Here is a 117912-nt window from a genome sequence, read left to right on the forward strand (position 1 = left end):
TTATTATTATTATTATTATTATTATTATTATTATTATTATTATTATTATTATTATTATTATTATTATTACTGTCATTATTACTATTATTATATTACATTATTTTTTGGTAGAGTATAACACAAAACCAATATGTTGATATAATTCTCAAAAGTATTTGTTCACATTATTACATCATCATATATTTGTTTACACACTTCACGTATTATATACATAAGAACACTATACACATTTACAAGAACCGAAGACCACTAACTAATTATTTTCATGACAAATGAATGAACATCACAAATCAGACATCATTAATTTCCTCCTTCGTTTCTCAATCCACAGTAGAGCCCTGCGCAGGACTGTTTTCTTCACTCCACTCCCGCTGAATTTCTGACCATTATCACCCGCACCTGCAAAACTTTGAGAATTTATGCCCGCACAATAATAGAAATGCACGTCATTTTATAGGCTATTTATAAAAAGATTCATGGACAATTGTGAATCTTCTCCAAATATAACACTTGCCTTGCTTTGTCTTTGCGCTGTAAAGACCTTCTTTGAGCTTCCTTTCCACATCATTTATTGACATCCTGTCGCTAGGATATATTTTTTTGCCGCCCTCCCGCCTGCAACAAAGTTCACACCAAACGCTCCCGCGAGTTTGAGTTGCGGCGTGACCCAATCCCAATGCAGCTTGTAGTCCACAGCCCTGTAGCTGAGCTGCAGTCACATGACAGATGAACGAAAGAACGATCCGTATGAATGATCCGGTTAGTGAACGAACTGTTGGGCCTACTGCTCTTCAGCCTGAGCTGACTGTCACGTGACAAATGAACGAGGACCCAAGGAGTTGAGTCGTGAACGAATCATTTCTGTTTCCTGTCCAAGGACCCAAGGAGTTCAGTGAGTCGTGAACGAATCATTTCTTTTTCTTGTCATCATCATTTCCCCCCGCTGTTTGTGCCGAGGAAAAGTATCTCTTGTGAGTTAAATTCACATTTTTAGTCAGTTTTGTTGTTAGACAGGTGTTCGTGTATTGCATTTTGATATGTTACATAAATGTTTAGTTTTTTTACATGTAACTGTTGCTAATGCTAAATTAACAGTGAACTGCAACTATTTACATTATTTACAAGTTATGTACAGCTATTTACATGTTCATGTCTGTGAATACATTGTGTTATTTGAGCAACAGTAATTGATGCTATATTTTTCTGTATAATTTCAGTTTTACAAAATTGTTTCATGAGAATGAAGACATCAGTAAAAACCATTCAACTTCTGACTTTCTCTTAGAGCTTTTCACTATCTGTCAATTTGTGTACAGACACACACACTGAGGACAGAATAACCTGCATATTCATTTTAAATTCTCTAATGCCTGGTCCCATGTAGCACCATTTTTATTTTCAGATGTAAAAAAGATACTATGCTGATGACTATGCTCTCGCTCGGCTATTCTTATCCTATCAAACAAGCTGCCAGGAGTCTGTGTGGAAGACAGGGCATTGATACAGCCGTAGTCCCTGCTGACCGGCGGGGAATAGGTCGTGTAAAGGCAAAATAACTATGTACTGCATTGAAAAAGTACAAATTAAGAAGAAATTAGTGTAGATTTGTGAAATTATTGATACTTTTGATAAGGTATTGATCCTGAAATGGACACATTTGGGGTCATGTATATCGGTACTTAATTATCAATCGTACAAGACTATTATGTGTACCTTTTTTTTGACCCCACATATAAATTATATCCTTTATTCAAGGTTCATCTCTGTTTTGGATGTGCTCTCGGGACTACGTCTAAGCAAGGTGATGCAGCATTTAGTTTTTATGTTCCTTGTATGTTAAGCCTTTTAAAAGTCTGAGATCTGCTAAAACTTTCAAGATACTTTCGTCCACTGCTGTTCTTCAGTAACACACAAGGCAATTTTTTAATCTTCAGACTATTTATTTAAAGATTTTTGCTTGTGTTTCTGTTTTTGTATTTTATCTGTATTATTTCTAATGTGTTCATGTACTATTCTGAATTAATTTCAATTGCCTTGTTTATGAATGGTGTCACTATAAATAAGATTGCCTGATGGAGTGTGACTTTATCATTTATCAGAAAGCTAAATTCAGCTACGCCAATAGGAAATTATGTTGAACAAATGACTTTAAAATTGCAAATCTAAAAATATGTCACTTTATTTATTTCCTGAATAACAACAGATCTACAAACATGGCTTGAAGAGTCATACTTTATTTACAAAAATACTGAGAACCAAACAGTTGAGGGCGAGGAAGCATAGTGGCGAGTAAGTTTAGTTGTTGTGATTCCTATTGAACAGCAGCTAAAGGCTCCTGGCTGCAAGTAACAGAACATGGTTGGGTAACCGCAGGGTAAACCTCAGCATTACTAGTTTCTTCGGGGCTACGACCTTTGCCACAGCGTGCGTTGCTTCATCAGGCGTGTGTCCGTGATGATCGCAGTTTGGTTTGGGAGCAGTATCAGGCTGAGCCAATCTACTTTCTGCGGCGGGCGGCGGCTCCCTTCTTGCTGCTGTAATTTGAAATACACAAAAATGTGGAAGCATGTCATGACTCTAAGTTTAAATCTTTGTTCAGCAAGAAGAAAATTAGGGTTGATGGCTGATTTCTACACAAATACATCTCAGAAATTGGTAGTGAAGAGCTTGGTGCCATGCCAAAAGACTTCTTATCGGCAGTAAAACAACGCAAAAAAGTTAGGCTTTGTAAGATTAGTAAGGGGCATTATTAGGAATATACATGAAAATTCAGGAGATTATTTCTAAACTATATTACAATAAAATGAGTACACCTACTACTAGCATATCATTACCATTAGCAAAAGAAGTGCTGACTTCAGTGCTAATTCAATGTAATTTTCACTGAGTGAATAAATGTCACCTTATATATATATAATCCATGATTATATATTATATATGTATATATATATATATATCATTTTATTATTATATTATATATACAAGCTGAACTCAATGACAAACTCATGCAGTACTTACCTGCACAAGATGAATCATCAGAGCCGACCAGCCTCTTACTTAATATAACCATGTTTGCAGTTAATGTTATCGTCCTCAAAATAAGGGTCAGTATGAAGAAACAAACATGGCTTTCATGCTTTTTTTTAATCAAAATCTTAGTGGCTGTTGGCATCTATGTTAGCTAGCTTGGTACACATGGTTGCTTCAAATTCTTCAAAAGTCCAGTTTGTGCAATTATCTCTCACTAGTTTAACCTCTGTGTGCTTTGTTTCAATTTTGTCCCAATTCCCAAAAACAGTCTGAAAAATAAGAAAAAAGATAACCTCACTACTAACGCTCTGCTGTTTGTCTGTAACCTACACAGCTGGAATTCATCCATTATTTTCACAGAACTGATGGCAGATCTGAGTGCTTTTGTTGTGTATTTTACGATTTCAACACAGTGTGTACAGGTCCACCACATCAATGTGTGCTAGATTGGGGTCTAAACACTTAGTTGTTTAATTGGTGAGTGTTAATGGTGATTCTGACTGAACATACAAAGCTAATCTAAACATAATAACTGTAATGGGATAAAAGTCATAGCCTACATGTACAACATTTTCAATGTGAATGCAGTAAATATGATATTTAGGGTGCTAGCTTGTACTCAAACTTAACAATGAGTTAAACTGAATATATAAAGGATCCCATTCTCTTGAATATACAAAACACTGATTGGCCAATATCTATTTTAAAATCATTACATATTGGCCAATAAAATGTGGTATGGGTTTATGTTGAGCTAATGGAAGAATTGTCATGTTCAACCATACATAAGATTACATTTCTTATCTACGGTTATCTTTATCTATCGGTTAAACTGATTTCCATACCACCAGAAAAGTACAGGATTTAAATGAAATGGTTATTTTTTAGATAACCGAGTGTCAGTGAAGGCGACACCGACAGTACTTACTGCTTCTGCATCTCATCAATGCGATTCCTGTACATGAGCACCTGAAAACGACACAGCAGCTTTAACACACAGCTTGACACATTTACCTCTGAGGAAACTGACTCCTTGTTCTTTTCCTTCACCACAGGCTTCATGGGCTGAAAGGTCCTGGCTGATGCATTATGGGAAACCAAGAGTGGATCATGCAAATGAGGATTAACTGAATCCTGATCACTGAATCAAGTTTTTGTTGATCAGAGCAGATGACATTCTGTTACTGTCTAATCAAGCACTGATATTCTGATTATTCATGCATTTAAATTCCCCCTTTTGGTTTCCCAAAGAGGAACAGCAATATATAAGATGGACTCAGCTGTGCCTCAGCTGTAAAACCTCAATAGGTACCTCTTACCTGAATAAATGCTTGTGCATATACTTGACTGAGGCTCATTTAAAGTCTTTCATCTGCTAATAACTGAAGGGCTATATTCCAGTATGATGTCACCAAAACTTACTCGCAGGACCATGAATGAGTATCAATTGTCCTGCGTAAAAAAGTCACTTAAATAAGTACAGACAACAATGAACTCTTCAGACCTCTTTTTTCCTTTCTCTCTGGAGGTGGGTGATCTCCTCTTTCAGCCAGCACTGGTGCTTTGATTTTCCAGCTTTCCTTCATGCTAACATGCAACGAACCTGAAACTGGCAGGGTAGAACTCAGCTCAGCTTTACTACTTACAATTTACTGAGCTCCTCCACTCTCTTACGTAGGGTTGTAACCTGGAGGAAATGGAGAGTAGATGGAGAGTTCAAATCTAAAGGTGATGACAGGCCTGCCTGTGGACTCCAGGTCATCAGTCCATCACAGGGCCACACAGTGACAAACAACTATGCACAATCACATTCACTGCTCCGGTCAGTTAGGAGACACCAAATAACCTGATATGCATGCTTTTGGATTCGGAGGTCCCAGAGAACCCACGCGTACAAGGGGAGAACATACAAACTCCACACAGAAAGGCCCCAGCTGGGATTTTAACCAGGAACCTTCTTGCTGTGAGGCAACCATCACAGCAAGAAAATGAAATATAAAAACAGACATATCATGAATATAGATTAATATACATCTGGATTAAGCAGGTAAATGGAACAGAATAAACGTGCAGAACTGATTTATTAAAAGATACATTTCCTTAAATAAGATGTTTGTTTCTTTCTGTAAATGTAATTAATAAAAAAAAAGGCGCACTGAGTACAACTGCAACTGTTGAATTTCCCAGTGACCCTTGTGAAATATCTTTTTAAATGGAAATATCTGGATGATTCTCATCATATCTCTCCATATCACATGACTGTGGTGGTGGCCTATATGCTGCAATAGAACACCAAACAGTGACCATCACTGCGGTGTGAAGCCGAAGTCTCACCTCGTACTTCTGCTTCTTCAGCCTCTCCATGTGGTCGAACTTCTCAGACTCAAGCTGGCGCATCCAGTCATGAAGCTCATTGATCTTATCCCTGCGGGAAAAACAAGTACACGCAGATATATGAGTGACCTTGCTCCACACAGACAACTCAACTTCCTATACATTACCAGGGTGCTTTGAAGTACAGGACAACCTACCCAAGGTATTCTTTGTTTTTACTGTTTTTTTGTACTGTGAAAAATTCAAAACTGTAAAATATTACATATGAAATTATGTAGAGACAATAAAGATTAAAACAAGAAAATATTCTTCATCATGTAGATTATTTTAAGTGGTTTCTGAAGTAGTGAGCTGCATAAAGATAAGCAACATTCCACTACTGCAGACATGACGTTCATGATAAAGAACATTTCTTGAAAAGTTTCTTCTAATGCAGTCACAAAGACATAATCAAAACTGCTGTGACAAATTGGATTAATATCAGTTCCACCAGTGGAAGGGAGGACCGTGACGCCTCCACCCTGCTCCAGTGTCTCAATTCAACAGGTAACGGCTCCTCAGATTAAAGCCCAAAACAATGCTTTCCAGAGTTCAAGCAGCAGGCACATTAAACTACAAACGCTGTTTGAATCAGATGTTTTTATATCCACATCATAGAACATCAAAGAACAAAATGCTTTTGCACATTTTTTAACATTATGAGCGCTGCATTCTAGTTTGACACGAATGCAAGCCTCCAAATAGTAGTGTGAGTCATACTTCAACTTGTCTTCATTCAGATGGTCAATGTTGAGCTGCTTGCGTCTGGCGGCCAGGATCTTCTTCTTCTTCTCCCTCTCAGTTTCTTTCTTTCCTCCTCTCTTCTGGTCAGCCTATTTGGCACAGTTATAAGCATAAAGATGCAAGTTCACTGCAAATCCAGACTCAGCAAAATACTGCTGTAGTGTGTGTGTGTGTGTGTGTGTGTACTGACTCTCTGCAGGTGGCTGCTGTAGTTGGAGCCCATGCTGGACAGAGCTGACTTCTTCTTCATCTCCTCTTCTGCCTTCTTCTTGGCATCAGCCTCCTCTTTGATCCGCCTCTCCTCCTGGGTTCACAAGATAAAAATAGAGTGAGATCTCCGAGATAAGCCCTTCATCCAGCCTGTAATTACTTACAGCAGTACACTGAAATCACAGCATATGTTTCTAAGTGTGCAGATTAATAGAAAAATGAAAACAGAAGCTGAGGTTTACATAAGGATTAGAGTGAGCATGAGACTATTTCACTTTGTTCCTTAACAGTTAAGAGAAAAAGTGAAAGATCTCATTTGCAGTTCTAGATTAAATGTTAGAGAATAGCGAACCTCACGCCTGGCCTGGCGCTCCTTCTCCTTCTCAGCGGTAACCCTCTGCTGCTCAGCCCTCTCAGCACGACGCTTCTCCTGCAGGGCAGCATCAACAGTGGTTTAGAAAAAACATTTTATTCCTCATAGCTTACCAAGCACACAGATCTTATCACTATCTCTAGTTTTTTATCTATGGAGCACATAGTGACATTTGTGCTGCATAAATAAATTTGACTTTTTCTTTTTTTACTTTCATAGCACACTGTACTGTGAGGGGGAGAATTACTCAAATCTCCTGAAAAAAGAGAAAATATCTCCATTATTAGACTCAAAATATGTGTGCGATTTTCATCTTCCTTTCAGGACTGACACTGGTGTTCATTTTCTGATGCAAAGTTATGACGTAAGTGTCTGATTTGATTATAGGAGATCAAATGAGATTGCAGGTGATCAAATCAACTGTAAAAGCTTTAGCCGGACACATACTGTACAAACAAAGTTAGATTTGAGACGAAGGACGTTCATGAAATGTCTTAAAAAAAACTCCAAATGTTCAGTAAAGTTACTCCCTTTATAAAGATACACCTGCTTAACTGCTATGTTCAAAAGCAAAACAGTGAAAACCGTGGTTTCACAAGCTGTTTCTGTAACTGGCAGCCAAGCAAGGGTCTTTCTACTTGTTAACAGGGTTTGTGCTTTAATGTCAGTTTACCTCTTATATTAAGTCTCAAACTGAAAATTTCAAACATTTAGATTTTTATTGGGCTGTGCTCTGTCCATCTGTAATCTATCTTTTTGCTTTTCTCCTTCTTCTAGTGTTGTTAAAAAGGATTTAAAGATAATCTGAGTAAGTATAACCATGTTTTTGTGCAGTCCTTTTGGAAAAGCTTAAAAGTGATACATTTGGCTTTGACTCACAATCCTCTCCTTGAGTGCAATCAGCTCCTCCTCCTCTTTCTTCCTGCACTCAAAGTGAGCATCAATCAGGGCCTGCAGCTCCATCAGATCCTTGTTCTGACGTTTCTTCTGAATGTCCTGTACAACACGAGGGAAGAACGGACATGACACTCGGCCAGGAAGAAAAACAGCACAGATAAACAGATACCCTCCATGTTGCAACTTCAGGTCGACTTACATCAAAGTCCACTTTCTCACCATCTGGGATCTTTGGAGCGCTGGGCCTGTGAGAGAATGTGTAGGTCTTGAATGCACTCACTCATCGTTGACTTATTCTTTTATTCTATTTAGTTAGTTAACTAATTGCTCACAGTTTGCCCACAAGAATATTCAGAAGACATATTACTTACTTGAACTTTGGCTTCTCCTCTGCAGGTTAAGAAATGAAGAGGGGATGAGTGCATGTCATTGGGTTAGAAAGAAAACAGATTACTTCAATTGTCTCAGGCATTATGTGGATCAAACTTTGTGGTTTTAATTTATTATGATATGTAAGATCAATGAAGAATAGCCTAAACAGTTTTTACGTTAGTTTTACAACAGTCAAACGAGCAAACAAATGTATATTTGAAGCACACAACTTTAACAGGGATTTATGGAGTTTTGTGAGAACCGTCTTGCTTTGAGTGCAGTTGAATTAGAATTGTTAATGTGATGTTTCAGTCAATCCCTCAGCAGTTTCATTGTTAAAACCTTTTGTGATTTAGCATTGCATCTACATCTTCTTTTTTGGCTTGACCCCAGAGCTCTTTACCACAAGTGGAATATATTTTTTTTCCCCGTTTCTCTTTCAACCCAGATTCTGGTGGGCCCATACCATGCAGATGATGAGTCACATAGCAAGACTGTCACAATGGGTTTGCTGCACAATGAAGCATGTGTTAGCGTTTCATATTCTTTCACCCTTTTTCCTCCACTTGCATGGCCAATGTTTTTCTCTACTCCTTGCATAAACATTTAGATAGTTGGCTTTCCACAAATTTTGAAATGTCAGATTCTCAGTGCTAATTGGGCAGTGCTCCTAGATTTTGACAGATCAAATTTGGATAGACTATAGGCCTCAGACCTCGACACAGTGGTCCTTCCAAAACCAGAATAACCCATTTCAGATTCATCATGTTTTAGATATCAACATACCTTCCTCTTCAGCAGCTTCTGCATGTAGCAAGTATTGAGAAATAAAAGCAAAATTGATAAGAGTGTTAGCAAGTGCAACTGTACAACCTAAAAGCTAAACACATTAAAACTATGGCAGACAATAACCCTGCAGCAGCAGAGCTTATGTCAATTCTCAAACACTTAGTATGCAGATTTGTTCTGCTTTTTAGTAGCCAAGATGGTAACTCTAAAATATATATTAAACAATAAACAGCAATGATTTATCCGAGTCGTGTAATGTCATGTTGCTCAGATGTTTGCTCACAATTTGAGTGAAAACAGGGAAGTTGCTTTCTAAAAATCTACAGCAAATGCCTCAGACAGTAATTGAGAATTCACAACACAGCTGCATATAGCTTCTATTTATAGAGGCCAAAGTTCTACATTTAAATGCCTCAGTTGAGAAAATGTAACCTTGCATTCACATGTAACACTATATATTATATATACTATATATATATATATATATATATATATATGAATGCAACACCATCTTAAAGCATGAGCATATCAGACAAGAAAGTGGGTAAAATCTGAAAAAGATAAAGTCTGGGACATGATCTTCTTCCTTTATAGTATTAACATATTTATTTACATGCTTGGAATTAAATGTTTTCCCCTAAAAAGAAGCGGTCAGAAATATAGGAAGCATTAAAACAAAACTAAAAGCAGGCATTTAGAAAAAGTACTTATAAGTAGTAATTTCGTAGCATAACTGGGTTTAGACTAATAAAAGAGGGTTATATTTATCCTAGATAGATTTTTTAGCTTTGAAACAGTCTCTCAAAACAGTCCACGTTGGCTGTAGATGGTGCTGTCCTTTCTAGAGGTCTAGCACACAGTAAGCTTGGCTAAATAGATAGATATCAACTTGAATTGATATGTTTAATGTATGTTTGGTATAATCAAAAGGTAAAACTCTATGATCGTCTGTACTTGACAGTAGGTTAAATTATTCACATTAGTTAGGTTTCTCCCCTATTTCAGTTATATTACCTGAGAAGCTAAAATTACTTGTGCATCTCACTTTCATAAACAGCAAATAATCTGTGTACAGACAGAAAATTACATCAGGTTTGTATATATATATATATATATATATATGTTTTAAACTTACAGTGTAAGTTACAGCATTTATAGGATAGGCTTATAACTGATAATAATAACTGACTAATAGCCCGATAGTTGGACAGCTGTATCTATCTAGCAAGTACAGGGAGATATTTCAGGTGTTGTATAAACCTTTGTATCTGAAATTTTACCACCTAAAATATGTCTCAGCTTCTCAGGGGGAATATTTAATGATCAAATAAGTCTTTCAAACATCAAGAAAATATCTTTTAAGATGATGCTTGGAATACTTCCTAGGTGTGGTGCCAGTAATATCAACACACACACACACACAAAAAGTTATTTAGTACTCTCTGATATCACTCATACTCTTATTGTTAATTGCCATGATTATTTCTATATTAGGCAATCAAATTTGTGCCATTTAAGCGCTGCATAGAAGGCATTTCTTTGACTTTGACCAATGATGAGAGGAAGGTAGCTCTAGGAGACACATTGATCATGTTTATGGAACAGGAACAGTGGGGTCTGTCTGGCTTTGGTCAGTGGAGCACACCTGAAGCATGGCAAAGGATGATAGAATAGCCCCCTCCCCCCTTCTTGCCACATACCTTCAGGCTCAGGCTCAGGCTCTGGTTCTGGCTCTGGCTCTGGCTCTACCACTGGTTCTGGTTCTGGTTCTGGCTCTGGCTCTGGCTCAGGCTCTGGCTCAGGGGCAGCCTCAGGGGCCACCTCTACTTCCTCTACTACCTCCTCTTCTACAGCTAAACATCGTGCAGTGAGTTGGGAGGGAGGAGGAGGGGCAATGAGAGGGTTAATAGAAGCAGGGTAGAGGGAAGAGGGGAAAAGGATGGTTGTGGTGAGTGAATAAAGGGAAGACGTGAGAAATGAGGAGGTTCGTGATGGTGCTGTTTAGTGGAACTACCACCAGATGGCACTAAAGCAAGTGAGACAACAAGCAGTTACAAAGGGGAAAAATCAGTCATTGATGTATGAAATGTGATTGTTTCTTGGAAATATAGCTGCACTGCAACTCGATATGGTCAATGACAGAGGGAGACAGATCCTGACCTGATACAATCCATGTTTTAACCTGTTTCTCTCATTTAACCACAGATAGCATTAGTGTTAACCAGCATGCCTTAGAAAGTACATATAGAGACAAGAACACAGGTCTTCAAAAGTAACTGACAAATTAGTATCAGTGAGACTTATATGAAGTCTGTGTCTTACCATCGTATTCTTCATGTCCATCCGGGAAAGAAAGGAGCAGAAGAACATGATCAAAAGATCCCATTTGCACCCATTTTGAAATAATACAAAACGCAAAATGAGGGTACATTGGGGATCCATGCTAAGCATACACAAAGCGATCCTCCTGAGCTGATCAGGACTCTCAGGCAAGAATTTAAGGTGGCATTATATATGACAACAGTATTTTTCATCTGACAGTGTGCTCAGCTCAGGGGGACTGCACAGGTCATGCAGAGCTACAGGACTCTTTGCTAACAGGTCAGTGCAATATTGTGTGATTTAAATAGATTAGATTATCATTTCACACAGGATATACGGCACTGTCCAGTTGCCAATGTTGCTGCCTGCAGCCATGCTAGCAAGACAATAATATGTGCAAATTTGCTTTGAATATAGAGTATTGTTGCACAGCATGAATCTGGAGGAGTCAAGCCAAACCTGCAAACATACGTATTTATCCATTGCAAAAAACTTTCTATAGAGGATGGAAAGTTAGTTAGGCATTACTCAGAAATAATCTTTGGATTTAGCATGGAGCTCCTGATTGTACCTGGACTAAAATCTTTTGTAAACAGGGAAGATAATGCTACTCACCCTCGACCTGGTCACTGCAACAAAGACAAAGAACATTTTTGTATTAAAGCTTCTCATCAACATTCAGAACTAGAGTTTGTGCTTGAGAGTGGAAACGATAGTTTGACAAAATATTGTTTATTAAAAGTCTGTTTATTATTGCTTTCCAGAGATTTTAGTCGCTTGGAAAAAGTCCAAATTTCCCAATCAAATTACCCTTAGTTCAATGTTTTTGTCAAACTATTCACCAAAGGTTCGAAAGATACGAATTCGTGAATGAAAATTTGAATACACTTACACTTCCTCTGCGTCAGACATGGTGGTAGTGGACTTTGAAGCCTGGGATGAAGAGAAAAGAGAGGAACTTAAAGTCTGTCTGTAAGAAGTGACTGTTCAGCCTGATGTATTAATAGCTAAGGATTAAGTTGCAGATGTCTTAAATATGTGCTACCAGCCCCACCCTGACCAAACCCCTTCCCTGCATGCATCTACATTACGTACCATACTTTAACAACAAAAACAAATCTTGATTTTATCCTATTCGTTGTAAATTCATTTCATTAGTATTTCAAATATTTATTGAAGTTTGTATTTAAGGCTAAATTTGTCACATCCAAACCTCTTTGGTTTATAATTAGTGTGAGACTTTGGACTGAAATTTGAACCTCAGTCTTGAATCTGCTTCTCTCACGATAAGTGAGAAGGAGGCCAAACATAGATTTATGCTGATCATCTGTTTTCAGCTGCTGAGAGAGGAGATTAATGTTGCATTCAGGCAAAAATGTGAACCCCCATTAACAAAGTTAATGTCCAATCACTCCTCTGGCATTTGGCATCAACGATATTAAGGTTTTATTTTTGTTATCCAAAGTTTCAACTCTATCAAATTGTGTCACATCTAAAATCAGCCTCATCATATGATCCTGCTGGTATGTATTTGATTGATTGTACTGTATGATCAAAACCCTCCAATGATAAACACCCATGACCTGACTTTACATATATAATTCTATCAATTATTGGATTTTAGATTATATATTCAGTGGTGTCATTAGTGTGAGGCCACCATAAAGGTGTCTCGTCATCATAACTATTTCCAACAGACAGCTGCATAGCTCTAAGATCCAGTTTCAGTTGACACGATGTTGAAGATTGGGTTCCATTCCCTGGACTGCAACCCATAATTTCATCTTCCCTTATATGGTCGTCCTGCTCTTACATGGTTCTTTCAGTCATCTTCCTGAGGCTCCCTCCTCATAGAGACCCTTTTGCTTGAGAATTAAAATACACCCAGAGAAGAAATCAGGAAGGTCTTATGTCTGACCTTTTTTGAATGAGTGTTTTTTTAATCATATAAATTCCAAACTCAATGTGTTTATATCATGATGCAATGATAGCCACCAGGAGAAATGCTCAACATTTAGATCATTCTTTTACATCCAGTCTGGGGGTTTTATGAGTTCTGTTCAAGATGTTAATGTGTTTATCCCCGAGCTCTAATGTACATGCATGCCTTGCCATTTACATCTTCACCAGAAGATATCAGGAACATCAACCCTGTAAGTCTCCAAAAAATGCAACGCAAAGAGACCAATGTCCTCGACTTCAAACAACCAAAACAACCAATGGGTTCACCAGCACTGTTTTCATGGTGGTACATAACTCATTTGGATAATCTTCCTGAAGTGGAAAGCTGCCTCAAAGGCTTTGAGCCATCTGTAAATCCCTTAGGTATGAAGCTCCATCAAGTCACTGGACTCAAACCAAACCAACACAGAAACAACAACAAGTCACGCTGCTTTTCAGCTGGGAAAACAAAAACTTCCAACTTTACACTTTTGAAAATGTCCTATTTGAATATCAGTTAGAATGATAAAAAGTAATCCCATTTCTTTGCTCATTTTGGAGAAAGAGATATACATCTCGATACCAAAAACCCATTGCTTATCAGCTCCAAATGCCCTCTGCTGCAATCAAACCCTTTTAATCACAGGGCTCAAACACAAAACATCCCGCAAGGAACTTCAAAAGGAGGTCTATTTTCTTTGTATCCATTTTCTATCCATTATTTGAACACTGTTTCTCTCTCATCCCTGATGTCCGAGGTAGCCTCTGCAAGCAATGGCAGTGATTGTAACACATGTGAACTTAGGTGTCTCAGCATGGGTGATGTGTGGGGACATTGCACTTTAGCTTATTTTCTACCATTCACGCTCTCATTCTCTCCCCTTCCACCTTACCTCAGAAAAGCTGAATGAAGTGAGCTCCCAGCTGGCCAAGACAGGCTGTAAGGTTCTGCAAACTTACCACGCAGATTATGTCCTTCTGTTATAGTGAAACTTGATCTGACCAGACCCCTTATTGGCTGAAGAGTAGGCTTGGAGGTAAGGCCATCTCTGTGATGGGGCAGTCCTGTCTTCAGTCACCCCCTCCCTCCACTGCCACTCAATAAGGAGATAGAAGGCTTGAGTGCTGAGGAGGGAGGCTCAAGTTTGGTGAAAGTGACAGCCAGGATGCTTACAGGCTATTCTGGGGCTGCTACATTAGGGCAAGCAAATTTCATCTAAGGGTGAGATGAGTGTTGGACGTCAAGGAAGAGTGGCGGGTGGTGTTTCTGAACCTCCCACTGAAGTCTGGGAAAACATAAACATAGTGTATAAAACAAGTTGGTGCTCATCTTCAAACCTTGGTTTGCAGGAATAGCTAGAAAAGCTGTTTGGTTGAATCATTAATTTCAGCTTCCAAAAAACTGAAAGGAAACATTAGATGATAAACAGAGCGGCCTTTTGCCATCTATCTTGCACTTTCTGCCTTAGTAGAGGACAAACATATTTAAATCCAAGATTATAAATGTTACAACAATCAATTAGATAAGCAATTTGGTGTGGCTGTTGAGTCACAAAGTCATAAGAACACTGATTTCTGTCTCTTTCGCTGAAGCAATACAAAGTAGTTTGACAAAGTGATTTTTTCTAATCAATTTAGATTGTTTTCTATTTCTTACTTCATTGAGCTACATTTAACTTCTTATCTTATAGTGAACTGGCGACCTGTCCAGGGTGTACCCTGCCTCCCGTCCAATGACCGCTGGGATAGGCTCCAGCCCCCCCGCGACCCGACCGACGGATAGACGGATGGATGGATGGATCTTATAGTGAGTGACACAGATTGTAAGACTGAATTCTGTTTATAATCTTCAAATGTCAGTGAAATACTCAACAGGTTAATTTTGATTGTGTTTCTGTTCAGCTGTAAAGTTTAAACAAGCTGCTGCATGATTCATCCTGCAAACTTCTCAGCAGCTAAATTCATATTGGATTTGTAATATTTGGGATCCTGAATGAAATTCCAATTTCCTCTAGAGGGTGCTGCAATCACAGATTTAAGAAAAACTGAAGTTCAGTTGAACTGACTGGTCTTTTATTACAGAAATAAATCCTTTAAAAATGTTTTATCTCACATGAAATATAACATTGTATAAACAGTTTTCTCACAAACTTCCAAAGGAGTTGCACTATTTGCAAGTGCCAGTATCATTAGAATGGTTAAATGACCACAGAGATAGTTCGTTATGAGTAGCATACTGTCCATCACTACATCCACTATGTATGATAGTCCATATTTGCTTGGTTTTAAAATATATGTACAAGTTTGATACAACAGACATAAGTCTCAACTGCAGTATGGATACTGGCACAAGTCAGAAACTTGTATAACAACAACAGTAATGTGACATGGTGGCATTCCATCTCTCCAATGTAACAACACAAAAGCGAGAAAAAAATTACTTTATAAAAAAATCACCCTGAAGAATCAAGAAAACAACGAGGCCATGAATGACTTCGATAAGTCCACTGACATTAGATTTTCAACATCATATTAGTGCTGCCTAACACTCCCTCCGAATCTCCAAAAGGACTCCTAAACAACACTAGTACAACACTGGCTGCCCCACATAAATTTTCTGAAAACATGTGGAATGTTCAAAATATGTTTTATTACAACTTCCTGATGATTGACTTTTAGGGTTAGCCATCCTGGGATTCTTTTTCTCTGACTTTAAAAACTGAAACCATTTCTGATCGGCTAGCCCTGCCCAGACATAACCCTGCCCTCACAGTCCAGACAACTCCCAAAATGCCATTGAAGTCCCGCAGAAAAACAAGAATCTTACAGCACCCCAAGCATGCGGAGTAAATAATGTCTTATGAAGCCTCCATCATTCTACTGAGCACACTGTGAAGCCCCCTCACAGATCATTGGTACATCCTTCAAGGACCCCTGGGTGGCCCCGAGATCCCACTTTTAGAGCTCTGAAGTGGTAAAATCTTATGTGTTGGCCTGTAGGTGCTACATCTTGACTTGCTTCGCTCTGTTGTCACAACGTTGCTGCTGTCACTGAGGGATCAGGATTTATTTTTGGACTGTCATGGAGTCTCTTCCTTCCATTTGCAGGAAGGGGGGTCGAGATGGGCTCAACATGAACCTGCCGTTCTGACACTCCAGGCAGGGACAAGCAGGCAGCAGCCGGCCGGCCGCCTCCAAAGCAGCAGTCATACAGGTAACCATTCCATAACATTACATCTTTTATTCTCCAGACAGAGCACAGAGAAACTGTTAGCATAGTTTGGAATCCAACTGATATTGAATGCAGAGCCCCCACCTCAGCAACCAAACAGCCGACATGTTTGAGAAGCTCAGGGTAAATTTTCCTTGTCCTCAGTGCAACATTAAAGCACCAGTAGGGCTGAGCTAAGTGTTAGCCTCGCAGCCTTTCTACTCCCTGTGGCTTTAAAACACCTTCTGTCCTGTCATTTATCTGTCCTGCTTGCAGTCAGGCATGAGTGAATAATGATTCTATTTTTAATTTTAGCTTTAACCTTAATGTTGTGTCTTGTTGAGTTTGATACGGAAGGGCAATCAGTGTTCTCTCTTGTTTTGTCAAGGGGAACCTGCCTGGCCTCTCTTTGAACACCTGCAACAAGTTTTTACCTGGTAAGTTCTTCCATTCTGAAGTGTTTTTTATTTGAACTGTCATGTTGACATTTGTACAAAGTGTCATAACTTCATCAGAGGTGAATCAGTTTTTGGGCTTGATTCAATTACTTCAGGGAGCCATTATTAAGCAGCTTTTTTTTTTATTGCATAGCTATTATTAATGTTTCCTCTTTTGAACCTGCATCCTGAAGGCGCTCCAAATACCAAAACTACCAAAGCCTTAAAAGGAGGAATGAGCATCTCATGTGTCAAGCAGGCTGCAAGTTCAGGAGGGAGGAGCTGGGGGGTTGAGGACAGGGTGGAGGTTTCTCTAACACGCTACCAACAGTGGCCTGCAATTAACTGGTGAGGTGACACATATTTTAAACTGAGGATATTAAGTAGTCATTTATGTACAAACGTAGTGTCAGAGATATTTAATACGAAGCCCAAAGCCTCTAGAATGCCTTGTAATGAAGTTGTCTGAAGAACATTTTAATTTTAGATTGATAACAGACAATATTTAGCCAATGCAATGCTTATACAGTGTTATTAGCTAGCAGTGAAATAAAGTAGGCTGCTAACAAGTTCCACTCAAAGCTGCAAGTTCATTGTCTATTCATGTTAAACTGTTCCCTCAAGTGATTGAACCATCTATTTGACAGTATATTTCTAGTGTTATTGGGCTGTGATGTCATAGGGTCAGATGCTCTGCATTCACTTTCACCCTTAAGCAGATATATGTACACATATACACACACACACACACACACTTGTCAGAGGAGACAGCTGTTTTTATCAAGTATAATACATTTGATTCCCTGATTAGAATAGCAAAATGACCTCTTAAAGTGTTCACACCAAATGTAACACATGCATGTGTGTTCCTGTCAGACCCAGAGATGGCTTTGTTTGTGTCTACCTGTCAAGCCTGATGCGACATGGGTGGCATAGCAACATTTTAAACACAGGAGTATGGATTTATTTTCATAATAATGAACATTAAGAAAAATCAGTCAATCATCTACTACCATTTTTTTTTAAACTAAGGTTTTAGGAGGCTGTTTCAATCAGCTTTAGCATTATATCTTTCAAGAATGCCTGAAGTCTTAATGGGTTAAAGGAGCAAAAAAGAGATCAATCCATGCTTTGGTCAGATTTTCGTGAAAATAAATTAGAATATTCCTAGCACCTACAGTGCAAATGGTGATTGTTTTTTACTTTCTTATTTCTTCCCTCAATAGGCTCACTATTTGCAAAGGAAACACTAAAACCTACCAAGGAACTGCACTTTTTTTTTAAAAAAACACAATGAGATACACAACACCACATACAATGATCAAATTCAACAGCTCCCTTGTGACTTTCCTAGCTGCACTACTGGAATAAACCAGCTTTTGGTCACTTTAAATAGAAACTTGTAAAGGTCACACCTTGACCACCTACAATATGAGCAGTATGTGGTGATTTTGGCCAAGTGGAATATACTCTACAGAATGTCAATCAAAGCAAAACTTGCTGTACAGCCATAACCTACCTGTATAAAAAGAAGGTTGGATTCATGAGAATATGTGATATGTGTCTGCTGTTGATGTTGAAATACAATACTTTTATGTATTGATAAGACACAGTACTCCTGTGACACTAAGTTTGTTTCTGATAGCTTTAAGGCAGCTGAACCTGCAGACTCAATCTGAACTACATCATAGGTTGCTGATTTATTGTTTTCAAAAAAGTGATGTAGCCAGTAGAAAGCCAGGAGTCTTAAAAAAGGGAATCAGGTGACTGGCAAGGATCCTCTTTAAGCTAAAATTAGGCTCTGCAGTGGCTTCCAGGATGTAGTGGTAACATCATCCGGTATGAGTTCAGCTTGGTTTATTTCAGCCTGCAGTGCTGATCTCTGGCCTTCATAAACAAAATTCAAAATGAACCATCAGGAATTCATCAGCAGTAATGCTATTTTCTAAAATAGTGAAAATCCAGGCACAACTAATTGATGTTGAGCTTTTCACTATAGATGAGGGCTCTTTTGTAGGCTCAGTGTTTAACTAACTTATTTGTAATTATTCTCACTATTTTATCACTGAGTTGTCTTTTTTTCCTTTTTAGAATAGGATTAGGGTTTTACATAGCAGAAAATTAATACATACAAGACATTTCAGCCCAATAATGCTAAAAACTCATTGTTGTTCTAGGTTAAGGGGTTCATTCTATGTAGGTGAGGGTGGGGTGGTACTGGGTTTATAGTTTGTAAAATTATAAGATCCTGGTTTGCTCTTTAAGTTCAATTGGTGATTCTAAATGGACTATGGAAAGGAGTGTGAGCATGCAAGCTGTCTGCTGACAACCTGTTCAGGATGCACCCTTTTTGTGGTAGCTGAGAGCTCCAGCGAGCTGGGGCAGTACAACGTAGGTATGACAAATGAATGGATTTTCATCACGAGGCTCCACTTGTTTACTAAAAATACTATGGTATTTTGTTTTGAACAGAAATGAAGGATTTGCCTTATTTTGAAGCATTTCAGATGCTAAATGTTATCATGGATCTTGAAACTGATGAATTGGATTTAATTTAATTATGATTACAATGAATTGAACTTCAATTGGCTTCAAACTTCAAAAAGTGCATTGAGATGACATTTGTTGTAATTTGGTGCTATATAAATTAAACTGAATTGAATTGAATGTGTTTAATTGTAGCTGTCGTACATTTACAATATAATATAAATGAGATGAAAGAGAATATGGTTTTAATTCATCCAAGAAAAAAAGGTGACACACATACAGTAGGAATACTCGTAAATGAGTTTTAAAGATAATTTTTTTTTACTGTAGTACAGTAGTATAGAGATAGAGATGAAAGCATCAGTAAGTCTATCTGAAATATAAACAAGCAATAGATTTAGACTGAATTGATCATAAAGCTTTTTGTAACGGATTTCAAATCAAGTCAAATCTGGTTAAATAGCTGAAAGATCCATAATTATCAGTGAGTATGCTTTCTGAAATATTTGCAGTTTTATTTGAAGCCCTGTTTTTTTAAGAATTTTTCTTTTAACCAACATGTAAGTGCAGAACAGGTAAAGTAAAGGTGTGGTGCATTTATCCCAGATTATTAAAAAATCTTAAAAAAACAGTTCTATTTAGTCAAAAATATAATCATACAAAAAATATCAAGATATTTTGAATGATTTTTACCCCCAAAAAACTGTAGGAAATAGAAACTGTAAAGCTCATGGTCAGATATGTACATACTACCAGAGAATGCCAAAAAATATGGAAAGAAAGAGAAAGTTGGACAAAAATACACATTTAATCATCAAATATTTTGGACACGATCTTTTGGATGATATTTGTTCCACTGAGACAGTCAGAAAAGGTGATTTATTGGATGAGCTGTAGATAAAGTACAGAGACTGCAACCGTTGGCTCTGTCTGCACATATTGTTGTGAGGTGGCAACTGCAGAGAACTTCTACCTCCTCAGTAATCACTATGACACAAATCTGCAAAAGAGACAAAAGGAAACAATTAGAAATGGAAATACTGATATTCTATTCAGACTCAATTACAGGCTGAACATTTTCATTTTGTAATAAGTCCATCCATCCATTTTCTATACCGACAGTCCGTTAATCGGGTAGTGGGTGGGCTGGAGCCTATCCCAGCAGTCATCGGGCGAAAGGCGGGGTACACCCTGGACATGTCGCCAGTCCATCTCAGGGCCACATAGCGACAAACGAGACAAACAACCATGCACGCTCACACTCACTCCTACGGACAATTTGGAGTCACTTAGAGTCAATTAACCTGACATGCATGTTTTTGGATGGTGGGAGGAAGCCGGAGTACCTGGAGAGAACCCACGCATACACAGGGAGAACATGCAAACTCCACACAGAAAGGCCCCAGCTGGGAATCGAACCTGGAACCCTCTTGCTGTGAGGTGACGGTGCTAACCACCGTGCAGCCCCTTTGTAATAAGTCGATAAAAAAAAAAAAGAAAATTCTACATCACATTGCGGGAACACCTCTTTAGGCCACTTGTTTGTAGTGGTGTGTTTTATCTCGCATCTCTTTAAGGCCCCCCCTCCCAAATTCAGACTTTTTCAGCTGGCCTGGCAAACAAAGCAATACTCCTCTAGAAGCTGCTATGTTACACAACACACAGTGTTGTGATGCAATGGATATTTGGAAATCATTTGTATCATGATTTTCACATGGTAACAGCTAATATTCAGTTCTGTTGTTTCAGTTGTTTATTGGTTTCCAACTGGTGTTAAGACTTCCAACTATCCCACAAAGTTCTGGCCAGTCAAGAGTAATGGTTATGTTTATGCATTTGGCAGATGCTTTTATCCAAAGCGACTTACAGGTAGGGTAAGGGGGTCTTGCCTAAGGACCCTGGAGGTAGTGCCTTTCATGCAGGGGATGCCTTACCCAGGTCTCCCTCATGAAAGGTGGCAATCATACCACTACACTATCTCAGTCATGCTAGCCATTGTAGCTACACAATGTAGTAAGACCTCCAACAAAGCAATTAGGACAGTTCAGGAACAGTATTTTCTTTGAGAAAGAACAATTTTCTTTCAAAAGGAGTTAGACCCTTTTTTTCGGACCTTATGCATATGAGAAAATCTAATCCAAAACCCACAATCAATAAAAAACAATGCTCACATCCACAGTTTAAGCCTTTTAAGTGTCGCTCTTTTAAGATCATACTACTTTTTTTTCCTTTACAGGGTGCTGAAGCACTCATGGCTGCCGTTTATGGCACTGTTACCCAGCTAGGCCTACTTTCCCAGCAGTACCCTCCACCTCTGCTGCCGAAGCCTGGAAAGGACAACGCTCGTCTTCAGAAACTACTCAAGAGGACAGCCAAGAAAAAAGCCTCTACTCAAGCATCACAGTCTGCAACACCTTTCCGCTCCAGCCTCTCCCCTGTAAATGAAGCCAGCCCTGACCTTGAGCACAGTGACCACTCGACTCCACCGAGGACACCAGAGACTCTGCCCAGCCTCTACAGCATCAAGCAACCCCCACGGTTCACTGTCAGGCCTCTCTATCAACATGTGGCATCTCCTTACCCACAGCGAGCAGCTTATGGTAGAGCAGCTAGGTTGTCACCTCAGACAGTGGCCACCCCATCATACTCTTACTTGCAACATGTCACCACAACCTCATCACATTCTGTGTCAGCTGACATCTCTGAAGTTTTACCCTCGATTGGGCAAGTGACCCAGCCAGCAGTGGACAAAACATATAAGCCATCTTCCTCTGCACCTAAGGTAACTCATGATGGTCTGAGATCTGCCACTACCATTGAAACTCCACATTCAGAATCAACAAGTCCAGGTCAAACTCCACATCCAGTACCAATGAGTCAAGCTGTGATCCGACCGCTCATTGTGCTGACCCCACTCGTCAAATCCAAAAGTCCACGTCCCACATTTAAAGCAACTGAACCCTCAAAATCACCAAGACCAATGTTTGAGGTCCCTAAAATAAGGATGTACACAGCAAGCACATCATATTATGAGACATCCAGGACACCACCAGTCTATGACACAGCTGCTTTAACTGCTATTGGCAGCACAGTACCACAAGGCAAAACATCAGCAGAAACTAAACAAGAGTGGACTCCAACATCTGAGGTCAGAAGAGGGACAGTAACACTAACTCAACTTCCATCATTAGGCACAGATCCCCATAGAAAAACATCAACAACAGATAGCAAAAGAGCAACCCTGACAGGGGAAATTAGAAGAGCCACTCCAACAGCAGAAATCAAAAGAGCAACCCCAACCTCAGAAATCAAAAGAGCAACCCCAACCTCAGAAATCAAAAGAGCAACCCCAACCTCAGAAATCAAAAGAGCAACCCCAACCTCAGAAATCAAAAGAGCAACCCCAACTTCAGAAATCAAAAGAGCAACCCCAACCTCAGAAATCAAAAGAGCAACCCCAACTTCAGAAATCAAAAGAGCAACCCCAACCTCAGAAATCAAAAGAGCAACCCCAACTTCAGAAATCAAAAGAGCCACTCCAACAGGAGAAGACAGAGTTAAAAAATCAACTTACGAATTTCAAAATTCAAGACTTTTAGCAGTGCGGCCTAAAACGCCAGCATACCACATGGCCAGGGCCACAACTCCTGTCTTTGAAATTTCAAGACCCAATCCTCTTTTGTTTGCAGTGTCACCAATCACAGTGGAGACACAGAGGTCAAAAACACCCCAAACAATTTCTACTGAGAGCAGTTCATCAACTTACAAAAGTGTGAAGATGACTGAGCTTCCTGAAATAGTTTTGAATGGAGATATTCACTCTGACATAACACCTGACGTTAAACCAATACAACAAAGTGAAACCAAGTTAAAATCAGAGCCTGATCTAATAAGAGGAATGATCCCAGATGCCCCCATTGGCTCTCAAATATCTAAAACTCCTACATCTGAGCCATCAACACCAGCAGTGATTAGCTATCAGAGGCCAAAGACTCCAACATATGAGGCCTCCCGACTTATGACCACATCACCTGGTTATAAAAGACCAAAGACACCTACATATGGGATATCAGCTTCTGGTGCATCACATGTAACCTCTCAGAGACCGAAAACCCCAGTTTCGCAAAAGTCAAAGTCTGCTTATCGTGGACTTACACCAGCTGAATATGCTGCCTACGGCGGAATAAAAACATTCTCTCCAGCATTTGGTATATCAAGTTTAATGATGCCAAGACAAGAGGAGTTTAAAGCTGAAAAAGAGGTTCCAGAAGAGACAGGCCAACAACCAAGTGAAAAGGAACAATCCACAGTGGAGGTCTCTAAAGGAAAAGAAACATCAAAAGATGTAGAGATACTCCATAAGGAATATGAGAAGCTTGCTTCTGTCCCTTCAATCCCTATCATTGTTGTTTCACAAGCATCTGACTCATCAGGAACAATGTTAGCACAAGAGACAAGTACAGTTCCTGGTCCAGTTGCCCCAAATAAAACCACAACAGCAATGCAACAAAAATCAAAATCTCCAGTAGCAGAGGGAAAATTATCTGAGAAACAAGAGGTGAAAACACTAATTCAAGAAACCAAATCAAAGACAAAGGTTCCTGAAACCAAACATCCCCTGACTAAAGATGGTGACCAAGATCCCCTGAAGGCAGTAAGGAAACTTCTAGGTAAAGCTAAAGTCCAGACAACAGAGGAAAAAGCTATAAATGTGAAAAAAGCTGATGCTTCAGTCCAAAAAGAAACACTGACACCTTCATCTGTCACTTGCATTAAGCCTGAAGGCTCAAAGCTAGGTACTGAAGCGCCTACTCAGCCTGTTAAGGTATCTGCTGCTGAATCAGGAACTAGAGACAAAGAGAAGGATAAGAAACCAGAGACGTCCTCAGCAGATAAATCTCCCATTTATCCTAAGAAAAAGGAAACTGATGAGAACCTCCTCACAGCCGAGCCCCTTCTTAAAGTCATGCAAAAACCAAAAGGGAATAAATCTAAAGTGAGTGGATGGTCCAAACTCAAGAAGCATATGGTTGTAGAGCAGGAGGAGCCCAAATTTCCAGAAGTGGGCTCTCAGAAAGAGGTCTGTGGGCAAGACCAGGGTGAGACAAAAACAATACAAGAGAAGCCTGAGGATAAGCCCAGTGTCCAGGATGAAAACCAAGACACTCCCAGGGCAACAAAGATGTGGGATGCTGTCCTTTTCCAAATGTTTTCCTCTAAAGAGAACATTTTGCACCAGATTGAGTTAAACAAAAGTGAAGAGAAAGAGGATGAGAAAAAGAATGAGCTAAATGAGATACCTTCATTTGTGTATCGGCTGCCTGTTTTGCTTTTTAGTCCAAAGTTTGATGCCAAAAGGCTTAAGGAGGCAGCATCCAGGCCGGTCACAAAAATTTCTACTGTGTTTGAAATGGGCCTGATTGGGCGAAAAGGTAAAGAAGAGGAACCAAAAGACTTTAATAGAACAGCAAGAGGGTTCATTGCTAGTTAAGCTTCGTTTAATGTGAAGTGTCTAGACAAAAACAGTAAAGAAAAAGAAGAACATCAATGTGTTTAATGTAAAGTGCAGAATTCTTAGAGGCAGAAATAATGTACAGGTCTAGCCTTAGTCTCTGTGCAAATGAATGCTATCCGTGGCCATGTCCAGGAAAACTCAACCTGAACTTTATACTTGACAAATGCTTTGTATGACTGGTTGCCTGAATGTTATATGTTTGTATTCACAGACTAGCTGAAAAGAAAGAGCTACATTTGTCTTAAAGTCATTCGGACATCACATCAAATTAAAGTGTTTATGTAATCAGAAAGTTTCTTTGTTCCTTTAATAATACATTCACAATAAAATGTGTTTTTAGGTTATAGATCATTGATACACATTGTTCTCTGTTGTTTTCAGAATATCTGTAATTGTTTAATTTTTTTTTAAAGACAATTTGCAAGAAAATTCTGATTTTAATTATCATTTTAATATCAACTTTTATTCAAAATGATGCTACTTCACTCAAGGCAAGACATCTTTTTATAAGCAGTCAGGGGGGTTTGTAACATGAATGAATCTGAATAAAATTTTTTTAATGAAATTTGATCCTCCAAAGACTAAAGAAGACAGGCAGAGAGTTCATTTAAATCACTGATTTACATAATCTTATTATCACAATCTTAAATGTATCTGATTCTGATCTCAATACAAAAAAAAGAGAGAAATGGAGGGAATACACTGGTTCCCTAATTACTGCCTAAATAAAACCCAGTTGTTAACTTATTTTTATTTGCATGATGGTAAATTTAATTTAATTCAAATACAGCATACTGCATCATATACACAAAATGGTGTTTAGGACCCAACGTAAATGTTGTACATATATATTGTATGCATATAGGCAGTGATTCCATACGGGTGTAAGTTGTATGTGCTTCCAAGTGAAAATCAGATGGATTCATTTTTAAAGAAAAATAATGATTTTTATAGTTTATAATTTTTCTGTGACATGATAATGGTTACTGGGCTAAGAGATAACAAAAGTTTTTAAAGATCAATGACAAGGAGCCAGCTGTAATGGAGGTCAATGGGATTGTGAAGTTGGTGCCAGAGTAGATCAGTCGGAGGGATGCTCTGCTGTGACTGGTTGTTAAGAGGAGGGCTGGTCTTTTTTTTGCAACCATGTATCCTTGGACCGATTCCTGCTGAAACCATCAGGCACATAGCTTTTATATTGAATATTTCTGTGATTCTATCTTTCTGAGGAAAACATGGCTTACTTACTTTACGGACTTTAACACGTTTATGTGATAGCATTAGCTACCAGCTAGCGAAAGCTATCACACCTTAGCTGCTGTATTCTTTTCCACAGGCCATAGAGTCACTGGTTGCTGAACAGCAAAACTTCCAATCACTGAAGAAGAAAGCTCCCCACCAAGTGATCCAATAATCCTTTTTCACAGCAGATATTTTGATTCCGGTGATAACAATCGTGATACAGGGTATGGAAGTCAGAACAACTGCATTCAATCTGTGTGAGTAGCTTGAAGGATATTGGTATTTTGCAGTCTTGCTCGCAAAGTGCTATACCTGGACTCAGTGACACACCCACTGAGGACAAAAACCTGGTTATCGGCAGCTCTATAGTCATAAACGATGCATTAGATACACCAGCAACCATAGTCAAATGCATTCCAGGCGCCAGATTGGGCGACGTAGAATCCCATTTGAAACTGCTGGCTAAATACAGTGAAATAGTTATTCACGTAATCGCACCCAGTTACGCCAATCAAAGGTCACTAAAATAAATGTTGCATCCGATTGCCAAAACAATGTCGGACTTTCTCTGGACACCTGCCAAATCTGACCAGTGATGACATGTTCAAGACCAAAAGTCGGGGCGGTAACCGCCATTCCGACATCCCGCCATTCCGACATCCCGCCATTCCGACATCCCGCCATTCTGACATCCCGCCATTCCAACATGAAAATGTCCAGGCTTTTCATATAAGGAAATGTGCATTACTCAACAGGTGAGTCCCTTCTTTCTGTTCATGCATTTTACATGGTTTAAGACATGTAATACAGTCTTTAAAAGTGTAATTAAAGCCCCCCCCCATTCAGGATCCATCTATAAGGGCTGTGTTGTTACTATTTCACTATAAATCTGGTGTGTTCGTGTAACAGCTGTCATGTAGGTATGTCGGATGACGTCAGATCCTGACAATGTCATGAGTCCATGGTAACGCACTCCAAAAGCAAATTATATAATGATATTATACATATAAACAAGAAGAATAATAAGTTTTGGGTAGCCTAATATATGAAATTAAAATATGAAATTTATTTGCAGCAACAGGAAGTCCGACACCGGTGAGCAGTCATTGATGTCTCTAATTGCAATTCTTAATGTCGCATATGATGCCAGTGTGCAAAAGATGTATGGGCTCTGTGGAGAGCTCTGCTCCAGCCGGCTGCTGTGACAGGTAACTGATACTGTATTTCTGCTTAATCTAACATGTTTCAGGCTTGCCCGATTTACATTATATAGGTTTATATATTTATATAGGTTTTATATAGGTATTTTATATAGGTATTATATAGGTTTTTATCAATAGGTTGCTATGCAACCTATATGATTATCGGCAGCAAGTCTGTGTAGCTCTCAATTTTGTTCATCATTTACATAATTATCTGTAATTTTTAGTTAGTTTAGTTAACCTTTTTTTTAGTGATTTTTAGTGATCTGCTTTTTATTTATATTTTGTTTTATTTGAAAATTTTTGACAATGTGCACTGCTACCAGTACTAGAGCAGTGTACACAAGAGAGGAACTGTTGGCACTGTCAAGGATTGGACGCGGAATTAAACATCCAATTCCGACCGAGAGAGTTCCCATATACAGTCGTCATCGCTGGTCACATTCCACCGAGGCCAGCACCAACAACGGCGTGTGATGTCATCCATGACGCCGTTGCTAGTATACAGACCCATCATCCTGAAGCATTCATTGCAATCACAGGGGATTTCACGTCTCTCTATCGTCCTGCCTGACTGGCTTCGTACAGTATGTGGACTGTCCAACACGTGGAGAAAGGACATTAGATCTGTTTTATGCTAATGTGAAGGAGGCTTACAGGGCAGTGTCTCTTCCACCACTGGGTAGATCTGATCACAGCATGGTCTATCTACAACCCACATACAGACCTTGTGTACAAAGACTTCCTGTTACTACCAGATCTTTCAGGAGGTGTTCACCAGAGGCATTGAGAGACTGCTTTAATGTCACAGACTGGGCTGTACCGCTGGAGGAAGAAGAAATGGACATTGACATGGACAGGAGGGTCAGCACCGTCATAGACTACATTAACTTCTGTAGGAACACTGTGATTCCAGTGAGGACTGTAAGGTGCTATCCTAATAATAAGTCATGGATCATAGTGACATTAAAGACCTCTTGAACCAGAAAAAGATGGCGTTCCAGAATGGGGATGGAGAAAGGCGGAGGAATGTACAACGGGAGCTTAAAAAGACCCTACGTCGAGCTAAGGTGGAGTACAAGAAAAAGGTAGAGAGACAGCTGGAGAACAATAACACCGAGGAGGTGTGGAGGGGCATGAGGTCCATCACTGGATACAGACTGAAAAACTCATTCTGTGGAAGGTGATGTGGACAGAGCCAATACTTTCAATCAATATTACAACAGGTTTGATAGTGTGGCTTTTTCAACCTCTGCTGCTGCTCCCTCTACCTCCACCACTTCAGCTGCTTCCTCTATACTGCTTCCACTGCCCAGCTGTACTTCCGCCTAAATGACAACTCGCATCGCCAAAACCTCATCCTCCGCCTTACTGCACCACCACCTCTGCAGCAACTCTCACCAACAGGCTTCTTCTGTCCAGCTGTACCTCCACCTCTTCGGCAGCTTCCACCACCAGGTCTCCTGAGTCAAGCTACACCTGCAGCTCTGCGGCAGCTTCCACCACTAGACCTCCTGAGCCCAGCTGCACATCCACCTGTGCGGCAGCTTCCAGCACCAGGCATCCTGAGCACAGCTGCTCCTCCACATCGGTGGCAGCTACCACATCCAGGCCTCCTGAGCCCAGCTGCACCTTAACATCTGTGGCTGCTCCCACCGTCTGGCCTCCTCAGTTCAGCTGTATCTCCACCTCTGCAGTAGCAACATCACTCCTGTCGTCATCCCTCCGCTACAACCTCTTTGTCAAACTATAGAGGAGGTTGGAGCTGAGCTCAGGAGACTTCAGTCAGGGAGGGCTGCAGGCCCAGATGGAGTCTGTCCAAGACTTCTAAGGGACTGTGCTGGTCAACTAGCAGTCCCTCTTCAGAGGCTCTTCAATATGAGCCTTCAAATGGAAAAAGTCCCGGTGCTGTGGAAAACTTTTTGTCTCATACTGGTGGCCAAATTAGAGCAACCGGTGGAGCTGAATGACTACAGACTGGTGGCTTTGACATCTCATATCATGAAGACTTTGGAGAGACTCCTTGTTCGTTGCTTGAGATTGCAAGTTGCTAAGGATCTTGACCCCCTCCAGTTTGCCTACCAGAAACACATAGGAGTGGAAGACACGATTCTGTACATGCTGCATCGGGCATATGCTTATCTGGATGTTCATGTTCTTTGACTTCTCCAGTGCCTTCAACACCATACGGCCTCCCATACTCAAAGACAAATTTCTAGGTATGGGTGTGGCCCCCTCCCTGACATTGTGGATTATGGACTATTTGACTGCAAGTCCACAGTACGTCAGGATGGGGAGATGTGTTTCTGGAACACTAGAATGCAGTACTGGGGCTCTGCAGGGTATCGTTTTGGCTCCTTTTCTTTTCACTCTGTACACATCAGACTTCAGGTACAACTCAGAGTCCTTCCACATACAGAAGTATTCTGATGATACGGCTGTTGTGGCATGTGTGCACGGTGGTCAGGAGGAGTACAGGGACCTTGTGGAGTCCTTCTATGGCTGGACCAAAAATAACTTTTAGCTCCTGAACACTACCAAAACCAAAGAGCTGGTGGTGGACTTCAGGAGATCTAAAACTCCATACCAGTTAGTCTGCATTGATGGAGATAGAGACTGTTCAGGCCTGCAAATACCTGGGGGTGGTGCTGGATAATAAACTAGAGTGGTCTGCCACTCTATGTGATGTATTTCGGTGATACTTTCAGCTGATCAGGGCAGAGTTGTGTGGTCACAGAGGATATTGCCACCTGATGCAGCCAGAGGAGAAGACTTGCACTGACAAGTGCAAGGTTTTAATGTCATGTGGGATGACGACATTCTTAACTGAAGCTGGACAAGGTTTTTCACTAGCATGCACAGTTTCAAGGAGACTGTCCTCTTCCCCAAAATGTACCCATGCGCCCTATGTTCATGCAGGCAGATACAACTTAGAATCATGTTAGAAGAATGTATCTCTAGTGGTTGCGAGAGCAACTGCATGTGAAGACTGGTACTTTGAAAAATAAAGTAATTTTAATCCGAAACATAATAGTTTTCTAACACTGATAAAATAGTTTTGATTTCTAACTGTAACCAAACAATTTAATGCAGAGAGCACGTTGTAAAAATAATGCTTTCTATCCCTAACCTTGACTGTTTTCTCACCCTGACCAAGTAATTTCATTGACAAAACCTAACAAGGTAGTAACAAAAGTTTTTTTTATTAAATTATAGTCCTGTTATTGTCTGTAACTCAGAAATTCAACAGTTGTCCTATGTTGGTCTCAATCCTGTGTGTCGTGAAGGCATATGGCTTTCGGTGCTGCATAGAGACAGCCACTCCTCCTCCCTCCTTATGATAACCTTTTAGCTTCTTTAACAGAACCCTTACAAGTGGCGTCAGTTCTGTTGTGTAAAGGCTCACAAGCCATATTTGTCATGATAAACTTTTGCCAGAAACTAACATTACCATGGATACAGTCAGAAGCAGATGACCTTGGTTTTATACTGTATGTTTGTTTGCATTTTGGAAAATAAATGCCCCAAATAAGCTTTTAAAAGTTTATTTTAGCTGTGAAGCTTTGTATGTACCGACTCACCATCATTGAATTACTTTGATCCAGTGGAAATCTAAAAAAAAGCTGATGATTCACAAATTCATTAGTCTATGTTGCATTATCTCATATTTAGGATGTAAGACTACTGTGTCATCATTACAAGATGTTTTCTTGTAATTAGAATCAATTATTTAATGTAGATCACAAAGTGTGTTTTATTAAAGTGTCTTAGAAGAGAATAGATCTTACTAACATTTTAATTTGGGTTCTGCCAAAACATGTTAATAATCTTTGATCATCAGTGTTTATTGTAATTGTGTTTCATCTTCAAAAAATTCAAGATAATCCCGAAAGCTATTTAAAAATACTGTGAAATCTTTTTAGAAATGTTACTATCCATTAAGTTTTGTTGTGGCTATCACTGTATTTTTCTTTTTGTAATTAATTAACATAAAAACTCCAGAAACTAGTTCATTATTATTGTTAAGATCATTGTTTAGAGTAGTGAGGGCCAAATATGACTAGAATATATTTTATGATTAGTCTGAAAAATAACATAATGTGAAACCTTTAAAGTATGTGAAAACATTTTCTTCTTTAAATCTTAAAAAAAGTTTTATTTGATTTCCTTTTGTATTCCTAATTATAAAATTTAAATACTAGTTGTGCAAGTTACAACTAGGTTGGTCAGATAAAAGACACCAAAAGCAACTCCTTTGTACTTACTTGCACCTGTTAAAGGTTCAAATAATAAAACAGATAACGGAATAAAGTTTTTGTTGCATTTAAGAAAACGTCCCAACTTTTCTGGACATTGTTTTTATATAATTGATATTGAAATGTTAATCTCTTTTCTCTTCTTAATTTTGATTCAGCCAATATCTCTACCTAAAATATTAGCAGTACTCAACAATGTATTGACATTCTGTGTCCAATTATACAAGCCTTAATTAGAATACATCACGCAATGTCACTTTTTTCACCTTAAATCTGTCATAGAGTGTTTTCTTTCTACTTCCTGTTTGTGGTCCTACCAGATTTTCTGTTGAATTCTCGCCTCTCCTGGTCATCCACAGGAATCTTCTCATATTTGCCATGACCCGTGACAACAAATTTGTACTTTTTACTGGCTGTTGAACCCTAAGGAGAGATGAAACAGATGTATTCAGACTTTTTATTAGCACATGAAAACTAAAAAAATAAAGACATCAATGAAAATCAAGGGAGTGATTAAGGACGCCTAAAGTGAAGGAATTCATAGATATTCAAATTATTCAGGATCTTTATGTTGGCATTACCCTTAGCATGTAACATTTTCAACAGAAATATTTAGTTTATTACCAAAACATTTAATGCCAAAAGTCTCCCAAATGTGAGAATTTGTTTTACCCCATTCTCATTCTTAATCATGTTCTGAAGGTTTGGTAAAAACATGTTTGATACAGAACATAATAATCAAATATGATCTGAACATAGTATTCAGACAGCTGAGGTTCCGCTGGTCCATGTCATACCATTTCTGTCCCATTTATGTTCTGGTTGACAACGGTATGGTATTTGACTTCTAAAGTTTTAATGAGCATGGTAGCTTTCTGGTTGTAACCTCATGACGAAACATGATTGTCTGAGGTTGAAAATATCTGTTTTTCTGTAGATGCAAATCTGTACAGGTGAACAAAAACCTTCACTCTCTGTTCCGGCTTCCCTGACGCATCTCCAACGATCTCCCACATGTTCTTCTTCTGCATCACATCTCCAGGCTTAACATCCTAATAAGTCAATGAAGAATCAGACAAACAGATTGGTATTCTAAAATGAGCAAACACTTCAATGAAATACTGGACACATCAATACACTAAGACACTTCTTATTTTAGATAAGCCATTTCTCATCTAAAAGCTACTTTGTCAGTCACAGAATAGTGTTTCTAGTTGAGTAAACAAAGAGAAAGTTGTCAGTGGTATAACAGAGAGAAAAAAATGGTTCTCAGTTGTATTTTCCTGTTGCACAGAGGGGAACCTCACATACCAAACTGTCAGAGGATATCAGATTATTGTCTGAGCTGAGGAAGATGTTATATTTGTGACTTACTGTGGGTCTGAATTGCAGTTGTCTACTGCTGCTATCTGAGGGACCTTTCACCCACTGAGTGATCAAGTTTGCCACTCCCACCTTCAGGCTCTCGGTGTCCTGATTGATTAAGCACAGAATGCATGAGATGCTTGAATGTAAAGTGTTCTGCACACAGATGCTTCTACTGCATCAACCTGCTCCACTTCCCTGTAAATGTTAAGCTGACCTTAAGATCACATAGTAGTACAGATAACAGAATGCTCATTCTTAGCCAGGTGGTTGTTAAAATGCCCTTGTTCAAGAAGATCTGAATAACACTGACAATACCATTTTGACTGTTACAGGGATGATCACTAAAATATCACCACAAAAAGACTTCTCAGAAATATACGATATTAAAACAATACTATATAAAATCCATTTAAATCACGTCAATATCAAAGCAACATTATACCTAACATTATCATACTGCATTATACTATATTATATTGTAGACATAATCAATTATTGAAAATGTAATCCTTCAAATTTTGGATTTTAAAAAATATACAAAACTAAAGTAAAATTAAATCGTAATCACTTGATTTTAAAGTAATATTAGATTGAAGATTGTGTTAAATAAAAAAAAGTTGTAGTTAAAATCTAACATGATATACATAACTGTGTAAAGGATTAAAATGAGTAAATCATATATATGGAGAGAGTAAGAGAGAAATGTCATGATCATACAATTATGATATATTAGGTTAGATTTGACATTTAAATAAGAAATATCCACAAGAATATTAATCATTAATGTGTTAAAGCATTGACTGTCGTCCAAAAGCATCATTGCAGCCTGATTAGGCTGTGTTACAGAATCTGAACCTTCAGTAATATGTTTCTTTAATCAAATGAAGCCGTTGTTACAGCGATGCTTTCCATGTTATTCACATATTCTTGTGCACTGTTGCATTAAACTAAATCTCGGGAAAAAACAACTGTTCTTTTTAACATTTTCTGTGGAGGACATTGCTAGGAACGTTTCACCATTATTATAGCATCTTTGAAGTCATATGTTAAGTTAGGACCTGTCGCTCAGTCATCTGTTCTTTTCAAAACTAGAATTACATGCTGTGCCGAAACTAGCTAGTCACCAGGTTCAGCTGTCAGTCATATCATACATTTTGATTCTGCCAGAAGTTTTAAAAAGATTTGTACAGAAGGTCAAAGGACAACACTTATATAATTAATTTAACTTTAAAGTGAAGCACACATCTGAGAGAACCAGGTCTGTGAGCATTTTCTCACCTTGACTGGAATTCCCTTGCTTGGACTCTGATTCCAGGCCTCTCCAGCTTCAAACAGGTTTTTCTTTGAGATGACTACTTCTGGTGAGTTGGGCAGGTCAGTCAGTGATGCCTTCACTGCCCGGGGTTCCTGAGAGTTCTGTGTAAAAGAAAAATAACATGTTTGCTTTCACACATTCCAGCATTCATGTACCACCCTTAGTAATCCATCCCTTTTCTATACCCGCACAACCCAACTAAAGGTCAGCCCATCCCAGCTGTCACTGGTTGAGAGGCAGGGTACACCCTGAACAGGTCGCCAGCCCATCACAGCTTAGTAAATCAATCTTTATCTTTTTTTTCAATAAGAGACAAATCAAAAACAATCAAAATACAAGACACATTATTCTTGATGTCAGTGTTTGTCTTTGTTGATATGTCTAATTCTATTGATTTGTCTTGTTTTATCTTCATTTTCACAGTTACTTTTTATGGTGGTGTGGTGGTTAGCACCGTTGCCTCACAGAGAGAGGGTTCCAGGTTCAACTCCCGGCTGGGGCCTTTCTGTGTGGAGTTTGCATGTTCTTCCCGGGTATGCGTGGGTTCTTTCTGGGTACTCCAGCTTCCTCCCACCACCCAAAAGGTTTTCACACTAGTTTATATGAAAGGTTTTCACACTCGTTCATGTGAAAGGTTTTCACTCTAGTTCATGTGAAAGGTTTTCACTAGTTCATGTGAAAGGTTTTCACACTAGTTTATGTGAAAGGTTTTCACTAGTTTATATCAAAGGTTTTCACACTAGTTTATGTGAAAGGTTTTCACACTAGTTCATATCAAAGGTTTTCACATTCGTTCATGTGAAAGGTTTTCACACTAGTTCATGTGAAAGGTTTTCACTAGTTCATGTGAAAGGTTTTCACTAGTTCATGTGAAAGGTTTTCACACTAGTTCATGTGAAAGGTTTTCACACTAGTTTATGTGAAAGGTTTTCACACTAGTTTATGTCAAAGGTTTTCACGCTAGTTTATGTCAAAGGTTTTCACACTAGTTCATGTCAAAGGTTTTCACTAGTTTATGTGAAAGGTTTTCACACGAGTTTATGTGAAAGGTTTTCACTAGTTTATATGAAAGGTTTTCATTAGTTTATATGAAGGATTTTCACTTGTTTATGTGAACGGCTTTCATACTAGTTTATGTGAAAGGTTTTAACACTAGTTTATGAGAAAAGCTTTCACTAGTTTACATGAAAGGTTTTCACACTCGTTTATGTGAAAGGTTTTCACACTAGTTTATATGAAAAGCTTTCACTAGTTTATATGAAAGGTTTTCAGTAAATGTGAGAGAGTTTGACTTTATTAGTGTGTATGAGAGTATTTATTATTTATATGAGAGCATCTCATTAGTATGTGTGTAAGGTTTTCAACAAAGTATTTGAGAGAATTTGACTTCATAAGCTTGTATGAAAGCTCATTTTGAATTATGTCCCCGGTGGCTCCCCATTTTTTGAGTGTGTCAGCTAACCTCCACGGCATGGGCATACTGCTCCATCTTGTCATCAATCTTGGACAGAAGAACAAGAGGCTGTGTCTTCTTGAAGCTGTTACTAATTCATAAAAACACAACAAAAAATGCAGTCAGTTAGAACTAGAGACATAGATTTAAAATTAAATTAATCACACTTCTCATTGTGACCACTAAGTGTACCTTTTGACTCTCTTACTCATTGGAACCCCTAATTTCTGCCTTTTCATACATAAGATACATAACATTGATGTCTTCAGTCTTTCAAAGTAAAGTAATTTGGTCATTCAGACAATAACGATATTCTGATCCAAAATGATCATTCCAGATATCAGAAATGTAATTCTCCCTGGGACAAATTATGTCACCTTTGCCAGTCATGTGACTGGTCTTTCAACTTCAAATAGCCACTCTATTTTTTTTTACATCGAGAATGACTATTTTTGGATCTCTGGATTTGAATTCCTACCTGGAAAAAGGCCATTTGTCACTAGTTACGTTTCATTTAGGTATCCAAAAGTCATTCCATGTATTTATGATGTCATTTTGACTACATTAGACATACTGACAATAAAAAAAAATCCTTTATAAATATGCATTATCCTCACAACTAGTTAAAAGTTAGAAAAATGAAGATGCAGTGATCAACAACTAGAATTTTGATAAAATCCCCTTCGAGGTGTGTTGGCTAACACCGTCGCCTCACAGCAGAAAGGTTCCCTGTTTGAATCTTGACTGGGTTTTTTTCAGAGTTTCCATTTTCTCCCTGTGAGTTATCCAGCTTCCTCCCACAGTCCAAAAAAACAAACATACTATTAACTGTATATTATTACTGACACAGGAGTGAGTATGAGTGTGCATGTTGTTTCTGTCTATGTTGTTCCTGTTATGGACTGGTGACCTGTCCAGGATGTACTCTGTCTCTTGACTGAAGGCAGCTGGGATAGACTCCAGCTCCCCAACCCCATGGGCCATAGGATGAGCAGGTATGAAAAATGAATCAATAAATCCCATTTTGGATATCTGAAATAGTTTTACCTTTTAGAAATGAAAGAAAACACATATTAGTAATGATAATTTCATTGAGGTAAGTGTTATCTACTAAACTGCAGATGCATATCTTGAAGGAAAGTAAGTCATCAAGAGGAAGTAAAAGCCAAAAGAAATATTGACGATGTTAAAATAGCAACTTAAATATTTTTCTTTGGTTTTGTTTTCACAAGTAAAATCACAGTTTAAGGTATCTTGAAATATAATTTTCTACAGGCAACGTTATACTTAACATTTGTTTTAGCTGTTTTAAATTTCTAAACACAACAAAGAGGAATTAAAATGTTAAAATGGTTTGCCATATACACTCATGGCTTCTCACACTTGATATTTCAGAGCCTAATTTGTCGTGTGCTGTTGAGAGGGTTGCTAGCTGGAAGGTGTGACATAGTTTTAACTTGTGCAAAGTTAAAAAAAGTGAAACCTTCCATCTGTCAGTCTGGTTATAAACTAACATATCTAAAGAAATACATAATAATCTGTCAGTGAAAACAAGGAAATTAAAGGTTATCATTTGACCAAAAGCGATATCAGTAAAACTGCTCTGAAAAATGACATACTTGATACATTTGGGTTTTCACAATCATCCTGACCAGAAAAGATGATATGAATACAATAATATAAGACTAATAAAACAAAGAGGACTCATTTTTTATAAACTGAATAATACACAAATTAATCTGAAAATAAATAGGAAGACTGATTTACAATGACAATAATCATTAGGTGCCACTTCATTCAACTTAGATTGGCCTCACCTAAAACATTCACTGCTCAGATATGAAAGGACACTCTGAGAATGCATATGGTCTGTTTTGCAAAACTAAAAAATATATGTAAAAAATATCAATCTGGATATTACAGCAACATTGAATGGACATCTAATGTCCATGCTCCAACTTTAACGTAGTTAAAAAAACACCTAACACTTATGTTGCCAAAAAGTCAATCTTACCTAACTGGTTCTCAGTTAGGTAAGATACTGAGATACTGAGATCTTCATCAGAGATCTGTTTGTGTCTTTGGACAGACAGTAAACTGGACTTTCCCACTGAGGGAAACCTAACCTATACATGATTAGCTCAACACAGGCTTGTTCAAGTAACTACATTTTCTGCCAATGTTCACCTGTTAGAAATAAAGCTATGCCCACAATTTCTCCTGTAGAAACTCGAAAATGTGTTTGGCTGCCTATGTACTTTTACTGCCCAGTGTACATAACCTTCTCAAGCCAAAAAATCCAGAAATGATTGAATTTTTTCTGGTAAAATGAGTCTGTCAGCACTGCTGTTGGAGTAAATCAGAATTCTAGAGGAAATATTTCTGAAAATACCTGAATTTTCACTGTTTATTGTGAACCTGATCTGGACACTAAAGAGGATATTTACCTTTTCTTCAGCGAACGGTTCAGGGACTCAGTTCTCTCTGTGATCTGAAAAAGAAGACAATTTTTTTTAGATCTAGCCCAGGAGTTCTGCTTTAAGCCCTAAGACCTACACAGCTCCAGCCAACACAAAATTTAAAGAAAATAATTTTTTAGATGGTTTGATTTGATTAGCAAACAGTAAAATGATCAAAGAATCCCCAGTAAAAACAGCTATATGGAAGGGTGGGGCTAAATTCAAGTAAAGTCCTTAAAACTTGCAACACCTCAAGCAACTACAATAGTAAAAAGCTGCTGACACGTTATTGCACCAGTATCAATACTCAAACAGCAAAATAATCACACGCAGTCACAGAGGCCACTCTAATTTTAAGACCTGCTATTAACTTTTTGTTACTACCCTCGTGTTCATTTTGCCATGCACAATTTAGGTTTTAATGCATTCATTTGAACTTGTGTTAATTTGCTATTCATTTCCTTTAACACTTGGTTTTAGATTATATTTGTTATTTCAATTAATTTAATTTCATTTAATTTCTATTTGTTATTGCCGTCTTCATTTCAGTATTATTTTCCCTTACATTGTATTCATCTATTGATTTCGCCATTCTTGGATTCCATTTCCTCCCCTTGGTTGGGTTTGGAACCACCTTACTAACTACCACATCTTTAATCCCAGCTCACATGAGCTCTGTCCTAACTTTAGTACATTTAAACTCCTCTACTAAACTAGATACTGGGAGCTGGAGTATACCTTTCCCATACAGTGCTACAGTACTTAAGCACCCAGGAACACCTAGCCACTTTCTAATGTAAAAGCTAGCTAATCTTTCCATTTTTTTCTGCAACAGATAATGGAATCTCATACACAAACAGTGGCCACATCAACCGAGGAAAAAATCCAAACTGCAGACACCACAGCTTCAACTTTTCTGGACGCCCTGATTTATCTATTCTATTCAGTCCCTCAGCAACATCTTTCTGAAACTGCCCTGCCTGGTCTCCATCGTTCAAGTCTGCCTGGTACCACCTACCTAAACTCTTTACTGCCTTTTCCCTAATTATTGGAATTTTTTTCATGTATTACAAACTTTCTATCACTTAATTTCCCTCTACCTATTGAGATACTTCAAGACTTACTAGGTTTAGTAAGTCTTTTTACTAGGTTTTACTGGTTGTCATACCAGCCCACTTTAGATTTTTTTTAAGTCTCTCAAGTATTCTCCTCCTACATGGCACTGTTGTAGTCACCAACTTCATATGAGGCGTCATCCTGACGTCTCTCTTCACCTACAACCCACTTGGAAGCTCTAACAATTATCTTCATCGCCATTGTAGATGCTAATAGATCTATACAATGTAAGGGAAATAATTCAGAAAGGAATACAGGAATAAGAAATTACAAATGAAATATATTCTAATTAAAATAACATTTTCAATTGAGTGTCAAAGTAAATGAATAGCAAAATTAGCACAAGCTTAAATTATTGCAGTTTGAATTTAAAGAAAAAAAAACAAAAAACTTATTTATTTAGCCATTTATATATTTTTGTATTTATTTAGTCCAATGACAGTTTCAGTACTACATAGATCCAGAGTTCTTCCATAACTACTGTATAAATTCAAAGCCAGCAGTTCATGGCGATCCAAAAACTCACAACAATGGCCTTTTTATGTTTGGCTCGTTTGTGAGGCTTCATTTGACTGATTTTTAATTTTCCCTCAGACGACTGCTGATTAGTAAAGGATTAGTATTTTTTCTGACCTCAGGGTTAAACATCAAAGTATGAACTTTGTTCTGCAAAAGTACATACACACTTAAACTCACACGCACACACAAAGAAAACCCCTGTATTACAGATGAACTTTCAGAATGAAGCCTTTTATCCCTCAAAAAGAACTTAAGAGGCAGAATGAGATAAAGTCCTTTTAAAGCAACTTATACAACAGACACAGTTTTAACTACAGACAGTATAATCAGACAAGATATACTGCATATGTTAAACATTCAAAACTGTACTTAAAGCTATGTTTATAATTTATAAGTGCATGCTGGTGTTCGCTTCTAAAGAAAGTTTCATGCTACTTTTTCACCTGTGAAGTACAATATTATCGAGCACACTGGAGTGCATCAAATATGCGATGATACCAGAGAGCAACAGATTTTCCTGTTAAGAGGCGTGCAATCAAATAAATGAACAAACAAATACACACATAGATAGTGCCAAGTTACTTTTAAGTTCAACCAAGCCTTTGTTGGCTGAAATAATTGTTCCTACTTTTTAATCTGAACTTTATTACTTCAAAATGGTGACTCAGGGTCCCATCACAAGTCAGTCGATAAGCTGAAAACACAAGCAGGACTTAGCACAACTGTTATTTGTTAAATTGTTTGATATCAGTAAGGTGGATTAACCAAGAATTTTTCCTCCATTCAGCTTGAATTGCTGATAAATCCTGATAAATTTACAAATGTGCATTTTTCCAGTTCTTTCAACATGCAGATAAATTCTGTCAGTACATGTGCAGCTTAACTTAGTGAGATTTTTAAAAAATGGCAAAAGAAGATGCCAACGTCCAGAACACACATGCAGTGCCATGCACACAGATACTTTCAACTTTCAACTTTTCTGATAAAACATCCAGCTACAAAGCCTAAAGTCATACGGATGGCTCCTTGGCAGGTCATACCACCACAATGTAAACAGAAGCTGGAACACTGCACAGCTGTGTATTATAGTTACCATAGATCAAAGTTGAAATGAAATATTTCAAGGATCTGCGATATCATAGCATGCTTTTCCTGGTGCAGCCATAACATGCTGGCTTTTCAAACTCACATGGACACACACGCGACTTACAGACTGAGACTGAACCCGTCTGCTGTGAAGACAACACAGGGGGTAAGGTTTCTTTTAAAGTTTAAAAAAGCAGGAATAGCTTTTATATCATATAGCAGAAAGGGTCCCTGTTTTAAATCTATTTGTGTTTCAAATGCTTCCTAATTTAGTCCAAGCTACCTTGAAATCAGTTGGGAAAGATTACATCAGGTTTTAACATGTAAACATGCATTAGCAACGATCTTAAGGATATAAGCCATTACTAAACTAGTTCCTGGGAAAGTTTCCAATGTTATTTCATAAAAAGTTAAAACATAACTCCCAAACAAATGAGGCTCACAGGGCGGCTGGAGTCTATCTCAGCTGCTATTGGGTGAGGGGCAGGGTACACCCTGGACATGTTGTCAGTCAGCCACATCCATTCTAACATGAAACTGTTATAGTTGTGCTGTAGTTGGGGTCCTAACCACTCCTTTCTGCTTTATGAAGGATTTTGTTTTATCTACAATTTTATTATTTTAATCCAGATTACAATAAGTATGCAACATCTGTTTATGCCAATATGACTGTCAACACTTATCCAATTGTGGATGAATTTATCAAATTTGGTCTAAAAGCAAAAATTTGTTTTACTTTGATTTTGAAGGAGCAGGAGTTAAAAGTTCCCCAAAACTTAATGGTCACAGATTCAGCTAAAGCAGACAGGAGTTCTAAAACATTTTCAGCAGAGGATAGTTCTTGCATGTTCTTGGAACAGGATACTTTGGTAAACACCATTCCACGGTGTACGATATTAAAACTGATTTTCAAGGTGCCAACAAATCTTGGAGTTTGCCAACATAACCCAAGATTGGAGGGAAACTGGTATTCCATCAGCAGTCACCATACTCTGTGTGAGTGCTTCGAAGACATGGCTCTCATTGAATATCTAACATGCCAGATATTTCAGAGGAGTGGATGTCTTAGGCTCAGAATACCCATGCCTCTTGATGCATGCGAACACCTCTTTTCGCATGCACCACATAGACTCCAGTCTTTTACCTTTTCACTTCTCAAGTGGGTTTTCTTGACAACATGTAGTCTGGAGAACAGATGGACGGAGAGGGTTACGTTTAGCAAAAAAGAAAAGGAGAAAAAATTTGTTGAATGTGACCTCAGGTCACTAATCAGTCAGGAAGTGTCACTTACCAACACCTAAAAAGAAAAAAAAACACTGTGTATCATTTTGTGTAGTGTGCACTACACAACTATATCGTGTAGTCTGAACTTGACTCTACATCTGATTGTAGATGGCAGTGAACACCAGCAGAACCTAAAAGGATCTGCTTATTTAATACTATAATTGTTGTCTTGCTCACAGTGAATCAGAACTTACTGTTACAGTTACCTGCAGCACAAATGCTATGAAATTATTTAATTAAAATACAAAATTGATTTAGTTATACACCATCATCGGGTTTTAGCAGGGACTTTTATTACCTTGTGTGTGGAAATTGTGGGACTAAAGGGACTGAACACCGTCTCGTCTCCTTCCACGCTGGATGTACTGAGGCTCTTCATCCTCTCTGCTGCCTCAATCCTCCTCCTCTCAATGTCTTCCTTCATCCGTCTCCTCTCCTCCTGGGAGTCAGGTCACAAACACTCAATGCTTTACATTTGAATATCAGTAATATTGGTCAAACAGCTGTTAATCTAAAGGTTTCAAAACAACATTCTGTGGTTAAACGTGTCTTTTGGTACTGCTTTATTTTCAAGTGCTGCAGTCAGTTTTTTCTGGGTACCAGGGACATCAACTTGAGCTTACATTGGTCCAAGGACACATGTTGACATTTCATGAATAAAATAAAAAACGTCTCAAACATGGTACCCTGATTCCAGTTTCCTCTGTCATTTCCCTTTGTTCATTAGGAGATGTAGCTTACATGATGATAAACATGTGCATGTGAAATATCTCATGATATCTCCTTTGTTTTGTTGTTACATTATAATGTAAACTCTTTTCACACTGTTTATATGGTCCCTTTTTGGTTCCTTTTGTTTACCCTTTTGTGTCCGTGTCACTTTTAAAGAAGACGGGAGGGGGCGGAAGATGCTGTTAGTCTGCTAGAAGCCATTGGACTGAGACCCATGCAGCAGATTTTTCACTGACCTTTCGCTTTTCTACTTCATTCTCATTTGTGACTTCTTACTTTTCTATTTTTTATTTGTGAAGGTTAGATTTAGGAATTAAATCTACTTGCTTTTGGTTTACGATTAATATTAATGGTTATATTAAGGTTTTAATATTATAAAACACATGGTTATAGCTAGAAAAACATACATTAGAGCTTGGCCTTTTACATATCCTGGGTTACATATCCTGGGTCGCAGTTCACATCATCCCTCCGGGATGTTTCCCCACACAAAACAAAATCCAACATATATATAGCCATGTCTTGATTTTTAACACTACTACATTTTGGAGATACCTTTCCTAACATACAGTTCCTTGTGAGTCTGGGCTGGGGATGTTAATGCAGCAAGCAGTGAATGATTCATGCCCACAACCGACGTTTCTTTAAGGTTCTGTTTTGGCCTTCAGCTGTTCCTGAGAAAAGTCTATCATTAAATATTCCATTAAACACTTGCTGATTTCTCTGGTTGCTCGTCATGGTTAGAAACCTCACATGGTTAAACTATCTTGATGTTGTCTATGTCTCCTAAAAGTACTGAACTCCCTGTTGAGCTCATTTTAAGGATTTGTATGACGTGTTGGAGCTTTAACAGAACCACACTGTTTTTAGAGGCAATGTGAAGCCCCTGTTACATTTCAGCAATAACTGGAATAATAATAAATAATAGGTAATAATATTACTTAACACTGGGAGAAAATGTTGAATTCTTCAATTCTCTTCTCCAGCTGTGATAATGTCTAAATGATACTGTTTCATATGACATATTAGTTTTTCAACAAGGCATATTCACCTCCTCTTTGGCCAGCCGCTGCTGCTCTTCCTCCTCCCTCCAGCGTTCCTCTCCCTCACGAACTCGGCGTCTCTCCTCCCTCCTCCTCTTCAGCTCCTCCAGCTCCTGCTCGGCCAGTCGGTGTCGAAGTTGTTCCAGGTCCTGGCTCTGCTTCTCTTGTAGGCCCCGTCGGATTTTCTCCAGTTGCTGCTCCGTCTCCAGGATGGCCTCTGCCTCCCCTGCCTCCACAGCTCGACTGCACCCAACACAAATGTATCTCATTCTAGATCCAGGCTCTGATCAACAAATAGTGTTAAAGAACATTCTGTTCTTTTCACAAATTATGGAATTTCCCCTCTCTTCAAGAACTGAGACGAATTATTACCATTTTCTGTCCCATCTAGTGAGGTTAAAAAAAGTTTTACATCCTCATGAAATTTAATTTTTAAACTTAATTTAATTTAGTAGCAGTGAGAGGCTCATCTCACTGTGCTGCAGGACTGAGAGGTTCAGGAGGTCCTTTGTACAATCCTTGTAAATATTTAAATTTTTTTTGACTACCGGTACTTGACTATTTTCAATTGAACACTTTCTAAAATCTAAAAAAAATCTTTGTTAGTTAGTATAGCTGACATGAAATGATGAATGGAGCCTGATTTAGCCGATGTAGCTGAGCAGTCAAGCGGACTGGGCTTTTTGGGAGAGGTGACTGCTTTCCTAGCATATGCTTTTCCGGGAAGCTTTAAATTTACGTCGAGCTAGCACACAGCTTACAGTTCCACGGTGGCTTTACAGATAAGTACCCATTGTTATAACAAAGCATAGGACACACCTGCTGGATCTGTTTGTCTTGTTGATGTGTGATGTCACTTCCTCAGTGGCCGCATTGCTGGTGTAGGTGCTGTGTTTTGGCTCTTGGCGAAGGAAAACCTTTGATGTGTAGGAGACTTTAACTTCTTTCATTTCCTCTGCCTGTATGTGAAAAAATTAGAACATTTCTTTTTAAACACATCATGTAAGTTTTAGTCAACTGTCAGATTTGACAGAGTTGAATGACGCTGGCTTTACATTATTTTCTCTGTCTTTAATTGCAGACTTTAATTATACAGTCTTTAATTATTTGGAATCTGAAACTTAGACACTTACACATGTTTCAGTAGCTTCAGACTTATATTATCACATACAGTACCTTGAACACTTAACATGTGTAGAATCCACTGCTGTATGTATTATTAAATGCATAAACATTATACAATTACCGTATATACTGTACAAAATTTTTGTGCATATTGTTTTGTGTAAACTTCACTTGTACATAATGATCAATCCACCTGCATAAACCCATTTGACCACTGTATTCAATTTAAATATTTCTAACTCAACTGTTTCTTTTGTTTTCTTTGTGCAATGACAGCAAGAAATCTTGAAGTCAAATTCCATGTGTGAGTTTGCTGATTCTCGCATCATTTAAGGCTTGGTTTAGATTTATAGCCACGTTAATGTTCGTTCATTTATTTATTTGTCAGGGACCATGCACAATAGTGTTAGTATTAGAAGAGAGGACTAATTTCCATCTGCAGTCCTGAGGCTGGTAAATACAAAAGTACAAGGGAAATAAACAAACAAATGGATAGAAATCCAAATAGCACATGGACATTAAGCTTCCTCACCTACACAGACTCCTCCTATTCATTTTAACAAAAAGAAGTCAACATGTTTTAACTTGGTATGCTTCTTTTTAAAAAGTTCAAAATCAACACACTATCATGTATTAACGTTTACAGCACTGGCTCCTTGAAATCAATTTTTGTTCTCACAAGAAATAAATAAAACGGAATTCATCAAATGTTTTCAGATAATAAGAAAGTGTTTTCTTCAGTTGCCAAAAAAAGCGAAAGCTGATTCTCCAAAAGGTTAGCTTCTTTTAGGCACTCTCTTCAAGCAGTCAATCAGAAAGATCCTTTAATCTGTTCTGAGCCAAGATGTTCAATGGATCCGAATACACAACTGGATTCTTCAAACTCAACCTTTCGTATTTGATGAGTATGCAGTGATGACACTGTAATGATTCCCTAACCAGTACTTTTAACATTGGATCATTGAATGGACTGATTTCCTTTCAAAGTTGTCTGACTTGCTTGAGACCAGCAACAAACAGATTTGTGTATGTGGATATATTGTCCTGAAATTGTTTAGTTTTGACCTGGTCTTGATCTGACCTTGTGTTGTCTTGAACAAGTTGAGAAATAATTTGTAATTGTTTAGAATGCCTCTAAATTTCTCATGGACTTGTCTGCAGTCCCCTCAGCCTTGTGTCTGACTGTTTAAACAGCTATGATGTTCGGTTAGGAAGCTTTACCTCTATATTTGCCCTTTGAATCTCCTTGCTCCTGTTTAGTATCGATGCATCCCTCTTCCTTTGTTCCTCTTCCGTCTCTTTCTCTCTTCTCACGTCCTCCTCACACTGCTTCCTTCTTTGCATTTCCGTTCTGGCCGTAGTCATCTCTTCTTGATTCTGTCTCTGGAGTTGACTGGAGGACACACTGGGGGCCTGGGTGGCCTTTATAAGGACAGCTTTGTTCATCATGCCCTCTTCATCTTCATCATCCTCTCCTCCCTGGCACAGCCTCTGCAGGCGTTGCTGCCTTCGTCTCTCTCTGCGTTGAGTCCAGTCACTGAAACCCTCATCCTCCTCCAGGGAAGGAGAACTATTTGGTTTCAGGTCACTGTCATACCTCCAGATGGATGACACAATAGTAAAAAGGTACAGCTTGATTATTTGGGTCACAAATTATATTAAACAAATTCAGACCTGTCCATCATGATGAAATACATTAAAATGACAACACAGCCATATCAGTTTCAGAAAATAATCAGGATATTAAAACCAGAAGCATAAATACAAGGACAGTGATCAACAACACTGATGACACCCTGACGAAATCCACACCCTCTTTCTTGCCAGACTCTCCAGCGAGCGTCACACACCCTTTTCCATTATGGGTGATTTTAGGTTTTGTTTATTTTGTTTATCCTCCATCAGATTGCCAGATGTAGAAGCGTGATTCATCACTCCAGAGAACGCGTCTCCACTGCTCTGAGTCCAGTGGTGGTGTGCTTTACACCACTGCATCCGACGCTTTGCATCACACTTGATGATGTATGACTTGGATGCAGCTGCTCGGCCATGGAAACCCATTCATGAAGTTTGGAGGTCTGTAGCGATCGACTCTACAGAAAGTTGGCAACCTCTGCGCACTATGCGCTTCAGCATCCTCTGACCCCGCTCTGTCATTTTACGTGGCCTACCAGTTTGTGGCTGAGTTGCTGTCATTCCCAATCGCTTCCACTTTGTTATAATACCACTGACAGCTGACTGTGGAATATTTAGTAGTGAGGAAATTTCGCCTCTGGACGTGTTGCACATGGTACCACGCTGGAACTCACTGAGCTCCTGAAAGTAACCCATTCTTTCACAAATATTTGTAGACGCAGTCTGCATGCCGAGGTGCTTGGATTTGTACTTCTGTGGCCACGGAAGTGATTGTAACACCTTAATTTAACTATTTGGATTGGTGAGTGTATATATATATATATTCATAGTGTTCATATATATAAGTATATATATCCAATCCGACAATGGTTATCAAGCCCCATTATAAAGCTCCAAGAACCCACCAGGGCAGCTGAGCAAAGATGAAAGAAAAATTATATAAACTTTTATATATATATATATATATATATATATATATATATATATGTATATATATGCTTCAAAGTGCCTTGAGATTACATTTGTAATAATTTGGTGCGATATACATAAAATTTAACTGAACTGAAATTAAGTCATAATACAGGCCCCTGGTTACTTGTTCCGGTCACAAAGATTTGGGATGTTTGGCAAGATTTGATGTTGTGATCATGTTTATTATACAGTAATTTGTTGGGTTGATATCAGTAATGGTAGGACATTGAGAACTTTGGCATTCGCTGAAGCTAGAGCACGCTAACTCGAGGATAGATCTTATAACTTCACTCACGTGATAATGATTGTCACCTTGTTTTGTGTTTTCTCATGTTCATCTCCCATTCAAACACACTTTTAGTGTCATATCCTTTTGTATGTTTTAGCGTAGTGTGGTGGCATAGTAACCAGTAGTGTTTATCAAAGTATCATTGAATGACAGCAACTGATAAAAATTGTACTGTACTATTTTAAAAGGTAAGGGGTTTGTGGTCATTGCGTATGTGCACTGTGATAACTGCAGGTAGCAAAGTGCTCAAACTCATACCCCTCTTTTCATGCTGAAATTGTCTGAAATTGCTCGATCAGATCAGACCAGACCAGACCAACAGATACTTGGGACTGTGCTTAATTTTTAGTTTCTGGCTTCTGGTGGTGCACCATATTAATGAGAGCTCCCACCATTACCCGAACAGCACAGAAGGTATCAAACTTCAAAGAACTTAGATGGGCTTAGTTCAATTTAATTCTTGAAGGTAATGTGAAAATAAGTCATTAAGGATGGAACGAATGACTTTCGAGGTTGACAGCTGTTCCTGAAACCAAATCTGAGCTAGTCTGCTGGAGCAGAGCTTAATTTCTATCCATCAAAAAGCATTAAGTGATTTTAGTAACAAGGCTTACAGTGATTAGATAAATACAGGATTAGACTGGCTACAGGGAGATGAGGCTAGTCCAGACTTGAAGAGAAAACACTCCAAGTAATGTTCATGACTAAAAGTAAAGAAGGTTAAACAAATATTATGTAAGAACAACAGTTATTGATCTGTGTGCTTAAAATGTCCCGTAAAGTCACCCACACTCATGTAGAGCAGGTATACAAACTTTTATTTAATTTTGAAACATAGTGTCTGTTAGTAGACTAGAATAGAAAAATACTTTATTCATAGTACTAAAGTATATTAGAATTGCATTTCTAGCATACTTTAGTATTAACCAATTAAATTTCAAGAGCTTGATCCTCTTTAAATGAAAGTCAGTTATCTGACTTAAGCCACAAGGACACTATCCTCCACCCAGATATGTCCCCATGGGGCATTAGTTAATGTTTGTAAGAGCAAATGCATGTGAATTTTTAAGACATGGCATCAATGAAAGTGACAGTTACATTATAGAAATTGTATATTTTAATCCTTACCATGATGTTTTTGTTAACCATAAGCAGGTAATATTATTGCATAAACTCAACAATAAAGTGACTAAAGTGTTTAAGTAAAGTGTTATAAACTGAAAGTTACTCAGAAGTGAAAATCCCATTGTCACATGCTGGTGCTTAACTTGCGTCATGAATGCCTGAATGATAGAAGGTGCTGCACATTAGAATGACATCTACAGTGATGTGGAAACTCTCACATGAGTCGACTTCCCTCTCCCTCGCAGGGGCAGAATGTTACAAAAGGCCTTTATGGGTCGTACATCAGGTTATGAACAAACTATCCATATGATCGTTTCAGTTGGAGCGCTTCTTGGCCTCAAGTCATAGTAGTTACCATTTGGTTTATATTTCCACTGTTTCAAAGACATATTCTTGTGAGTCAGGGGGGCACACTTTTTCATACATCAGCGCTGTTTGTCTGAACAAGGGCTGAATGCTTTTTTTTTCCTCTGATGGGGTAGCAATGTGAGCAGGACATTTAAATGATTCCTGCCTCTCAGAGTGGGCCACATGAAACAACTGCCATTAAAAAGCTTGAATATAGTTAAAGTAAAAGCATCAACTGTACCAGTTTGGGGATATAGTTTGGGGACAACATATGTGCATTTTAGATCAGTGTGCCAGACAGAATGTCTGGATCCATCATATGTTACAACTGTTCAAGTAAAGAATGTCTATGCTGAGGTGAGTTACCATAATAATTATTATGGTATTATACAGCAATGAAGATCCTCCTGGAGCCTCATTTGTAACAGAAAAAGTTGGGATTTACAAACACATACTTAATGGGAGAATGCATGCTTGCACCTTTGCGAAAACTCAATGCATGCTCGAAGTTTGATCAATATGAATATGATTTGCAGTGTGATGGCCAGCCACACATGGTAATATCCACACCTCACCACCAGTGTATTTCCACTTTAATTAGTTCATTAGTCACTATTTCGAACATTTAGACACACTACTTAACGTATTATTTCTTTACCAAATTAGTTTATTTTCTCACCTTGTAGTGGTGTTAAGGTGCACACACTTGCCAACACTGCAAGGTCAAATTCTGTTTACGTTGTATTAATACTCTTTGCTTTCTTTTGAGTTACCTGTGATTAGGCCTCTCGCTCCCGGTGCAGCAAAGAGCATGGTCAAGGGTGTGGCCGTGGCCACGGTCGGGGGCGTGGCCAATGGCGACTCTAATATGGCACAGCCAGTCTTATTGGACAGAACCATTTGCTGCATGGTCATAGGGGTGTTTGGGGTTTATTTTGTGTTACTTCTGTTTGTTTAGAATGTAGCAGCCCTTTTGTTTCACCTTTGTGTTCTACATGGATTAGCTGAACCGCTATTTAAGTTCCCCTTATGGGTCTGTGTAGGTAAGTCAGTTTATTATATTTATTCATTGGTTTGAGTTCCTTTAGTTCTGCGTCTGTTTGAGTATAGTTCTATTAGGATGACCTCTTTTACATGCTTATTTAGTTGGACTTTTCATATTTTTGGGGTAAATAAAAAAAAAAAACAGTTTTGAACAAAAGCTTGGTCCCTGACGTGTATACATGCAATTTTAGTATGCATCTAATGTACTGTTTATAAAATCAGGCCAGCGTCTCTGACAGTTCCCCTGCTGACTGAAAGCAATGAAAGTGTGTGTGGGTGTATGGGAGCTGGCAAAAAGAAATTTTACTCAGCATTCCACACATGATTACGACCCTTGATCCACCATTGGTGCTGTGTGATGGGAGTCTCTGTCAGAACGGGTGCTGCGGTGTGGCTTGGCATGGAGGTAGGACCCGGATGCAGATATATTTTAAAGTAACAACTTGATTTATTCAAACGAAGTAAAAGTAAAACCGGAATACAAAAAACTAAACTGTGGAGAAACTTTACCAAAAACCCTGACTGTGAGTATGGCTGCAAAAAAAACATGAGATCAAACCTGACATGACACAACATGAGCATCTGTGGCAGTAATGACAGTGAGGATCTGGCAAAGTGCAAGGGGGAACTTCGAAACTAAATACTGAAGGGAGGTGATTAGTGATGGAGTGCAGCTGTGGGGGAAAACCAAGAACCAAGAACCTGAACACAAAAAAAACATAGTCATGACAGTCTCTGCTTGATCTCTCTAAAAAATAATGGGCCTGAACACACAGTAATGATTCTGTTTTAGCATGGAAAGTAATGTTAAGTTAACACCAGGACAGACTCCAGGCAGGCTTGTTCTGATGACCTTTTTGTTTTACTTCATGTCAATGTTTATAGATCCGTTATAGGTTTGAAAAAGAAAAATCTGAAATCTAAAATGTACCACATAAAATAAAAAAATCTCTCTACAGCTTTAGTCTTAGGCCAGCAGTTAATGAACACACTATAAACAGGATTTTGGAGGGTGATAAATACAATCCAATCAAATAATTGAAATCATGCCAAAGCAAAGTAGTCATCTAATCAAATAGGAAATAATCCAGGAAACTACCAAAATGAGATTCAAAACAACATGTCATCTTCACAGAGCCTTTCAATAACAGCCAGCGGCAGAAGAGCGACGTCATGCTAAATAACTACAGTGCTTGAGAAAAGCATACCTGTGATGTGACAGGAAGGGGTAAAAGCTGTAATTAAGAACTCAAAATCTGAAGTCAGCTAAGACGCCACAGGCTTCAACCATGGTGGTAGTTTTCCCTCAATATATTCTTTCTATGTTGTGTAATGAGAAGGCAGCTGTGTGTTAATCTTCACATCAACACAAACGGGGGGGTGTTCGTAACTTTTCATACTCAAAACATTTGTTTTTGTGTAAGGAGACATCCAGGAACTGTCTCAGATGCATGTTGAGATCTGAGCGTCACAGCTAGGCCACGTGACATGGTTTCCACTTGAGAATTTCCTGAGTTCCCATGATTACATGGGCAAGGAATTCAACCTCAATTTTGATGTCATTCTTAAATGATTGGAGGTGAGAAAATGTTTCTATTAGCTCTTGCATCATAAATAACTTTCATGAATTTCATGACATAGCCACATCCTCAGATAGGACATCTGTTCTTACATTTAGTAAATGATTGACAATCTTTCATTTTCAGAGATCAAGGATGTTTGTTAGTATGTAGAGACAAACATAAGCTGTCACGAGTGGTGGGTGCATGTCAGACACAAATGCAGCACTCGCAGGACAATGATTCACTACATTTTCTTTTACAAAAAAGCAACAAAGCAGAGAACTGAGTGAATGCTGGTGAGGCAGTTGGAAACAGCAAGCAGGTGGTTAGAAAAGAACTGAAGACATCTAATGACTATGACAAGAAACAAGCTCCTGTGATGGAATAGCGACCTGTCCAGTATGTACCCTGCCTCACCCCTGATAGCAGCTGGGACAGGCACCAGGTCCTCCCGCGACCCTAAATTTGACTAAGCAGGTTTAGATAACTGGTGAATTTATGTAAATTTTATAAATATTTCTTTTTTGAATTTTTGGTCAGCTGAAAAGAGACATGGCATTTGATCTTCAATGAATGATAATGGCTATTTTCTTCATATTTTATAAAATTCAGAATGTCTTAGTTAGCGGCGTTACCACATTCACGTTTATTTTATGTAAGTCAGCCATCCATCCCTGTGAGAAATGTTCCCAGTAATATCAAAAGCTGTTTGATAAAGTCTTCAGCTACAGCTGCCCCTTTCATGAGAAAGGAGTGAAGTTCTTCTGAAAAAGTTGAATTATGACATCACCAGGAGATAGCTGCACAAAGCACAAAGCTGGGCTCAGTGATAAAGGAACCATAAAGACAGAGGCAGAGAGTCAGACAGAGGTATCTGTGTTATAAGATAAGGTGTCCTTAAACATTTACAATTCTTAACATGAATACAGCAGTTGTGCTGAATAATGTGGTTGTTATCTTATGTCTGTTCAAAGAGAAATGCTGTTCAGACTCTGTGAGAGAGGTGGAAGAGTCAGAGAGAAAACCTGACACTTTAAAAGATAGCACAAGAGACATGAGCACATGATAAAACTATTAAAGCAACAGTGTCCCGAGCCACATTTGCTCTTGGAATTGTCTCTGTTTATTACTCCCCCAACATTGAAATGGACTATCCACTCATGACTATAAGTGAGGCTGCGTGTTAAACTTAGCAACAAGTAAGAAATCCAAACTTAGAGCTGGTAAGATATTAGTCTGCAGTAAAGTGATAAAAAGACAAAGACTCCCAACACAGCACTCATCCTTTGTGGATTCCTTTATAAATTTAAAGAAAATATTTGGATTGTGAAGGACTCTCAGGATACCATGTTCTCACGTGAACTCACATGTTCTCTGTTGGCATCTCACTCTCTAGAGATGACTCCTCAGGCATTGAGCCACTGTCCCTCTGACGCAAAGCCTCTCGAGCTCTTCTACGACGCTCCCTCTCGATTTCCTCAGCATCCTCGATGCTCCTCTGAGTAGTTAGTCTGAAGAGAAAGAGGGATACAGAAAATGGTAAGTAAAAGACATGTAATATACAACACTGTTAGCATTGTCACAAACAAAGTGATTTTAGTGTTAATGTTCCTCATGACTATATTCAGCCACATCAGTACAAAGAAAGAGCTGATTCAGTATTTAACAGCTGGTGAGACCTCATGTCTGACTTTTGGTTAAGGATTTCCTTCTGACATAGAAACAAAAAATAAAAGGAAATCACAAGCTGTTTCATGACATCTGATTGAATTAAAAGGATGCATTTACACCATGTCTGTACAGTAAAAATGCTTCACATTTTTGAGCAAATAAGAACATGCATTTTACAGTAACATGAACTATTTTCATGAATCAACAGGGAACTCTGGTTCCTGACTCATGGTCATTTCTCAGGTTCTTGAGCAGTGAATCTGTCATGAGAAGTAAGGGAGAACATCTACTGGGCCTCAGTCAAGGAGAGAACAGAAGGTATCTGTTCAAGATACAGGCTCTTCACCTCTCCTCAGCACAATATCACTGTATTCATTCCAAACACTATTAATCTTTGTGTATTCAGAAACAAAGAGCCAAACAGACAACTGAAAGCTTTCATGCCAGAACTTTGCCAGGTGAAACTTTGTTAAACATTTACTGATTAGGTAATATTTCACTTAAAATCTAGATCTGTTAAAATTGTTTAGTTTAGATGACCAAAACTCAGATGATATACAAACACCATCAAATGCAGCCCACAGCTCAGATTGTTCTTGATATTTTTGATACCGCCCTCATGTCGTAGCAAAAGTATATCACGTAAACAGATGCGTTTGTGATGCCTACTGCATGCCCATGCAGAAAGGTCACAGCACTGTGTTCAATGCTTTAGACTCCATCTGTTCCTCCTTTATCTACTTTCATTGAGGAAAGGACTGATATATAAGGGCAGGCCTTATAACATCTGAGTTTCAGTACTTTCTCAGGGAACACATTCTTTTTAATCCAGTTTACATGCTCTATGTCCAGCTGCAGTGTCACCTCATCTTTGACTGATTTTCTTGTTTAGATGAAAATCATCACAAAGTTGTTACTGAATTATGCTGAACAATAAAATACTTGATCAAATGAAGCCCTGATGGTCCAGCTGCTGCTTCCACAATCTGCACTACATCTGGACTGGATCTCTGAGTTTCCTGACTGCATTTCAAAATAATGCATCAATGAATAAAATGTACATCTTATATGATGACTATATGCATTACACTTTTCAAACTTATTAGAAAACATCTTTGAGTATAAGAGAAATAGCCAAGATTCAGGCTTTATGGAACCAACCAACTTTATAATTATAAAATATAGAGAAAAAAAACAACAAAAAACAAACAAAAAAAATGCTAATGTAAAATAAAGCTAGCTTCTTATAGCCTACATTACATTCACACCATGACACCTTAATAACACCTTTACATAGTAGATTGAGTGTTTATGATAGGCTAGAAGACTAGCATAGTGTGGGTAATTAATGCGAGGATTTACTTTCATGATTTGGTGGCGTCAAGCCTGTCTTCAACAGTCAATCTCATATTTTACCGTCAATCCAGCGTTTTACAGCAACTCTGCCACACAGCGCATCGGGAGCGGTGACGAGAGGGGCTGACCTTCAGCCAATCAAATGGCAGCATATCTAACCTTGGTGCCATGCAGGTTACACTGAGCATTGAGACGAGACGGCACGTCGGAAAAACTGTTCTCTACAAATGCTTAATACTACGAATGAGTTTGTGAAAAAAATAAAATAAAATCTACAATTACTCAGTGAAAACCTTAAACATATCAATCTCCAGCAAATGGACAGCACTGTTCCACCTGTTCCACTACGGTTCCTTGCACATGTTAGTGTTAAGTACTGTAATCTCCATAGAAACTGCAGCTCCTCGTAGTAGAGTCTCCTTACTAAAACCGGTACATGTCACAACTGCTAACTTGCTTTTACTGTTTGGACTAACTACAGAGAGGAAGAGGGACATAATGATGATGCTGTAACTTTGCATCAACCTGTTCTTTATTTCCACTCCTGCAACACTGAGGGAAGTGAACAACAATAAGAAAAGTTCTTCATGAACCTGGGCCCATCTGGGCTCAATATATTCACCTCTGCTGGCTGCTGTACCTCAACTAGTTACTCAATCACTCCACAGAAAAAGTGCATCAGAATCAGGATTCCCACAATTCGACCTTCTTAAATGGAAAACCTCATCAGGTAACAGTGCATTTGTGTCGAGCGTTATTCAGGAATAATCCTGTGAGTCTGTGTGGATAATCATGATTAATCATAAATTAACTGCTAACATATGTCATTCTGTAAAAACTCTGTTTCTACTGCCAGCTTCATAGCAACAAACAAGGCATGGTTCTGTAGTCCTGTGTGAGTCCTGAGAGTAGGGTAGGTGTTGTACAAATACTGGCTCTGGTTGCTCTGTTGTTGGTTGTTTCGGTGTTGAAATCTATCGACTCTGATGCAGCAGAGGGTGTGGGCTAAACTCTCCTTAACCTGCTCTGTCTTTACATTTCCCTTCTGTATCCAGCACTGACGGATTCTATCATGATTGGCAACAGCTCAAACGTCTGAATCAGGCAAAATGAGGAATCTCTTACGCAGCTTTACTTCCTCCCAGTCATCCAATGTTTGATCAAAATTAAAAAAGGTTTTTCTCTTACCCAGCTGCAGGGGGGAGATCTTCCCCCTCATCCAAAACGTTGCTTACAGCTTACACACTAAGCTTTATTAAGTAATGTTGCATTTCAGACAATTAAAACTATATGTACAGAGGACTTGCTCAACCTCGGCAGGAGTCATGTGTGTTTTTGTCTTCTATTGTTTCACATAAAACTGATACTAAAGACAAGACTGAGCACGTTGCCTCCCTGAACGTTTCATCATGTAACGGCTGAAAATGAGCTCTTGAACCCCGGAGGTCAATGTCTCCACAGCAGATTTAAACAGCTGGAATAACAAACCAACTGACAAACCAACATGTGCGAGTGTCGTTACAACTGTTACAGTTCATACAGTCAGTTAACTTTGTCTTCATGCAGCTCATGAAACTGTTACAAAACTGGTGCTCAGTAGTTTTGCTGGAGCCAGAGGATGACATGGTGGATTATACATTCTACTGTCATCCAGGGGACTGTAATTTGCTTCCGTATGACTACTACTTTTAAAATGCATTTTTATCCAATTGTCCCCTTTCCATGAAGACTAACAGCAGTAATTACCCATCATTTATTTCTTGAAAAATAATTCAAATTGAGATTAAGTTTTAAAAAGTGTTGGCTGATTTATTGTTGGTTCAGTCATGTTAAACCTTCAGTTCATACTCACATGCTAATTTGGCATTATCTTGAAAAATGGAATAGTTTAAACACATTATGAAACAAGTAATAAAAATAGTTTTGATGAAGCATCTTAAACTTGTGATAAACTTGTGCTAATCAGCTCCGACCTCTCTAACAGGTAAAACTGATATCACTCTTCTTATGTGTGTGACTCTAATGGAAAGCAAATCGCAAATGGCATCCAAACATGTTGGACTGTTTCTTAAAACACTGTTTTGGAGATCGGTTACTAGCAACTTTGTGACATATTGACTTTATAAAAGAAAAGGAAGCATGAGCTCTGTTATATCAAATAATAGAAACAACCAGAAAGACACACACCCACAAACCAGGTAAAAGATGTGCCACCTCTAAACAGAGCCAGAAAGCCTTATATTGTTGGTGGTTCTTGTTGATACTTGTCCAGACTGTGGCTTTATTGTCCAGCAATGTTCAACGGGAACAAGACAGGAAGAGGGATTCATAATCAAAAAGAAAAAGGGTAAGTTTTAAAGATCCAGCCTACAAAAGAGCATCTTTTGTAGGCATATACAATGTCAACAGCTGGATGAGTGAACTGAATGACACAATAATAACAGGGTTTGCTTTTTGCCCCAAAACCTGCCTGGCTCCACAGGGCAGAAAGGGCTGGTGAAAGACATTTGTGAGATGAAGTCACTGTTGTGCTGAAACAAGTCAGGACAGCGGATCACTCTGAATCCCGCTGACACTACAACAAAGACTGCTGTTTCCCAGAAAAAGTTATGTCACCCGGTGAGGCACTCAGGGGCTGTGATCTGCACTGTGCACATGGCGTTAAAGTGGCATTTGCCTTATTGTTTCTCTCATTATAAAACACGTCACAGTTACTCCTAAACACAGCTCTGTAACTTTACTCAAACTTGATTATTTTGTGTCATTCGCTCTATTTTAACCCTTTAGTCTTTCAGGTAAATCAAACTGAGGTGAGCAGCCTCCAGGACAACAACATTAGAAGAATATAGAATGGTAAAAACAATTGTCAGAAATGAAGACAACTCTAATCTACTGTAGAGTTAACAGCAGTAGGGAATTCAGTCTTTGACAATCAGCTCTTTGATTTCCTTCTGTGAGAAAACGCGGAAGCTTTCTTTCTAACATCTATTTGTACTTTGAGGACAGGCATTACAAGTGCAGCTTGATGAGCTCTGTCAATTGAGTTTACAAAGCTATTATTCGTTTTGCTGTTGACATGTGAGAAGTTTTGTCTAACATTCTGTCATCTTCAAAAACTGCCTGGAAGGGGCAGCAACAACTTTTTCCTTTGTCAAAGAAAAACACGATTGAAAATATTCTGAAATGATTTTCTCCTGCTGTGTTTTATGAAGATTTCTTACCTACATTTGAAAAAAAAGAGGTGGTCTGCATTCAGTAAAAGTTTTAGCCCTAACCCCCTTTAAGCAAACAAGTAATGAAATATAACTTTCCTGAAGAATCAACAGCAGTGTGTTCATTTTGACACACACATATATATATATATATATATACACGGTATATATTATTAGTTTGCTTTGTAGTCTTGTTATCTCTCATCATTTATCTCATGTTGGATTACCCATGAAGCAGGGTTGTGCTAAATTGGAAGTTAATCTAGTATATGGTTTCTTTCTAAGTCTGTACTGGGAATCTAGTGAGATAATCTTTGCTTGTGCTTCATAGTTTGAGAGGAATAATAATTTAAGCCAGGTTCAGTGTCTCTGAATTATACAAGGTCTCTCTGGCCAGAAATAGTTTTCCTAGAAATCTTTACTGAGGTGCTGTACAGAGGCAGCAGTTGTCTTTCAAATCAAAGACAGTTACTTTTTCATTGACTGTACAAACTCCTTTACTGCAACATCTAAGAATATTTTTAACCAGTTTTCAAGATATATAGACAAATGCTGGAATCTATTGAGTACTTCTAAATATTCTATAATCTGTATCTTCACAGATATACTATAGTAAATTTTTGTGTTGAGACCCTGGACTGATTTATATTTCCAGAACCGGTCCTGGAATATAGGCTACCTGTCTTTTCCAGTGTTATGTGCCTGAGCTGTAGTTAGTCAGATATTATGTTGCAGTGTATTTGCACAAGTCCACCCCTCATTACAAGCCATAGCAGCTTTCTTGTATAGTACTGCCCTGAAATACACTGCCCGGCCAAAAAAAAGTCATCACCTTCATATTTCGTTGGACCACCTTTAGCTTTGATTACGGCACTCATTCGGTGTGGCATTGTTTCGATAAACTTGTGCAAAGTTACAAGATTTATTTCCGTGCAGTGTTGCATTCATTTTTCACCAACATCTTGTAGTGATGATGGGAGAGTCAGACCACTGTGCAAAGTCTTCTCCAGCACATCCCAAAGATTCTCAGTGGGGTTAAGGTCTAGACTCTGGGGGGGGCAACCCATGTGTGAAAATGATGTCTTATGCTCCCTGAACCACTCTTTTACAGTTTGAGCCCAATGAATCCTGGCATTGTCATCTTGGAATATGCCTATGCCATCAGGGAAGAAGAAATCCACAGATGGAATAATCTGGTCATTCAGTATATTCAGGTAGTCAGCTGACCTCATTCTTTGGGCTCATAACGTTGCTGAACCTAGACCTGACCAACTGCAGCAACCCCAGATCATAGCACTGCCCCCACAGGTTTGTACGGTAGGCACCAGGCATGATGGAGGCATCACTTCATCTGCCTCTCTTCTTACCCTGATGCTCCCATCACTCTGGAACAGAGCAAATCTGGACTCATCAGACCACATTACCTTCTTCTGTTGCTCCAGAGTCCAACCTTTATGCTCCCTATCAAATTTAATCCTTTTTTTCCGATTAGCCTCACTAATTAGTGATTTTCTTAGGGCTACACAGCTGTTCAGTCCCAATCCCTTCAGTTCCCTTCGCATTGTGCGTATGGAAATGCTCTTACTTTCACTATCAAACATAGCCCTGAGTTCTACTGTAGTCTCTCTGCGATTTGATTTCACCAAAACTTTAAATGATCGCTGATCACGGTCAGTTAGGATTTTTTTCCGACCACATTTCTTCCTCGAAGATGATGGTTCCTCACTATCCTTCCAGATTTCAATAATGCGTTGGACAGTTCTTAACCCAATTTTAGTAGTTTCTGCTTGATGCATGGCTATAATTTGACCCTTCTCAAACAGACTAACATCTTTTCCACGACCACGGGATGTGTCTTTCGACATGGTTGTTTAAGAAATAAAAAGCTACTCATTGCATCATTTGGGGTTCAATAACGTGTTGCCAGGCGAAAGATAATCACCATGCAGTAATTGTGCAATAGGAGGTTCTTACCCATTTGCTTAGTTAAATCCAGGTGCCAACTTTTTTTTTGGCCAGGCAGTGTGTGATTCATGAGCATTTCCATATCCAAGCAGACGTCATCCTCATTTCTGTTGTTTAAGACACAGAGAAGGAGGAAGGACGGGGAAGGGATGCAGCAGGTATGCACAGTGTTTTCTACCATGTGTCTTTGTGTGATGTGAGATTGAGGCAAATATACAAACATTCACTCAATACCACGATAACAGTTTCCTATAACGCCTTCGTCACTTTTTGGTTGGGCTTTGGCAAAAACGTAACTTAGGAACGGTTAGAAGAATAAACTCACTTAAGGCTGAAAAACATTCTTTTTGCAATGCAACCATACTGTCAATGACACTTTACCCTTCACATGCAGTTGGTCTTAAAACTGTATCTGCCTGCATGAACTAGGACAGTATTATTTGCATGAGCTCCTTTACAGAATAACCCTCAGCACTTTCATCTATACATTCACTCAAAGGGTACGTACAAAAAAAAAAAAACTGCAGTCAAAATTCAGGATTTAGGATTAAAAAATGAACTTTCATGGAATTCAGCATCCGGGAAAAACAATATGATCACTCACTGTAAATCCTAACGGACCAAAAAACATGGCAAAGATTTATTTTCCCGTATACTACTTTCATAGAAAACAAACTTTGCAACTAATTGTGTCTCAGGTCTTATTTTGTTCTCAATTTGTCCAAAAATGACAAGAAAATGAAAACAAGAGAGTAAAGCTAAGGAAATCATAAAGGGTCTTCCTGTATTCACCGTCTCATTAGGCAGTTCCATCAGGTTGCTGCAGCAATTCAAAATAATGTCAAAAAGCAAAGCTCCATCAAAACAGGGAGGAGATCACCAGACTAAAGGCCTAACTATATAAAGTGAGTAAATATCTTTCTAATATGACAAAAATTATTACAAATGTGCAGTTTCTACCAGATTCCATTTTAGAGACAGAGAGGAGTTTCTGCTGCTGAGTGTTTAGAACATCATGCAATGAGGTAGGAGAGACAAAAATCTGTCATGTGTTCTCTGAAGTAGGACTGCTGGAAACAAGAAACCACCCTCCTTCCATCCTTTTACTGAAGACAACCTGTAGAGGGAGGGGCAGATCAGCACCCTTGTCAGTCATCAGCTAATTCTATCCTGTCTCCCCCAAGAACATTCCTCACTCTCTTATCTCTCTTTATCATAAACATTGAAGGAACCAACCCATGTGTGGGGGATTCAGGGGTCAGAGGTCACAGATCTCCTGAATGGCATCTCAAGCTGCTGACTGAACCTGGCTAAGCCAGGCCGGCAGGAGGGGGTGTTTGTCTCCCACGTAGAGCTGATTAAAAACAGGCTGGCTTTGCTGCATGCCTGCCTTGACCTGCTGTGATGAACCACACTCCATCTGATGACAACATGCCCTGGCCTTAAGTAATGCCCTGACATTGTAAACATGTTTACTAGCTAAAGCTGTCATAGAAATGTGAAAAATATCTTACTGGAAACAATTTAATCAGTGCAGCATAATCTCTGAAACTTTAAATACCAATGTTCAGCATAAGCCGCAGACAGGGGCCACGACCAGTTTTTCAAAAAACTACTTCCATCTATCAACTAGTTGATAATTGACCATCCCACTATGAATTTTTTTGAATTCCTAAAAGTGACTTGAGAGAATATGATAATGACTATAAACCAAAGACCTGTAAAATATATAATCAGGAGTAAACACGGAAGGAAGTTGCTCAGAACTGATCAAGAAGACTGTTTGGATGAAACTGAACTCCTTAAAAGTAAGACTTACATGGCTGACGTAGTATGTATGACACTTTTGTTAAGATACCGCTGGTATGTGAGTCAGGCATTACATTTGGTATGATGTCATCATAGCTGTCTGTTCTTCCAGACTAAGGCCATCTGCTGAGTGGACTGAATCAGAGCAGGATGCTGCTTCCTCCAGTTGTTATCTACAGCCTAGCTGCTGTTCTCACAGTGACCTGATTACAACACCTCAAAACTTTTACAGAGTTGTAATTCAGGGCTTTAATAAAATCTATGACAAATCAAGGCATTCATTTTCTATAATGAATCACTTAAGTCAATGGAAGCAACTTTTTAAATATAAATTCCCAAAGATTTAGACATCTGTCCTGATATGACCTCGATCTTTACACAAAACCATGTGCCATGTGTGTACCTCTTACTTATTTACAGGTCATAAAATATTGAGGGTATCCCCTCACTATATAGTGCTCATGAATTTGAAGGTGAAAGTATGAGGACTGATATTGTAGACTGTAGATCATTGTAGATCCTTTTACCCAATTACATCCAACTTCAAGAACAGCTGCTGGTATGGACAAAAAGTTATTACAATTCACTCTGTAGCAGCTAAAATATTCATATCTATACACACAGTGTCCTGACAACCATACTTAAAATCCTCACAATAAAATCAAACTACCTGCTCTACCAGTGAAGTTATTAAATTCATATTTCTAAATTATGACAAACCACATTAGTGGTATTTGTATTCTGCACATGAAACAGCAGGATACATCTAGCCTTTTATAATTTGGCTATCAAATTGGCATAAATATTTAAGACACAATATGTTAACATTCTGAACTTTAGAAGTGTGGGTAAGTGGATTTTACCGAACAGAGCAAGACTACAGTATGATTCGCCCAGTATCCAGCTTTTGTGTTGAGCCAAGCTAACCAGCTGCAAGCTGACGCCTTTCACATACAGATCCTGAAACCTGATTCTTCATAAAACATATTTTCAGAGCATCAAACTCTGCTTTAAAACCAAAGTTGAGGTAAAATTCTCCTCAGTGTTTTTTATCCAGTTTGAAATACAGTGAAAAGAGAATCTGTAATACAGTTTCTATTATGCAAAGATATTTTTCAACTCTAAACATGGAGAGGGGGATAAACTATATTGCTTGAAAGTAAGCACTGATTTTCTCTAATGAGGAGGAAATGTTGCAAATGTTAAAGCTCTCATTGCAGTTTGCACCAGCTCTCACCTCTGACACAATGACCATCCAACTTGTCTCACATGAGAAAATATGTTCCCATTACAGTAAAATGACTTGCAAGCTTAATGTATCTGTTAAATACCACTGTAGTGCCACACTGGAACCAAACACAGGATGAAAAATGAAAAAGACAGGACATGCTTCCGCCTGTAAACAGCCAGAAAACAAAAGATGGACTCAGGGAGCCTTTTCCCTCTGACACTAGTCAGTGACACCACTTCCCTTCTCAGAGAAACAGAAATGCTTTGGGCATCCAGCAAGTTTCAAACTTCCTTTTTTGTCTGGACTCCAAGATCAGAAATTGAAAGTAATTTTTTCCTGCCTTGATTTTATGTGATACTGAGTTTTAGATAGAAAATTACTGGGATATTGATTATTTCTTTGTTATTATGAATTAATGTCAAAGGAGTTAAGTCTATTCAAAATCCCTAAATACCCCCAAACCCTGCATGACCCAAAACACTTCCAGTAATCCCACTGTTCCTATTTAGACTGGCATGTTTTCCATAACAACTTCTAGAAAACATCCTCTTTGTCTGGTATGAAATGTTGAATGTTTTCAACAATCAGGCTTCAAATGTCACTGGAAAACTGTGTCATATTTGATCCCTTTTCCTCCGAGGCCAACTCAGTGAGTGTTTGAAATGAGTTTTGTGTGTGAGTGGCTGCATGTGTGCGTTGTGCTTAAATATTAACTAAAGGTGCTTTTTCTGTGTGAAACAAACAGGAACAGAAACAAATCAGACACATACCTCATCAGGTTTTGTAAACCCTGTTTGCTGGAGTTTCTCCTCAACAGAGCGTTGGACATGTTTGTCTCTTTTCTTCTTATAGGTCCTCTTCCTCTGGTAGAAATAAAAGAGATTGCAGCAGCCACTGAAAGTAGCTTTTGCCTCTTTTCCTTCTCTCCAAAATCAACACTAAGAGCAGCTTCCTGTCCCAAAGCTGTACCAAAGCCCAGAGTGTGTGTGTGTTAAACTGTTTAAGACTCTTCACGCATACACTGTTATACAGTATTTCACACACAGTCGTGTCCCTGCACTGCTTGTTGGGAATGTCAGGACTGCTCAGAGTGACTACCTCCTCTCTCTCAGAGGCTGGATTTTTAGTCCTTACAGCACCTCCACCCCACCCCCCTTGCACATGCACCTCACACCCCTCCCTTTGTCCTACATGTGGTTTTCATTGAAGAGCTCAGAGCAGCAGGGCCAAAAATCTCTCTTCTCTCTTTCCCCCTTTCTTCATTTTCCCAGGTCATGTGGTCTTGCCTGTGGGGGAAATACGATACGGTCTCTCCAGAAAAAAAAAAAAAGAAAGAAAAAAACTACTGATCCATTCTGAGCTCCTCTCCAACATTCAATGTTCCTCTGTTTGCCAAAGTTGCAGATTAGGAGAAAACTGCAGGAGATAAAAGAGATTCATCACTTACGTTTTCGTGCCACAATGCAAAAAATATTGCTTTAAGTGCAGCATAAAGCAAGGATCAGCAGTACAATCTATGTATACAGCACTTACAATGTGAACAGACACTGCTCTCATGGAACAATTTCTTTATATATATATATATATATATATATATATATATATATATCAGCTATTTTTTTAAGAAATCCTCTGGTAACATAATTTGAGTGTGGAAATTATGATCATTCTCTTCTCATTTTAGGGGCATAAATTCTGGGATTTTGTCAAAGGCTGTAGGGAGTGATATGCACTATGACATGCACATGATATCCTTTGGAATTAGTACTGAAGTGTATCTGTCACAGTATTTCATCAGTATTTTATGCTGCGAGGAGAAACTACCTTGAAAGGATGTTGGATAGTATGCATGGACGGTTGGGGACCTGGGTTTTACTCCTGTGTGAGACCACTGTCTCTCACTTACTCTAAAAAAAACTTTGGTTAAGAAAAGTGAATTGTTTGCTGTTCATGAAAGCAAATTTAATCATTTACCCGGCAGCAACTATGGCTATAGTAGTGTTCTTTAAACTGGAAATTTGGTTGTTAATTCCCAGGCCCCTTCAAAGTTTTCTTGGGCAAAGCATTGGATATGGTCAAAGAGTTAAACTTACAACATGAAGGGGGAGATCTGTTCCCTCACATAATTTAATTCACTATTATTTAATACTGTGAAAAAAGAATGAAAAGCATTTTTATGTAATCACTGAGAAAAATTTCCTAATATTTTTTTTTCATGGGCAGGCATTCTTTATTTGCCACTAACACACAGGAGAATACACTTGCTGACAGCTTTAATTGTCATCAGCAGGTTGTTTTGCACTCTGCCACATTTAGAGCAGAGGGTTGTCAGCACTGAGCACACCTTGATACAGTTTGTCAAACAGACCGTTGTGTTCAAAGGAGGGTCAAACCATGACAGGGTGTTGGGGGTATGTGCTGAAGTGAAACCCGCTCAACTTCCGAACTTACAGGACTTCAAAGGTCTACGCCACAAGACATCCTCAGGGGTCTTATTAAATCCATGTCTGAAATTGTGGATGTGCTCTGGCATGTTCTGAAGGACCCGTGGAAAACAAGTCACAAGTGGTCAATGCATTTTAACGGTATTTTGTCCCAGAGAGCTGTTTTATACTATCTAATTCTCTGATTATGAATAGCAACAAGTAAATAAAGACTAAATTGTTGGCTTTTGCAATAATATTCAGGCTATAATAATATTTTGCATGTGTTACTTTAAAAAAAAAATAAATTAAACAAAACAATTGGACAGCTTAAGTTTCCAAATTAAACCTGTTGTCTTGACATTGTGGAATTATAACATCATTTAAGAGAAGATTTCCCTTTGTGTAGCTTTAATTTAATACATAGTTCTAAATATCAGAAAAAGTGGATAAATGTGCTTTTCCAACTCACTGAGGTGGCTATTATAAGATAGTTATGTGATGGACAAACAATACAGAAAGCATGTTGTCATGCATTAATACAAGAAAGACCCTTAATCACACATACAGTCTCATCATTGGAAGTTCACTTAACTTGATTCACTATGCAGTGATGCATTCTGTGCCATAAAAAAAAAATTAAAAAAAAAAAATCACATTTTGGATTTATTTTTTGCAATCTACACGTTTTTCCACCACAGTCGGGTGTAAAATTTATTTATTTTTAAAAAACAAGCTTAACTGAAGACAGATAGAAAAAAAGTGCCAATTCCTGACTTGTGAGAGCTCATTTTATGGACTTTAGAAATGCTGAAATTAGCTTTAATTTGACTTGATTCCTGAGTCCAAACTCAGCTGAAATTCAGAGTTTAACTGTTCGATAAGCCCTCACAAGTCAGGAAACATTCTCTCTGTACGCTTTACACTCCAGCAAGTAAACATGTCTTTGCACACAACTCCCCACACACTTATCACTCTGCAGTTACTACAGCAACACACTCAACTAAGTTGTTTGGTGGCACTTAAGACAAAAGGGCATTCTGGGAAGTGAATTCATGGAGTGGACAGCCCCCTTCAAGCTCAGTCTCATAAAACAGAAATGCTATTTCCATTGAACACTGAACACAATCAAAACAACTGAGTGCTCTAAAACAAACAGAATGCTGGGACACAGCTGCTGACCAAATTTCATTTATTTACATCTGCAGTTTGAAACTTCTAGAATAATTTATGAAATGAACCTGAAAACCTTTTCATTCTTCTTAAGTTTAGGTAACAAGATAAGGCAAACTCAGTAGTTGACATGCACATTGTGCAATGTTGTGTATGTGACAAACAGGGGTGCTGCTAGGAATTTTGGACCCCATGAAAATAGTTTTTACTGGGCCCCCAAACAGCCCATATATATGTAAAGAGAGGGGTGGTTGTTGGTTTATCTTACAATATCCACCAATGGGTTACAAACCACCCATTTCCACAATTCCAGTTCTTTGCTACGACGATGGTGAGCAGTACTCAACGAGCCAAACCTAGAAGCACAATTAAAAGACATTTGGAAAATAACAATGTCCGTTCTTTAAAATAGAGTGGGAGCCCTCTTTAAAAGAGAAATTAAAAGCTTTACGAGCCATCATCCACGTACCATTCCTCGTGCTGTTTCCCCTCATCTAGCCTCCGGTGCCCCCGAACCAGCAACGCGCCGCGGACCTAAAAACACAGAACATGGCCGGCAGACTACTATGCGGACAGGAGGGTCACTCTCTCTCACTCTCTGAGTGGGTCCGAGCCTACAGCTACCAGTGCATGTACATCAGGGACTCACAGCTTTTGGGCAGAAGCTCCTACTTCTGCCCCTCTGCATCCCAACAGCTTCCAATAAACTGTTCCGGCGTCTTTGGTCAGCCCCCGAGTCCCTCCTGCCGCCGCCGGCTCTCACTGGTCCGCGTCCTTTCCAACCAAAAGCTTCTACTATCTTCTCTGTGTCTCTCTCTGTCCACATCCAGCTACCTGGCCTCCTTAACAGCCAATCTTTGGGCCCGTGCCATCAGCTGATTGGTTGGCGCAGCGGTCAGCCAACAGGTGTATCCACTACTTGCAATTACTGTTTAAACATTATACATGCAACAACTCAAATAAACTATATCATAATAAACACACAATTGTAACAAAAAATCCAAAATGTAAATAAACATGCAACTTAAACCAAATACAACACACGGCACATAACAGAAAAGATAAAACAAGTAGTGTATGACACTCAGCATGACATATATACATATATATATATATATATAATTGAGTGGTCAATGTGAGTTTCAAGCTTGCATCAGAACACTTGAAAATACCTCAATCTCACACAACATCAAGTCAGTCAGGAGGCTTCTTTCTTGGAAACTTCACAACAGAAAAAAGTCCCCCTAAGATGGATGAACTTATAATAAAATGAGGGTTTAGAGGGCCATAGCAGATGAAATCAACTTGAGAGAGCTGATGCAAAAGCTGTTATAATCAATTTCTTCAGGATGTGTTCTCACTGGTAGAAAGAGATATAGGCTAAACTTGTATGAAGCAACTATTGCATCAAATCAACATGAAGAAAATCCCCTTTAAAAGGCACAGTAATATTCATCATTTTATTTACTGCCATGATGCTCTCCGCTCTGATGCTGTTTGTTATTGAAGTTTTTAACCTCCTCTTCTGTTCTCCTGTAAGAAGAGTACAGATTTGATATTGTTCTAAAACTATCAGAACTCAACTTTGTATTGACATGTGAGGTGTAACAGAAGTATAGTATGTGTGTGATAAACTGTTCTAATGGGTTTGGAAAAGGTTCAAAATTTCAAACAGCTTTTCATGCTTGAATGAGTTCCCTGGAAGAAGTGGAGGCATTGATATAATGTGTTGAAGTGTTTCTCAATATTTGATGGAACACATTGGTTGATTTCAAAACTTTTGCTGAGAAAAGACAGTTTATATTTGGTTTGCTTCACAGCAGCACATCTGACTGAAGCATTGTTTCTTTGAATAAGTTATTTTTATCAGCACGAACATGCAGCCATGAAATGTGCAGCAAAACATACATTCTACAAAACAAAATTGATCTTGCATTGACGTCTCTGCTGTTTGGATCAACAATGATAGAAAGTCAATCACACAAAGACACCAGTGTTTTATCTCATTCGCCAACACTTTTACAGGACAAACACATCAGCAGAGAAACAACACTGGCTGTTAGTTCACTACTAAAAGCAAACAGTCTGAGCTTCTGTGTTTTCGGTTTGTGGAAGTTAACTGGTTTAGCCGGGTATTGAGCTGCCATTGCTTATCTGCAGTATTTCTCTTTCGGATGTCCCATCTGCATTGAGTATTCATTTCACAGCTGGATTTCAATATGAACAGATCAACTGTTAGGTGGTAACAAAATTTACTGATGTACACAATTTAAAAATGTTAAGCAATTAGACCTCAAAGAGATGGCATTGCTGAAGGTGAGGTGAGGACTGGACCCCCCAGAGTCTCAGTGAAGGTGCTGGATGAGCTGTGATAAGGAGGCAGGGACTGCAAATGAAGCCCCCTGAGCACCATATGGAGGTAGTGGGTTGTATGAAAGATGGTCTGCAGGGGGAATGATGGGGCAGGAGAGAAAGTTAAATAATCAGAAACTTAGGGCCCGTCCACACTAGAACGTTTTTGTTGAATCCGCATAAATACTTTATCGTTTCGGCCTCTCGTACATTTGGGGTGTGAAACCGGTATTTTTTTAAAAAAGGGTCCCAGAGTGGGAAAATCCAAAAACGCTGGATAGCCCGGAGTCGTGTGGACGGAGAATGTGGATTTTTTTCAGAAACGATGACGTATAAGCCCCGCCTCTGTAACCATTAACCTCAGCTGCCATCGCTAGACGCGTCATAACCATAGACATATAAAGAATAAAACTTTAACAAATCCATTGTACTTGTTTTTTTGCAAACTTTATAATGTCTATGGTCATAACAACAACAACAACAACAATGGCGGACTACAGGCTTGTACTACCTTAATACATACGCTGTGTCCGAAATCACTCAGTCATTCCCTAATCCCTACTCTCTACATAGGGAAATGAATGTAGTGGAATATATAGTGAGCTCAACAGAAAAATCTTTTGGACACTACTCTGCGTCATCGCTGTCGCACAATGAAAACGTACCACATTAATGTCGTCTCACAAAATCTTGTCTGTTTACTACTGCATTTTTGTTAAATTAGAGGCTTTTGATTACTGTCATGTCATTTTTATTTTCGCTTTTTGTTTTCTATTTAAGCATATTTTCATATTTTGTTCTCTTGGCTCTTTAGTAACAAGTTACAGTGTAACTACTGGAATGTTTAATTATATGTTGTTCGTTTTACACTTTCTTTTCAATGAATATAGGAAGCCATTTAAATTGCCTTGTTTTAAAATTTGTAGTAAAATAAACAATGGAATAAACTGGCTTCGTGACTGTTGTACTGCTCAACATGAACAACTCATGAATTTGTTTCGCACCTGTCATCCAACGGCTAACTACGAGCAATTCATCGAAAAAAAAACAACAACTTACCGTTATCTAGAAAACTCAAATAGCTCTATCGAAATGTCGTCTTCTATCAATCTGACCGTGTTTATTTGAACAGTAATTCAATTAATGATGATACAGAGGAGATTTAGAATTGCGAGAGAGAGTGAAAGGAGAAGACGTGCTGCTCTTGTAGACGTCGTCAAATTGTGAGTGTTAGCCTACTTTTTACTGCCTTTTTAATTAGAGTGAGATTATTTTTTTTTAAATTCTCTGAACAATAAACTACCCTCCGTCAAACTACAACCCCGACTGGCAAAATTTCCTGAACCTTAGGAAGCTCCTTTAGTTCCTGTCTCACAATATTGGACAAACTAATTAATTCAGTTGTGTGTGAGTAGTCACAACGGTCAGATTCACTCAGCTTTTAGTCACACACTGTACTAGCCATCATTAATAAATGACGAATTAAGCTTTACTTATTAAACGATCTTTGTATATTATCTAGATAAAGCTGCAACCATCTCTATTACTAAAGTTTAAATATTAATTTAAAGTCCGCCTGCCATCCCTAACACGCAACCCAGAGAATTTTTGACAATGCATTATAGGATATCTTGTTAGTGACCATCATAAATATATAAAGAATGTCTTATAAAGGTATATATATATAAAGGTATCTTTATATGTCTATGGTGACCATCGGATGCTCACCACATTTCGCAGTGAATTGTAGGATACATTGAGTGCACTATATAGCGAGCATCAAAAATCCCTAAACATTTGGACACCACTACAAAATGGTGTGGTTAGGGAGTGATTTCGGACACAGCCACAGACATTATAAAAATTCTTTATTTGTATACGTGAGTTCACTCATCTGGGACTAGAAAATGTTTTCTGTTGCTAGGTTGTTACTAAGGGTTGGATTATTTGCTGCAGTGGTAAACTACGTTCCATTACAAATAGGAGTCTACTGACGTCAGTGATTGTGTTTCAGTTATTAGTCAGACCCCATGGGTTTCCATGGCAACACGACACGCACTGCAAACAACTTTAAAATTTGAGAGCAAACTGTCCATCAGCATGGACATATTTTGATTATACATTTTATTTTTGTTGGCATTAGTTGTATATTCGCAATATTACCCTCGAGGGTGTGCTTTAACGTCACGGCAAGCGCTTCAGTCCAGATTGCATCACTATCATGCTCAAATGACGTTAAAGCATACCCTCTCAGGTAATATTGCTTAATTGATTGACACCTCTGACACACAAAATCTGAAGCATTATTAAAGGGCATTCTGTTGCAGTAATTGTTAACATGATGTTGCAATATGACAATACTGTCTCATTTAAGAGGTGTCTCCCTGAAGATTTTAAGTCTACTATTACTTAAGGCTGCCAATGCAAAGTACAGTAAATTCAATTCAGCTTTATTTATTTGAGGTTAAAACCTCTTTTCCGTGAGGGACCTGGGTAACTTCTATATGAACATGATCCAGAAACCTTGCCATCTTCTCTAGACCAAAGCTTATTTAAAATGGACTGAGCCAAAGTGGTAAACAAAGTATTCTAATTTTTGGGGGAAATCATGGACGCCACATCCCTCAGGCTAAAGAAGAGTGGGACCATCCAGCTTGCTATCAATAAAATAGAACACCATTATTGTCATTGAATATCAAGAACAAATAAAATGCTACTCTTTTTGGGGCAACAAGCATAAAAAGTCTCACACTTGTAATATGAAAATAAATAATGCTTGAAATAAAAAAAATGCACTAATAATGCTTGAAAACCACTGTATCAATTAACATTTGAAATATATGCATATGTTCAAAGGGAGTTTTTACTTTCCACAGTCGCCTTGTGCATTCTCAGGAAGGAAGATTGAATCGAAGAGAAGTTTCAGTGAAGTCTGTTGCTTTCCTTGGCTAGGCTTCTTTCTTTGAATTGGCTCTGTATGTATCAGTTGGACTCATTTGAAATTTAATGAATTGGATTTGATTGGATTACAATGAATTGGACTCTACTTTTCTTGAATTGGATTGTATCTTTGAAGTGCCCTTAGATGACATTTGTTGTGATTTGACGATATACAAATAAACTGAATTGAATTGTATTAAATATGCTCATGTCCTGATGTCTTATTTTAGGGAGGACCTTGCATATTTCAGCCAGATAATGTTAAAACACATACTGCATCTATTCCAACAGCATGGCTTCATAGTAGAAGAGTCCAGGTGCTGGACTGACCTGCCTGCCGTTCAGAACTTTAACCAACTGAAAACATAGAATCCCATATCAATCAAGAATTGGACAACATTCCTCCCACCATACTGTTTTTAAAAGCAGAGGGATGCTACACAGTGATTAACATGGCCCCGTCCCTATTTTTGTTTTTAGAATAATTAGAAATGAGCTAATAATTTTCATGAACTAGTTTTTTATATAAAATATTGAACTATGATATTTGAAAATAGTTGCATTCTGTTTTTTAATACACATTTTACAAAGCATCAAAACTTTTTAGAATCTGAGAGATACAAGCTCGAGACACTTTAGACCAGTGGTTCCCAACTGGTCTGGTTTCAGGACCCACCATCATTTGTTATAGACATGCTGCGACCCAGCAACATTTTTAACATCTCAAATTTCTTTAATGAAAACATGTTGGAGTTGACCTGATATAAAATAAAATATCACAGTGTGTCAATAGACACAAAATTCAAGTTTAACGATAAACAAAAGCAAACAAAAGTGTGTGATGGTAGAGAGGAAAAATTCCCTTTAACACTCAAGTGGCTGCATTTTAATTCCAAATCAAAAAGTGCACTGAGGTTGTTCCCCCTTTTGTCCTCAATATAAGAAAATCCATATTTTATGTAGTCAACGTCTACCTGCATTTAGCCATGGTCACTCTCATGAAAAAAAAATGGAGTCGATTAGCATTATAGGGTATCGCTGCCACCTACCGTTTAGGAGTGTGAATAGTATGCATTCTGAGCCCTTCAAAATTAAAGCATGGTCATTTTTCTGACCTTTTTTTTCCAGTCAGTCAGTTAAGGAACCCCTGGTTTAGACAAGTAAAGAAAACAAAAATAGAATAAGGAAATTAGAGAGGACAAAGTAACAAAAGTCTGGCGAAACATTTAAATATGAGACACAAGTAAATGTGCTTACATTCAAAACCTGAACTCACATGTGAATCACTGTCAACCACTCTGCTGTTCGAAGCAGAAAAACAGAACAAGCACACCACCTACTGACCTTGGACATCAATCCACATGAGCAAAGTGGATCTGACCCCTGTCTGTTCAGGACAGGAGCAGACATAAACCTTCCCTTCAGAGTCAATCATTTTCTTATCTAAATGTTGCTTATGCTGAGAAATCTGGGTGGGGTGGGGGGCACTATCTTCTTTACTTTATTTTACAATTGTTCAATGTCTCCTTTACTAAGAAATATTATTTGCTTAGCATTCAGAGAATGTGACCAGGTATCATGGCTACTATTTAAAAGGGCTATTTCACTCATTTTGGAACAAGAACTACTCCTCAGAAGTATATTTGACCAGAACCACAAAATGTCTTTTACGTTCTCATTTCTAGGGAGTGAAATTATGATATTTTGTCAAAGCCCCTGATGTTTCTGCAGTGCACATATGAATCTGATATACTGGGAGAGGCAATATTAGATGACAGCAAAATTTTTATCAATGAACAAGAGACAATATCCTCATATGGCAACTGAAGGGGGAATGGTGAACAACCTTAGAACATCAGATAAATGTGAGACCAGAGATAAAAACAAATGGACCCCCACAAGAAAGATCCAAAATTAATTGCGTGGCTGAGAGTTAGGCTTGGATATATTAATTTATGTTTAATGCTGATGTGCAACACTCATAATGGCTGTAATTAGGTATCACACTCTAATGCATCACTGACTCCTGGCAATAACATCAGGTTCTCACTTATGTTAGATGTGCAGTCCATGAAAATAACAACAAATGTTTTCTCAGTCTGTGTTTGATTAGGTCAAGGTGTCCCAACTACTTTGTTAAAAATCAAAACCACTTCAGTGAAAATATTGGTCAGATTTAAGATAACCTCCTTTATAACAGATATCAGTCAAGTTGTGTAAAGACACGGAAATATACACAAACTGTAACAATTTCCCTTTATGTTGATTTGTTAAGTTAGTGGGTCCTGATTAATTGGTTTTAAGTGACACTATTGGGGTAGACATAGGCTGGAATGTCTATAGGACCAGATGCCTCAGCTCATAGATCATGTAACCCCTACTCTCAGATAAGGCATATCTGAGATACAGTCTTGTCCTTGGAATTTGACTTTGCCGCACAGGAGCATTATGACACCCTTTATAGTGTAGAATGTGTGAAATTTTCTGCCTGGGGACACACCTTATCGTGTTGTTAAGTGTTTATTTTTTTGTCCTCATAATTCTAATTTATTTTTAGATGATTCACACCTGCCACTTACACAAAATCTCATCTTCCAGTAGCTTCAGCGTATATTACATGTATCATTTTTCAGACAGATAACTCAAACATATTCCCTCCCTGACCTTTGACCCCTCAGAGAACCAGCATTGGTGCAAACATTCTTCTGGTGCTCTATTTGTTAATCGTAAAACCCTTCGCATAAGTAAACCTAGTGATGGTCAAATATTATATACAGTGTCATGCAAAGATTCACAATATATGCACTTTTCACTTAAGCAAGATTAGTGAAGTGGTTTTATGTACAATTTATGCACAGCCCTCTGGGCTGGGGCGGGTGGGTACCTTCTCGGTGCACAGTAGCTCCCCGAATACGGTCGCTGCAAGCCCCGAGCCTGGTGGACATCAGGCCCTCCTGCCCTGTGGCAGCTCACAGGAAACAGGGGTACCTATTGCAGCCAGTCTCTGGCTATATCAGTCTATATCCCATACCCCTCTCCCTTCTGGCTCCTGTACACAGCACACACTCACACACGTAGGGTTTTGGGGGCGTGTGTGTTCTTTTGGGTGTAGTGGATGGGGCCACATTGATGGTCCCCTTTGCTGCAGTTCCCCGCCCCTATTTTAATTACACCTTAGATATTACTACTTCTCAGACACACACACACAGTAGCATGCTCGCTAAGCAGTTGATGTGTAATCCTGTGATTTCAGGTCATCTATATCCACAGTATGCGATTGCTGCGACTTGTGCTTGTTTTTGTTTGTTTGTGTGTTTGTTTTTTCTCTGCTTGTCTGCTTTCAGGTGCTTCTGGTGGCGCTAAGGCTGGATTCCCCACAGAGGCCGTGGATTCTCTTCTGTTTTGTTTTTACAAGTGTAGCAGCTGGTTGTCTGGTTTTTCATTGTTTTCTCTGATTGTTTCTTTCTTTTTCTGTTCCGTTTCTTTTTCTTTGCTCTTCCTCTTTCCCTGTCCCCCCGTCCAGTTTGGAACTAAGTATTGTAACAAAAATAAATAAATAAGGAGTTGGTGGGCATCAAGGGGAGCTGCACATTCATAAAGCTTCCCTTTGCAAAGCAAATCTGTTTGGCATAAAACGTATTCAGATTACAATTCTGCTGCCATAATGCTGGACATGACAAGGGGAAAAAATTAAATAATTGACATAATTACTTGACCACTTCTTTGGAGTTAAATAGGTTAATATAAATTGGTAAATTACAATATCTACTTAGCTTTTCAAGGTTCTAAGTATGACTACCTATATTTTTCTGCAATATCTCATTTAAATGCCTCAAAATTAAATGTGAATGGATGCAGATAAACTGTGTTGGGGATATAGCTGCTGCTGGCCTTGTTATCAGCAATTGATAATAAGTGTCCAAAAACACAGAAACTAATATTCAATAAAATTATTATTTAAAGAAAGAATAAATTACAGGGCTCCACATGAAATACCAGAAACTTATGATCCAGCACCACTATCACTCTCAAAGGTCTGTTGATATATACATGTCAGTCTGGGACAGATTTGACATATACAAAGCAGACATAAAGGCTATGCGTTTGAGCACTGACTTGCTGCAGTTATCACAGTACACATAAACAATTATCGCTGAAGCTTTTGTGACAAGTTATTCAATGTGAAAAGCTTCTCTGATCCTTTTCACAGAGTGTGTGAGGGACGGCGGGGACAGGTGCTAACAAGATGAGAAGTTTCATTCTGTGTTCAAGAAACTGTTACTTCTTGGTTCCAATTTTCATAGTTCTCATTTATATAATAAGTTTGATATTAATACGCTGCACTTTGCATGTTTCATGTATGTACACACTTTACATGTTTATATACTGTGCACTATTTTCATATGTTTATGTTTAGACGCGTTTATCCAAAGCAACTTACACTGGTAAGTGTGTAGGGTAAGTGGGTCTTGCCTGAGGACCCCTACTGGAGGTAATACCTTTCATGCAGGGGATTTGAACCCAGGTGAAAGGTGGCAATCTTACCACTACACTATCCAGTCCCCACTATGTTTGTACCACTAGCGTACATTCCTGTTTTTTAAGAAAATATGTGAAAATAATTTTATAGCATTTGTATATGAACGTTTAAGGAACCACTGAAGTTAAAGGGGAACTCCGGTATTCTTAAACCATTCCTTCATTCATCTTAAAGTATTGGTGAAATAAAGACAGATAATGCCTTATTTAGAGGTTGCATCGTCTAAGCCCCGTTCACTCCGTTATATGGATCTCGAGGAATCTAAATAGCTTCCGAAGGACGCAGACTTTCACCAAACTGTTCCCAGTGAGTAGATAAACGTATTTCATACCAGAAATAAGGTCTAGATTTAAATATACCAGAGTTCCCCTTCAAATTATCAATTTAGTAAGTGTTTTTCACAATTTGGTGTAAGAACACCAAAAGTCTTTGACAAGTGTCAAAGAGTTTGCAGCAACTCAGTTTATCATTATGTTTGTGTCAATTTATCAGTTACTGAGTTGTAATTAGTGGCAAGTGTTGCAGTGGACTGGTGGAAGCGTATGACCAAGTAGAAGTTTCAGTCCAGCAGGCACAGGCAGCACAATCAGAGGACATCTGGTGGACAGATGGTGAGTGACTAAAAGACTTCATGGAAATTCAGGCTGTGAGAATGCTGGTGATTGAGGGGCAGAAAGGGAGAAGAGACAATAACAGGACTGGGGCAGAAGCTGTGAACAACACATCACTGACCCAAACTGTTCAGCCTTTAAAATTTAAAATTAGTCATGAGACTAAGCCAAGCAGGCCAGAGACGGAGGAAAACTGCAGCATTTTTTTTAAGGAGTCTTGGTGAAGTCACATGATCCAAAATTAACTCAGAAGCATCTCTCTGACATTCTCCCTGCGACGAGAAGGATAAAGTTAGCGTCTGAGGAAACTTTAGAGCCCCTGGAGCTGTGGGGGCTCCTGCAGGTTGGAGACAGAGCTCAAAGCACCATACAAGGAGTGGGAGGGTGCCTTTGTGGGTATGTGTGTGGAGGGTTCACAAACCAAAAGTGCATTAAATATCCAAAGAACTCCAGGACCTCATTGAGAATTTGGACAATTCACCAAAGTCTTTCAGGCTTGTTTGTTATGTTAACTGAAAATCTACAGACACTAGAGCAGAGAAAATGTTATGAAAAGTAAGTAAATGTTGCTCAGGAAATGAAAGGTGGACAAAGTTCTTGGGTCATTTTCAGTGCCTGCCACCAGAGCAATAAAACGAACCTTGAGGGTTTTTTTGTTTGAGGACATGCTGCATCATCAGCACTGAAAGTTGTTTATGTAACTACACCAGTAAACATATAAAACTTGAATGCACCTTTTACGGAAAATTCAATCACTCAGTCCATCCCACCACCTATTTCCTGCCATTATCTGGGTCTGGGACCTGTTGAGTGATTCATTAAATTTCTTGGAATTTTTGTTAATTACTTTAATTAAAATATTATATAGAATTCTTGTTAGATAAGTAATAAAAAGAATGAATATGTGGCTTATAAGTAAATTCATAACTTATCATAACTTCTGATATTCTCATATAAATGACTTGAGTGGGTTTTAGTCTCCTCTTAAACATCATTGTTAGCCTGACTCTTTAAAAATCAAACACATGAGATCACAGAATATTAACAAAACACTTGTCGGGCATAAGTGTCAGAGTGGTATGAAGCATGACTAATTCATTAATAAGTCAAGTTGCTGTTTCTGGATTTTTTATTACAAAGAGGCCACAACTACAGACCATAGTTGTCTTTTACCCAGTCTTATGGAAACAGGATCCCAGATGAAGACGTGATAGGAAGCATGTGTCAGTAAAAACGCTGACACATATTAATGACTTTTGGTCACAACCCTGCGACTGGTACCACTGGCTTGTGGCTTTGCAGTATGTACAGTTTAGACAGCAAATCTGATTTGATACTATAAGAAAATAACACATCTGGTTCTTAGTCTGTGTGACAGTCATTACTAATTTGGAAATGAAATTGTTCCATAACTTTTTTTTAAATGATTGAATATTTAAAAGCACAGCATATAAATGTAAAAAACAGTCCGATTTTTATGAATCTATATTTTCATTATTTATCCCAAACTCAGGACTTCAGTCTTTTCTATGATCCAGACTCTGTATACGGCCCTCTAAATTCAGCAAGAACAAGTTGAAATAGAACAAAGACAAAACCTCACTGTCATTTTCTTCCAAATATGACTTTATTATGTTTATTTAACTGGTTTCGTTTTGGATGAATGTTCTTGACAGTGTGGAGTTGAAGACTTGATATTTGTGTTTGTGTGAACCTCTACACTCCTCCCCCTCCCTCCAGACAACTACAACAAAGTGCAAAGAAAAAAATCCTCTGATACATCACATTTCCAGCAGAATGACTCCTCTCAGATAAGCTAGCTTTCAACCCTGTGAGATATACATTAGTTGCTGACTTCCACCAACACGTATAAAACATGTGGAGTTCATGTAAGCAGAAAGACAGCCGGCTGCAACAGACTTAGGAGGTCTCAAACATCTTCTTCCTGTCAGCCTTGTCCTCAATGTTCTTACGCCAATCACCCACTGCTTCTGTCGGCTGCAGAGGACAAGAAACAAGTTATTTCATAGAAAACATATGAGAGGATCATAGCTGTGGTTTTGGATGATTTTTATTTGACAGAGATCACATATAACTGAGTTAAGTTGTTAGAATGTTAAGGTAAAAAAAAAACAGTAATCTCACCTCCTCTTTGACTTCTTTCTTCACCTGCTTCAGGTTGGATCTCAGATCCATGGTCACCTTATGTTTAGAGCCCAGCAGGGCCTGCAGCATGGTATCTGCAGACATGCGCACTTTCTTCAGGGCAGGTTTCTTCACACCAATCAGGTCCACAACTTTGATCTTCAGGTCTTCAAGCTATGGGGAGGAAATGGTTTAATTTCCCATTCTTCACTTCTGTGTTGTTAGTGTGAAAAAAAAGAATTGTACCTCTTTATCAGCCTTCTGAACTTTGGCCTCGGCATCGTATCTCTCCTCATCAATCTTGTCGATGGTAGCAGAGAGCTTCTTGCAGAGTTCCTGTTCACACACAAACAAAAATAACCTTCTCACTTACATTCCAGTATTGTTCATATTAATTCAAAAAGCTTTAGATGTCAAAACGATAAAGAAAAATGGAGAGTGATTTATAATAAATTCAATGGTGCAAATTTGCCTCCAAAACTTGAGGACATGACACGTGTTGACATGAAATGAAGCTTGTGAAGTGGTGACTGAGGCCAGATTGTTAACTTTGAATGTCAGTCTCGCCAACCCTTACTGTTCTCTAGTGTCATACATGAATTGCATGAATACACTTTGTCATCAAGTCAGTACCATCGCAGCCATGCATTCCCTCACTGACAGATCACAAAGGAGGAGTCCTTTTCTTGATGAGAGACAATAATTACACTCCATGTCCTCATAATGACCATAAATATTACATTGTGTTTAAGTAACAAACTACCTCTTTCTTTTGGTATTCCAGGTATAAATCGATCAAAAAAATAAGATGAATACTGCAGTGACACTGTGTGTAATGCTGCAAAGAAGACTACATGAATGGAGGAATTAAGAGGGACCATGAAGATCTGATTGAACTGTAAGTACTTGAATCTCTAATGTGCCCCTCAGATGTAAGTCAGTGGATAAAAGCTTTTTGTGTGTTAACCATTTATGCTAAAATATAGGAATTTACATTACTGAGATCTGTGTGCTGTGGTAGCACAACTGAATATTAACAACTTTTGGTATCATACTGGGCCCCAGGGAAATCTCATGAATAGACTAAATGTTCAATAATCAGCTATAGCCCTACAGCAGCAGTTCTGCTCTGTTTTATAACTTATTACCGACTCACCCTAGCTCTCTTAGAGAAGTTTCCTTTACTTCTAATACATTTGTTCCTTCTTTTCACTGATGTCCTTACCATCAGAGCAGCCTGATCTCCACTCATGTCTGGAGCAGGACAATGCTCTGCCATGTAAGCCTCCTTGGCTGCAGTAATGTCCTTTTTCTCCTGCTCTAACCAGCTCTGAGCAATCTGCAGAATCAGGCTCTATATGGCAAACAACAATGAAAACTCTTAATTAGAAATTCTTTTGATAAAAGTCAAACAACACTCTGTCAAATTACTCTCCAATAAATGCATTACATTCCTCATTTTTGGTTGAGTCTTCTCATTGGCATTTGACAAAATTAAAACACGGAACTTTTAGAGTATTGAAATTTGGAGTATACTTTTAACTAGTTTATAACAATTAAAGCAAAAAAAAAAAGCTGCATCATTCATTTAAAGAGAAATTATAGCTGTCGTTTTACCTTCAGGTGATGCCTGCGGCTGGATGTCATCTTTTTTCTGTTTGGGAACAAGTTCCAACATTAGTTACATAATTCAGTTTGAGCATAGTTTTCTTGGAATATGATGCTCTTCTTTATTAATGAAAATATTGTACTTGATGAGTACAGCCAAACTGTTTTTTAATATAATCCTTTTACATTAATTGTTTATGAGGTGAAGTTCCTGTAATTAAGTCTGATTAAGTAGTATACAGTGATTAAGAGGTTGTTGGTCAGACTTACTCAGACATCTTGGTGGGTTTTGTGGTTCTCAACCTGCATTAAGACACACATAATAAGACATGTTTGACCCATGCTGAGCACCGTAGTTCAGATCAGGTTGTCACTGCAAGGCTGTCTGAGATCAGCATGTTCCAGAGCTTTGATGGAGACTGATGGACAGTAGAATTTGTAAGGTAACACGATCTGAGGCCACAGCTGAAGAGCAGCGACTTCGCCTGAACTAAACTGGGACGGTCAGAGTCGGGTGTCGCCTCTCCGCCGTTTATGACCAGATCAAGTGAGGGGTTAATTTGAAAGATTCCTCTGTGGGATATCATTCACTGGAGTTCAACTTTGCATTTCAGTAACTTGTATATTAGTGAGGCCCAGCGGTGCGTCACCTAATGATCAAAAAAAGAGCCCTGTCGCAATCTCTGTTTACAATTAAACAATGTATATAATGGCCATGCATTTCTCCCATTATTATGCATAATGTATTTTTTTACAATTTCGTAATGTTTCACAGTGATGAGTCTGACATATTTACCACTGCATTTTGTGAGAAATTTAAGTGTAAGTTAAGTTTGATTAAAAGAAGTAACAGCCAAGAAAATCCTCCAACTAAGTGTTTATCCAAGTTTTAAGTTCTACAAATGATTATCCTGGAAGCCCATAAATAATATCAGCCAAATGTACACATTAATAAAAAACTAATCAAACAGCCATGAATAGTTAAATATGCCAGTTATTGTCATGAATTGTAACAAAGCACATCATCTCAAGGATTTTTGCATCCACTAAACAGCCCAAACTTGCTTCTTTCAAACAGAAGTAAAAAGGCTGGTTTGTCAGCTAGACTCATTATTTTTGTTTAAGTATTCCAGCATGTTCAGCATGTTCAACTTTAAGACTTGGCCTCCAGTTGCTGGGTTACATTCACTTCCTTACGCTGAGTGGCAAACAGGTCTTAAAACACATGAGCATAATACACAGCATAGTGCGGCACAGAAGTCACAAATCTGATCTGCCAGGAAAGGTCAAATGTCGCTAACAAACATGTAGAAAGCGAGTTTAGGTTGTAGAGAGGGGTCAAAGGAGGAGAAACGGACAGTTTGACTCAACTTTAAAATGATGTATCTCAAAAAGAGAGTCCAGTTGAAATGTAGCTGAACTCAACATATTTTTGTTTTGTCCAGTGAAAATAAAGATGCTGCTCTCAGAGAGGTCTGAAGAGGCTGGAGAAGAAAAAAAGTATAAGGAAGATATCTCACCTATTGAGAGGAGGAAGAAGGAGGACAAGACACACTTGGTGGAAGAGAACGAGACACTGCCAAAGCCACCAGACAGAGAAAAATTAAATAGGTATATATGGTGGCTTGTGATGTCTCAGCAAAATGCCCTGATCCTCTTTATGGAAATGGATTCCCAGTCAGACCAATGGGCCTGCAAGCTCCTGAAATACACCCTGCCCAGCCCCACTCTGCAAACTGCCGTCCATCTGAGATCACTTCAAGCTGAGCTGAAGGCTCCTTGTTGCATACATGCTGTGTGTGATTGTGCATGCAATTAGTGGGGCATTAAGGATCCCACTTCACATCCTGAGATTATTCTTTTGAAATCTTGTTTCTTTCAGATCAAAGTTGCATAGACATTTCTTCACACAGTGTTAATTATATGATATTATTATAGAATAAACAACTATTTTAATGACTCTACCGTTTAATTATATTATATTACAGGATTACTCAGGAAACAGACTGTAAGAAGGATGAAACAGCGAGCTAGCCTTTGTCCAGTTCCTTTGTTGTTTATCGACTTAAACATTTTTTAGTCTAAAACAGTCTAACTTCATCCTCCAATTCCACTCTGAGAAAGTAAGAGGAAAAGGGACCAATCACGATTAAAGCTGATTTGATTTTACTGTAGTAAAACATTCTAAATGTCCACTGTTTACAAATGTTCATAGAAAGCACGCTTGTTTAGGGCTCAGTCAGTTATCTGCATTCACCACAACAACGCAAACACTGATATTCAGAAATTAAAATATCTAAAATCTAATTTTAGGCTTGTCTTCATCGCTACAGGTAGAGCGTGAGGACCAGAGGACCTGAGTTCAGTTCTGACCCAGCTCTTCTCTGTAATTTTACAATATTTTTTAATTTGTAGAATGACTCCAGGTCTTTTCTGAAGCAATGTAATTCTCTTATTTGTTTATCTTTCACGACTCACTAAGTTGCCAGTTTGAATGGTGTGGAAGAATTAACAAGTGGATAAAAGTAGCAAACAAAATTCATCCTTATTTCAAAACATTTATTTCTACTGCTTTCGTGGAAACCTACACATTATGAGGTGATGTTGTCTGCCAGAAGTTTTAACTGTACAAAATGATGTTTCTTTGTTTTGGTTCAGTGTCTCTCGGGGGTGACAGTATCACAAAAACAACAAAAAGGCGCCTGAATATTGTCCCTCAATGTCCGGAGGAGACACACAGACGCATTCAGTCACTCAGACCTCGGACAGAAACAGAAACGGTTCCCCTGCCATCGTCCTCGCTGGTCCAGAAGGGTTTTAGGAAGACTCGAACATCTTCTTCCTGTCTGCCTTGTCCTCAATGTTTTTACGCCAGTCGCCCACTGCCTCTGTTGACTGGAAGAACAACAAGGATTTCTTAGTATCAAGACTAACAAAACAAGTGAAGCAAACCTTTCCAGTCAGAGTCACTTCAATTTAATGTAAGTGGGTACATCCCTTTCCTTCCACGTAACTCGTATTCCTTTATCTTTGAATATAAAAATCAACTCACTGACACTCTATGAGCAACAGATATCTAACAGATATATAAGCCTACTTTTGTTAAGTAATCCTTCATTTTCAGCAAAGGAAAAGTATCTAAACTTTAAAAGATATCTAATCACCAACAGATTAATGAGACCACATTTAATTTATTAGCCATAGGTGCAGGAGTATAATGTCTGCTTTGAAATGATGGATCCGCTAACCTAATACAGATCTCAACAGTCCAATCAGTGTGCAGCTCTGTGTTTATCATTAAAAGTTAACCTCAGTTCAGTTTCTAGTCACAGTGATGACTACACATGTACTGTATTTTTGTGAAAACTTCATCCCTCACCTCCTCTTTGACTTCCTTCTTGACCTGCTTCAGGTTGGCTCTCAGGTCCATGGTCACCTTGTGTTTTCCTCCCAGCAGGGCCTGCAGCATAGCATCAGCAGACATTCGCACCTTCTTCAGAGCAGGTTTCTTCACTCCAGCGAGTTCCACCACCTTCAGCTTCAGATCCTCAATCTGGAGTCATAGAAACATTCATTAAATTGTTGTGAGGGGTGCTCAAGCACATGTTACTTAAATCATTAACAACAAATGTATTATGAATAATCTCCACAGATAAAACATACAGAATGAACATATTTGTCATTGCTGTTAAATCATCACTAATTTAGACATTCACATCCATTCTTTTCAGTAAAATATTATTGTGATCTACTTTGCTTACCAAATCTTTTTGTGTTTTCCCCAGAATACAAAGTTGAATATTGTCTTTCATTTTTGTTAAACCTTAAGATATTCAACTCTAGGCGAAACCAGAAGATATAGCTGGAAAATAACTGATGCATCTAAATTTTCCATGTCAATCCCCCTAAACATGCAAGGCTTTCGTTCACTTCCATTCTCAGTTCATTTGGAATAAGCACTTAAGTGTTTAAAGTCAATAAATGTTTTTCTTTCCCTCTGGAGCAGATGACAAATTTATGCAAAATCACACATAGTTAGTGATTTTAGTTTTCAAAATTTACAGAAGAAGAAGCACAGGGACGTTTTCTAATATTCAATGCCATATATTCTTCATATTAGAAAAAGTCCCTTTCATACATATGCAAAATAACCAATAAAAGAGGTCACCTTAGAACAATCAGTTTATATTCTTTGATAGCTAGCTGACCCAAGGATGACTACACCAGATCCAAATGGCAAATTCCACCAGCTAAGTAAAAGAGATTGGTGCTGCGCTTCACAGTTTTCCCTGTGTCTCAGTGGTGTCGTGCTTTGTTTTTGATCATTGGTTTCACAAGTTTTTACGTTCAACTTTAAAACTTGAAATTAATTTTTCAACCCTTAACTCTTTCAGAGCTGTTCCTGAAAAATGCACATCTCAGAGTAATGTTTGAGCAAAAGTTACATGTTTCCCAGCTGAAATCCAGAACACCTCAAGAAAACATCAGCAGAACACTCATTAACCATAATCCAAGTTTCTAATCGTCATTGTGAAACAATGTTTAACAGGCCAGTTTAGAATAAAACAAGCAGCCCCAATGTCCCCAATCAAAGTCAGCTCTGCAAGGAAAGAAATGAGGGATTTCATTGAACAGTCGGAAAAGAGGATTTTTAACACTAGTTTATGTCATTGCATCTATCTATCTATCTCTTGACTCTCACCTCTTTGTCGATCTTCTCGACCTTGGCCGCAGCATCATACCTTGCATCATCAACCTTGTCGATGGCATGTTGGAGCTTCTTGCAGATTTCCTGTTGAAGATCATAACCGACATGTCCCTTCAGCTGTCTATGACTTGCAGTAGGAACATTGATTTAAGTAGTTTAAAGTACAGTGGAGAGTTCTGGGATTGTGCAATGCACTAAACTTAGCTTTCAGCAGGCTACTCTGCCACAGTGGGTAAACAAGTTTCTGGAATAATATTAAAGCTGTCATCTTTGCCATTTCAAACTGAATATCACAGCGAGTAAGTGACTAAAATTGGCTTCAGAGTGTTTTGGTTTCACCATAAGGGCAGCCTGGTCTCCACTGAGGTCAGGGGCTGGGCAGTTCTCAGCCATATAGGCCTCTTTTGCAGCTTCAATTTCCTTCTTCTCCTGCTCAAGCCAATTAGCGGCAATCTGCAGCATCAAACTCTGCAGGGAGATTAAAACATGTATGCAAAACTTAAAGCATCAGACAATCTCCACCCAAAAAAATTAGGTTTAATTCTCACCTTCAGATGATGCCGACGGCTGGATGTCATTTTCTTTCTGAAAACAAAAAAAAACAAAAGCCATTAACTTTCTGACAGGATGAAGTTTGAGTTTGTCTGTTACATTTCATTTACTTTTTAGAACCTTGGAAATTCACATTCTTGTATAGAGTCAAATGAGAAGGTTAACATCACTTACTAGTTCACTGAGCAACATGTTTTATCTTTACTAGTTGTTTAATACCCATTCTATAAAAAAACTGTTTTCATTCTCATCTAAGCTAACTGGCTCATTATTATAATGCTACTCCTATAACATAAGCCCTGAGAAGTCCCCTTATCCTCACAAAAGCAGTGGATATAAAGCACAACAACAACTTAGATTTTTTGGGAAAGTTAAGTTTCAATTCACTCGTCTCTTAAAAACGCACAGAGTGGAGGTGAAAAATACCACAGTCATTTGAAACTTTCAGACAAATTGCTAAAATGTATTGAGATCAAATTCAAGTGTTGCTTTAAATTAAAATAAGATACAGTCCGGTTGCTTGCTTTAAACTGTTTCTTCTTGCACATACCAGCAATATGTAAAGCTGCTGTCATCCAGCGCCAAGGGTTAACCTTCATACTTAGCTTGTGCCTTCACATGTGTTCATATCACTTCAGATACCCGTCAGACAGAGTGGCAGCACAGCTTTGTGGTTATCATCACTACATTATGATCACTGGAGTGGCATATCTAAATAATTACTGAACTTTGTGCAGACATTAAAACAGACGGGAGGATGAATCCGAATGAACTGAAACCTCTGATATATTGTGGCATTTATCACCACTGACAGCAATGACTTTGATATCACAGCAGTTACAGGATAAAAGAAGACAAGATGGTTTGCTTTCTAGTAACTAATTGTAGTTAACTTCTGAACTATATTATTATTATAGTATTATAATAATATATATAGATATAAATATTATAGTATTATTTTTCTTAGAAGAGACTAGCATATATAGATATTGAATTTTTTTTCAGATAAAAGTTCAAGTCAACATGGAGGGAAGAGTTAGGGTCCTTCATTTTCCAATATCATAGGTTTGATTTTCCATCTCTGTGGCATGGACTGAGCAATGTACCACAATCTTCTTATAACCCCATAAAAATTTGGGGGTTGATCTGGGGGATGATTTATCACATCGAAAATAAATCCACATAAACTTATTCAAGGATTGTTTGTACTCCGACATCAGCTGGTCTTTTAGAGTTAGAAACAACCATATTGGGACTATTTGTGATCTATACTGGGGCTCAACTGGAAAACGACTAGGAATCAGTTGAAATGATAAATAAAGATTGGAGTTTGAAAGGGCTCCTGCCTCGTTTGGAAGCCTGACTCTCATTTAAAGGACCACCTCAAAAGAGAAGATGATGTGTACTTACTCAGACATTTTGGCTGTTTTTGATCTTCACGCCTGTTCAGACAGAGAAAACACTCAGTTAAGCATGAGCAGGCAGCTCACATGAACTACACAGACTCTGTCCACAGCTGGACTGAACACACGTTGTTGTCCAAAAAAAAAAAAAAACAGCTTCCAGCAATCACAAACCAGCTAATTTTGGACAGTCAACAGTTGCCCTCCTGAAGACGCTCCTCCCAGAACTGAATGTGTTGCAGTGAGCCAAAGACCTTTGCATAAAATGCCACCAGCAAAGAACCAAATGTGGTGCCAAGCTCACAGTGAGAGCAGTTATTACCAATTCTAACAACCTGCAGACATGCAAGTTCCACCTGACACCAGCTGTGTTCACAAGCAGGTTCAGGTCCCAAGATAAAGAACAAGGCACCATAAATAGGTCTAAAAATCAAGGTGTTTACACATAAATCCAAATCAAGTAGTGTTCAATTCAGCCATAAAAGGAATAATGTAAAACCTAATTTCTAAAGCTCATTGTCAAAGAACATTTTGGGTCAAACTTTCTTTGAAAGATAAAAAAAAGAGAGAGAACAATATCCAACAGTGAGTAATGTTAACTGGCACTGATCCTAGGGAAAATGCAGGCTTGAATTATTATCCTTCTGGCTGTTAATTTCCAAATGTCTCATTGTTAGTGCCTGAAAGGTGAGCCAAATGTGCAAATGTAGAACTTGTCAATAGTAAACTTTTCCATTGATATTTTTCTTTTCCAGGACAATATAATCAGAGGATGTTGAAAATGATTGCTATGTTCTACCAGAATAATAGTTTGGACAACATGGATGCATAAAATAATGTGTTAGCATATCTGATGAGAGAGGTTGAGTTTTAGATTCAAGCTGATAAAGACAACAATGCTTATTTTAATTGTCGGGATCCTGTATAGTTTAAAAATCCCTTATAATGAGTCACAAAGATATTGAGCTGATTTCCACTAAAAAGCCCTAGATTGCCAAAATAAAAGAAGAAAAAATCAAAGCTTTTTCTTTAGAGTAAACCTCCCTGAATAGCCAGTAGTTTTTACCGTGTTGCTGAGTGTCCTACTGTGTCCTTCAAAAAGTCCAATAAGTCTCAGCTGCTGTATCAGCTCTGAGAGGTCAGAGGTCACACTTGCAGCAACATCTCTAAAAAACAGTCTTACTCCCTTTTTTCTTTTAAAGAAAACTGAACCCCACCTGTAAAGCAGACCTCAGCGCAACTCGCAGTATTGTTTCCTGACAGAGTGAGTGAATGAGCTGCCGGAGAGACTCTCACCTACTGAACGTGATGAGGACGAGGAGGTGCACAAGAAGGGGGGAGATACTGCCAAGTCCCAAATAGTAAAGATAAAACTTGGTATATAGGGTGTTAAGTGCTGGCTCAGCAGGAAAGTCAGCCCTCTTTATGGTAACAGAGCCACTTCAGACCAATGGGCCAACAGGCTCCAGAAATACCACCGCAACTCTCTGAGGAACATCGTAAATTTCGGCTGCAAGAAATCACCTCCTTGGACTGGACAGACACTATCAGGTTCCATATCCAGAGACAAGTGAGGGACTCAAGCAATTGTTACACAACAGACAGGCAGTGTGGCCAACTTATTCAATGATCACTGTTTCAGTTTCCTGTGTGATTACAGAATGCAAGAAAATAACCTGTTTCAGACCTGTAAAGAGCATGTTAATCAAGTGTTTTTAAGTTAATATAATGAAAAACGAGGCAGATAACTGTGAAACTCACTTAAAACAGACAAGATTTGAAATCTGAATTTTATAAGACCTTTGTTAGCATCTTCTCACCTTTCTTTAGTATTACATGAAACATTTAGAATGGAACATCATTTTTGTGGTAAAAAAAAAAGTTCAATCTTTATTATGATATCAGAGATTATTTAGACGGAATAAACATTAAAACTGAAGCTAAAACCTCTAATTATCTGCATATTTTCAGCTTTATTTTTCCTCAAAACCTTGAATAACTGATGAACATTTTCTGGTTTTGGAAATTCATCTCATAGCAAGAATCATGTTTTATTAAAAATGTCATTTTTAAACTTCTAACATGAGATCTATATTCAGGACATTCTAAAGTTTATAAATATGCCAAATATATCAGGAAATGTGAATTAAAATAATTTCAGTTGGTGCACATATTATGTCCTAAAATTTCAATTGTGTTCTTAAGATACAAATTCAAACATAAATGAGATTCTTAAAACACAACATGATTTAGTTAATATAGAGTGGTGTTAGAGTGCAAAGAATAAAACTGTCACTCACCATTTGGAAAATGTGTCTGTGGATGCAGCTTTGCTTGTGATCATTACCAAACATGTTGAAGTGGAAGTCAGAATTGATGGAAATATTTGGCAGGAAAACCCACGATCATCACCAGAACAAGGGACATATGATAGGAACAAGATATGGAAGGAAAAAGATCCAGCAGAGAATGACAAAGGCTCCCTGCTGACATCTGGTGGTTCGACATGAGCTAAAGTCAGACAGCAAATCTATGACAAATTCACCCTGCTGTGTTTGGATTGGATTTAAGAGGTTTCTTGACCCTGAAAACAGTTTTTCCAGCATTTGGTTCATTCTGTCAAATGCTGCATGTCTTCAGGAATAAATCTAGCCCTGGACATAATTCAGAGAGAAAAGACAATATAAATCAGCTCCGGAAACAGCTCCAAATTACATTTTGACTCATTGGCTTTTAAAGTTGCAAAATTCATCTGTAAAAACTGCAGCATTACAGTGTTGTCATATTCCAAAAGAACATTTATTTTCTCGAGTTTCTTCCAGTTCTTTGAAAAGATTTAACTAGGGACAAGAGAGGCAGCAACCCAGAAGGAGTGAAAATATTAAATTGGATTAGATTTTTTAAAAGGTCTTGAACCTCTTCTTCCTATCAGCTTTGCCTTCAATGTTCTTACACCAGTTGCTAACCGCCTCCACAGCCTGAAAGGATTGGTACAACAGTGTTAAAGCTGATGCATCCAAACCGAAGAGATTCTCACCTCCTCCTTGGCTTCCTTCTTGAGCTGCTTCAGGTTGGCCCTCAGACCCATCTTAACTGTATGGCCCCTGCAGAGTCTTCAGCATGGTGTCAGCTGACATATGCACTTTCTTCAGGGCAGGTTTCTTCACTCCTGCCAGCTCTACCCTTCAGCTTCAAATCCTCAATCTGAAAACAAACCGGGCAAAGAGGGCATTAATCAGAGAGACAACAATAAACCCAAAGGTAACCCTGAAGAAAGAGGACACTGGTGTATCTCTCCATAGGACCACTGTAAGCTTTACACTACACAGAGCTGGGCTTTACTGAAGAGTAGCAAGAAAAAAGGTATTTCTTACAGAAAAAAAAATTTAATGCATCTTTAGAGTTCACCAAAATGCATGTGGGAGACTCCCCAAACACATAGAAGAGGGTCCTCTGGTGAGAATCCTCTGGTCAGATGAGAATACTCTTGAGTTTGTTTCTTTTTCCCCTTGTCTTGTACAACACAACTGTGGATATAGATGACCTCAAACCACAGGATAACACATCAACTGCTTAGCGAGCATGCTACTGGGCTAATGTGTGTGTGTATGTGAACATGAAATACCCATGGCACAGGACCTACATGATAACCCTGCTTAATTATGAGTGTATAAGTGTACAGGAGAGAGGCAACGTTCTCTAATATTTACTTTTTAGCATCTTCATAGCTAGGTGGGTGGATACATATGTACATACCAATTTTCTTTTTTTTATATATATATATATATATATATATATATATATATATATACTTTTTTATATATATTTTTCTCATTTAATTTCACCAACTTAGACTATTTTGTGCAGATCCATCACATAAAATAAGATTAAAAAACCGTTTGAATTACAGGTTGGCGTGTAGCTAGTTTAGATGGGTGAGGAAAGATTCAGCTTTTACAGAATTAAAGAGTGTGTTGATATCTTTTATAGTTTTCACACAATGGTAGTTTAAGTTTTAGTCCTGAGGTCTCCCACTCTGTTTTTACAGGCTCCAGATTAATTGAAAAAAACTCAAACAAAATTCCTTCACGTCCACAATGTCTGCTCCACCTAGACAAATTATCCATCAAAACGTAGGTATTTTGTCCTCTTTCACCAAATGTGACCGTCATTGAGTTGGGCCTTACGTTTTTCTCTTAAATCGCTTCTGAGTGCAGTGAGTGACCCATTGGGCTCCCATTGACTTCAATTATAAAGCAGGTCTCCTCAATCATTTTCAAAACTCAAAGTGAAGGGCAAAGTAAATGACACCAATGAATTGAATTGAATTAAATTGAATGAAGCAAACATATATCCACACATACAAACATTGTGAGGACATCCTCAGTCTGACTTTGAAAGTAAAAGCCTACATCACTGACAGGAACATACCAACATACGAACCACTTGAGATTTTCAAAACAGATGCACATCTTATTTTCACAGTTTTGATTTTCACAGTAAAACCCTCTCGAACCTACAGTAACATAACAACAGTAAGGCTTATTCATTCATCTTAAAATCAAGAGCCCAGTTGAAAAACCACGCAGCTATGCGCAGGTCTCTCTAATGATTAGAGGTCTGCTGAAGACAGACCTTTTTGCTGTTGCCAGGTTTAAAAAATTATTTCAATCTGACTGAAACAGCTGTTTGTTCTCAGAGGCTCAACCTGTTCTCCTCTGTGCCTGTCTCAGGCTTAAACAGTGCTTCTGTGTGCTTTCCCTCCCTCATGCTGCCTACAGGAGGCAGGTTTCACCATAGTAAGCCAGAATCTCATATGTCAAACTATCTTTTAGCTTATCTTATAGCTTAGTCATTTCATTAAAGATTTCATGTATCACATGTTAGACTGGCAACAAGCAGGTCTCTCGACAGGCAGTAGCTCCATTGACACCTATCAGTATTCTAGTTCTTCGCTGCTAAAGACATAGTTCAGTTAGTACTTAAAGCCTTAATTTTATTCAGAACTTAATAAAACATACTTGTGAGGAAGCTGGCGCCATGCAAGTAATGCAATTAACAGATGTGAAACATGTGAGCTATAGTGGTCACGTGAACAAGTGCATGGGGGGGGGGGAATAAACCTCAGGGTGTGTGATACATGAATCCTAAGCAAACAATGTCACAGCTCAGGGTCAGAGGTCGATGAAGAGCTTTAGCTGATCTGAAGTTTTAGGCGTGAGATGCAGAAACTGTTTTTAAACAAACTCAGGCTAGGTCATATTTTCCGTGATTTTATTGAATCAAACTGTTTCAGGCTTTTCAAGTTGGCCATAATTTCATTTTCCCATACTTCTATTGAATTAAAATCCCATAATAGATCTGCAGAGTGTCTTTATTATCAGATTTCCTTCTCTTCAACCTGTTGGTTGACTGTGAAAATGTTCAAACTATATCAGACTAACTGCATTCTACAAAAAGAGGTTTAAAGTATTTTGCCACAGAACATATCCCTCACTTCAGCCATTAAATATACAAAGTAAAAGAGTTTGTCACCTATAATTAAAGATGGGGAGAACAGCAGAAACTGAAGAACAGGGAGGCAGCAGCAAGAAGTCACTGGTTAATAACAAGTGAAATCTGTGGGCTATATATGTGCTGGCTCGGGGCTCTTGGTTTCCTTGTTATGGCTATGAGGTACACTGAGAGCCCTTTGACCATTCACCTCATAGATCTAGCCAGTTGTAAGTGGCCAACAGTCCTGAGGACAAGCTCAGACTACCAAAATGAATTAGGAAAAATAATATCAGATTTGAACCATATTTTAAAAATGTGTAGTCCTGTAAAGGAAACCGAAAAGCTGCCATCACCGTTTGCGCCATTCACAATACCAGTGTAGATAAACCAAAGATTCGAGCGGACATTGCTGTCTTTGGCAAGAACATGGATTTTGGCCCCAGATAGCCAGAAGCTGCCAGTTTTGAACACCCTTTCATTGAATATTTTAAATCGAAACGTTGGTACAAATTCTCCAAACTTTACTGCATATTGTCCTTTTCTGTCTTTGATCATTTGCCAACTTTCTGCTATCTGTGCCAAAAAAGATTGTAATACTAAAGAAAGGTGAGAAGATGCTAACAAAGGTCTTATAAAATTCAGATTTCAAATCTTGTCTGTGACACAAATTAGAAATGTTATTCAATTCATACTTTAAATGATTACTTTGAGGATCCATAGTACAACTCTTGATGAGTTTTGCTGTGTAATAAAGACTACAGCATCAGAGTGACTATATTAAAAGTAATAATTTCAACAAACCACTTCACAAGAGACACTTGTCTTGGCTAACAAGATGTCCATAACAATCTAGTAGCTTGTAGTTTTCATCAGTAAAGCTTGACAGAAGCTTGAAGAAAATACTGTCTTCAGAATCTAATTAAATCATTCATTTAATCAGCGGTGCAGGTTTGATGCAGCAACAGAAAAAAATTTAAAAGACATACCTTTTCCTTTGACTTGTGACCAGAAGGAGTGTTTTGGTTTGTGTTGGATTTATAGCAACTGAAAACACGACAAGAGCAGAAATGAAATCAATCAGCAGTAAACAAACAACAAAACCCAAGAACATTTGATTTAAAAATAATTAAACTAATACCACTCACCTTTTTTGTGACTGTATGGGTCCAATAAAATCAGATAGAATATAATTGGAGGAACAAAGTACTTTTAAAGTAAAATGTTCAATTAGATGACAATCCCTTTCAATAATCAGCATAGTCATCAGAAGTTGTTCATCTTTTTATGTCACCCATTTTGTTTAGTCAATAATAATCAGACAAATATAAAAATTTATATTGATATCTAAGGATCATACTAATTTCAGTTGTAAAGAACCATGAAATGCAAATATTTCATCTTCAATTCTTTAAAGAAACACATATAAGGTCTTTGTAACTTGCTTTGGTAGAGTGTCTACTTTCGGTCAGATACTTTGAAAGGAAATTTGTCTGAAAATCTTGTGATTTTGACCTGAATGAATTGCCATAACTATCCAACATGAACACAAACTAAAAACAGCAAAAATTCAGTCCTCTGCTGACACCATGTGGTGACCAGAGCTGTGCGTTTTGCTCGACACAAACTGACCTGAACGCTGTGAGAAACCTTTCACTTGTGACGCACACTGTGTGTGAGCCCTGCTGAGGAGAGGCCAATAACACCTCCTTTCAACTCCTCACATTTAGTACTTGTAACTGATATGTAAACAGTTACTGAGTGCTTCAAAAGCCACTTTAACATAACTGTTATAAAAAAAAATATGACTGACACTTGACTTTGGCCTGGTAAGTAAAAAGGTCAAATTTCTCGTTTTACAGATGTTGTAATTGCTAACGAATAATCTAACTTAATAAGGTCAGAAAATATTTGCTGTGCGCACCTATATTTCACTTTCTTCCGAAAATGTGTCATTTTTTTCTACACCTATGTGCACAACTGTAAAGTTTGAGAGAAAGGTCCTCACAAGAGTGAGTGTAAATACAAAAGCATCAGAATTTAATTGTTTTGTTCTGGAACTCCAGGCCACATACCTGTGATAAAACTGAGGGTTCACTTATTATTTTCTCTGGAGCATTTGACTGAGTCTTGCAGCCTTCTATAATTAGCACTCGGATGACACTGCATAAGCTAAAAATGGAACTTCGGAAGAACTGGTAGGTTCACATTCATTTATTTTTTTTTGTGTTACAACAGTGTCAGTGTGAGTGAAGGTGGGTGCTGTGACATGACCTCAGTAGCTGTTTCTCTACAGTATGTAGCTGCATTTAGTCTTCCAAACCAAATAAAACTACAGCAGCAGGGCTATAAAAAGTTTCAAATATTTTTACCCAATATCCAATATCTCCACCCCTGGTCACATATACACAGACTCTGGTTGCGAATTCCGTCACCATGGGGGCCTTTTGTTTTGCTCAGAGGGAGGCAGAGCTGTCACGTGATCCGTTTTTATATTTCATCAGAGAGCAACTCCTCTGTGGGAATGAATAACATAAGAACTGCAAAAGGACAGTTCACTTTTCACAGCTTCCTGTTCACATCAAAAATGACGCCCCCTTATGTTACCTTCATATAGTTGTAGTTACATTTATAATCATCCCAGTTCTACTATAAATGAATTACTTGAACACAAGAATGTGGGCTTACAGAGTTGTGCGTGTGGTTGCGTTTACCCAACAACAGCATGTGGGCCCAGTTTGCTGAAAGTTGACTGTTCTGCTCAACAGTCATATTCTCTTTCATTATTGAACTGCAGACTTTTCAACATCTAAACAAGGTGCAAAAAACTGTGTTAATGAACATTTCTTTTAGATATTCAATGAGTAATAACATTCTCTTATGCAATATGTGTAATGGAAAATGTTACCTGACTGGTTTAGTTATCGACAAACAAAAGCTCTGGCTGATCTGGTTTGGTTGAATGAAACGGATATTATGCCTAATTCCTCACTGACCTACACAGCACTACAACGAGCACAACAGGACCTTGTAAAAGCTTCAAACAGAAGTCATGTTCAGTAAAGTTTTCTGACATTTAATGAGCAGCATCGGGACTGAATTCTGAATGAAGTGATGTTTCAGGTTCAGTGCTGAAATTTGAATGAATTCTTTTTCAGGACAACTTTTGCTTCATCATTTTACGCAAACAAACAGAACAAAATTTGCTCAAGCAGTGTCATGTACTTGTTTTGCACTGTTGTGCATCACTGAGTCAAAGACAAAATATGTCATGACAGCTCAATTGTATGAAACAGAAAATATTTATTGAAAAAGACTTGGAGCAGGAAGTTGTAAAAAGTGAACATCAGCAGAGAGGGAAACAGAAGTTCCACTGTAGAATAAAGTCTGATGTGAGAGAACAGTGAAGTAAAGGGCACTTCAACCTTCTTAACCATGACATTTATTCATTTTGCGACTTACAAGTATGGAACATATTACGGACAATGCAGGGTTTAGTATCATGCCCAAGGACAGTTCAGCTCATAAAGTGGGGGAGCTGCGGATCAAACCATTGACTTATCGACTGGTAGTTTATCTATCTAGCTCCTGAGCTATTGTCACCTCATTTGTATAAAATGTACAAAAACAAAGCAGGCTGAAACTCACATATTTAATGAAGTAAAAGGTATTTCAATTCAATGAAAAATTTCAAAAATTCCAAGAAAATTGTGCTAACAGCCCAGAGCACCTGCAGGTGCACAGTTAAGCGCTTTAGGAGGTCTCGAACATCTTCTTCCTGTCAGCCTTGTCCTCAATGTTCTTACGCCAGTCACCGACTGCCTCTGCAGGCTGCAGGACACAAACACAGTCCACAGTCAGAGAAACACAGTACATTCTGTAAAAGAGCTGCCAAGGCCTTCTTATCGAAACACTCACCTCCTCTTTGACTTCCTTCTTGACTTGCTTCAGGTTGGCTCTCAGGTCCATATTGACTGTGTGTTTGGAGCCCAGCAGAGCTTTAAGCATGGCATCAGCAGACATACGCACTTTCTTGAGAGCGGGCTTCTTCACGCCAGCCAAGTCCACAACTTTAATCTTCAGGTCATCGATCTAAGAGTGACCGAGCAGTTTAAAAGAGAAACTGAAAGCTGAGCAGCAGCTTTGTTTAAATCTAATTTCTGCCGAATTCAAATCTATAACAATTCAAAGTTGACTCATGAGTGTATATTAAAGGTGAAAGTCACCTCCATGTCGAACCAGTGTTATACTGTAGCAAACTGAGCATTGACTATTTAGAAAAGACTACAAAAACACAATCTAGTTTCACCAATAATTTGTTTTGGTTACTTTATATTCCTTCCTCACATAAAGTTACATTAAGAATTAATGAGTCTAATAAGCTGCAGATATATGTGCTTATTCTTGATATTCCACATTTCAATTACTTCTATTGCTTAAAAACTTTTGAGGTGTTTTTGCCATTTCTTTAACACAGCACCAGCTCTCGTTGGCACACAGTTTCTTTAGCAGATGAGTCCATAATGTTTAGATCAGGGATTTGTAGGGGCTAGACCATCTTTTAATGTCAATAACTCTGTATAGGTCTGGCTATGTGCATGACTTCATTTTCAAGTTGCAGAATTAATTTTGGAGTCATGCTTGCTGGATGTGTAGTTACATGCAAGACTATGTGTTTCACATATAAGTAACTTTAAATTAAAATGAACTTTAAAAGTAAGAGTTTGTGGCATTCTGTTTTACATATTTATAAATTTTTCTAACAGTTTTAGGAACACAGCAGCTTTGTTCATATCATTACAAAAAAACTTCCAGATAGAGCCAGATAACATTTTATGTTAAGGCTGAAGTTAACATTTTGTGCCTGTTTTCATCTCCATTAAATCTGTAAAGACATGCCAAATGCTAAAGTCACAACAGCAAGAAATCGACTCCACATGCATGCTCATGTCAAGGTGTTTTCTGTACCACTCAGTGGTTTGAAACACATGTCCTCACCTGGCCAACCAGGTAGATCAAAGTTAAGGTGAAAAAAAAAACACACAACCATGTTTGTTCATGCATTAAATGTTATGACTGCAAATGACTGTTATCATTAGCTGTATTGAACTTATTCTAAATTCAGAATAAGTTATAAATGTTAGATTGAAGAGCACTTTGGTAAGTTTTCTCAGCATACTTCTGTCCAAACATACCAGGTGGTGACCATATTAATACAGTGAAGAGGTGTAGAAAGGCTATCAGCCTGTTCTGCACAGCAGCAGGAGGTGTACCTCTTTATTAGCCTTTCCCACTTTGGCATCCAGGTCATACCTCTCTTCATCCACTTTGTCAATGAGGGCAGCCAACTTTTTGCAAGTTTCCTAGTTAAACAGACAGGTGCAATGGTTATTTACTGAAAACAATCCCTGATGGATGCTTCAAGAAGCAGACAGTGATATGGTTTTGAAATACAAATACAAAGCGATTACACAGTATGAGGGCTGAGTGAACAATCTTGTACCGTGGTTGTTATAAGACTGATTATGCATGTACTTATTGAAGCTACACACAGCACACCATGAATTACTTTGTAAAGCACTAACCACAGAGATAAGAGGGCTGCATACCTACTCCAAGTTAACGGAGTAAGGCTCAATAAATTGATTTTATGCAGAGCCGAGGTGATAGAGTCAAGTATTACAGCCAACACCCACATCACTTTTCATTCAGTAGATCTACTTTCACAAAAGAAAGCTGGGGAAAATGGACAAAAATTAAACACTGCTGATGTCACATTGTGCCGATATTTCCTGTGAATCCTCTGTATAACATACTGTATAACAACTTATCTCGCAGCAGAAGAGTTATCGAAACATATGATATCTGCTGTGTGATATCACATCTCAGCAGTTTAGTTCAGTTCGGTTAAGAGGAACTCAGCTTTGCCACACAGGGCCAAGCTGATAAGCTGATTTGAGATGTGTCCATGAGCATCTTCAGCTCAGAGCAGAGAACACTACTCTTTTTCTTTTTGCTTTTGAAACCTTACAGGATTTATTTGGTGACTATTCACATTTGTCTGAGAGGTTAAAATCAAACTCATAATGTAGAATTATTTCTGCTTTACCCAGATTTTAAGTTTCAATGTGTAAAAAGTGACCAAGCTTTTTATAGAAAATAAACCTTTCTTTGTGTTAGGTCATCAATTTTTGAATCTTTAGTATCCTCACCATGAGGGCAGCCTGGTCTCCACTCAGGTTAGGAGCAGGACAACTTTCAGCCATGTAAGCCTCTTTTGCAGCTACAAGGTCCTTTTTCTCCTGTTCAAGCCAGGTTGCTGCAATCGACAGGATCAAACTCTGTGGGACATTTGAAAAGTTAAGTTATTAGAGAATAGAACTAGTCTTTTTTTTTACCAGAATTTTGGTTAATGCAAGGCAAAAACTTATTTCTGCAGGCATTGAAATTATTGTGCATTAAAAAACTTTTAATATTAGATATCTAATGATTGAACCTATTACATACACTGTTCCAATTGCATTAAACTTGGACTATGGACATTTCAATTGGTAATATATCTAAAACTGTAGAACAAGGTGACTGTGGCAAACCACTATTTAGAAGAAGATGCTGCCAAAAGTGTGAGAAGAGTCAAATCAGTTTGCTGTTCTGATTACTATTTAGAAACCCCGTAGTTTTAATAGTTCACACTGTATTAGTTTCCAGGACCCATAAACACTACAACTCAAACTGTCCAGTGCTTAATTAACACAATCAACTTTATACAGATTATCTGCACTTTCTTTGCAAAAACATTAAACCACCAGGTGGCACCAGAGTGCTTAAAAATGTTTTTTCATCTGCACAAGTGAGTGTGCATGGTTGTTTGTCTTGTTTGCCTCTTTGTGGTCTGATATGGACTGGCAACCAACCCAGGATGTATCGCCTCTTGTCCAATGGCAGCTGGGATAGCCCTGCGACCCTGGGTTGAATTAAGCGGGTATAAAAAATGGATGGATGTTTGAGTTTTATTAGTTGATTAACCGATCAGTTCAAAGCACTAAATTAAAGACTATCCAAACTGTCCTAAAATCTCGACAACCTTACGGGTCATTTGTTTATATTCTTGCATATGAGCATCCTCTAAACCAGTGCCCCTACAGGTGGCAGGGATAATTGCATCTCTTACTACTAAAAGACAACATAACTGCTTATTTCTCCCTTAAATAGAACTTGGGTACTAACTTTTTCTTTTAGATTGGAGAAAAGGAAATTCACAAATGTTTTCTCTTACAAGCCACAAAGTACTACAGAGGAGGAGGAGGGGTGAGGACTGTCACATCATGCACAGTTCAATCTCAATCACAAGCTCAATCAGGGAACAAAAAATCGGGACCAAGAAATGACAAATAGTTTTTCACTTCTGGGTTACAATCATGCCATAACATGACAACACTTTAATTAAACACTGTCATGACTTCCTGATTTATTTCAGAAATTAACATTTCATGTTTATGGTTTTTAAGTCTAACCAAACTTCCTGGTTAGAAAATCAATATAGTCAGGGCTCAATTAAATTATTTTTACAGCTAAATATAATGCAGGACATTTTGCTGGTTGCCTGGGTGACATATCAACAAAAGAACATTTACAGCGACTCTTTTGTCAATTACGGATCGTGATTAGGCAAAAAAATTACTTGGTCACAGTTAGTAATGAAAGTTGGGGTTACAAATTTATTTAATTCATATTTCGGGCTAAAAAGTGTTAATGCCATTAAAATGTTGATGCACATCATTTTGACACTCGATATATTGTTTCTCACAAGATGACCACATGCCACATACTTCTTAAATTAAACTTTTAACTACGGTACATAATTCAATGGATGAACAGACAACCCATTAGGAGGTTTTTTGGGAGGAAGACAGTCTCCCAAAATGCACAGAGACACGAGGGATTGGTGTAGAAGCAAAAATAGACTTCAGTAGTTTAACCAAAACAAATCAAATCAAAACATCTGAACGCCAAACTCAGAAGGATACACTAACAAAAAAGCAAAGCAACATGACAAGTGGCTTGTGGGAAACTGAAGGTTAAAATACATCTGAGGCTGAACAGCTTAGTGGTTACAAGCTATTCCTGCTGCCATCAAGCTAGAGGCAGCATATCATTAAGGCACCACAAAGACAAACAATTACAAACACACACTCACTCCTACGGTCACTTTAGAATCCCCAGTTAAACTAATATCCCTGTTTTTACACTGTTAGAGGAAGCTGGAGTACCCAGACAGAACTCCCACATGCACATGGTGAACATGCAAATTACATTTCCAGAGAGAACCTACCTAAGCAGAAAACCAGGAGCATTGTTACTGTGAGGTGACAGTGTTAATCGCCACATGTTTGTGCAGCCCAAGATCAATCAATATTTACTGATTTATGGAAAGATATCTCAGTCTTTATCAGAAACTGTTTTTCTGATGACACATTACGTAATGCATCATTCTTTCCTTCTAAGTTCTATTCTTTTGTTTGCTTTCTATCAGTGCCAGTTTGTTTAGGACATTCAACACATTTTCCTAAAATGACTTGGTGCTAGTGTTTGGAAAAGACTTTGTAGGTTTCCAGAAAATGTAATGGAAAAAAGTCCTATTGGCACTAAATGTGTGTGCGCAGTGATGTTTTTTCTAGACAGGTATTGGAAGGTACCATGTACCTGCCACTTATCTCATTTCCCAATTTGCACATTTTGAATTTCTCAACCCGACTCTTCTGTCACTATGTCCATTCCACCATAGATGTGAGCAGAGATGGAGACCACAGAAAGGCATTTAACAAAATGAGATGTCTTTGTTGACATCAACTAAATATAACGTGTAATACCGCTGTATATCCTAACCATTGTTTATCTGTAACTTTACACTGTTGGATTATTTCTGACACATAAGCATTACATCTGTTTGCAACAAAGTAGAAATGTACATTTTATTCAATTTAAAGCGTGGGATTAACATCCCACACCACCTTCAAACATCGCAGGTGCCGAAAGCATTTTCCACAAAGAATACATCCTCACTCCGGCAGGCCTCTTCTCTCATCAGTCCTCCCTACTCTAGATGGATTTTAGGATCTGACATCCTTTGAAATAAAAAATTCTTCAAAATATGCTGTGGTGAATTATTTGTGGGTCACAAACAAGAGGACAGAAGAGTGAGAAGATGAGGACGTTAAAATTAGAGAAATGAGATGAGCTTCTGGGATCCTGTGTTGGTAACACAGCTGTCATTCACACTCTGCAGGATCAAACTGTGACAGCTGCATATATCCACAGCATCACACACTGAACCACAAAAGCAACTGAAGACCAAGCAGTAACAATATCCTGCCACAGCTTGAACCAACCCAGCCATACAGAACAGCTGCAGCTCTCCTCACTGCCAGTGACTACACATATACATATATAGAGACCAGCCTCTGAGGAGGATAAATAAGCATTTAGTCACTTCATCTCTCCTTCCTGTTTCCTTCAATTCGCAGGGTATTATATCTCTACAAGACAAACACACCAACTCTTCATATGGATCAGGTGATGCAAAAGTGATTGTGTGAGAACAGAAATCCAAAAAAGAACAATCAAAACTTGCTGAAAAGTCGACACATGCTGCTTCTGCATTAATCATGCAAAGACTCACATGCTGAGTAGTCCAGAAACTCCTCAAAACATCATCGTATCTCATTAAAATAAAATTATTTGGGATTTTATGGTAAAAAACGGACAGTTTTTTAAACAGACACATCCAGTCACATCTATATTACAAAAATGTATTGTTGTTATGCTTGTCCAGTCAAGAAACACAAGTCACGGCTGATGGGGACAACTGATGAGATGGAGCTCCTTCAACAGGAAACCTGACTTTTTCATATGTTAACTATCAGCAGCCTTTTCCAGAAGGTATTGAACTAGAATGAACAACCATAAAGCTGCTGGTTCAGGTCACTGGTTCAGTGAGTGCAGTACCTTCAGATGATGCCTGCGGCTCGAAGTCATCTTTTTCCTGAGAGCACAAACAACATTGTTAGTATCTTTATAGTAAATTAATCCTTTGTTCAGATACAGTACAGTGTAGAGGTACTTCTCTTTCCCTGATGATTTCAATTTCGGAAAACTTTTTGCACTCTTCAGTTTCTGTTATCATTTACTTTTTTGTTCTTTTTTTCTTGTATTCTTACACTTTTCTCCAATTTCCATCTGATTAATCTAGATCTTGTTCTTTGCTTCTTTATTTCCTGCTTGGCTCTTTTTCTATTATGTCTTTTGGTTCTTTACTGTCTTCTTGCCTTTTTCTCTCTTCTTCTCAGTATTCCAACTGATCTGAAACTCTTTAGATCTGTCTTTAACTTCAAACTGACTATTTTTATTCGAGTATTTTTCTGTTTTTCTGAAACATAATATTGGATCAAATATTTCATGTTGCATAATTGATTTGTTCTCAGTTCCTACAACTAAGCACATTCACATTTCAGTCTACCACTGAAATCAATGAGGCTTGTATGAGACGCAACACTTACTCAGACATGTTGGCGGTTTCTTTTTTTCACAACCTGTTTGAAGAAACAAAAAACAGAGGAAAAATCATCATCACCTTATCTTATGAGAGACCCTCACTGTGTACCAATGTGACCTTTCCAAACATTTGATGAACAGCTGAGAGACTGAGCTAAGTTTGGAGATCGGGTCAAATGTCACTGTGACGCCTGGAATAAGCTCCTTTACAGGTGTCCAGAACTAAATATCCAGCTGGAGTTAACACTTCAATTCCTTTCACAGAGAAGAATCTCTCCAACAGAATGTGCTGCAGCAGCAAGCTGTCTGCCAGCACCAGTAACTGCACACACATACTCCGAACAAAAACCTGTCCCAACAAGGCAGCCACTCCCAGAATAAGTGGGGCTGTAAGTTTTACTGATAGTCAGAACCAATCAGAATTACTTAAAACTGAGACTGTATGACTGACAGTTTTTCTTATCAAGCCTTGAGAAGGGTCCAGGCAAATTCCAAAGATCAAATTTCAAAGTGATCTTAGGAAGTAATCTTATCTTGTAAAATGATTGTATTACATACTTATTGTATTACAATATACATGTATAGAATTTATGATGGCATATTATTTTTGTCATGACTTCACTATAAAGAGCACCGGCCACCATAACAACAGCTTTTTCTGTTGATGAATCCATGCTAAATCTATGAAAAAGATGTCTTGAATCAGCAATCTGATAGATTCTGTTTTATGTCACTCACAAATCTGTCAGTATCTCAAACTGCAGGCAGCTTCTGTTCTAAAGTCATGTTAAAAATAAAACTTAAAGTCTTAAATTTGACACCAAGAAAGACCTGAAAACTATGAAACCAATCAAACCAAGGAGATCTCAATTAAAAAACATTTCTAAACTTATCATGTCATGAAATCAATAATCTTTAGTTTGCAGGAAAAGCTCAAATTTTCAAAACATCCAAAGGCTTTAAAAATGTACGAACAGAAATCTTCAAAGAAATTCAAAAGCAGATGCGAGCATCATCCAACCTCAGTCCATTCAAGTCACTGTATAGCGCTGTTCAGACACATAGATCTCATCCAGCAGTAAGTGCCCCTCTCCCGTCACACAAGATCACATTTCCCTTCATTTTTTTATGAACCTCAGAGCTCAAGACTTTCATCACCTTAGCACTTTACCAAAATGTTTCCATAAGAAGCGTCTGACTCAACACAAAAGCAGTTTTGTATCCATCTACCAATTATGTAGAAACATTGCTAGAGGAGAAGAAAGAAAGGGAAACTGGTCTCACCTAAGATGCGATCACAAGCCGAGAAGGAGGGCAACAGTGGCAGTGAGAAGAAACCATCAACAGGGTATATATATATATATATATGAGGTTTCCAATATGGACATGAATCTGCTGTTTATGGAAATGAAGAATCCTCAGTCCAATTGGCCATCAAGCTCCTGAAATATCACCATCCCCCCAAACTTGACCCTGATCAGGCTTCATCAAGGAGGAGCACAATTTCATTTTAGGACACAGCTGAGAGCCACTGGGACACTATAAAAGGGAGGAAAAGGATGATGATGATTCACATCCACAATAAAACCATCAGAGTTCAAATGTTTAAGCAGATGAATGTTGGGGAAAAGACCCGTAACCCAGAATAACAGAACTGATTGTATTTTTCAAAGATTCCAAGTATCTGAAGAAAAAACTCAAAAATTCTTCATATTCACAAAAACTTTCAATGACTTTTTCAAAAGTCTACAAATTGGATGTCATCTTCATCTTTGCATGTCTCTTGTTAATAATTTGCATCAATAACTTGAAAATGTATGTCATTCAAAAAATGGCTTCTTCATTTGTTTGTTGGAATCATTATGCGTTAGTTCTCCACAAACAAACACAAACATCTCATCATTAATTAGAGGCACATTTGTCCAGAAGGACACGTCCTTTAAAGTTGGTGTACATGCCTCTCCACTGCCACCTCACACCTCTGAACGCTGGAAAAGAAAAGAGATTAGCTCGCATACCAATGAAGAGTCATGTTTTCATGATAACGTCAATAAAATTGTAATGTGCACAGACCTAGTAACTCTCAGAAAAATGCAATTTGATCCTCAGTGGACCAAAATAAAGTTTTAACATCTGCTGTTATGCTTTAGGGCTTACCTTGGTGAATTAAATTTGCAGTTTTAGGGGTTATTTAGGGGTAGCAGTTTATGCTACATGATTAAGGTAAATGAGGGGTTCTTATAATTGGATTGGCTTCCAATGAGGAGCAATATCCAACAGATATTTTTAGAGAAAGATGTCTATCACTGTGTATAACTGTTTTCTTCTCTTGATCATCACAAGGAACAAAGATCCCTAAAGACACAAGATACAATGAATTAAAGAAACAACTCATTTTCACCCAGTTTTGGAAGATGGACCAGAGGACCAAACGTTTATTACTCATCGGATCAATGCAACATGCCAGGAATAAACAGCTGATGACTTCTCTGACATACATTACTCACTATATTGTATAAAAAAATCTGGAAATGTAACAAAAAGCCTAACTTGTTTGTAAAAATCCAAGGAGCAATAAACCTGCAGTGTCTAGACACTAAACACTGTCAAATGCAGACATTTACCCTTATAACTGTAGCTCACTTTTAACTATTGCTCCATATAAACAGTTAAACAAGCCTGCATTTCTTCCATCTATAAATATAACCTACTCACTTGCTTGCCTGGTTAGCGTTTCATCTTGAATTGCTGATTGGAGATGTGGATCTGTCCACAGAGAGTCTTCCAGATCTTTCTCTGGCTGCAGAGACCCCTCTCATATTAACATTTGTGCTATAAAAATAAGGGGGCATCATTTCAGGGTGGCAGGAAGGCAGATTTTTCCATGAAGAAAAAGTTTCCTGACATTTGAGATTTCACTATTTGTGAATTAATTCACCTGAACATTTTTGCAGTAGGAGGAAGTAGGAGGAAATTTTAGCTTGTTTACAAGATGAAAGTTTTAGGTTTTATTTTTTCTTTGTTTTACACTGGGAGGAGACCCCGGGGAAGACCCAGGACACGTTGGAAAGACTATGTCTCTCGGCTGGCCTGGGAACGCCTCGGGGTCCCCCGGAAGAGCTGGAGGAAGTGGCCGGGGACAGGAACGTCTGGGTTTCTCTGCTCAAGCTGCTGCCCCTGCTACCCGACCCCCGGAGAAGCAGCAAATAATGGATGGATGGATAGATGTTTTACACTTTGCACAGTTTTCACTTTTTATTTTTCTTCTGATCATCAAAAATCAACTAATAAGACAAGTTATCTGGTCCGTTGTTGAAAAAATTATTCACATGAGCTTCTTTTTTATCTTTTTGTGTGTGCTGCTGCATTTTGTCAGTTTTCCACCTCTAGTTTCATTTGATTAAGTGAATGCAAAAATGTATTGAGTATAAGGAACTAATTTGTTCATCGTTAGAAATGCTGCGATTTTTGGCTTTGGGTATATGGAATATAAAAGATTAATCAATGAAACAATGATGACAAGTGGGAAAAATTGTTTGTGTTAGTATTTAAAAAAAGTGGGACACTGAGCACTTTGTATACAAGCTATAGTTACAGTTAAGAATATGTAGTCTCTGGTTACTGTGAGAGCGGCACTATATCAAGTGTTAAATGACATGCTAGACACTATTGCAGCCAGAGATTTCGGACCCAGTGTCAAATGGCCTTCGATGATGGTAAACTTTTGTGTCAACTTCACATCAGATTATTGTCTATTAATTTCTGCAGTATATAACTAAACACAACCTGTCTCCCTCTGTGTATATGCCAAGTTAGCTGGCATATAGTGTGGCAATTTATGGCTACTTATCAGATTTACTAGGAGCCCCAGGCATTACCATCTGTCACAGTGCATAGCTTCTTCATAGCATGATCTGCAACATCCTCAGAAATGCATCGACACATTACAGTAAAACAGGCAGGCGAACTGGCAGCATACTGCTTAGCAGTGATAGTCTGATATCTTACTGAAATTCAAATAGAGTTGGCTATGAGTATATATCCAACAAACACAATAACCTTTTTTTTGCATGCAGTTTGAGTAACATCCAGTTATTTCTGTTATTAGTTGTCATAGTTGAAAGTACATTAAGAAACCATATTCCTGGTTCAAAACAAGAAAGATGGCAGCAAACAGAAACAAGCAGGTCCAGTAGGCTACTGTCGATCAGATTTCATCACACCCACACACCTATTTTTATATACACTGTAAGTTAAGACAACATACAAGTTCATTTGCAAGTTGTGTTCTTCTCAATTCACAGCAGATACTGAAAAATTCTGATTGTTTGCTGCTGATAGTTGATATGACAGCAGCCCAGTCAGGAACTATGAGTCACAATACATGAGAGGGTGGATGAATAAACAGACAGAGCTTAAAGTGCCTTGAAATGTTGAAATGAAATGCCATTTTTAGTCATTTAAAAACGCCTATTGTAGTATTGCATGAAGCAAACAAACCAGCTAAAGTTGTTTTACTGTAATTTGATGCAATAGAAGGATCAAAACAATATTCATGACCAATGTCTATTGTTTAAAAAAAAATGAATTATACTAAAACTATAGAAAATATTAACAAAAAATAAACAAACAAAAACTAAAGAGCAAACAAGCCAAACCTACATGTTCCCTACATTCAAAGAGACAGTGGAAGTCAGGCCTTCATCAGTGATAACCAGTGAAAAAAGACAAGCTGAGCTATAAGTATTTGGCAGGTCAGACTATAGGATAGATGGCTGAAGGGAAATGTGGTGACAGCTCAGAGTGAAAAGCAGACAGTGGACGATGAGTTTGAGTAATGCTGGGAATGTAGCAGTAGAGAGTGATGCTTGGGTCAGGTTCGTGTCTCTGTCAGAGAGAAGGGAAGTTTTTTCAACCAAGACCTCTGACCGACAACTTGAGCCTAAGGAATGTGCTTTACCTCAGATCTGAGTTTGGAAATGTGAGTGAAGCGTGTGGCCTTTCCTCACTATGTGAAAATATGAAGAATTATATGTGAATGTTTACTTGAGACTGATTCATACTCTGGATGCTAGTGGTAGTTTGCCCATATCCATGTCAGAAATGATAACAAAACGTCTGCATGCCAGCAAAACATGCCAGTAAGTTTATTCTTGTATGATCTTCTTACTGTTCATTCTGTCATGAAGTACTTTATTTCTGAATGTTTTAATTTTAATTGCCAAAATCAGATGTTTTAGATCAGACTATATGATTTCCGACATCATGTCCTGTGAAATACTTTGTTAACTCAGATCTCTGTTAAAACTCTAATTAGAAAATTCTAAGCTGAATGCAATGTTACCAATTTTAAGTTGATGTTTATTCTTTTTCTCAAGGGAGTTCAATTTTTTAGATGTTTGGAAGAGCATCTAGTGGTCATTTCAAAGAAATTCAGCTATATACAATGGCTTCAGTATGAAATTTGATGTGTTATCTATGAAGTATCCACAAACTCAATTGTGTCAGAAGTACATTCAAATGTATTTCTAATGTACAAGAGAAAACTGTCATTGATAAAGGCAGAGGCAGATTCATTGAAATCTTTCTGGTCCCATTATTCTAAGATGTCTTGTTAAATATAGTTAATGCTTCTGCGTCACGTTGACATTGAGCATTCGAAGTTCTGTGTCGAGGGAACGCGTTGCTCTGCAATTCACTGACATGCCGCTGGGGGGGGGGTATATATGATTATATAACATCTCAGTTGGCCTAATAGCTGGGTGAGCACTGTCTATAAACATAGCCGAGCTTAACATTTACTGACTACGATTTCAGTGGCGGACATAAATACAGTACAATAATAATCTATTCACAAAATACAACCAATAATAATGTTGAATCTTACTTGTGAAAAGTAATCCCCAGACCCCTGTTCGCAATCGTCCGCCAATTTGCACAGGAATACAGTGCTCTGGCATCTTACAATACTCTGCCGTTAATGGGTAGGATGACCGGTCCAACCGTATGTCTCGCACCCCAGTGGTCGATGCGGCGTCTACTGGTTTACAATGTCTATGGTTATACCTGAATCCTTGCTTTTTCTTCCAGTCACAGTTAACCACAGTAAACAATGGCAACCGAGGTAGAGCAGCTGTATTTGCAGTTGGAGCTAATCTATATTGAAGAAAAATGCTTATATTGCAAATGTTGAAGCGTATGCGACAGAGAAGACATTTGCGGAGGTGATCTTTACGACCACTAAACCGGTCGAGGCTGTGTAGAGGTGAATTTACAACACTAGTTCACCCACTGAAGGACCTGGATGAACAAATGCATTTTTGATACTTTTGAATGTCAACAGGCCGATTTCACGAGCTTCTTCGGCGTTTCTTTTTAGCTGCGCTATGGCATAGGGGTCCATGTCGACCGTGTACCGACGCCGTAGCTACACCGTCGATGTGACGCAGAAGCATAACCTAGGCTTTACACTGGAATCTTTCCCCTAACCTAATTTTCCCAATTTCACACTCGATTCCTCTCATTTATTCTTTTCCTTGTGGCTTGCTCCCTCCCACCGAAGATGTGAGCAGAAGAAGCAAACTCACAGGTATTTAACCAAGTGTATGAATTTGCTTTTGAATTATTATAGCTGTCCAGTCTAAACATTGTTTTGTTGCTACATATCACTGTATTTCATTATTTCTCTCAGATTAGTATTAAATTAGTTTTTAAAAGTCTATACATTTACTTCTAATTCAGCTGATAATATGAGATCCATTGTTGACATCCCCAAAGGACACATAGCTCGCTCGTACCTCGTCCAGCAGTAGAGGAGAATAAAGGAACCTGCACAGACTAGATTAGGATGAGCCTGCAAAAGACTGGAGCTGTTGATGGCCAAAAGATACTGTTCACTCTCACCCTCCTATTTACATAATTATCAAGATGAATCACAGTAAGTGCAACTAGATGAAAATTTCAGCCAAAATGAACTGTTGCTTCTGTCTTTCATAAGGAATGGTCCGGTGTATTAAAGGAGATCTCAAATGAGGCCTTGGAGCTCCTTTATGTAGCATCTGGAGGATTCAAGGTAAACACAAGAAACTTGTGCTAAAGAAAAAATGGACCAGACACTGTGAATAATTCCCTATAATCCCCATATAGACCAGTGAGCAGTGCTGACTACCATTTCATTGGGGTCATCAGGTGGGAACCTCCTTTCATCATTGTTTTGTCTAGTTGGGCCCACGACACCTCCAGGAGGCTAGACAGTGATCACTGGCATCCCAGAATCACTCCACTAATGTCAGCCATCACTGCTCCTCACACCACAACTACTTTTTTTTTCCACAACCACAAGCTACCCCAGCCTCTCACAAACTGCACACCAGTCATAGCGGGGTGGGGATACAAACCCTGGTTCAGGTAGGGGGTAATGAAAGTATACAGGGTGCCAGAGGTGGAGGCAGGACAAGACACACTAGCAGATTCAGCAGACAAACTCACCTAAACAGTCCTACTATCACTAAAAATGCCAGAAAAAACAAGGCCACACAGGCCAATTCACCTAAAATGGCCGATTGGTTTCGAAAGGCTCACATGCACCACACCCTCCATTTAAATATATCCTATTTACCCAAAGTGCTCCCCTGCTGGCCACCAGCTACTATTACTTCTTCTAATCCAAATCCACTGACTGGACCTTACTGTCTCATCTGACATTTCCTTCACTATTTTCCTCACACGCTGTCCACTTACACCCAACTCCCTCAACAATGAGACAACAGAAATCCTCTACATCCTACTTCCACTGGATATATCTTAACTTTCCATCCTTGCTGGTCTGCTTCTGCTCCTAACTCCACATACCTAAGCTTTTTCCTTTCATATGCTTCTACTACTAAATCATCCTAAGGAACAGTCAGCTCTATGAAATAGACTCTCATTCCTCTCCTAGACCACAAGACTATATCAGGCCTTAGATTTGTAGAGGCTATTTCCTGGGGAACAACAAGCTTTCCTCCTAAATCTACCTGCATCTCCCAATCACAAGCATCCTCTAAGCTGCCTTGCCTCCTTATTGTCTTATTAACTTTCTCCTCCTCTTGAACAAACTGAATTGCCACTCTCTTCACCTAAGACCCTCCTAAATTTACCTGCCTTCATTTATCTTCAATACCTGCAGCTAAATTACTTGGTTATGTTGCCACGTATACCAGCTTTGTGACAGACTAACCTTACAACCTGACAAAATGTGCCTTGCTGTTCTGATGGTTGCATGATAGAGCGGGTCATTTAAGCGGGTATAGCCACCAGGGGGTGCTGCCGCGTTCGATCGGGCTGAGTGCCGCGGATCGTATGAGAAAAGAAGAGACAGAAGACGGTGAAATGCTGGGTAACGTGGATGAAGCTGTTATTTACTTATAAAGCTATAATTTGTATCAGATGTGCTGCCATTTGTAGTTCAGTGTGCATCGAGAGAAACGTAAGTGATACTGTTTATTTAGTGGAGGCGTTTTCTTGTTGTAATATTTATAAGTCTGCTAGTTGAGTTTTTCCAGCAGTTTTAGCTATCTTCGCTAATGGTTCAAATGTCATTTATAGGCGCATTCGGACAGAAAGTTATAAGAACACAGTTCTAAGAACTGTGCACCTCGAATTTAGTTATAAGAACTACCTTGCCCCATGGGAACTGTTTCATTTTGCATTCGCACATAAGTCGATGTGACGCAACTGTCTGCGACAGTGACGTGTTACTGTAGCGCCACACTCAACAACAAAACCCGCGAAAAGTAAAGGAGAGAAGAAAACAAAACAACACCACCAAGAAGCTTACATGGAGAACGAGGCGACCACTGTGTTTATGGTCTGCATGACGGTAATATTAATCATGGATGATCACATCAGGTGTCTAAGGTCGAGGCTGGAAGAGCACACAGCGAGAGTCAGGAGACGAAGAATCGAGCAGCAGGAGATACTTCTTTGTTTCATGAAGGAAAGAAGGAGAGCAGAGCGCCGCACACAAAGGAGACGACGTGTAAGTTTAACTTATTAAACATGCGCCGGTTGTGTCCATGTCGTATGAGTAAATATTTCAGACAAGGGGCGTAGCTACCAACCACCAAACACCTACGTCAAATGTGTTCCTATGGAACCCAGAAAAGACCCTGCCTCGGAGAAGGAGCTAAAATGGTTATTGGAACTGAGGGCCGTGGTCCTGAGTTCCTGTATGTCAGAATGTGCAAAAAAAACGGCCTAGTTCCTAAAAAGGTTATAGGATCTGCAAAAGGTTCCTACAGTGGGAATGCACCTTATGTTATGCTATCTGAATGCCACTGACCGTGTTCTTGTTGCCAGTTGAATATGTGATATAGTATCTCAATTTACCCAGAGTTTTTGGTTCTGGGGAGTTGGCAATACATCATATGTAGCCCCTACCAAAAATCTAATACTCCTTTCCTCCATATTCCACGGCTTTTTCCAGCTAAGCTTTTTCTTCTCTACACCTTCCCTATTCAACCACTGTCCCTGCTTAGCCTGAGCCACTGCCTTTGTATTTCTTAACATTTCCTCCTGTCTACCAGCCTGCTCAACAACTAGCTTTCTTTTCTCCTTGGGACCTGCTCTACTTCACAACAGTTTGCCTGGGTCAAGCCTCCAAGCCCCTGGAGAATTTAAACAGCTCTTATCATGTCTGCCACTCAGTTAGGAAGGTTCTTAAGCAAAAGGTTCCTTTTTGACCAAACCAATCCCTCAAAATAATTGGCTGTGAATGATTTCCAGATTTAAGGCAGGAGGATGGAAGAGCAAGGAGACGAGCAAGCAGAACTTACACAAATGAGCCATTTTTGAGAGTAGGAGACAACACTTTTTAACATTATTTATAACTCTCAACTGTAAATAAAACTGCTGTCTAATAAATGTAATATAATGCTTCAGCACTGAGGCTCAATGCAATGTTTGTTTTATCTAAAGGTAATGGAACATGATGAGAGCAGCTGAGAGCAGCTGATTTCACTGATTAGCAACTGTCAGTCTAAGAGGAAGAACTGAGCAAAATCAGCTACTGCTTTGGTTTGACCAGAGCTCAAGCCTTCAGACTGTACTGTGTATCCCACTTCAAATATGGCCCAGCTACATAAACAGTACAATCATGTATACTCTTTTTGAAAATTGTGTTTGACCAGGTAAAATATAACAACACACTTTCTTGAGATTTTTCTGCCTATGTTGAAGAGTCCTAAGTAGAATGTGCAAAAGAACAAACGTGTAGCAGAATGACCATGCAATTACGGGGAAGGAGGTAACATCATGGTCTCTTAAATACACCAGCTGTCCCACTAAAAGGGGTGCATCTCGGACCCGCTGATCATGCCGCTCTTTCTGTCGACCAGCAGCGGCCAGCATTCTGTCATGAACACCATCAAAAGTCTAGCATGGTGCTCTGCTACCCAGTCCTGTACCTGGCTGTTACTGGATTGGACACGTCCCAGGAGAAAGTTAACTGGAAGCCAAGGTTCCTGCCCAAAACAAAAAATAAAAAGGGGACTCGTCTGTGCCCTGGTGAGGAGTCGTGTTGTAACAAAACAACACCTGTGTCAAACAGGCGGCCCAATCCCATTTCTGGGAGACTGGAAGGGTGCGAATGAGGTTATGCAGAGTTCTGTTATACTGCTCGCAATGACCAGTACCCGCAGGATGGTATGGGGTGGTACGGGACTTTGCAACACCGTACAAACCGCAGAGCTGGTGAATCAGTGAACTCTCAAAGCTCCTCCCTTGGTCAGATTGAAGGCGGCTCATGATGGCAAACTTGTAAAACCCCTCAGAGGTCAAGACCTGTGCCACAGTAGGTGCCCATTGATCTCAAGTGGGAACAGCTACTGTAAATTTACTGAACACGTCATAACCAGGACATTCTCATACCCACCCCAAGAAGGCTCCAACAAAGTAAAATCAGTGGCCAAAATCTCATTAGGTTGGGAAGCAAGCAAGTGGCCCATAAAGCTATGAGGCCCATGTCCAGAGTCTTAACAACTTGGCAGGGCTGACACCCTGAGACCCACTATTTAATGTCCAAAGATACCTGGCCAATAACAGCATTGCCAGATCAACTCGGTGGTTCGCTCAATACCCTGGTGGCCATGCTCTTGGTGGAGATGATTCAAGGTTTCCTGCTCAAGGGCTGCAGGCAAGATAAGCTGGAGAGACTCCGGCCTTCTGAATGACGAAGTGATGCCAAGGCTAACTTGAAACATTGTTGCCTCTCAACCGCTGTAGGCGGAACCTTCCGCCGCCAGAACACAAGCATGTCCTTCTGGAAGGGATCAGCCTCCTGCAAGGAGCGAAGGTCAGCAGCAGAATGAAAGGGGAGGGCAGAGACCACAGCTAGGTGCTACAGCGTCTGGTGTTGGACCTTCCTAGAGGCTGCTGGGGACCAAGTTGCCAGGCAAGTATTGCAAAACCTGGTGAGAGCCAGGAGCATATCGTTGTGAGAGTGCATCTGCATTGCGGTTGCTGAGGCCTGAACGAAATTTTATATGAAAATCAAATGCCGCAAGTTGAGCAGCCTCGCACTGTTCAGTGGCTCCCACTTTGGCACACTGGAGATACCAGCTCAATGGGTCGTTACCAGTGTAGATAATGCACTTATGCCCCAATAGATACTCCCGGAACTTCTGTCATGGCCTACTTGAGCGCAAGAAATTCGAGCTTCGTTGATCTTCATTGATCTGTAGACATATTGCGTTCGGGAGCCGAAGACCTCGGCTGGTGTAGGCCACCGTTCTCACACCACTGTCTGTCTCCTTTGAAAGGAAGGCCCTCAAGCCACTGTAGCTGGCATCCATCTCTAAAATGAATGGGCGTGAAAAATCAGCATAGGTGAGTACCGGACCTGAGACAAGTCTAGATTTCAAGGCCTCAAAGCTCTCCTCACACTGAGGTGTCCATGCAGCACCTAAAGCCTGACACAACCCTCTCCTCGACTTAGTGCCCGCCAGCTCAGCTACCAGCTGATGCAGAGGACCTGCCAGCTTAGCGAAACTCTCCACAAAGTGCTGATAGTAGCCAGCAAAGCCTAGAAAGGAACGCAGCTCTGAGGGTGCTTGGGGCATTACATAAGCCAAAGGGCATGCGGTTGAACTCAAAAAGGCCAAAAGGTGTGCAGAAGAAGTGTTTTGGGCCGGTCCTGCTCCATCACAGGAACCTGATTGTAGCCAGATTGTGGCCAGATCAATCCTGGAGAACCAACGGGCCCCAGAAAGTGCATCGAGGCTCTCCTCAATGCGAGGCAGAGGGAAGGCATCCTTCCTGGTCTTGCTGTTTAGGAGGCAGTAGTCAACACACAATCACAAACTCCCATCCTTCTTCCGGACCAAGACAATGGGAGATGCATAGGGGCTACTGCTCTCCCGGATGACCTGAGACTCAAGAAGCTGGCTGATATGAGCCTTCACAGCCTCGTCCTCGGAATGGGGGGGAGACGTCGATACCTTTAAATAAATAAATAAATCACAACCTTTTTAAATGCGAGTCTTGCCAACAACACCAGAATGTAGAAGAACCACAATGCATTTACGGGGAGGGAAGTTACCCAACAAAGCCACCTTGGGGAGTTTCACTCCCAGGAAATGAATAAGGAAAATCAGATGCGCACACAGGTTCAAATAAATCCCACGGGGCAAGAAACGGTAAGTGTAAATCTAACAATTCATTAAAGGACATAAAATGGGTAATTAAGAAAACTTAAAAAAAAAAAAAAAAACTTTTGTTAAAAGTAGTAATAAGCAACAAAAACAAGATAAATGCAGATGGAGCTGGAGCTTACCAGGCGGCAGAGGAAAACCAAACAAAAGAAAACACCCATGCCACTGCACTCACACTTCCACATGAACACTGTGAGATAAGGCCCATCACCAGGACTGAACTGCCGCCGGAGGCCCACAGCACCTGTTCATTAAATCAAATTCACAAAAGTGAATCAAGCATGCCTAGAGTATTACGTGACTGTGAAGTTAAACAAACAATATAAAACAATGGTACAACCAACAGTTGTGACAGAGAATCCAAACCGTTATTGAAACAATATTGCTTGGTTCAGAACCAAGACAATGTCGAACTGTATACGAGCATTGAATTATGTGAGAAAGAAAGAATCAAAACAGCAGTGTCTATCAGAGCTTCGGGAGGTGGCCAGACACAGGCCGGTCGAACGGCGAAGACTTTGCTCCACCGACTGCAGAAAGGTTTGAAATGCTCAGGAATGCTCAGTGCCACGTGTTACCCCATTGCCTACTCAGGGAAGGCTTCTAATAATGCTTTGCTGCAAAAACATAGTGAAACTAACATGCACTCATGCCTAATGGAGGACTGACAAACACCTTACCTGAATGACAGAGGCTGTGCACACAACAGACACACCAACAACTCCGGCGACCACACCAGACAACCAACAGAGGAAACAGAAGTGTAAAAGGTTGAAAACGCTGTATTACTGAAACAAATTAATTTGTTTCAGTAATTTAACAAAGTTAATTTATTTTTCTAATCATTAATGTTTTGTTTAGACCTATTTTGCAATTGTTTGTTTTATTTTGCACATGATTTACTTATTTTTAAGGAACATTTGTGCCTCTTACTAATGTATACAATGCAGTTTATAGACCGATATTGAAAACTATTTTCCTACTGTTCTGTGAGTAATAATGAGTTGAGATATAGGAAGATATTTTTGACATTATGAGAAATAAAATGGTGCTGTCTTGATTAAGACGTTAATCTAGTGTGTCTCCTCATTGTTCCACAGCCAGTACATCACAGATCAACAGTACTTCTTAGCTTGTGTATCACATATTGCTGGCCCAGATTATGAAGGGTCTGGTGCCAGTTACAGAAGCAAAGAGAGAGAGAGAGACACGCACCAGTGTGGCCACTCCCATATACAGTGTAGGTGCAGGTACCTGTGTCATCCCTCAATTAGGGATTACGTCATGTTAGCACAGTGCTGCAGGGGGCTAGGAAGGGAACAACCTGTCACAAAAGCAAGCTATATCCTTTCTTTTAATCTACGCTTTCACACGATAGCCTTGTGTGTACTGCACTCCTTGAGAGTGTTGGTTGCACACAATCTCAGAAATTATTGCTACACAATTCTATGATGCAGTTCAGCCCATTATCTTTTGGGGCTGAAAGGTGTGGGTAAAGTTTTGATGAGGCACTCAGAGAGCTTGTCCTGCTCCTAAACCACATAGTATGTCGCAGCTGCTACTATCAAAGAAGTTTCATCATTATCATTAGAAGTTTAATTTGT

General features: G+C 38.7%; 6 protein-coding genes and 1 long non-coding RNA gene across 10 annotated transcripts; 1 reads left to right on the top strand and 6 right to left on the bottom strand.

Moving 5' to 3' along the window:
* Positions 1-2410: 2410 nt before the first annotated feature.
* Positions 2411-11189, bottom strand: LOC140307565 (troponin T, fast skeletal muscle isoforms-like). Of its 2 annotated transcripts, XM_072386515.1 has the most exons (11): positions 11111-11189; positions 10489-10641; positions 7999-8017; positions 7827-7872; positions 7610-7726; positions 6710-6787; positions 6338-6451; positions 6124-6236; positions 5365-5455; positions 4677-4717; positions 2411-2534 (listed from the first exon to the last, which is right to left on the bottom strand). In XM_072386515.1, the coding sequence occupies exons 1-11, from the start codon at positions 11172-11174 to the stop codon at positions 2498-2500; spliced, it is 873 nt and encodes a 290-aa protein (XP_072242616.1). In that variant the 5' UTR covers positions 11175-11189; the 3' UTR covers positions 2411-2497. The 2 variants fall into 2 exon arrangements, with proteins under 2 accessions (XP_072242616.1, XP_072242618.1); XM_072386517.1 differs by lacking the exon at positions 10489-10641 and having other exon boundaries at positions 11111-11129.
* Positions 11190-11995: 806 nt separating this feature from the next.
* Positions 11996-15898, bottom strand: LOC140307567 (uncharacterized). The gene is made up of 3 exons (XR_011915826.1): positions 15884-15898; positions 13945-14337; positions 11996-12043 (listed from the first exon to the last, which is right to left on the bottom strand). It is a non-coding gene; the product is annotated as an uncharacterized lncRNA (long non-coding RNA).
* Positions 15899-16175: 277 nt separating this feature from the next.
* On the top strand, positions 16176-25047 carry prr33 (proline rich 33). Of its 2 annotated transcripts, XM_072386520.1 has the most exons (4): positions 16176-16265; positions 16651-16699; positions 16894-17047; positions 21423-25047. In XM_072386520.1, exon 4 carries the CDS (start codon positions 21438-21440, stop codon positions 24675-24677), a length of 3240 nt encoding a protein of 1079 aa, XP_072242621.1. In that variant the 5' UTR covers positions 16176-16265; positions 16651-16699; positions 16894-17047; positions 21423-21437; the 3' UTR covers positions 24678-25047. The 2 variants fall into 2 exon arrangements, with proteins under 2 accessions (XP_072242621.1, XP_072242620.1); XM_072386519.1 differs by lacking the exon at positions 16894-17047.
* lsp1a (lymphocyte specific protein 1 a) lies at positions 19976-64239 on the bottom strand. The gene is made up of 14 exons (XM_072386521.1): positions 63891-64239; positions 53244-53387; positions 46123-46498; positions 44596-44735; positions 43785-44019; positions 42300-42440; positions 37985-38028; positions 35547-35628; positions 34048-34185; positions 32776-32874; positions 32367-32453; positions 31719-31824; positions 20136-20186; positions 19976-20079 (listed from the first exon to the last, which is right to left on the bottom strand). Exons 1-13 carry the CDS (start codon positions 63947-63949, stop codon positions 20164-20166), a joined length of 1674 nt encoding a protein of 557 aa, XP_072242622.1. The 5' UTR covers positions 63950-64239; the 3' UTR covers positions 19976-20079; positions 20136-20163.
* Positions 64240-78764: 14525 nt separating this feature from the next.
* LOC140307576 (troponin I, fast skeletal muscle-like) lies at positions 78765-82552 on the bottom strand. The gene is made up of 7 exons (XM_072386526.1): positions 82433-82552; positions 81183-81215; positions 80922-80958; positions 80530-80658; positions 79551-79640; positions 79305-79478; positions 78765-79157 (listed from the first exon to the last, which is right to left on the bottom strand). The coding sequence occupies exons 2-7, from the start codon at positions 81188-81190 to the stop codon at positions 79080-79082; spliced, it is 516 nt and encodes a 171-aa protein (XP_072242627.1). The 5' UTR covers positions 81191-81215; positions 82433-82552; the 3' UTR covers positions 78765-79079.
* Positions 82553-83391: 839 nt separating this feature from the next.
* On the bottom strand, positions 83392-90629 carry LOC140307575 (troponin I, fast skeletal muscle-like). Of its 2 annotated transcripts, none has more exons than XM_072386525.1 (7): positions 90613-90629; positions 87583-87614; positions 86169-86205; positions 85960-86088; positions 85615-85704; positions 84292-84465; positions 83392-83807 (listed from the first exon to the last, which is right to left on the bottom strand). In XM_072386525.1, the coding sequence occupies exons 2-7, from the start codon at positions 87588-87590 to the stop codon at positions 83730-83732; spliced, it is 516 nt and encodes a 171-aa protein (XP_072242626.1). In that variant the 5' UTR covers positions 87591-87614; positions 90613-90629; the 3' UTR covers positions 83392-83729. The 2 variants fall into 2 exon arrangements, with proteins under 2 accessions (XP_072242626.1, XP_072242625.1); XM_072386524.1 differs by lacking the exon at positions 90613-90629 and adding an exon at positions 89876-90002.
* Positions 90630-96472: 5843 nt separating this feature from the next.
* On the bottom strand, positions 96473-104954 carry LOC140307583 (troponin I, fast skeletal muscle-like). The gene is made up of 7 exons (XM_072386533.1): positions 104904-104954; positions 103625-103657; positions 103074-103110; positions 99281-99409; positions 98342-98431; positions 96987-97160; positions 96473-96899 (listed from the first exon to the last, which is right to left on the bottom strand). The coding sequence occupies exons 2-7, from the start codon at positions 103630-103632 to the stop codon at positions 96822-96824; spliced, it is 516 nt and encodes a 171-aa protein (XP_072242634.1). The 5' UTR covers positions 103633-103657; positions 104904-104954; the 3' UTR covers positions 96473-96821.
* Positions 104955-117912: the final 12958 nt, after the last annotated feature.

This window comes from Leuresthes tenuis, unplaced genomic scaffold, assembly GCF_036924035.1.
Source record: "Leuresthes tenuis unplaced genomic scaffold, fLeuTen1.0.hap1 SCAF_5, whole genome shotgun sequence".
Classification (NCBI taxonomy): Eukaryota; Metazoa; Chordata; class Actinopteri; order Atheriniformes; family Atherinopsidae; genus Leuresthes; species Leuresthes tenuis.

Excerpts from the sequence above, each read along its gene's own strand:
- LOC140307565 (XM_072386515.1), bottom strand. The coding sequence starts at position 11,174 with ATGGGATCTTTTGATCATGTTCTTCTGCTCCTTTCTTTCCCGGATGGA. Across the intron at positions 6,237-6,337 it reads ACAGCAGCCACCTGCAGAGA|GCTGACCAGAAGAGAGGAGG; the intron begins GTCAGTACACAC and ends TGTGCCAAATAG. Across the intron at positions 5,456-6,123 it reads CTGAATGAAGACAAGTTGAA|GGATAAGATCAATGAGCTTC; the intron begins GTATGACTCACA and ends TTTTTCCCGCAG.
- prr33 (XM_072386520.1), top strand. The coding sequence starts at position 21,438 with ATGGCTGCCGTTTATGGCACTGTTACCCAGCTAGGCCTACTTTCCCAG.
- lsp1a (XM_072386521.1), bottom strand. The coding sequence starts at position 63,949 with ATGTCCAACGCTCTGTTGAGGAGAAACTCCAGCAAACAGGGTTTACAA. Across the intron at positions 38,029-42,299 it reads CCACAATTTCCACACACAAG|ATCACAGAGAGAACTGAGTC; the intron begins GTAATAAAAGTC and ends CTTCTTTTTCAG. Across the intron at positions 34,186-35,546 it reads AGTATGCCCATGCCGTGGAG|AACTCTCAGGAACCCCGGGC; the intron begins GTTAGCTGACAC and ends TCTTTTACACAG.
- LOC140307576 (XM_072386526.1), bottom strand. Across the intron at positions 79,479-79,550 it reads TTCAGAAGGCTGATAAAGAG|CTTGAAGACCTGAAGATCAA; the intron begins GTACAATTCTTT and ends TCCTCCCCATAG. Across the intron at positions 79,158-79,304 it reads AGAAAGAAGTCAAAGAGGAG|CCGACAGAAGCAGTGGGTGA; the intron begins GTGAGATTACTG and ends TGTCCTCTGCAG.
- LOC140307575 (XM_072386525.1), bottom strand. Across the intron at positions 85,705-85,959 it reads GAGACCAGGCTGCCCTTATG|GAAATCTGCAAGAAGCTCCA; the intron begins GTGAAACCAAAA and ends GATCTTCAACAG. Across the intron at positions 83,808-84,291 it reads AGAAGGAAGTCAAAGAGGAG|TCAACAGAGGCAGTGGGCGA; the intron begins GTGAGGGATGAA and ends TTGTTCTTCCAG.
- LOC140307583 (XM_072386533.1), bottom strand. Across the intron at positions 98,432-99,280 it reads GAGACCAGGCTGCCCTCATG|GAAACTTGCAAAAAGTTGGC; the intron begins GTGAGGATACTA and ends CTGTTTAACTAG. Across the intron at positions 96,900-96,986 it reads AGAAGGAAGTCAAAGAGGAG|CCTGCAGAGGCAGTCGGTGA; the intron begins GTGAGTGTTTCG and ends TGTGTCCTGCAG.